The sequence below is a fragment of the Heptranchias perlo genome, chromosome 1 (genome assembly GCF_035084215.1).
Source record: "Heptranchias perlo isolate sHepPer1 chromosome 1, sHepPer1.hap1, whole genome shotgun sequence".
NCBI classification, from domain to species: Eukaryota; Metazoa; Chordata; class Chondrichthyes; order Hexanchiformes; family Hexanchidae; genus Heptranchias; species Heptranchias perlo.
In genome coordinates, this window is record NC_090325.1 from 21,789,722 (window position 1) to 21,933,900 (window position 144,179).

General features: G+C 45.7%; 1 protein-coding gene across 2 annotated transcripts; it reads right to left on the reverse strand.

Annotated features, from left to right (window-relative positions):
- Positions 1-21,971: 21,971 nt before the first annotated feature.
- LOC137320377 (leucine zipper putative tumor suppressor 3-like) lies at positions 21,972-83,348 on the reverse strand. 2 transcript variants are annotated; one of them, XM_067982088.1, is made up of 4 exons: positions 83,262-83,348; positions 50,687-51,175; positions 34,928-35,761; positions 21,972-31,664 (listed from the first exon to the last, which is right to left on the reverse strand). In XM_067982088.1, the coding sequence occupies exons 2-4, from the start codon at positions 51,134-51,136 to the stop codon at positions 30,957-30,959; spliced, it is 1,992 nt and encodes a 663-aa protein (XP_067838189.1). In that variant the 5' UTR covers positions 51,137-51,175; positions 83,262-83,348; the 3' UTR covers positions 21,972-30,956. The 2 variants fall into 2 exon arrangements, with proteins under 2 accessions (XP_067838189.1, XP_067838181.1); XM_067982080.1 differs by lacking the exon at positions 83,262-83,348 and adding an exon at positions 70,870-71,031.
- Positions 83,349-144,179: the final 60,831 nt, after the last annotated feature.

Here is a 144,179-nt window from a genome sequence, read left to right on the forward strand (position 1 = left end):
ACGGTACAGGAGGCCATTCAAGTGGGAGGAGCGAAAAGGAATGTGGTAGTGTTAGGGGATAGTATAGTCAGGGGGATAGATACTGTTCTCTGCAGCTGTGACTGGGAGTCCCGAAGGCTGTATTGCCTGCCCAGTGCCAGGGTTAAGGACATCTCCTCGTTGCTGGAGAAGAATTTGGAGGAGAAGGGGGAGAACCCAGTTGTCTTGGTCCACGTGGGAACCAACGACATAGGCAGAACTAGGAATGAGGTTCTGCTGAGGGAGTTTGAGACACTCTGGTCCAAATTAAAAAGTAGAACCTCAAAGGTAATAATCTCTGGATTGCTACCTCAGCCACTCGCAGATTGGCATAGGGACAAACAGATTAGATGGTTAAATGCGTTGCTGAAAGAGTGGTGTGGGAAGCAGCGTCTTCAATTCATGGGGCACTGGCACCAGTACTGGGGAAAGAGGGAGCTGTTCCATTGGGACGGGCTCCACTTAAACCAGGCTGGGACCAATGTCCTGGTGAATCGAATAACTAGGGCGGTAGATAGGGCTTTAAATTAATTAAAGGGGGTGGAGGGTTCAGGTAAGGGTAAATTTATAAGTTTAAAGAGAAAAGTCAAGGCTGTAGAGCAGAGTAGCAATTTGGGTGAAAACAAGCAGAGTGTGTCAGGAAGGGACAGAGAGTTTAACAAAGATAATAGGGCATTAGTGACTAAGGTCACATCAGGGAAAATCAGGGTTTGATCTAGTAGCTATTACTGAGACATGGTTGCAGGGTGACCAAGGTTGGGAACTAAATATTCCAGGGTACTTGACTTTTAGAAAAGATAGGCAAAATAGGAAAGGGGGGGGGGTGAGGAGTAGCCCCGATAATAAAGGATAAGATAAAGGCAGTAGTGAGAAAGGATCTTAGTTCAGAAAATCAGGATATAGAATCAGTATGGGTGGAGCTAAGAAATAACAAGGGGCAGAAAACACTGGTGGGAGTAGTTATAGCATTGGAAATTAGAGGAGTATGTAACAAGGGTAATGCAATAATCATGGGGGACTTTAATCTTCATACAGACTGAGCAAACCAAATTGGCAAAAGTAGTTTGGAGGACGAGTTCATGGAATGCATTTGAGACAGTTTTCTAGAATAATTTGTTGAGGAATCAACTAGGGAACAGGCTATTTTAGATCCTGTGTAATGAGACAGGGTTAATTAATAATTTTATAGTTAAGGATCCTTTGGGGCAGAGTGATCATAATATGATGGAATTTCATATTGAGTTTGAGAGTGATGTAGTTAAGTCCGAAACTAGGGTCTTAAATTTAAACAAAGCCAATTATGTAGGTATGAGGGGCGAGTTGGCTAAGGTAGATTGGGAAATTAGATTAAAAGATATGACGGTAGATAAACAATGATGAACATTTAAAGAAATAATTCATAATTGTCAACAAATATACATTCCCTTGAGGAATAAAACTCCATGGGAAAAGTGATTTGGCTATGGCTAACTAGAGAAGTTAAGGATAGTATTAGATTAAGAGGCTTACAATGTTGCCAAAAAGAGTAATAAGCCTGAGGATTGGGAGGGTTTTAGAAATCAGCAAAGGGTGACCAAAAAATTGATAAAGACAGAGAAAATTGAATATGAAAGTAAACTAGCAAGAAAGATATAAACAGATTGTAAGAACTTCTACAAGTATATAAAAAGGAAGAGATTAGCGAAAGTAAATGTGGGTCCCTTAGAAGCTGAGACAGGAGAAATTATAATGGGGAATAAGGAAATGGCAGAGATGTTAAACAAATATTTCGTATCTGTCTTCACGGTAAAAGAGACAAAAAAATTTCAGAAATAGTGGGGAACCAAGGGACTAATGAGAGTGAGGAAATTGAAATAATTAAGATTAGTAGAGAAAACACACTGGAGAAATTAATGGGACTAAAAGCTGACAAATCCTCTGGACCTGATGGCCTACATCCTAGGGTTCTAAAAGAAGTGGCTGCAGAGATAGTGGATGCATTGGTTTTGAATTCCCTAGATTCCAGAATGGTCCTACTGGATTGGAAGATAGCAAACGTAACCCTGCTATTCAAGAAAGGAGGGAGAGTGAAAACAGGGAACTACAGGCCAGTTAGCCTGACATCAGTAGTAGGGAAAATGCTGGAATCTATTATTAAGGATGTAGTAACAGGGCGCTTAGAAAATCATAATATAATTAGGCAGAGTCAACACAGTTTTATGAAAGGGAAATCGTGTTTGACAAATCATGTTGGGAATCAAGGGATCTGGGGATAGGGCCGGAAAGTGGATTTGAGGTAGAAGATCGGCCATGATCTTATTGAATGGTGGAGCAGGCGTGAGCGGCCGTATGGCCTACTCCTGCTCCTATTTCTTATGTTCTTAACCAGGGACAGCGGAAGAATTCCCTAACTGCTTTCAAATGGAGAATGGAAAGGAGTCCTGGCAAATAATATACACTGAAAACATTAACCCGTTTTTTACTCTTTTCAGAGTTGGACAGATATTTTCACTTGTGGAGGAGTCCAAAACTTGGGGCCATAAATATTAATAGTCACTAATAGGTCCAATGAAGAATTCAGGAGAAACGTCTTTACTCAGAGTGGTTAGAATGTGGAATGTGGAGCAGCTGTGTAGAATAGCATAGATGCATTTAAGGGTAAGCTGGATATGTACACGAGGGAGAAAGGAATTAAAGGTTATACTGATAGGGTTAGATGAAGTAGGGTGGGAGGAGGCTCGTGTGGAGCATAAACTTTGGCATAGATCAGTTGGGCCGAGTGGCCTGTTTCTGTGCTGTAAGTTCTGTGTAATTTTCTGCTTTTAATTCAGATTTCCAGCATTTGCATTTTTTGCCCTACAGATGTGAGAGGTAACTTTGTAATGTTTGTGGATTGTTTTTTTTTGTAGTTGCAACGTACAACTATCAATCGCTGAGAGCAAATATTTGCCTTCAGTGGATAACGCTAGAAATACACACTGAAATATGTATAAGCTATGGGAATCTGAGCGCTTGGTGTAGTGTGCACATGTTTGACATAGACCCGGGGAGACAGCTGTAGAGACTGTCTGGCACTGCAGCAATCTGACTTTACTGTCTCTAGCACATAAGGCATGAGCCTGTGAAATCGGCCAAGTTCACTTAAGGGACGAGTTGATCTAATCCTGCTGAAATCATGTGCATTGAGGTCAGGATTTACTTCTCTATTGCAATACGTTATTAATTCTCTTCCTTCTCCATACTCCAAGGTGTCAGCCTTGGCTCAGCGATAGCACTCCAGAGTCTTGGACACATAATGTAGGCTGACACTCCAGTGCAGTATTGAGGGAACGGTGCACAGTCGGAAGTGCCATCTTTCGGATGAACTGTTAAAGTGAAGCCCTGTCAGCCCCTTTCAGGTGGACGTAAAAGATCCCCTGGCACTATTTCAAAGAAGACTAGGTGAGTTCTCCCCGGTATCTCTCAACCAATATCACTAAAAAACAGATTATCTGGTTATTATGTCATTGCTGTTTGTGGGACCTTGCTCTGCACATTGGCTGCCACGTTTCCCTCATTACAACAGTGATTACACTTCAAAAGTACTTTATTGGTTGTGAAGTGCTTTGGGATGTCCTGAGGTCATCATTTATGGGTATGGTAGTATAGTGGTTATGTTACTGGACTACTAACCAGAGGCCTGGACTAATAATCCGGACACATGAGTTTAAATCCTGCCACAGTAGCTGCGGAATGACCCTAACCTTAACTGGACCAGTCATATCAACACTGTGCCAACAAGAATAGGACAGCAGCTGGGTACTATGTGATAAGTGGCTCACCTCCTGACCCCTCAAAGTCTGTCAACCATCTACCAAGACTCGAGTCAGGAGTGTGATGGAATACTCATCAATCGCCAGAATGGTTGCAGCCATAATAACACTCAAGAAGCTCGACACTATCCCATACAAAGCAATTTGCTTGATCACCATCCTTGACACTGAACTCAATATCTACTCCCTCTATCACTGGTGCACTGTGGCTGCAATATCTACGGGATGCACTGCAGGAACTCAGCGAAGTTATTTCCTTCCCTTGCGAACTGTACTACCAAGAAAGATAAGAACTGTAATGTCATGGGAACACCATCATCTCCAATTTCACTTCCAAATCAAATATCATCCTGACTTGGACATATATATATACACCACTATTTCTTCATCGTCACTGGGTCAAACTTCTGGAATTCTTTGCTGAACACTATTATGGGAATAGCACTAGCACTGCAATGGTTCAAGGAACAGGCCCACCACTACCTTCTCTGGGCAACTAGGGATTAATGAAGACTTCCCAGCATCTAAGGTAAAAGTACTCAATTGGAGGAGGGCCAATTTCAGTGGGATGAGAGCAAATCTGGCCCGGGTAAATTGGAATCAAAGATTGGCAAAACCGTAATTGAACAGTGGGCGGCCTATAAAGAGGAGATGGCTCAGGTACAGTCTAGGTACATTCCCATGAAGGAGAAAGGCAGGGCAACTAAAACCAGAGCTCCCTAGATGACAAATGAGATAGAAAGTAAGATGAAGTGGAAAAAGGGGCATAGGGAGTCAAAGGATATGGGGAAAGGGCGGGAAAGTGGAGTTGAGGTAAAAATCAGATCAGCCATGACCTCATTAAATGGCGGAGCAGGCTCGAGGGGCCGAATGGCCTACTCCTGCCCCTATCTCTTATGGTCTTATAGTATGACAGGTGTCAGGTTGATAACACAAGTGAGAAACAGGCAGAATATAGAAAGTTCATAGGGGAAGTGAAAAAGGAAAGAAGAGGGGCAAAGAGAGAGTATGAGAATAGACTGGCAGCCAACATAAAAGGAATCCAAAAGTCTTCAAAAACAAACATGTAAAGAGTAAATGGGTAGTAAGAGGAGGGGTGGGGCCGATTAGGGACCATAAAGGAGATCCACTCATGGAGGCAGAGGGCATAGCCGAGATACTAAATGAGTACTTTGCATCTGTCTTTACCAAGGATGAAAATGCTGCCATAGTCTCAGTAAAGGAAGATATAGTTGAGATACTGGATAGGCTAAAAATTGTTAAAGAAGAGGTACTAGAAAGGCTAGCTGTACTTAAAGTAGATAAATCACCCGGTCTGGATGGGATGCATCCCAGGTTGCTGAGGGAAGTAACGGTAGAAATTGTCACGGTACTTTCCATAATCTTCCAATCATCCTTAGATACGGGGGTGGTGCCAGAGGACTGGAGAATAGCAAATGTTACACCCTTGTTCAAAAGAGGGTGTAAGGATAAACCCAGCAACTATAGGCCAGTCAGTTTCACCTCAGTGGTGGGGAAACTTTTAGAAACGATAATCCGGGACAGAATTAACGGTCACTTGGACGAGTGTGGATTGATTAGGGAAGGTCAGCACGGATTTGTTAGAGGCAAATCGTGTATAACTAACCTGATAGAGGTTTTTGATGAGGTAACAGAGAGAGTAGGTGAGGGCAATGCAGTTGATGTGGTGCATATGGACTTTCAAAAAACGTTTGATAAAGTGCTGCATGGTAAACTTGTCATCAAGATTGCAGACCGTGGAATAAAGGGGGCAGTAGCAACATGGATAGAGAATTGGCTAAGTGACAGGAAACAGAGAGCGGTGGTGAACGATTGTTTTTCGGAGTGGTGGGAGGTGCACAGTGGTGTTCCCCAGGGGTCAGTGCTGGGACTACTGCTTTTCTTGATATATATTAATGACTTAGACTTGGGCGGACAGGGCACAGTTTCAAAATTTGCAGATGACACAAAACTTGGAAGGGTAGTAAACAGTGAGTAGGATAGTGATAGACTTCAAAAGGATATAGACAGGCTGGTGACATGGGCGGACACGTGGCAGATGAAATTTAACGCTGAAAAATGCGAGGTGATGCATTTCGGTAGGAAAAATAAAAGGCAATATAAACTAGAGGGCACAATTCTAAAAGGAGTAAAGGAACAGAGAGACCGAGGGGTATGTGTACACAAATCTTTGAAGGTGGCAGGGCAGGTTCAGAAAGAGGTTAAAAAAGCATACAGGATCCTGGGCTTTATAAATAGAGGCATAGAGTACAAAAGTAAGGAAGTCATGATGAACCATTACAAAACATTGGTTCGGCCACAACTGGAGTATTGTGTCCAGTTCTGGGCACCGCACTTTAGGAAAGATGTGAAGGCCTTTGGGAGGGTGCAGGAGAGATTTACTAGAATGATTCCAGGGATGAGGGACTTTAGTTACGTGGATAGACTGGAGAAGCTGGGGTTTTTCTCCTTGGAACAGAGAAGGTTGTGAGGAGAATTGATAGAGGTATTCAAAATCATGAAGAGTCTGGACAGAGTAAATAGAGAGAAACTGTTCCCATTGGCGGAAGGGTCAAGAACCAGACGGCATAGGTTTAAGGTGATTGGCAAAAGAAGCAAAGGTGACATGAGGAAAAGCTTTTTTACACAGCGAGTGGTTAGGATCTGGAATGCACTGCCCGAGGGGGTGGTGGAGGCAGATTCAATCATGGCCTCCAAAAGGGAACTGGATTATTACTTGAAAGGAAAATATCTTCAGGGCTACGGAGATAGGGCGGGGGAGTGGGACTAGCTGGATTGCTCTTGCATAGAGCTGGCGCGGACTTGATGGGCCGAATGTCCTCCTTCCGTGCTGTAAACTTTCTATGATTCTATTTTTTTTATTCCTTCATGGGATGTGGGCGTCGCTGGCGAGGCTGGCATTTATTGCCCATTCCTAATTGCCCTTGAGAAGGTGGTGGTGAGCCGCCTTCTTGAACCGCTGCAGTCCGTGTGGTGAAGGTTCTCCCACAGTGCTGTTAGGAAGGAAGTTCCAGGATTTTGACCCAGCGACGATGAAGGAACGGCGATATATTTCCAAGTCAGGATGGTGTGTGACTTGGAGGGGAACGTGCAGGTGGTGTTGTTCCCATGTATCTGCTGCTCTTGTCCTTCTAGGTGGTAGAGGTTGCGGGTTTGGGAGGTGCTGTAGAAGAAGCCTTGGCGAGTTGCTGCAGTGCATCCTGTGGATGGTACACACTGCAGCCACTGTGCGCCGGAAGTGAAGGGAGTGAATGTTTAGGGTGGTGGATGGGATGCCAATCAAGCGGGCTGCTTTGTCCTGGATGATGTCGAGCTTCTTGTGTGTTGTTGGAGCTGCACTGATCCAGGCAAGTGGAGAGTATTCCATCACACTCTTGACTTGTGCCTTGTGGATGTTGGAAAGGCTTTGGGGAGTCAGGAGGTGAGTCACACGCCGCAGAATACCCAGCCTCTGGCCTGCTCTTGTAGCCACAGTATTTATATGGCTGGTCCAGTTATGTTTCTGGTCAATGGTGACCCCCAGGATGTTGATGGTGGGGGATTCGGTGATGGTAATGCCATTGAATGTCAAGGGGAGGTGGTTAGACTCTCTCTTGTTGGAGATGGTCATTGCCTGGCACTTTTCTGGTGCGCATGTTACTTGCCACTTATGAGCCCAAGCCTGGATGTTGTCCAGGTCTTGCTGCATGCGGGCTCGGACTGCTTTCTTATCTGAGGGGTTGCGAATGGAACTGAACACTGTGCAATCATCAGCGAACATCCCCATTTCTGACCTTATGATGGAGGGAAGGTCATTGATGAAGCAGCTGAAGATGGTTGGGCCTAGGACACTGCCCTAAGGAACTCCTGCAGCAATGTCCTGGGGCTGAGATGATTGGCCACCAACAACCACTACCATCTTCCTTTGTACTAGGTATGACTCCAACCACTGGAGACTTTTCCCCCGGATTCCCATTGACTTTAATTTTACGAGGGCTCCTTGGTGACACTCAGTCAAATGCTGCCTTGAAGTCAAGGGCAGTCACTCTCACCTCACCTCTGAGCAGTTATTGGTGAGTAAGTGCCGCTTGATAGCACTGTCGACGACACCTTCCATCACTTTGCTGATGATTGAGAGTAGACTGACGGGGCGGTAATTGGCCGGATTGGATTTGTCCTGCTTTTTGTGGACAGGACATACCTGGGCAATTTTCCACATTGTCGGGTAGATGCCAGTGTTGTAGCTGTACTGGAACAGCTTGGCTAGAGGCGCAGCTAGTTCTGGAGCACAAGTCTTCAGCACTACAGCCGGGACGTTGTCGGGGTCCATAGCCTTTGCTGCATCCAGTGCACTCAGCCGTTTCTTGATATCATGTGGAGTGAATCGAATTGGCTGAAGACTGGCTTCTGTGATGGTGGGGATATCGGGAGGAGGCTGAGATGGATTATCCACTCGGCACTTCTGGCTGAAGATGGTTGCAAACGCTTCAGCCTTGTTTGTTGCACTCACGAGCTGGACTCCGCCATCATTGAGGATGGGGATCTTTACAGAGCCTCCTCCTCCCGTTAGTTGTTTAATTGTCCACCACCATTCACGACTGGATGTGGCAGGACTGCAGATCTTTGATCTGATCCGCTGGTTGTGGAATCGCTTAGCTCTGTCTATAGCATGTTGCTTCCGCTGTTTAGCATGCATGTAGTCCTGAGTTGTAGCTTCACCAGGTTGGCACCTCATTTTTAGGAACGCCTGGTGCTGCTCCTGGCATGCTCTTCTGCACTCCTCATTGAACCAGGGTTGATTCCCTGGCTTGTTGGTAATGGTAGAGTGTGGAATATGCCGGGCCATGAGGTTGCAGATTGTGCTGGAATACAATTCTGCTGCTGCTGATGGCCCACAGCGCCTCATGGATGCCCAGTTTTGAGCTGCTAGATCTGTTCTGAATCTATCCCATTTAGCACGGTGGTAGTGACACACAACATGTTGGATGGTGTCCTCAGTGCGAAGACGGGACTTCATCTCCACAAGGACTGTGCGGTGGTCACTCCTACCAATACTGTCATGGACAGATGCATCTGCGACAGGTAGATTGGTGAGGACGAGGTCAAGTAAGTTTTTTCCTCGTGTTGGTTCGCTCACCACCTGCCGCAGGCCCAGTCTGGCAGCTATGTCCTTCAGGACTCGGCCAGCTCGATCAGTAGTGGTGCTACCGAGCCATTCTTGGTGATGGACATTGAAGTCCCCCACCCAGAGTACATTCTGTGCCCTTGCTACCCTCAGTGCTTCCTCCAAGTGGTGTTCAACATGGAGGAGGACTGATTCATCAGCTGAGGGAGGGCGGTTGGTGGTAATCAGCAGGAGGTTTCCTTGCCCATGTTTGACCTGATGCCATGAGATTTCATGGGGTCCAGAGTCAATGTTGAGGACTCCCAGGGCCACTCCCTCCTGACTGTATATCACTGTACCGCCACCTCTGGTGGGTCTGTCCTGCTGGTGGGACAGGACACACCCAGCGATGGTGATGGAAGAGTCTGGGACATTGGCTGAAAGGTATGATTCTGTGAGTCTGGCTATGTCAGGCTGTTGCTTGACTAGTCTGTGGGACAGCTCTCCCAATTTTGGCACAAGTCCCCAGATGTCAGTGAGGTGGACTTTGCAGGGTCGACTGGGCTTGGTTTGCCTTAGTCATGTCCGGTGCCTAGTGGTCTGATGCCGGGTGGTCCGTCTGGTTTTATTCTTATTGTGACCTTTTTTAGCGAGATTTTACAACTGAGTGGCTTGCTAGGCCATTTCAGAGGGCAATTAAGAATCAACCACAATTAAGAATCAACCACAATATCACCCATATTGTGAGAATAAATAATGTTCAGGGATGGTGTGGGGAGAACCGTGGGGGTTGTAACACCACACAGAACGGGAACAATGCACCATACACAGCCCAGGCAGGCAGGAAAGTGGAGTTGAGGTCGAAGATCAGCCATGATCTTACTGGATGGCGAAGCAGGCTCGAGGGGCCGTTTAGCTTACTCCTGCTCCAATTTCTTTTGTTCTTATGTTTACACAGCCCACCACACAGAGCATATCTCATACAACTCAAACAGTGTACCATGAACAGCGCACCACACAAACACCAAACAGTACACCATACACACAATCTAAACAGTGCACCAGACATCCAACCCAAACGATGTACCACATGCAATCCAAATAGCCCACCACACTCACCTCAAACACCCCAAACCGCCCACCACACACACCTCAAACACCCCAAACCGCCCACCACAAACACCTCAAACACCCCAAACCGCCCACCACACTCACCTCAAACACCCCAAACCGCCCACCACAAACACCTCAAACACCCCAAACCACCCACCACACTCACCTCAAACACCCCAAACCGCCCACCACACACACCTCAAACACCCCAAACACCCCACCACACTCACCTCAAACACCCCAAACCGCCCACCACACACACCTCAAACACCCCAAACACCCCACCACACACACCTCAAACACCCCAAACCGCCCACCACACTCACCTCAAACACCCCAAACCGCCCACCACACACACCTCAAACACCCCAAACCGCCCACCACAAACACCTCAAACACCCCAAACCGCCCACCACACTCACCTCAAACACCCCAAACCACCCACCACACACACCTCAAACACCCCAAACCACCCACCACACACACCTCAAACACCCCAAACACCCACCACACTCACCTCAAACACCCCAAACCACCCACCACACTCACCTCAAACACCCCAAACCGCCCACCACACTCACCTCAAACACCCCAAACTGCCCACCACACTCACCTCAAACACCTCAAACAGCCCACCACACACACCTCAAACACCCCAAACAGCCCACCACAAACACCCCAAACCGCCCACCTCAAACACCCCAAACCACCCACCACACTCACCTCAAACACCCCAAACCACCCACCACACACACCTGAAACACCCCAAACCACCCACCACAAACACCCCAAACCGCCCACCTCAAACACCCCAAACCACCCACCACACTCACCTCAAACACCCCAAACCACCCACCACACTCACCTCAAACACCCCAAACCGCCCACCACAAACACCCCAAACCACCCACCACACACACCTCAAACACCCCAAACCGCCCACCACACACACCACAAACACCCCAAACCGCCCACCACACTCACCTCAAACACCCCAAACCGCCCACCACACACACCTCAAACACCCCAAACCACCCACCATACACACCTCAAACACCCCAAACACCCCACCACACACACCTCAAACACCCCAAACCGCCCACCACACTCACCTCAAACACCCCAAACCGCCCACCACACTCACCTCAAACACCCCAAACCGCCCACCACACTCACCTCAAACACCCCAAACCACCCACCACACACACCTCAAACACCCCAAACCACCCACCACACACACCTCAAACACCCCAAACCACCCACCACACACACCTCAAACACCCCAAACCGCCCACCACACACACCACAAACACCCCAAACCGCCCACCACACACGCCACAAACACCCCAAACCGCCCACCACACTCACCTCAAACACCCCAAACCACCCACCACACTCACCTCAAACACCCCAAACCGCCCACCACACACACCACAAACACCCCAAACCACCCACCACACACACCACAAACACCCCAAACCGCCCACCACACACACCACAAACACCCCAAACCACCCACCACACACACCACAAACACCACAAACCACCCACCACACTCACCTCAAACACCCCAAACCACCCACCACACACACCTCAAACACCCCAAACCACCCACCACACTCACCTCAAACACCCCAAACCACCCACCACACACACCTCAAACACCCCAAACCACCCACCACACTCACCTCAAACACCCCAAACCACCCACCACACTCACCTCAAACACCCCAAACCACCCACCACACACACCACAAACACCCCAAACCACCCACCACACTCACCTCAAACACCCCAAACCACCCACCACACACACCTCAAACACCCCAAACCACCCACCACACACACCTCAAACACCCCAAACCACCCACCACACTCACCTCAAACACCCCAAACCACCCACCACACACACCTCAAACACCCCAAACCACCCACCATACACACCTCAAACACCCCAAACCACCCACCACACACACCTCAAACACCCCAAACCACCCACCACACACACCTCAAACACCCCAAACCGCCCACCACACACACCTCAAACACCCCAAACCACCCACCACACACACCTCAAACACCCCAAACCACCCACCACACACACCTCAAACACCCCAAACAGCCCACCACACACACCTCAAACACCCCAAACCACCCACCACACACACCTCAAACACCCCAAACCGCCCACCACACACACCTCAAACACCCCAAACCACCCACCACACACACCTCAAACACCCCAAACCACCCACCACACTCACCTCAAACACCCCAAACAGCCCACCACACACACCTCAAACACCCCAAACCGCCCACCACACACACCTCAAACACCCCAAACCACCCACCACACACACCTCAAACACCCCAAACCACCCACCACACTCACCTCAAACACCCCAAACCACCCACCACACTCACCTCAAACACCCCAAACCACCCACCACACTCACCTCAAACACCCCAAACAGCCCACCACACACACCTCAAACACCCCAAACCACCCACCACACTCACCTCAAACACCCCAAACAGCCCACCACACACACCTCAAACACCCCAAACCACCCACCACACACACCTCAAACACCCCAAACCACCCACCACACACACCTCAAACACCCCAAACCGCCCACCACACTCACCTCAAACACCCCAAACCACCCACCACACTCACCTCAAACACCCCAAACCACCCACCACACACACCTCAAACACCCCAAACAGCCCACCACACTCACCTCAAACACCCCAAACAGCCCACCACACACACCTCAAGCACCCCAAACAGCCCACCACACACACCACAAACACCCCAAACCACCCACCACACTCACCTCAAACACCCCAAACAGCCCACCACACACACCTCAAACACCCCAAACCACCCACCACACACACCTCAAACACCCCAAACCACCCACCACACACACCTCAAACACCCCAAACCGCCCACCACACACACCTCAAACACCCCAAACACCCACCACACTCACCTCAAACACCCCAAACTGCCCACCACACTCACCTCAAACACCCCAAACCACCCACCACACTCACCTCAAACACCCCAAACCGCCCACCACACTCACCTCAAACACCCCAAACTGCCCACCACACTCACCTCAAACACCTCAAACAGCCCACCACACACACCTCAAACACCCCAAACAGCCCACCACAAACACCCCAAACCGCCCACCTCAAACACCCCAAACCACCCACCACACTCACCTCAAACACCCCAAACCACCCACCACACACACCTGAAACACCCCAAACCACCCACCACAAACACCCCAAACCGCCCACCTCAAACACCCCAAACCACCCACCACACTCACCTCAAACACCCCAAACCACCCACCACACTCACCTCAAACACCCCAAACCGCCCACCACAAACACCCCAAACCACCCACCACACACACCTCAAACACCCCAAACCGCCCACCACACACACCACAAACACCCCAAACCGCCCACCACACTCACCTCAAACACCCCAAACCGCCCACCACACACACCTCAAACACCCCAAACCACCCACCATACACACCTCAAACACCCCAAACACCCCACCACACACACCTCAAACACCCCAAACCGCCCACCACACTCACCTCAAACACCCCAAACCGCCCACCACACTCACCTCAAACACCCCAAACCGCCCACCACACTCACCTCAAACACCCCAAACCACCCACCACACACACCTCAAACACCCCAAACCACCCACCACACACACCTCAAACACCCCAAACCACCCACCACACACACCTCAAACACCCCAAACCGCCCACCACACACACCACAAACACCCCAAACCGCCCACCACACACGCCACAAACACCCCAAACCGCCCACCACACTCACCTCAAACACCCCAAACCACCCACCACACTCACCTCAAACACCCCAAACCGCCCACCACACACACCACAAACACCCCAAACCACCCACCACACACACCACAAACACCCCAAACCGCCCACCACACACACCACAAACACCCCAAACCACCCACCACACACACCACAAACACCACAAACCACCCACCACACTCACCTCAAACACCCCAAACCACCCACCACACACACCTCAAACACCCCAAACCACCCACCACACTCACCTCAAACACCCCAAACCACCCACCACACACACCTCAAACACCCCAAACCACCCACCACACTCACCTCAAACACCCCAAACCACCCACCACACTCACCTCAAACACCCCAAACCACCCACCACACACACCACAAACACCCCAAACCACCCACCACACTCACCTCAAACACCCCAAACCACCCACCACACACACCTCAAACACCCCAAACCACCCACCACACACACCTCAAACACCCCAAACCACCCACCACACTCACCTCAAACACCCCAAACCACCCACCACACACACCTCAAACACCCCAAACCACCCACCATACACACCTCAAACACCCCAAACCACCCACCACACACACCTCAAACACCCCAAACCACCCACCACACACACCTCAAACACCCCAAACCGCCCACCACACACACCTCAAACACCCCAAACCACCCACCACACACACCTCAAACACCCCAAACCACCCACCACACACACCTCAAACACCCCAAACAGCCCACCACACACACCTCAAACACCCCAAACCACCCACCACACACACCTCAAACACCCCAAACCGCCCACCACACACACCTCAAACACCCCAAACCACCCACCACACACACCTCAAACACCCCAAACCACCCACCACACTCACCTCAAACACCCCAAACAGCCCACCACACACACCTCAAACACCCCAAACAGCCCACCACACACACCTCAAACACCCCAAACCGCCCACCACACACACCTCAAACACCCCAAACCACCCACCACACACACCTCAAACACCCCAAACCACCCACCACACTCACCTCAAACACCCCAAACCACCCACCACACTCACCTCAAACACCCCAAACCACCCACCACACTCACCTCAAACACCCCAAACAGCCCACCACACACACCTCAAACACCCCAAACCACCCACCACACTCACCTCAAACACCCCAAACAGCCCACCACACACACCTCAAACACCCCAAACCACCCACCACACACACCTCAAACACCCCAAACCACCCACCACACACACCTCAAACACCCCAAACCGCCCACCACACTCACCTCAAACACCCCAAACCACCCACCACACACACCTCAAACACCCCAAACAGCCCACCACACACACCTCAAGCACCCCAAACAGCCCACCACACACACCACAAACACCCCAAACCACCCACCACACTCACCTCAAACACCCCAAACAGCCCACCACACACACCTCAAACACCCCAAACAGCCCACCACACACACCTCAAACACCCCAAACCACCCACCACACTCACCTCAAACACCCCAAACCACCCACCACACTCACCTCAAACACCCCAAACTGCCCACCACACACACCTCAAACACCCCAAACCACCCACCACACACACCTCAAACACCCCAAACCACCCACCACACTCACCTCAAACACCCCAAACAGCCCACCACACACACCTCAAACACCCCAAACCACCCACCACACACACCTCAAACACCCCAAACCACCCACCACACACACCTCAAACACCCCAAACAGCCCACCACACACACCTCAAACACCCCAAACCACCCACCACACTCACCTCAAACACCCCAAACAGCCCACCACACACACCTCAAACACCCCAAACCACCCACCACACACACCTCAAACACCCCAAACCACCCACCACACTCACCTCAAACACCCCAAACTGCCCACCACACACACCTCAAACACCCCAAACCGCCCACCACACTCACCTCAAACACCCCAAACCACCCACCACACTCACCTCAAACACCCCAAACTGCCCACCACACACACCTCAAACACCCCAAACCGCCCACCACACTCACCTCAAACACCCCAAACCGCCCACCACACTCACCTCAAACACCCCAAACCACCCACCACACACACCTCAAACACCCCAAACAGCCCACCACACACACCTCAAACCCCCCAAACCACCCACCACACACACCTCAAACACCCCAAACCGCCCACCACACACACCTCAAACACCCCAAACCACCCACCACACTCACCTCAAACACCCCAAACAGCCCACCACACACACCTCAAACACCCCAAACCACCCACCACACACACCTCAAACACCCCAAACCACCCACCACACTCACCTCAAACACCCCAAACAGCCCACCACACACACCTCAAACACCCCAAACCACCCACCACACACACCTCAAACACCCCAAACCACCCACCACACACACCTCAAACACCCCAAACCACCCACCACACTCACCTCAAACACCCCAAACCACCCACCACACTCACCTCAAACATCCCAAACCACCCACCACACACACCTCAAACACCCCAAACTGCCCACCACACACACCTCAAACACCCCAAACCACCCACCACACTCACCTCAAACACCCCAAACAGCCCACCACACACACCTCAAACACCCCAAACCACCCACCACACACACCTCAAACACCCCAAACCACCCACCACACTCACCTCAAACACCCCAAACAGCCCACCACACACACCTCAAACACCCCAAACCACCCACCACACACACCTCAAACACCCCAAACCACCCACCACACACACCTCAAACACCCCAAACCACCCACCACACTCACCTCAAACACCCCAAACCACCCACCACACTCACCTCAAACACCCCAAACCACCCACCACACTCACCTCAAACACCCCAAACCACCCACCACACACACCTCAAACACCCCAAACACCCACCACACTCACCTCAAACACCCCAAACACCCACCACACACACCTCAAACACCCCAAACAGCCCACCACACACACCTCAAACACCCCAAACCACCCACCACACTCACCTCAAACACCCCAAACCACCCACCACACTCACCTCAAACACCCCAAACCACCCACCACACTCACCTCAAACACCCCAAACCACCCACCACACTCACCTCAAACACCCCAAACCACCCACCACACTCACCTCAAACACCCCAAACCACCCACCACACTCACCTCAAACACCCCAAACCACCCACCACACTTACCTCAAACACCCCAAACCACCCACCACACTTACCTCAAACACCCCAAACAGCCCACCACGCACACCTCAAACACCCCAAACCACCCACCACACTCACCTCAAACACCCCAAACCACCCACCACACTCACCTCAAACACCCCAAACCACCCACCACACTCACCTCAAACACCCCAAACCACCCACCACACACACCTCAAACACCCCAAACCACCCACCACACTCACCTCAAACACCCCAAACACCCACCACGCACACCTCAAACACCCCAAACCACCCACCACACACACCTCAAACACCCCAAACCACCCACCACACACACCTCAAACACCCCAAACCACCCACCACACACACCTCAAACACCCCAAACCACCCACCACACACACCTCAAACACCCCAAACCACCCACCACACACACCTCAAACACCCCAAACCACCCACCACACACACCTCAAACACCCCAAACCACCCACCACACTTACCTCAAACACCCCAAACCACCCACCACACTCACCTCAAACACCCCAAACCGCCCACCACACTCACCTCAAACACCCCAAACACCCACCACACACACCTCAAACACCCCAAACCACCCACCACACACACCTCAAACACCCCAAACAGCCCACCACACACAACTCAAACACCCCAAACAGCCCACCACACTCACCTCAAACACCCCAAACACCCACCACACACACCCCAAACACCCCAAACCGCCCACCACACTCACCTCAAACACCCCAAACCACCCACCACACACACCTCAAACACCCCAAACCACCCACCACACACACCTCAAACACCCCAAACCACCCACCACACTCACCTCAAACACCCCAAACCACCCACCACACACACCTCAAACACCCCAAACCACCCACCACACTTACCTCAAACACCCCAAACCACCCACCACACTCACCTCAAACACCCCAAACACCCACCACACACACCTCAAACACCCCAAACACCCACCACACTCACCTCAAACACCCCAAACACCCACCACACACACCTCAAACACCCCAAACCACCCACCACACACACCTCAAACACCCCAAACCACCCACCACACACATCTCAAACACCCCAAACCACCCACCACACTCACCTCAAACACCCCAAACACCCCACCACACACACCTCAAACACCCCAAACCACCCACCACACACACCTCAAACACCCCAAACCACCCACCACACACATCTCAAACACCCCAAACCACCCACCACACTCACCTCAAACACCCCAAACACCCCACCACACACACCTCAAACACCCCAAACCACCCACCACACTCACCTCAAACACCCCAAACAGCCCACCACACACACCTCAAACACCCCAAACAGCCCACCACACTCACCTCAAACACCCCAAACCACCCACCACACTCACCTCAAACACCCCAAACACCCACCACACTCACCTCAAACACCCCAAACCACCCACCACACTCACCTCAAACACCCCAAACACCCACCACACTCACCTCAAACACCCCAGACCACCCACCACACTCACCTCAAACACCCCAAACCACCCACCACACACATCTCAAACACCCCAAACCACCCACCACACTCACCTCAAACACCCACCACACTCACCTCAAACACCCCAAACACCCCACCACACACACCTCAAACACCCCAAACACCCCACCACACACACCTCAAACACCCCAAACCGCCCACCACACACACCTCAAACACCCCAAACCGCCCACCACACTCACCTCAAACACCCCAAACACCCACCACACACACCTCAAACACCCCAAACACCCCACCACACACACCTCAAACACCCCAAACCGCCCACCACACACACCTCAAACACCCCAAACCGCCCACCACACTCACCTCAAACACCCCAAACACCCACCACACACACCTCAAACACCCCAAACCACCCACCACACTCACCTCAAACACCCCAAACCACCCCACCACACACACCTCAAACACCCCAAACCGCCCACCACACTCACCTCAAACACCCCAAACCACCCACCACACTCACCTCAAACACCCCAAACCACCCACCACACTCACCTCAAACACCCCAAACCACCCACCACACACACCTCAAACACCCCAAACCACCCACCACACTCACCTCAAACACCCCAAACAGCCCACCACACTCACCTCAAACACCCCAAACCACCCACCACACACACCTCAAACACCCCAAACCACCCACCACACACACCTCAAACACCCCAAACCACCCACCACACACACCTCAAGCACCCCAAACCACCCACCACACACACCTCAAACACCCCAAACCACCCACCACACACACCTCAAACACCCCAAACAGCCCACCACACACACCTCAAGCACCCCAAACCACCCACCACACACACCTCAAACACCCCAAACAGCCCACCACACACACCTCAAACACCCCAAACCACCCACCACACACACCTCAAACACCCCAAACTGCCCACCACACACACCTTAAACACCCCAAACCACCCACCACACACACCTCAAGCACCCCAAACTGCCCACCACACTCACCTCAAACACCCCAAACTGCCCACCACACACACCTCAAGCACCCCAAACTGCCCACCACACTCACCTCAAACACCCCAAACTGCCCACCACACTCACCTCAAACACCCCAAACTGCCCACCACACTCACCTCAAACACCTCAAACCACCCACCACACTCACCTCAAACACCCCAAACAGCCCACCACACACACCTCAAACAGTTTGGCCTCGATGAAGTGAGAAAACCCGATCCCATTTGATCTGTTGCCATGCTGCCTTGCTGTCTCCTTTCCTAATCTAACTATCACTGTTTGAAACTGAAATGCTCGATGGTAATTTCTTTTATTCCAGAAATTCAGAGCTTTCTCCAACGTTTTGCTATTAACCTTTGTGATCCTGGCTCTTTTCTCCTCGTAATATGCATTCCTTCACCAATTAATGAGATGACCTGATTGTTAAGAATCACCAGTTGAAATAGTTTAGCCTTGGAATAATCAAATTTTAATTAAATCAAACCTACCCCATAATGATAGCAAAACGCGATTCAAGTGTTCTAAATCTGATTTTATTTTCCTCACACTCTTATTTGATGATCTTGACCAAATGCTTCCAACTTGGGTTTACCCAGATCCCTACACATTTTTTTTAGATAACCTTCCAAGTAAAAGGATCGCTCCCCACGTGCCTTTCACGTGCATTATCTTTTGGCAGGCATGTTTTCTAATTCTGACCAATTCACTACACAGTATCCAAACAGCCCACTACACCATAGACGTAGATAAATTCCTTGATAATCCCCAGTACCACATGGATTCCTTATTCTACTGCTTAACTTCAAATAGTGTTCTGCATTCACCATTTCTCTGCCACTTACTATCTTGTATACCTCCGGGGTTCCCTTTCATATCGAGTATGATTCTCTTTTGCTTCTTTGATCTCCAATTCAGATCCACAAATAAGTGGGAAGCGTCAGGAGCCATCAAAGTGAACAGATCAAACTCATCATTTAGATACAAGAAAAGAAAGGGGAATAGATCAGAAGCATGCAGAGAAAACCCCGTTGGAAATTTACCTCTGATGTAAATACCCAGGGTGAAAGATGAGCCTTCATTCTCCCTGTTTTTCAAAGCTGGTACTTTGCCAGCATCTTCTGTTTAAAACCAGACCTGCAGCTTTTCTATCTCTAACATTTTCTTGCTTTTTCCTTCGGCTTCCCATTGCCTCAGTGATTCACATGTCCTTCATTTCTTTAATTTCTCAAACGTTTCTGTCCATTTCTTGACTGAGATGATCTGTTACGTTACCCAACAGCCATCCACTGACACTTCACTCTGTGTGTTTGTGGTTTTCTGGTTCTATTGATATTCTTATTCATCTCTTATTTTTGAGTTCTGAGGAGCTTGAAACAATGGCAGTCTGTTCTCTCCACAAATGCTGACTGACCTGCTGCATGTTTCCAGTTTTATTTTTGTTTGTGGAAGACGGGTGCTGTATTTTCAAATGATATGAAAACACAAGTCTATAAATGACGTTAGCAGGTGAACATTTAACACATTCATATGATGTTCCTCTGACTGCTATTTTAATGTCGGAGGTAGTCTGTTCATTTTTAAATCAATTTAACACTTCTGGAAAACTAGTGGGCTGAGGAATGTCATAGAAGAACACCAAGTATTTGGCCGCTAATATCGCTAGTCGTAATTTTTAGCCTATTATTTACCGGAATCTATCGTATAAGAACATAAGAAATAGGAGCAGGAGTAGGCCACACGGCCCCGCGAGCCTGCTCCATCATTCAACCAGATCACGGCTGATATTCGACCTCAACTCCACTTTCCCGCCCGATCCCCATATCCCTTGATTTCCCTAGAGTCCAAAAATCTATCTATCTCAGCCTTGAATATACTCAACGACTGAGCATCCACAGCCCTCTGGGGTAGAGAATGCCAAAGATTCACAACCCTCTGATTGAAGAAATTTCTCCTCATCTCAGCCTTAAATGGCCGACCCCTTATCCTGAGTCTATGACCCCTAGTTCTAGACTCTCCAGCCAGGGGAAACAACGTCTCAGCCTCTACCCTATCAAGCCCCCACAGAATCTTGTATGTTTCAATGAGATCACCTCTCATTCTTCTAAACTCCAGAGAGTATAGGCCCATTCTACTAAATCTCTCCTCATAGGACAACCCTCTCATCCCAGGAATCAATCAATCGTGTTCCACTTTTAAACCAAGCCAATTGTCTTTTAAACAAAAAATGACTCATAAAGACATTGAGAAGAACTGTAATGTGATCACGTTTATTTTCTTAAAATTTAATTCATGAACAGTATACAAGAGTATTTTATGATACAAAAGAAACAAACTTTAATTTAATATATAATATAGATAAATCGATGTTCAGAAATTAAAACGTAATTGTTTCTTAAATGTGACCCCTGGACACATACTCACAAAAGGCATGTCAAGCTGGTGTACCACTACGAAAAATTCAGGAGGAATTTTTGTAACTTTTTATGTGCTTTTTATTAAAACATTTTGTTCTCCCATTTTTTGCAACTCGATGGCATGTAACCCCTTCCGGACGGGAGGGCAAGAGCCAGTGACTTTGCAACAACTGCCAGTGAATATCTGCTCCACCAATAGCTCGTGAGAGCTGTGGGTTAACCAGTGGGAGGCCAGCACTGTGCGTGTTTTTTCCTCCACCCTCTCAAATGGAGCACCTCGCAAACATTGTGGTGCTTCACCTAGTAGATCAGCTGAGTGAGAAGTGACGAAAACTCACCCGGCTATGGAACTTGAGCTCACAATCTTCTGGTACAGATTTAAAAGCTTCAGCATGTGTGCTATCAGTGGAACATCGACCATGTCCATTATTGCTAAGGATAATTTATGTAATTCATTCATTTTTTCCCTTCCCCATCCAAGGCCTCTCCCTGCTCCAAAAATAAATGACTTTGGCCTTGCTCACAGCCCTTTGTCAATACTAGGAGGTGCACCAGAGTTGCTCAGGGTGACTCTCCTTAAGCTTTCCCAATTTTTAATGAAGGTGTTCAAAATTATGAGGGATTTTGATGGAGTAAACCGGGAGAAACTGTTTCCAATGGCAGGAGGGTCGGTAACCAGAGGACACAGAGTTAAGGTAATTAGCAAAAGAACCAGAGGGGAGATGAGAAGAATGCTTTTGTAAGCCATGAGTTGTTACGATCTGGAATGCACTGCCTGAAAAGGTGATGGAAGTAGATTCAATAGTAACTTTCAAAAGGGAATTGAATAAATACTTGAAGGGAAAAAAAAATTGCAGGGCTATGGGGAAAGACCAGGGGAGCGGGAGCAATTGGATAGCTCTTTCAAAGAGCCAGCACAGGCACAAGGGGCCAAATGGCCTCCTTTGCTGTACGATTCTATGATCTCCAATATGACAGCCAATATCTCTTATCACATGGAGCATTTGAGGGGACAAACCTGCGGATTGTAACTGCAACCCGTTGTGCTGCCACATGCCTGTAAATCCACACCGTAGCTTTTTAACCAGATACACCAACATCATGTTCCAAATATCTCTCCTGAGTTTTAATGTACACATAAGTTTGTAACTAAATATGGTGGGAGAATTCAGAAGCTAACCAGTGACATGTTTTGTAACCATTCCCGACGAACAAGTTTATTTCTATTTTTGCTGCATCTGATCTTGACTTGATCACCTAAATGTCATTATTCACTGGAAGAATGTTGACTGAAAAGTGCTTCATCAGCTTCCTGATGGGAATTTTTTTTTCACTATACATCACAGCTCATTGATCCTCATGCAGCTCCTTCTAAGTACAGACATCTAAAAAATACAGTAGTCAATTCTGGACAAACGGTGACAATCACAGAGCAACATTATGAGATCTACATTGAGGATTTACTGTAAAAGTAGACATTGCCTGCCATTCGAAAAGTGATTTTATCGTGTGCCATTATTTGTTTATTGCTTTGTTTCTAAGACTATCCTGGCTGTGGTGTACAGGTGATCATTACAAACGTTCTCCCCTCTGCGATGGCATACTCTAAGCCAGTACTGGCACTGCCATGGGCCGTGGTGGCACTCAGTGCAAACTCAAAACGTGTTTTTGAGGCAGCCTTGAGGGAGGTGGGTCTTATGGTTCATGGGCATTAGTAATCTTGCAAGTTATACTGGCATCGATTTTCATCCGAAACCTCTTTGCGTCAACGCAAAGGTGGCAGCATAGCCACACCGATATATAACCAAATCTCAGTCAAAGCCGAGTGTTCTCGAGTATACAGGCGAGATCGCAATGTGGCACTCTGGGTTCTTAATTGTTGAAATGAATGCAGCAGAGGCATCAATGGGAAAAACAGGCTGTGAGAGCTCTTTCTGTATTTAACTTTTTGTAAAATACAGCTAAATAAACTTTGGTATAAACTAAAGTGCTAAAGATAATTCAACATTTTATATATATAGAGAGCACCAAGAGCAAACCAGAAATAAGTTTGCTACAGCACAGACATTCCATTTTTTCCTTTTGAGTAACTTATCAAAGGATCAATGATCAATATGTTTTAGGAAATAAAATACTGCAGATATGTACAGGCATTTGCAGGATTTAGGAATCAATAATTTTCAAACATTATGCTAGCTTTAATTGTTCTGAAATGAATTATCAGCTAACTACCTGCAAAGTTGTCCCTAAGTAAACAAGGACCAGTGAACTATCTACACCCACCCCCCACCATGCCCATTAAATCAACATCAAACATTCTCCACAGACCCTGGACCAAAATTCTTGAGAGTTTCTTACTCGTACAAAATTTCCACAAGATATTTTACAGTATCAGTGCTGGGAGTGAGTCATAGTAAAAGTATAAAACTATGTTAATTCTCTCCCCTCCCCTCCAAATTGGGTTGCCTTATGTCTTTCCTTCCCCAGAGAAGGTACTTGAGATGTTTTACATTAAATGTGGTTTTATCATTTCTTAGTTTCTTTGAACAGTTTGACAAGGTTCACCAATAAATTGAGGACATACAGTGGAGTCGAGACTCAACACGGGTGGTGCATCATTCCCATTCACTAACATATTAAATGCCTTGCTGCAGGTATAGTCCTATCCCAGCACAACATTAATCAGCAATAACAGCTGCACAGTTCTTAAGATTGAACTGTGTCGTAGCTCCCAATTGTTATGAAAGGTCTAACTTGCAGATGCTTGAAATTTTCATTCAGATACTTGACCTAAATCCTTGTACAGCTGCACAGTCCCACATTTGTTTTTTTTAAATCACATATTAAGGTCAATAGGACTCATTTGAATAATCTACTCCAGCTAAATTCTCTACCAATTTTATTTTTGAGGTCTCAAAATAGAAAGTGGGTTGAGTTTAATTTAAAGCAATTGCATTTTATTTCAGCACTGCCGACACTCTGTCCTGTCAATCATTACATAAACCTTGACTTGCAAGCAGTTAAAGAACCGCCATTCATTTAAAGCTGCAGCTGCTCCTCATAATCTCTTCTCTCCCCTTCTCCAACCTCCTTCCCTGCCCCCCCCACCCCACCATTAGTATAGAGATCGGTTATATGTAGAGTTGGGTTCTGAAGAGACGAAGACAGAAGCACACCTTTTCCTGTTGTTGCAATAGCTTATTCCTTAAGTTGTTAACATGTGTACATCAGATATGAGTTTACCAAATGACTAGCTCTCTCTGATGGACATATATCCTAACTATTATTGCCGTAATATTGACCAATATTACATCCTTTCTTTCCTTCAAAAGATCAAAGATGACCAAATTGAACTGACCAGTGGTGACTTGTATAGAATTTGGTAGGTGCAAATTGATTATATATTAATCTCTGAAAAAAACAGTATGCTCCCTGTTCTATATGTTGAGAGATGTTTGCAGCTGATATTGATGCCAATACAATGGGTGGGGCAGAGTCCATGATAGTGCGGATTGCACATAATCTGTGGGATGAGCAGCCTTAATGAGCCAGATGGACATTTCTCATTTCTAATGTTACTGTTAATCGATTGTGAATTAATGAATTCTACACCAGCCATCTAATTTCCTGAGCAGAAGTTCTGTATAGATACTCCGTGATTTCCTAGGACGATCAAAAGAAATTCCTTATCTACCCATTCCACATCTCCACTATTCAACGGTTGCCAATTGCCCCAGAGAACTCACACCCCAGGCTCAACAGTTCCAGGGCCATGTCTCGCAGAGTATTTGATTATCCCTGTCTATACGTAGTCCTATAATCTCCAATCCCTTTCCAAAAAAATAAATATTTATCCTTTTGAAGGAATGAATTGACCTTTCGCTTATGGATTCTCGCATTATTGCCAGGATCACGAATGTCACTCAAAGTGAAATAATACAAACCAGCTCTTATTGATAGTTCCCTGAAGTGCAGATCAATATGTATTGAACAGATAGCACCAGGGCTGAATTCTTTTTTTCCCACTGGCAGCTTGTATTACTGCTGCCTATATAGGGAAATAAATTAACTTACTCTGTAACTGTACAGACTCTACATTTTCATAAAGCCTGTAGGCCCTAAATTCCAATTGGGCCCTGGGTGGAAAGGCAGCAAATCAATCACAAGTGAGTTGGAAAATGGGGTGGATCCTGGTTCCATTGGTATTCCAGCTTGTTTTTACAGCTGAGCCATTTTTTTGGTGGGGGGCAGCAGGGAGGATGGGTGAATCTTCTGCCCGTTTCCCCTATGTCAAGTGTGCATGTCTGCGTAAACTCTTTAAAGGCCTCAGCAGAAAGCTGAGCCCCAGGAAAGCCCCTAGAAGTCTTGTAGCCAAAGGTAATCAATCCTAGGGGGGATCGATTACTTTAAGCGGAATCCCCTGTAGCTCCATGGCGAGCTGAAGAAAAGAAATATTAGCTCTTTGTTGGGCTCCTCTCAGCGTTCCTTTCCACCACTGGAGTGACATGGCACTGCTCCGAATCTGCCGAGGGTGGATTGGGATGGGCACTGACAATACACTCATACAAGCATGAGCCACCCACCCTGAGCATGCAAGTTACCCCATCCCTGCAAGCTGGGACAGATTCTGGGGCTCCCGACTTTTGGACTTAAGAGTCTGATCTGCTGGTAGAGAGGCCCATTTAGAATTTTGGGCTCAGTATCTCTCCCCTGACCTGTGGGTGTGGGAACAAATAGGAAAATTGCATTTTAAAAAGTCACACTGTATTTGATATAATGCAAAAACTGCCACGGCTTTCAATCCACCACCTGTGCAGCAGAGCCTTCGTAACCATTCCTGATGCTATAGCACTACCCTTAATAGCATCTTTTCCCGATGTTTTGGTAGAAGATTTAGGCAAAAAAAAGGACAATTGGGATGTCGTGCATGTTCAAATTCATTTCCAGTCACACATATGCAAATTGTACTTCACTGCTTGTAAATTCAATGCGTTCTCAATTGAACTTTGATGACCTTATATTCTGAAAGTTAAGGATCTCTCGTCACTCTGGTGATACATTAAATCAACAATTAAACAGTGCTATGAGAAAGATGTGCAGCAAATGAGAAATTGCATTGTCTAGTTGTACAGAAAATCTTTAGAAATTGCGTAACCTTAGAATGGATAATGTCTACCTTTACACACATCACAGGTGCACATATTTACATAGAACTATACACGCTCTACCCAATATTTACCAATGAACAAATTAATGGATAATAATTCCTCTTTCAAGTGGATAGTACAACAGGTAACAGTGGATTACCAGTAATTCTGTGAAGGCTGATACAGTGGCACACAGTTTCCAAATTACATGGACTATTACATGAATAACTAAAAGTTACTCTTTTTTTTCTCGTTGGTGCAGTAATATTGATCAGGATGTGAATTATTGAACTGCAATTCTTTTTTTCCCTGTTATTCCCCCCCATCTACCTCTTTAAAGATATGGGGATTTTGCTTAATCTTGCAAACTATAGTCAATTCTCCTTTTTCTCCGTGGATTCCTGAGGGGGGCAAGGGGGAGAAATTAGACAAAACTGCCAAGGCAACCAGGTTTTGAGCTCTACTTGATTGCAAAAGGCCTGCATTGGGTTCCCAGACTCTAAAATGGTGCTGCAAAGTGGTGTGAGCTACTGAAAGGACATCATCGCCTGCTTAAGTGTTTGAGGCACAGTTTACATTCCTTTCCTGCTCAGCAAATGATCAGATATGCCATTATCAAATGTCAAATTTTGTTTGATAACACTCCTGTGAGACGCTTTGGGATATTTTACTATGTTAAAGGCGCTATATAAACGCAAGTTGTTGTTGTTATCTCTATACTTCGCTTGAGTGCTTTTATTTCTGATGCAATATAAAGATATAGCAAGAATAAAGACAAATATGTATATATATATATTTGTATTTGTACATACAGAAAACAAAATTTAATAGGATATATGCAAAGGACAGGGAATAGGACTAAGTGAATAATCCTTTCTGAATGGCCCCTTTTGGACTGTATGATTCTATGTGAATTTTTAAGGTATTAAAAAAAGGTTGGGCTCATTTCCTTTGGAAAGAGATTTTGAGGTGACCTTTCAAGATTACAAAAGAGATTGACAAAGTTGATCCAGGCAAATTATTCACTATGGTGAAGGGTTCAAATATCAGGGACAGAAGTTAGAAGTAAGAAAGGATGTCAGGGAGTTTTATTTTTCACCTAAAGTGTAGTAGGCTTGTGGAATAAGTCACCACGGAAGGACATGGAAGTGGACATTAATTGTAAAAGGGTTCGAGAGGCAATTAGATGTGTTTCTGGAAAGGAAAAGGATGGAGGAATTTACTGGGAAGGTAGGTAGGTAGGTAGGGTTATTCTATCAAAAAGGGACAGTGCTTTTGATTCTATGTGAATTTTTAAGTGATAGCCTTGATTTAAACTCGGGGTACAAGAGTGACATGAGGGGGAGGAGGGGGCAGGGTGGGTGTCAAGCTTGTTTGGCAGCGCCCGCGTAAGGCCTGAGCTATTTTAACCCCTGGGCCTCATTTCTATGTTTGAAGTGAGGCTCCTGCCTGGGCCGGGGTAGGAAGGTCTGGAGGTAATTATGGATGGGGGATAGAGGGGGTAGTGGTGGAGGGGGGCAGGGGGTGCGGGTGAAGCCTGACACAAGAGAGGCTCAAGGTTTCCACTTCTGAGTTCTGCTCCTCCTGGCCCACGAGAAAACCATTAAAAATTACCGAAAACTGGACCTCTTCTGGCCTGGATTGTGTATTGCAGACAGCTCTTTCTGACGGCTCTCTGACACTCAGCGAGAGTCACGCGACTGCACTTTAAAGTTGCATATGAGTCCTATTTGCATTATAGGACCCCCACGTTTGCATATTGATGAGGCCCTCACTCACCTGTGGTGAGCGCCTCACACATCCCCTGCCCCGAAACTCGGGAGTGAAATTGGCGGCGGTCGGGAGTACGGCCTGAACGGGGAGGAAAGTACTCGGCCCCAATTTTAAACCCCGTTCTTAGAATCATAGAAATTTACGGCACAGAAGGAGGCCATTCAGCCCATCATGTCTATGCCGGAAATAATCAGCATAACACCGCACGGGAAATAATCATTGTTGGGCGGTAGGCTAAAATCAGGGCTGATGGCTTTTTAATCTATGTCTAAAACATCTTACAAATATAACCAGTGTTTCACAGGAAAAATACAGAAGAAGAACTGCATAGTATACAGGAAACTGACTGATTATGGCCTTGGAGATTGTCAATTCACAATAGAATGGTTTCAGCCATAATACACTGCAGTGTGGTGCTTGTAACTGAAAATGCCGGAATTTGTGTTGTCATTCTCAGTGAATTGTATCAGTTAAGAATTATTCAACTTAGGTTATTCATCTATTGACATATAAAAAATACTTGGCAGTGTTGCTTTTATTATTGAGAGAGAGAGGGGGATACTGATGGATATATCATTTCTTTGCAGCACTATGATCTGTATTTGGTCGCATGGGGTTATGTGATTCCACTGTGGCATCCTCACAGAAACGGATGGTTGGAACAGGTAGTTCATGCACTTGTACACTGCAGTGATAAATGGGACCATTTACACAGAATGTGCTAGGGATGGAAGATTTCTCTCACCACTAGCTTGTCCCTTCATTTCCCTGTTTGCAGATTCTTACTGCACAACGGCACAGGCTGGATGCCTTGCTAATGGAACGTAGGAAGTCGGCCATTCGGCCCCTTGAGCCTGTTCCGTCATTCAATTAGATCATAACCGGTCTGTAGCTTAACTCTGTTTATCCGCCTTGGTTCCATATCCCTTAATATTTTTGCCTAACAAAAATAATGGGGGGATGGGGGGGTACAGAATTCAAAAATGAAGAAACGTAAAATGAGATTATGCTGAAGTAGGACACTTCATGATATAACAGGATCAGAAGCCTGCTAGGGATGGCTCTGGGCTACGAGTCGTTGGAATAGGTGAATGAAATCCTTTATAAAAACAGAAAATGCTGGAAATACTCAGCAAGTCTGGCAGCATCTGTGGAAAGAGAAATAAAGTTAACGTTTCAGGTTGATGACTTTTTGTCAGAACTGGAAGAAGTTATGGATTAACAGTTTTTTAGGCAAGTTCAGAGCCAGGGAAAAGTTGCGGGGGGGGGGGGCGGGGGGGGGGGTGAAGAACGAAACGGAAGCTCTGTGATAGGGTGGAGGGCGAATGGATGATGATGCTGCCTGACCTGCTGAGTGTTTTCCAGCATTTTCTGTTTATATTTCCGATTTTCAGCATCCCGCAGAATTTTGCTTTTGTTTTACTGAAATCCGTTGTTGGCGTCCTAAAGCTCGGGGACACGAGAGCAGTACTGCAATGTGTCAGAGTGCCAGGCATGGAGTGAGACTGGGAGTACTTGCACATGCACCGGCATCAAAGCAATATTGGCGCAAACCGGGAACCCAGGTCACCTGACCCCTCGCTGTCCCCAGACAGTAAGAAATGTTGGAAGAACAACAGAAACAGGGAAGGAAATGCAATATTACCTTAATAGGGAGAGGGGGGGGGGGGGTTTCGTCCTCGCCCAGTTTAAAAAAAAAATTAGGGGGCCAAAAATTGTTGCATTCAAACATATTTGAAAATTTGGCCATAGTGGACATAGTACTAAATCAAAAAGTAAAATCAATCCACACAAGGTGACATGCCAACAGTTGAATTTTACAGATAAATAGGTTTAGGCAAATCATGTAAATGGACCCACTTAGACGTCAATGTAAAGCATCACAGTCATTTGCACAGATTATATTTCCGTGGATTCTATCCGTTCGAGCCGGGATGGCGTCCATTGCTTGATTTCGTCAGCTGTGGGGGAATTGACCTTTGGGCTTATCTCGCCAAGTTTGCTTTCTAGTGCTTGGTTCTTCTGGTACATTTCCACATAGTTCAATTGCAGCTGCTTCTGATACTTGATGACTTTGTCCTTCTCGTCCTGCCACGTCTGCCTCTCCTCCTCGAAGTGGGACACCTGCTGCTCGTGCTGCTGCCGCTCGAGCCTCAGCTCCCCCTGTAGCCGCTCGATCTGCTTCTTCAGGGCCTTCACGGCGTCCTCGTTCTGCCGCTGCATTTTCGCTTCGTCGCTCTCGCAGGCCAGTTCGTCCCTCGTTTCCTCCGGCAGTTCCCCACTGCACCGGTTCTGGCGGCCCACGTTGGCCAGAGCCTGCTTTAATCCTGAAATCTCCACTTCGTTCTGGCCTAGTTTTTCTCTCAAGAGCTGAGCCTCGCTGGCTTTCCTCTGCAGCTCGTTCTCGCACACCTCAAGCTCGATGCCCTTGGCATTGAAGGAGTCCTTCAGAGTGAGGACTTGTTCCTCCTTGGCTCGCAGCACTGCTGTTGCCTCCTTTAGCTGTGTCCTTAAAGCCACCATCTCGTTCAGTTTCTGAGCCACGTCGGCTTGCGAGTCCTTCATCTGCTGCTTCATTAAGGAGATCTCTCCGGCCTTCTGACATACCTGAGACAAATATAGAGAGCGTGTGAAAAGTGGTCCAGCAACGCCTTGATTTTAAAATTTTCATCCTCGTGTTCAAATCCCTCCATGGCCTCGCCCGTCCCTATCTCTGTAACCTCCTCCAGCCCTACAACCCTCTGAGATCTCTACATTTCTCCAGCTCTGGCCTCTTGTGCATCTCCGATTTTCAATGCTCCACCATTGGTGGCTGTGCCTTCAGCTGCCTAGACCCTAAGCTCTGGAATTCCCTCCCTAAATCTCTGCGTGTCTCTCTCCTCCTTTAAGATGCTCCTTAAAACCTACCTCTTTGTCCAAGCTTTTGGTCATCTGTCCTACTATCTCCTTATGTGGCTTGGTGTCAAATTTTGTCCGATTTACTCTTCTGTGAACCGCCTTGGGACGTTTTACTACCTTAAAGGTGCTATATAAATGCAAGTTACTTTTGATTTGTGATCCAAAACAGGCCACTTCACTAAAAGAATCCATGGGTTGAAATCTGAAATGTAATCAACAGCACTTACTAATAATTGACTCCACCGTATCTTTAAAGGGGCAATGTCTTCATAAGAACACTTTGGCAATTGCTTTTTAAGTTGGTGGAGGAAGACAAACCAGAAGGGACATGAGTCATTTTGTTACAATCACAAAGGCTTTGATAATGGAAATCACTATATCTCTGAAGATGTGTTTACAAATAAAGTGTCCCTTTAACTCCTAAGGTTACGTGTCTCGATAGTGTTTATAGTGAATGCCACCTTACCCAAATTCTCTCTAATGACAGAAGGGAGTAACTGTTTCTTACTCCTGTGGAGTCAGGAGGAGCAGGAGTAAGAAACATTTTACTTAGCTTTTCGTCGGCGTACTCCGCCCAGCTTGTGCAGAATTTGGCAGCGGGGTCAGATGCAGGATTGGGCGGCGGGGTCAGACACTAAGCCCCCAATTAGCATATTCAAGGGGGCACACATTGACACACGGAAGTCGCCGGCTTTCCCAGTTGGCAGCTGGCGCACTTCTGGGGACAAGGGGAAGGGGCGTGGGAGACCGCCGCCTAAAATTCATCGCTGAGCACTCATTTCACGCTAAGAAATCGGGCTCGAGGCTGGCCAATTTCTCCCCCATGTTTCTACATAGTGGGATGGGTGAGGAACGGGTCAGGGAAGCTGTATGTGATAAATGAGATGTTTCACTCACATTGTTCCCACAGACCAAGCACAGTGCTCAAAATCAGGCCCGACGAGTCTTGTGGTGTGAGAGCTCATCCAAACATCAGATGGTAGGTGAAAGCGCTAATGAACTGGCGTATGCCAGTCCTAAAGTCTAGTTCTGTGCTTCCCTCTGTTTAAAGTTTAAGTATTTATTTTCATTCTGCTCTTTCATTTGGGCTTTTTGAATTTGCTTTTCAACCCAAAAGCCTTCACCAAGAATTAATGGACTGCTGACCAGGCCACTGCGCTATTAGATTTTCCTCACTGTGGATTAATATAAGAAAACATTACAGGGATAGAATCATAAAATGATACAGCACAGAAGGAGGCTATTTGGCCTGTGCCGGCTCTTTGGAAGAGCTATCCAATTAGTCCTACTCGCCTGCTTTTTCCCCATAGCCCTGCAATTTCTTTCCCTTCAAGTATTTATCCAATTCCATTTTGAAAGTTATTATTGAATCTGTTTCCACCACCCTTTCAGGCAGTGCATTCCAGACCATAACAACTCACATAAAAAAAATTCTCCTCATCTCCCCTCTTGTTCTTTTGCCAATTACCTTAAATCTGTGTTCTCTGGTTACCAACCCTTCTGCTATTGGAAACAGTTTCTCTTTATTTACTCTGTCAAAACCGTTCATGATTTTGAACACCTCTATCATATCTCCCCTTAACCTTCTCTGCTCTAAGGAGCTTCTCCAGTCTCCACATAACTGAAGTCCCTCATCCCTGGTATCATTCTAATAAATCAATTCTGCACACTCTCTAATGCCTTGACATCCTTCCTAAAGTGTGGTGCCCAGAATTGAACACAATACTCCAGCTGGGGCCTAACCAGTGATTTACAAAGATAACTTCCTTCCTTTGTACTCTATGCCTCTGCTTATAAAGCAAAGAATCCCATATACTTTTTTAACAGCCTTCTCAACTTGTCCTGCCACCGTCAAAGATTTCTGTACATACAGCCCCAAGTCTCTCTGTTCCTGCACCCCCTTTAAAATTATACCATTTAGTTTATATTGCCTCTCCTCATTCTTCCTACCAAAATTCATCACTTTACACCTCTGTGCTAAATTGCATCTGCCATGTGTCTGCCCATTTCACCTGGTCTGTCTATGTCCTCCTGAAGTCTGTTACTATCCTCCCCACTGTTTACTACATTTCCGAGTTTCATGTCATCTGCAAATTAGACCCTGTATACCCAAGTCCAGGTCATCAATATATATCAAAAAGAGTAGTGGTCCTAATACTGACCCCTGGGGAACACCACTGTATACTTCCCTCCAGTCTGAAAAACAACCATTCACCACTACTCTCTGCTTTCTGTCCCTTAGCCAATTTTGTATCCACGCTGCCATTGTCCCTTTAATCCCGTGGGCTTTAATTTTGCTAACAAGCCTATTTTGTGGTATTTTATGGATATAACAGAATAATATTTAAAAGGAAATACTGAGTGTTGAGCTATAACTCAAATTCACCAGAATGACACCGCGGCTTAGAGGGTTTAATTATGAGAACAGGTTGCATAAATTTCACTGATATTCCCGTGAGAAGATTGAGGAATGATCTGATTGAATTCGCTATTCTAACTTATATTTCCTGGTTCAGGCTCTGTGTTGCTCATTAACGATTCTTCAATCTGATTGGTTAAGAAGACACACACTTGCTTGCCCTGTTCTACACAGGTCCTAGATGCCCTGTAGAGGGCACTGCACCATTTGGAGCTCCCGTTGACCGTAACTTGCCCTGCAAAACCCCATAGACTATCTATGGGCAAGTGCAAGTCTAACGAACGCCTGCTGCCGTTCGTCCGCTGCTCACAGCAAAATCCGGCTGGTAAGAGATGGGTCTGTGTAGTGGTTCCATATGCGATGCATTCTCAGTCACTACTGGGTATCAGGAGGAATCAGTGAGTGGAGCAGTTGCAGAGACCCAGTAGAAGAGCACTTGCCTGCTCTTTCAGCCAGGGAATGGTTCCCAGTGAGGGCAACCTTCAGAGTGGGTGAAAATAAAATGGGAAATCATGAGAAACATTATGTGACTTCAATGACAACGGTCCCTTACCTCCCATTTGGTCTCTTCAAGTCTGGGCAGAAGCTCGAACTGCTCTTTTTTAAAAGTCATACATTTTTTCTCCAGTTCTTCTCTCTGTTGCAGAAGCTGCCCAATATCCTCCTGCAGTTTCTTCTTCTCTTGTTGGAGCTTGAAGATCTGAAGCTGTAATGCCTGCTGGGCTCTCTGTGCCTTCTTGGACACCTGCTGCAGCTTGTTTGCATAATTCTGTTTCAGGTCCTCCATCTCCCGCTCCCATATCTTCTGCTTCTCCTCAAAGACTTGCACTATTGCTGCTTCACTCTTGTCGAGGCTTCTTCTCATTTGGATAACCTCCTGTTCCTTCTCCCATAACCTGTCTTCAAGGTCCTGAATGATATCATCGTTAGATGGCGAGTGATATGTTAGTGTTTCGTGCATATGATTGAGTTTGTTGAAAGAGGCCACGCTTTTACTGGAAGACCGTCCACTGTCGGAGGTAGATATTCCATTGTATCCCAGCATTCCCCTCTCCGCGTATGATGTTCCGATACGATTGATGTGGCTTGTAGAAGCACTCATTGGCCCAATGTGCTGGCTGGAGCCCGTTCCATATGTAGGAAGGCTGGTTAGTGAGTTGCGGCCAGAATCGGACATACCTCCACTGTGGTTTATAGTCCTACTGTGGCCTGCCTTGTCCAATCCAACTCTCCCACCTGAAGGGCTGTTGCTACTGGTATGAGCGTTAAGGCTTTTCCTACTGTCCGTAATCCCATTGCTTTGCGGCGGGCAGAGATTCTGCATGGAGTGATAGTTTTTGGGAACAACTGGCTTGAAAGCCGAGGGCCTAATCAATGACTCGCTGTTCTATAGAGGAAGAATAGACACATCATTACTTTTCGTCATTAACAACTGATTGAGCCAGTTCATCTTGAGCACATCGTGGTCCTACACCCCTGACATTTAGTTTGTATTTACACTATAGTGCCAATTTTAGAAATTGCATTGCTGGTGTCTAGCCTCAACCACCTTGCCATAATGGCAAACTTAACTCTAACGGGAGAAAATCATGGCCCAGGCTCCTCTGCAATACTACAATGCAATCCATACAAGTCTAGCATCAGCATTCAAGTCTTCCCTTCGCACCAATGCTAAACTCTTGTAGTAGATATGCGGAATTAGGGTCTGACCCGACTCTGAAGTGAAGTGGAGTGAGACTCCAGTTGGCTCGGTGTCAGATTGGACCCTATCTGCATTCAGGTTGAATTTACACTGTAACTGTACCCAGAGCTTACAAGGAAAATGCTCCCACTTTCCAACGTGCATTCAAATAATGAATGTAACATTATTTAGGAACAGGAAAGGGCTATTAGGCCAAACATGCCAACTCACCAGTCTAGCAAAAAGCTGATCATCAGCTTCAAAAAGCTACCAGCTCAAAACAGCCCTGAATATAGGCCTCATGAGACGTGATGGGAAGGGGGTTAGACTGAAAGTGTAGTGGGAGACAGAATTCTCATAACTTAAGCTGTAAGTATGCCCTTATGACTTCAGTCGTTTTTAATCACACTGCACAAAGCGTAGCTTGCAGCCGTATGATTTAGAAATGACCAAATTGTGATGTGAGTGCTGAAGGCATGAGATTTATTTTCTAGCCGGGAGAATGGAGACTTCCCTTCCCCTCCCACTGTAAATGTAGAACTTTTGACTCCTGATTTGATGCGTTTATGGGCAGCTTGGAGCCTATTGTAATTATGAGTGTAAATCTTGGTGTTATTTTTTTTAAAATTAAATAAAACTCAACACCACTCCATCCCCACTCCCCATTTTCTTGCTGAACCACAGCAATTCCACAAGTGCACTGACAGGAATGCTGAAATAAAGCTAGTTAATGCATTCACACCAGAGAATGCTCCTTGTTTCAAAAAAAAAGCTGCAACTTGCCTCAAAGAAAATAAACCTTCACATAAAACAACACAGGCATGCCTCGGAAAGTTCATTTGAGGAGAATGAAAATCTTTTAAAAGCTGCATTTTAGCAGGTTATTTGTTATATATAACATCTTTGGGGACAAACATTTTAAACACGCGCACCGGGAATTTCCTCGGGTGTGTTCCTGGGGCTTCCGCCAATCTTCCACCGAAGTTACAGCGAACAGGGCAATTCCCGGATATAAACACCGTTTTAACCGTGACTCAGCGAAACCAGCGGCTCTATCGACATTTTGTGCCTCAGGTTTGTGTGCAATGAACGATGGGGGAATGTCCAGCCAGTCCCACCCTCCAAGCGTCCTGGTTCTGGCAGCCTGCAGTCCCAACTCTCCGGCTGATCTGATATGTTCTGACTGGTTCTAATTCCACCTTCCAAATGATCTGACTAGTTAATACTCCAATCCCAGTGAGAAAAAAAAGCTGATTTTGCTTGTGAAACATAGACGAGCTGACACATGGATTGAAACATCGACAGTTAGCTTAAAAAGTTGACAGTTGGCATGTATGAGCCAGTACCCTATCCATCAATCTCAGCTTCCTACTGACTGGTTTCTCCACATCTTCTCAAGGCATGCCCCTCAATCCCCCTTCCCTCTCCATAGGGCTATCTAATTGCCTCTTAAACCCATTTGTACTGTTGATTGCAGTGGCTTTCTCTGGTAACATTGCAGAAAATTGACATTGGGGCCTTGATTTTCCAGATGGGTATGAGCCCGACTATAAGTGGGACTGAGTGCGATTCATGCCGGTCCAACATGCAGAGCACTGACCACACCATAAGTTCTGGTGCCAGTCTCATGCCTCCGCTCCAGGTGTACAAATCACCTCTGATTCGAAGCTCACCTATTGAGGGTGGGGAATAGGGTGCAGCTGCCGGATTTAAAGGCCTGCAGCAGTTTGAGGGGGCAAGCGTTATTACTTGACGATCGACGGCACAGCAGCATCTGAGAAAATATGCCCAGAGGGAGTGCAGGGAGGCCTGAGAATGGACAGGTTTTCCGACGGGGCCATAAAAGTCCTGCTCGCTGTTGAAGTTGGGCAAAGGAAGGGCCATCTTCGTCACGGACAAACACAGGTAGCCAAGGGAGAGCTACCTGGGGGAATGAGAGCAGACTGCCACATCCATCACTGCCAACTCCACGCACGTGACAATAGTGCAGGAAAAGTTGAATGATCTTTCCAGATCAGGCAAGTTAAGGGAAACCACTCAGGCCTTCCATTAGTGTATTTGTACCAAACATGTCTGCCACTCCTCAGATTCTCTTAAAGTACTTTAAGTCCATACCATGAATCCTTGAAGAGATTTACTAGAATGATACCAGGGCTGAGGGACTTCTGTTATAGAATCATAGAATCATAGGAGCAAGAGTAGGCCATTCGGCCCTTCGGGCCTGCTCCGCCATTCAAAATGATCATGGCTGATCGTCTAACTCAGTACCCCGTTCCCGCTCTCTCCTCACATCCCTTGATCCCTGGAGAGACTAGAGAAACTGGGACTGTTCTCCTTAGAACAGAGAAGGCTAAGGGGAGATTTAATAGAGGTGTTCAAATTATGGAGGGTTTTGCTAAGAGTAAATAAGGAGACACTGTTTCCTCTGGCAGGAGAGTCAGTAACCAGAGGACAAAGATTTAAGATAATTGGCAAATGAACAAGAGGGGAGGTGAGGAGAAATCTTTTTATGTAGCGAGTTGTTATGATCTGGAATACACTGCCTGAAAGGGTGGTGAAAGTAGATTCAATAGTAATGTTCAAAAGGCAATTGGATAAATACTTGAAAAGGAAACATTTGCAGAACTATGGGGAAAGAGCAGAGGAGTGGGACTAATTGGATAGCTCTTTCAAAGAGCTGACACAGGCACGATGGGCTGAATGGCCTCATACGAACATACGAGTTAAGAGCAGGAGTAGGCCATTTGGCCCCTCGAGCCTGCTCTGCCACTTGATAAGATCATGGCTGATCTGATTGTGACCTCAGCCCTACTTTCCTGTCTACCTACGATAACCTTTGACTCCCTTGTTAATCAGGAATCTATCTAACTCAGCCTTAAAAATATTCAATGACCCTGCCTCCACCATTCTCTGGGGAAGGGAGTTCCACTGACTCACAACCCTCTGAGACAAAGAATTTCTCCTCCGTCTTAAATGGGAGACCCATTATTTTTAAACTGTGGCCCCTAGTTCCAGTCTCTCCCACAAGGAGAAACATCCTCTCAGCATCTACACCTTCAAGTCCCCTCAGAATCTTATATGTTTCAATAAGATCACCTCTCATTCTTCTAAACTCTAATGTATACAGGCCCAACTTGTCCAACCTTTCCCCATAGATAACCCCCACATCCCACTCCTTCTGAGCTGTATGATTCTATGTGCTCTTTACATCAACTGGATAAGTTTTTTAAAAAATTCGTTCATGGGATGTGGGCGTCGCTGGTGAGGCCAGCATTTATTGCCCATCCCTAATACTTGAACGGAAAAAATTTGCAGGGCTACGGGGATAGGGCGGGGGAGCGGGACTAACTGGATTGCTCTTGCATAGAGCTGGCATGAACTCGATGGACCAAATGGCCTCCTTCCTTCCTGTAACCTTTGTATGATCCTATGACATCAAGCTTTCACCTGGAACTGTTCCTTTACTCACATCCTCAACATTCATTCAGTGCACAAAGAAGCCTACCATGCAATAAAGCTGCCTGTTGCGTGCACTAACCATCACACCTGTTATTGTCTGCATGCTGACAGTTGGGTATTATGGTTTAACGTCCCATTTGAAAGACGACACCTCCGACAATGCAGCACTCCTCAGTAATGCACTGAAGAGTCAGCCTAGTTTTAGTGCTCAAGTCTCTGGAGTGGGGCTTGAACCCACAACCTTGTGACTCAGAAAGCAAGAGCACTACCACTGAGTCAAGGCTGACATCAAGACAGCATTGTAGTCTGTCTTCTTCTTACTCTAGATATGTGCGAGGAAAAAGAGCCAGTAAGAAATGTAAAAGCTACTGTTTGCCAAGCTCCTGTTGTCAGGGACAGATGTACCAATGCACATCAGATGTGACCCTTGGGATCCCTGTCCCCTCCTATAGCTGCTTAAGCACTGAGTGATTAATATCCTACATCAGCAGCAACAGCTTCAGCTAAACTTAGTACAACATCTCCCAGGAGAGGGGGCTGCTTCCATCTATTTGATATTTGACATCTGATGAAAAAAAAAGGTTCATGAATATCAAATTTATACTGTTCGAGTAGGGGTTTCTTGCTTTGCATGAAACCACACAGAGATTTAATGTGGCGCGATTGTGGAATTATCATCTCAATTTGAATTTCAGTCAGCTCAGGTTTAGTTCATGGATATTTAAAACATTCAAACTTTGAATCAGAATTGAGCAATTCAAGTATTTTATGAAGAGATTATAATGGAATGTGTTACAGAAGTCCCGAATCTAACGATTCACCCTTTGTGTACCAACATTTTCTGTGCTGTTTAACTCCCCATTCCAATTAAGTTCTGCCCATTTTAAATTTATCGTTCACCCAACCCCCCTTTCCTCTTTTTGTTTCTGTGCATCATGTAACAGAGCAAGCAGGTGACCCTTTTCTAGGTCTCTGCCCTGGCAGTTCTTCAATTGGCCACGGGGAGGTGCACTTGAGCAGTCCAGTTTGGGTCAATCTAACAAATTTCCCACCCTCTGGGCTTGACTAGCCTGGTTCCACTCAGTGCCCCTTTATGGTCGTAATGGCACATAGGGAAATCACAGGTGTAGCCATATGCCATGGTGATAGCCGTGGCTCAGTGGGTAGCACTCTTGCCTCTGAGTCAGCAGGTTGTGGGTTCAAGTCCTACTCCAGAGATTTGTAGCACAAAATCCAGGCTGATACTCCAGTGCAGTACTGAGGGAGTGTTGCAGTGTGGTCTTTTGGGTGAGACATTAAACCGAGGCCCCATCTTCCCTCTCAGGTGGATGTAAAAGATGCCATAGTGCTATTTTGAAGAAAAGCAGGGCAGTTCTCCCCAATGTCCTGGTCAATATTTATCCCTCAACTAACATCATTAAAACAGATGATCTGGTCATTATCACACTGCTGTTTGTGGGAACTTGCTATGTGTTTTCCAGTTGGCTGCCACGTTTCCTACATTACAACAGTCACCACACTTCACACGGACTTAATTGGCTGTAAAGCGCTTTGGGACGTTCTGAGGTTATGAAAGGCACTATATAAATGCAAGTCTTTCTTTTATGCCATCCAACTCATTGACATGGGGTTTTGGAATGCCAGTATCCTGCAAAACCCTGCTGGGCAGATTGCATTTAAAAGCTCTGTTGATGGAATTTCCCTCCCCTCTCCCACCTGCACCACTGGAACAGCAATGAGGGGACACACCTGCAACAAATAATTAAAGTTGGAAGTCTTTAATCTGAACATCACTTGTCCAAACTAACTAGTTAACTAGACTGGCACTCAATTAATTAATTATGCTATATATTGGTTTGTGGTGAATTAATTTCACTTAACACAACACATACCTGGAAATCATTCAATGATCTGAACAGGATTGCTTCAGGCAAACAGCGACAGACTCTTGTTATCAAAGCTCTTGGATTCGCTTCTGAATTTATCAGCTCTGCGATTGTTCCCTTCGCACCGTAGGCAGCTTTCCGAGCTGGCAGATCACCAGAGACACGGGGGGTAATTTAAACCTAACTCGCCGGGCGGGAAACCCAAGGGATCAGGTAGAACACTGGTTTTACACCCAGCCCAGTATTACTCTCCGTTGACTTCAACAGAGAGTAAATCAGGCAGGGTGTAAAATCAGCATTGCACCCAATCTCCTCAGTTTCCCGGTGGGCGGGTTTGGTTGAAATTGCCCCCACAGACTCTGCTTTACTCACCTATTCCCTCTCTCCTGTCACTAGTTCACCCTCTAACCCAACAAATTTTCCCTGACTTGATAGAGCAAAAAAAAATGAATTTAAGAAATATTTTGAAGCAACTGCCCTCGTGCGCTAGCAACAGGGGATTGTGTGTGCATCATGGATTGCCAAATATTTCAACCAATTTTCCCAGTTGCAGAAGACTCCACCTACAGATGAGTTTACTATCTATACAGGAGAGAGCGGGAGGATGCTTGACAGTCATGCTTTTATTTACCGCCTCTGCTTTCAGTTTTAAGGCTATTTCTATTGATGGTGGCACCGAGGTTCTATTGGAACTCCAGTGCGTGCCAGTGTTGTGTGGAATCCACGATATGGTTTCCGGGGAGTCGGAAGCATTGTCAACACCATGTTTACCGTAGAAACAAGCCTCTAGTTCCAGCAGTTGTGTCAGTAGCTGATTCAGACTGTAAATCAATCTCCAAACAATGAACCTGTGGCTGATTTGCATTTAGTCACATGGTCAGCAATTAATAACTGCATTCAAACTATTCCATAGATGCTGTTAAACCTGTCAGACAAGAGATTTTTCAAGCCCTGCATTCCATACATGACACGGGTTGCATAATTTCCTTGTCTGACAATAAAACAGGTAAATTATTAGAGCTCTTTGTGTAGCTATTGGGAGGAGCTTGTTGAATGTCCTCATGGTGAAACTAGGCTAAATGTATTATTCATTATCACTCCCACTAGTGTGACAATAGCTAGAACATTGTAGTGATGCATGGCTGAGTTCCCGATACGAGGTCCTGGTGGGTAAGGCTTCGTGACAGGAACAGTAAAGATGAACAGTTACCTCGCTGTCTCCATTACTAAGCTGTGATCAGTCAATCCACAGGGTTCTGCTGACGCTTCAAATTCTACTTCATTCACATCCCATTAGACTATTAATTTAAGAACATACAAAAGCAAAGAACGAGAAAGGGCGTTCAGTCCATTAAAACCCTTTCCCTCCACAGACCGTGTGCAATTTGTCCTACCAAGGGAAAGTCTGTTCTATGCAACAGCCTGTGCATGAAAGCAGCAATGGTGCATAGTGCTGGCAAATTCAGGAGGGAACTGGACAAATACTGGGCAGGAAAAATGGAATGTAAAACAGTCTGCATTATAAGAGATTGAGTAGTGTGCAGTACTTTTCAAATTTTGGGACTGACCAAATGGCCTGCTGTGGCCTCTTCCGATGGTGTACCATGTTCCTATGCAATGAGGAAAAGCCATTTAACCCATCAACTTCATCCTTTCACAGATCATGCACAATCTATCCTATCCTACATAGAAACATAGAAAATAGGAGCAGGAGTAGGCCATTCGGCCCTTCGGGCCTGCTCCGCCATTCAAAATCAGCATGGCTGATCGTCTAACTCAGTACCCTGTTCCCGCTTTTTCCCCATATCCCTTGATCCCTCTAGCATTAAGAAATATATCTATTTCCTTCTTGAATACATCTAATGATTGGCCTCCACTGCCTTCTGTGATGCCCCCTCTCCTGGGCTCACCCAATCCACTTAATTTCCCAAGAGAAAGTTCTTCATAAATAGTAAAACTCCATAATAATCACCCATCTTCACATCTCTGCTATTCAACCTTGGCTGGCTACGCTTCAAAGACAGCACCAGTCTCTCACCCCAGTAACACAGGAGGGAGCCACTGGGGGTGAAATTCGTCCTGGGAGGTAACGCAAAATGGGCAATAGCAAATCGGCCACCTGTTTCACACTCCGCTCAATTTTCATTTCCATTGACTTTGAAAAGAAAATCGGGCGGCATGTAAAACGGGCGACGTGTAAAATGGGCTGCGTGTAAAACGGGCTGCGTGTAAAACGGGCGACGTGTAAAATCGGGCGGTGTGTATAACGGGCGGTATGTAAAATGGGCGACATGTAAAATGGGCGACATGTAAAATGGGCGGCATGTAAAATTGGGCGGTGTGTATAACGGGCTGCGTGTAAAATTGGGCAGTGTGTATAACGGGCTGCGTGTAAAATTGGGCGGTGTGTATAACGGGCGGTGTGTAAAATTGGGCGGTGTGTATAATAGGCTGCGTGTATAACGGGCTGTGTGTAAAATTGGGCGGTGTGTATAACGGGCTGCGTGTAAAATTGGGCAGTGTGTATAACGGGCTGCGTGTAAAATTGGGCGGTGTGTATAACGGGCGGTGTGTAAAATTGGGCGGTGTGTATAATAGGCTGCGTGTATAACGGGCTGTGTGTAAAATTGGGCGGTGTGTATAACGGGCGGTGTGTAAAATTGGGCGGTGTGTAAAACGGGCTGCGTGTAAAATTGGGCGGTGTGTAAAACGGGCTGCGTGTAAAATTGGGCGGTGTGTAAAACGGGCTACGTGTAAAATTGGGCGGTGTGTAAAATTGGGCGGTGTGTATAGCAGGCTGCGTGTAAAATTGGGCGGCATGTAAAACGGGCTGCGTGTAAAATTGGGCGGTGTGTAAAATGGGCTGCGTGTAAAACGGGCTGTCGATATCGCCCATTTTACATTACCTCCCAATTTCAATTTCAGTTATGAAACATATATTTTTTCCACGATCAGTACTGCAAAAAATGTATTTTGGCATGCTGCAGTTTTTAGAACGTGAAAGCTAAATTTCCATATCTCATCTTTTAAAAAAGGCAACATTAATCATAGATTGCCTCATAAATTTAAGAATTATGTCATTACTATTTCACGCCCATTGTGTCCTGTGGAATGTTTGATTGTCTCAGACTGCACTTATCCCTATACCTTGCACACAGATATTCAACTCACAGTCCAAGTTTAATCATTTAATGAATGTAATCAACAGCATCAAATGCAATTTGCTGGGGCTCTGTTTTCATATCTCCAAACTCTAAGGTGGGGGTGGGGGGGAGGAAGTTTCTTCTAATTCAGATCAGCATTTGGATGCACTGCAATGTAAATGCAAAGGAAGGTGGGGGTGTTCCAGACTAGTGGACAGGTAACCATGTCTCATGGTGTCATTTTATTCAAATCATTGGGCATCGCTGAATGAATGTTCAATTTGCTTTGGGTGTAACTGCCAAAATACCATGAGGGGTCTAACATGGCACAGCACTGATAAGGCTCCCCGCCACCAGGTGCAAACGGTAAGGAGAAGACTATTTCAAAGGAAAGTGATAAAGGATTTGGACAGCTGAAACATCAAAGCCATTACCATACTCTGTGAACTATTCTGCATTTAGCGCTCTAAGTTATGAACAGAGACTCATTTTCATAACACAAAAAAAGATTAAGGGAGATGATAATCCAGGTTTTTAAAATTCCAAGAATGAATAGCACAGTTCCAACTATGGGCAGACATCTAGAGAATATGACATGGGCAAAACAAATACTAGCATTAAGCAGGACTTCAGATGAGTACCACTCCCTCCTACTGATCTGTGAATATAAGCAACAGACTCCCAAATGGTACAGTTAGTATCGTGTTGATGAATGGATTTTAAAGAAGGATCTGGATGGATATTTAGTTAGTTTGGGGTGAGGGATATATGGGCAGACAACAAGTGATCAAACACTGGTGACACCCAAGCTGACGGGGCCATGAAAATATCTTGCCAAGGAAGGCAGCTGAGCTAGAATGTAAGATTAGATAGGATTCTATACATTTGAATGTTCATTGGCCTACATTGGCTCCTGGTCCCCAAACACCTCAATTTTAAAATTCTCATTCTCATGTTCAAATCCCTCCATGGCCTCGCCCCTCCCTATCTCTGTAACCTCCTCCAGCCCTACAACCCTCCAAGAACTTTGTGATCCTCCAATTCTGACCTCTTGCACGTCCCCGACTTCCTTCGCCCCACCATTGGCGGCTGTGCCTTCGGCTATCTTGGCCCTAAACTCTGATATTCCCTCCCTAAACCTCTCAACCTCTCCACCTCTTTCTCCTCCATTAAAACAATCCTTAAAATCTACCTCTTTGTTCAAGTTTTTGGTCACCTGTCCGAATGTCTCCTCCTTTGGCTCGATGTCAATTTTTGTCTGATTAAACTCTTGTGAAGCACTTTGGGACATTTTACTACATTAAAGGTGCTATATAAATGCAAGTTGTTGTGATTGATATAGCCATGTTCCAGCATCTAATTAAAGCTGGCACGTAGCACTCAGGCATGAATCAAATACACCGGCACCTGATTCTATGCCAGCTCCAAGAAAGGGTGAATTATGGATTCAGGTACATCCCTCACTTGGTGCAATAGTTAAGATTCCATTACGAGTCGAATGATTACTTAGGGATGTTCACTGCTTCCTATTATTTTCCCTCTTTGCTCTCTTTTCTTCCATCTGTATGTCAATGTGGGGACTAATAACATGAAAATACACTTACTTAAGCTTTGCACACATGTACCATTCTGTAAATGGAAGATAAATTAGTAGGTAAATATATGACTTCAAGCAATTGTGCAGTATCCTAGTAACAGTATCCCGGGTCTTCTAACAAGCACAAGGAGCAGCCTTGCGCCCGTGTAGGATTCGAATTGTAAACTCCCATTCTGCAGGAGGACACATCCGTTACCGGGCATACTACACCTTGGTGGCTTCCTTCCAATGAGGTGTTGGGAGCTTCCTTTATGGACCTCTGATGGAACCACTAACCTTGCTGAGAACTAGGCTCCTAAATCAGGAAGGTGACTTTTTTTCCCATCACAGTATGGTGAGTTGTCCAACAATGTCCAGTAATCTGCTCAAAAGAAATGGAATTGCCCCTGCTGTGGACAGATGTCAACTGTAAAATCGCCTCATTAACTTCGTCCTGACTGAGAGTTCATGCACCAGATATTCCAGATTAATTGGAGCTCAAAATTATCCCCATCACTCAGAAATGACCCAGCTCTCTCTGATTGATCATTTTAAGCCCACAGACCAAAAAGGTATTGTTTTTTTTAACCCATATTTCAGCAACAACCTACACTCTGAACATCTTAAAGCACAGCAGAGTATTTTGATTGATTGCAGGATGGATAACTCATTCCTGTTCCCCACTGTTCAAATCTGAATCAGGCCTGTGGTTGCTCTATCGAAACGGACAGGTTTATCGGCCTAATGGCCTCTGCCTGTTCCTAAAATTTTCTTTGTTTTTTTTTATTCGTTCATGGGATGTGGGCGTTGCTGGCAAGGCCAGCATTTATTCCCTAATTGCCCTTGAGAAGGTGGTGGTGAGCCGCCTTCTTGAACCACAGCAGTCCGTGTGGTGAAGGTTCTCCCACAGTGCTGTTAGGTAGGGAATTCCAGGATTTTGAACCAGCGATGATGAAGGAACGGCGATATATTTCCAAGTCGGGATGGTGTGTGTGACTTGGAGGGGAACATGCAGGTGGTGGTGTTCCCATGTGCCTGCTGCCCTTGTCCTTCTAGGTGGTAGAGGTCGCGGGTTTGGGAGGTGCTGTCGAAGAAGCCTTGGCGAGTTGCTGCAGTGCATCCTGTGGATGGTACACACTGCAGCCACTATGTGCCGGTGGTGGAGGGAATGATAGTTTATGGTGGTGGATGGGGTGCCAATCAAGCGGGCTGCTTTGTCCTGGATGGTGTCGAGCTTCTTGTGTGTTGTTGGAGCTGCACTCATCCAAGCAAGTGGAGAGTATTTCATCACACTCCTGACTTGTGCCTTGTAGATGGTGGACAGGCTTTGGGGAGTCAGGAGGTGAGTCACTCGCTGCAGAATACCCAGCCTCTGACCTGCTCTTGTAGCCACAGTATTTATGAGGCTGGTCCAGTTAAGTTTCTGGTCAATGGTGACCCCCAGGATGTTGATGGTGGGGGATTTGGTAATGCTAATGCCATTGAATGTCAAGGGGAGGTGGTTAGACTCTCTCTTGTTGGAGATGGTCATTGCCTGGCACTTGTCCGGCGCGAATGTTACTTGCCACTTATCAGTCCAAGCCTGGATGTTGTCCAGGTCTTGCTGCATGCGGGCACGGACTGCTTCATTATCTGAGGGGTTGCGAATGGAACTGAACACTGTGCAATCATCAGTGAACGTCCCCATTTCTGACCTTATGATGGAGAGAAGGTCATCGATGAAGCAGCTGAAGATGGTTGGGCCTAGGACACTGCCCTGAGGAACTCCTGCAGCAATGTCCTGGGACTGAGATGATTGGCCTCCAACAAGCACTACCATCTTCCTTTTTGCTAGGAATGACTCCAGCCACTGGAGAGTTTTCCCCCTGATTCCCATTGACTTCAATTTTACTAGGGCTCCTTGGTACCACACTCGGCCAAATGCTGCCTTGATGTCAAGGGCGGTTACTCTCACCTCACCTCTGGAATTCAGCTCTTTTGTCCATGTTTGGACCAAGGCTGTAATGAGGTCTGGAGCCGAGAGGTCCTGGCAGAACCCAACCTGAGCATCGGTGAGTAAGTGCCGCTTGATAGCACTGTCGACGATACCTTCCATCACTTTGCTGACGATTGAGAGTAGACTGATGGGGCGGTAATTGGCCGGATTGGATTTGTCCTGCTTTTTGTGGACAGGACATACCTGGGCAATTTTCTACACTGTCTGGTAGATGTCAGTGTTGTAGCTGTACTGGAACAGCTTGGCTAGAGGCGCGGCTAGTTCTGGAGCACAAGTCTTCAGCACTACAGCCAGGATGTTGCTGGGGCCCATAGCCTTTGCTGTATCCAGTGCACTCAGCCGTTTCTTGATATCACGTGGAGTGAATCGAATTGGCTGAAGACTGGCTCCTGTGATGGTGGAGATATTGGTAGGAGGCCAAGATGGATCATCTACTCGGCATTTCTGGCTGAAGATGGTTGCAAACGCTTCAGCCTTGTCTTCTGCACTCACGTGCTGGACTCTGCCGTCATTGAGGATGGGGGTGTTTACAGAGTCTTCTCCTCCCATTAGTTGTTTAACTGTCCACCACCATTCAAGACTGGATGTGGCAGAGCTTTGATCTGATCCGTTGGTTGTGGACTTGCTTAGCTCTGTCTATAGTATGTTGCTTCTACTGTTTAGCATGCATGTAGTCCTGTGTTGTAGCTTCACCAGGTTGGCACCTCATTTTTAGGTATGCCTGGTGCTGCTCCTGGCATGCTCTTCTACACTCCTCGTTAAACCATGATTGATCCCCTGGCTAGTTGGTAATGGTAGAGTGAGGAATATACTGGGCCATGAGGTTACAGATTGTGCTGGAATACAAATCTGCTGCTGATGATGACCCACAGCGCCTCATGGATGCCCAGTTTTGAGCTGCTAGATCTGTTCTGAATCTATCCCATTTAGCACGGTGGTAGTGCCACACAACACGTTGGATGGTGTCCTCAGTGCGAAGACGGGACTTCGCCTTCACGAAGACTGTGCGGTGGTCACTCCTACCAATACCTTCATGGATAGATGCATCTGCAACAGGTCGTTTGGTGAGGATGAGGTCAAATAGGTTTTTCCCTCGTGATGGTTCACTCACCACCTGCCGCAGGCCCAGTCTGGCAGCTATGTCCTTCAGGACTCGGCCAGCTCAGTCAGTCGTGGTGCTACCGAGCCACTCTTGGTGATGGACATTGAAGTCCCCCACCCAGAGTACATTCTGTGCCCTTGCTACCATCAGTGCTTCCACCAAGTGGTGCTCAACATGGAGGAGGACATGGATGCACAATATGTATTGGTGGCTGCTATTGACAGTAAAATGGAGCCAAATCTGAATAAAGCCTCTATATAAGAAATGGCTCATGTTATAGAACTAAAAGATATTAGATAGTGATTTCAAAGTTGTGGTTTTACCGTTCAAGGTCTGGTTCTAACCTGTTCATGCTTTGCTTTCACCTGAAGCTCACACCCATTACTGTCTCTATAAAATGCATGAGGACCAATTTTCCTGCAAACTATCAGGTGGGGAGTAGCTGGCAATCAAGCAGCTCTTGTCACATTTCTACTTTCAAATGCTGCATCATAAAATCAGCAATAATCTTTCACTTCTGTCACAAGGTGCTATTCACATTCATTCCACTGGTCAATTGCCATTAGCTAAGATACCTATCTCCATAATGGCCCCTCCCTATCTCTGTAACCTCCTCCAGCCCTACAATCCTCCAAGGTCTCTGCGCTCCTCCAACTCTGGCCTCTTGTGCTTTCCCGATTTCTTTCGCCCCACCATTGGCGGTCGTGCATACAGCTGTCTAGGCCCCAAGCTCTGGAATTCCCTCCCTCTCCGCCTCTCTCTCCTCCTTTGAGAAGCTCCTTAAAACCTACCTCTTTGACCAAGCTTTTGATCATCTGTCCTAATATCTCCTTATGCGGCTCGGTGTCAAATTTTGTTTGATAACGCTCCCGTGAAGTGCCTTCGGACGTTTTACTACCTTAAAGACGCCACATAAATTCAAGTTGTTTTTGCTGTACGGTAATGTAATGATTATGGTACTAGACCGGAAACCCAGAAATTGTGAGTATTGAATCCCACCGTGGCAAGTTGTGAAATGGAATTCAATAAATCTGGTAATTAAAGGCCCAAAGCAGAAAAATGATCATGAAAGCTGACAGATTGTTGTGAAAAGCCATCTGGTTCACTATTGTCCTTCAGATGCAGTCTGACCTAGACGCAACTCCAGTCTCACACTATGTGGCCTAGGAAGTCATTCAGTTGTTAGTTGGGCAATAATTACAGGGTTGCCCACACTAAGAACAAATAATAATTAAATAAAAAGGAATTTTTAGTAGCTGCAAGGAAAATATCAGGACTCAGACCTTGCACTCACCCCATTCCTGTTTTGGGCTTGGAAAATATGTTAACCATAGAATTCCTTGACTGGATCAATGGCTTCTAATTCATTTTGGGGGTATCTATTCCAATAGACTATTGCATCTTTTTTCTGAGTTGCTATGTTACACCGTTTTCCTTCGTGCTAATAGGTGCTCACCCTGCATTATTACCTGTTCCAGTTTGCCAGATACAGGCAGTATCTTCGGGGGGTTGCTTGGCTCTCTGTACTGTGGAGGCATGTTCCTCTCATTATTGTTTGTTATGTCCGTTTTAGTTCTGTCTCCCTTGCGACGGTCTCCGTTAATGTATAAAGAATTAGACATTTTCTCAGGCTTGAAACATTTCTCCTCAGTCGAGAAGCGTTTCGAGAATTCCCGGGAAGTGTACCCGTTCCTCTGCCCGTCGTGCTGCCGACCGCTGTTCTGGGCGTGACCCGTTCTGTTGTTGCCGTTCACGCTCTTCATCGCGAACTCCTGTTCGTTGGCGACGCCGCTGCCAACACTCCCCATAGTGCCCTGGGAGTAGCCAGGCTCAACGGATCTGGGAGTGAACGCAGGGTAGGTCTCACAGCCGTGGTAACTGGGCTCACTGGTTGCCGAAAGCATTTGAAGTTTTGCCATGTTGACTCAGGAACAATGGAGCAACATCAGTCAGTGGCACTGAAAGGTAAAGAGAAACGGGTGAGTGGCCACTGATACAAAAGCAGTAGATAATTTAACAATCTTAAAGGCCCTTCCCCGGTAAAACAGCAGAGCAGTGAGTTACTAACAAAGGATGGAATATAGTCAGCACAGACCTGGGATCGAAACTGGGTGCTTCCCGGTCTGCATGGCTGTCACTCACAGGATAAAACCACCAGGGGTACCTTACAAATCCACATTTTAAAACAGATGGGCAAGGAGGAGAAAGAGAGAGAGACAGAGAGAGAGATATATATACACGGTGATGTACACTTTCACTCCAGATATCCAAGAACTGATGTGTTTTCATTAAATAGGATTATAAATCATCATTTATTACTCACATATCTTCTCCACCAGAGGAGATCTGTCACCTTAGTTCTAGCTTTAGCGAGGATGCTGAGGTTTTGGAAATGGATGGGACTATCTATTTACTGTGCCCCTCCTCCCCCCTCCCCCACTATTTAATTTTAATCCCATGGTTCACATTGCGACACTCCACAGTGAACACACCGCACTGGCAGTAACCTTCTCTCTTATCGCTCTCAAGAGTTCCAATTTATTACAATTCTGCTGTCATACGATGAAATATTAGTCATAAAACTGATTTAATGAAGGTCTGGGGTAATGATCCTGCCAAAAAAAATTAAATAAATAATGGCCAAATATACCCCGCGCTGGAAGAACTGGTATAGGATTAAAATAGAACAAAGCATATTCTCCAGCCTCAGACATGGTCGGATATAAACACACCAGTCAAAGTGTTACATGTGTCGCTGACAGCTTTGCAGTGGCCCTGCCAACAATGCTCAGCAATCAACTGTCTTTGCGTACTTGAGCCCATCACGTCCCCTTCGTACTTCAGGAGCGAAATTAGGAAGCGATTTTTCACACAGAGGGTGGTAGAAACTTAGAACCCTCTTCCTCCAAAAGGCTGTGGATGTTGGGTCAATGGAACTTTCAAGACGGAGGCCGATAGATTTTTGTTGGGTGAGGGGATACGGAGCAAAGGTGGGAAAATGGAGTTGAGGTGCAGATCAGCCGTGACCCTCCGAGAGCTCCAATTCTAGCTTCTGGTGTATCCCCCACTTCTTTTGCGCCGCCATTGGCAGCCATGCCTTCAGCGGTCCAGATCCTGAGCTCTGGACTTCCTTCCCTAAACCTCTCCGCCTCTCCACCTCTCTCTCCTGCTTTAAGACGCTCCATAAAATCTACCTTTTTGGCCATGCTTTTGGTCACCTGTCCTAACGTCGCCTTCCTTGGCTCAGTGTCAATTTTTGTCTGATTGCGCTCCTGTGAAGTTTTACTACATTAAAGGTTGATGGTACTCAAAGTAGAAAAGTCACCTGGTCCAGGTGGGATGTACCGTAGGTTACTGAAGGAAGTAAGGGTGAAAATTGCAGAGGGTCTGGCCACAATCTTCCAATCCTCCTTAGATACGGGGGTGGTGTCAGGACTGGAGAATTGCAAATGTTACACCTCTGTTCAAAAAAGGGGAGAGGGATAAACCCAACCACAGCTGGAGTATGGTGTTCAATTCTGGACACCACACTTTAGGAAGGATGTCAACGCCTTAGAGAGGGTGCAGAGAAGATTTACTGGAGTGAAACCAGGGATGAGGGACTTCAGTTATGTGGAGAGACTGGAGAAACTGGGGTCGTTCTCCTCAGAGCAGAGAAGGTTAAGAGGAGATTTGATAGAAGTGTTCAAAATCATGAAGGGTTTTGATAGAGTAAATAAGGAGAAACTGTTTCCAGTGGCGGAAGGGTCAGTAAACAGAGGACACAGATTTAAGGTGATTGGCAAAAGAACCAGAGGCAACATGAGGGAAAAAAAAATTTACGCAGTGAGTTGTTATGATCTGGAATGCACAGCCTGAAAGGGTGGTGGAAGCAGATTCAATAATAACTTTCAAAAGGGAATTGGATAAATACTTGAAGGGAAAAAAAATTGCAGGGCTATGGGGAAAGAGCAGGAGAATGACCATTGTTTTCCACGATCTTTGATAGTGTTCCCTTACCCCTCTTTCCCCGAAGGTGGCAACTAATGGTAGAGTACAGTTGTATGAATGGTACTGGTCCACGGCACTCTGCTTAAGTGATCTTTTTTCACATGAGAACTGGCCAATCAATGTCACTAATGTCTGTAAGCCATTACAGGCAGGGATACACGCACGCACATGCATGCAATGTCCACCAAGAGTCATTGGATCTAAACCTGGAGCTGGAACTCTGGCTAAACTTTCCCTTTCCGAGCCCAGAGGGGCCAAGACCAATTGTAACCCCCTCGCCACCAAGCTGCTGAGATCATTTAACTTAGCACAGACTAGAGGCTGAACCTGGGATTTTACTGGTTTGTAGAGCTCAGTATCTAACCACACTGTGGATTTACCCATTGAGTGACTGGGAGAATTCACCAAGTCACACACTATCCTGATTTGGACATACATCACTGTCCCTTCATCGTTGCTGGGTCAAAATTCAGGAATTCTCTACTTAACAGCACTGCAGGTGCACCATGACCACAAAGACTGCAGCAGTTCAAGGAGAAGGCCCAACCACCACCACCTTCTCAGGGCAACTAGTCAGGGCCTTGCCAGTATTGCTGACATCATGAATCCATGAACAATTATAAAAAATATATACTTTGATCACAAAATTCATTGGTGAGTTGCTCGAGACTGACAAACCAGTAGCGACAAAGCACCCTCTGCTGCCATGTACTCTAACTTGTTCAAATAAACATGACAATCAAAAGACTCATCAACAAACTTGTTGACACTAACTAAGCAAGCTGATTCTCAACAGATTGTGGAAACAGTTCCACTGTGTGTGCATGTGTAATGTTTCTATTTATAATAAAACATCAAGGGATTTTTTCTTAAATTTCCTCCGGGAATTCAAAGCATCTGTTTTAAGAGCAGTTACGTCACTCAACAGTCATATTTTCCCCTCTCGCACTAGTCTCCCCACTGGATTCGTTCTCTGCATGCAAACAACAGGTGCTCTTTCCACCTTCCTCAACTTGACATTGTTATGTTTGATTTTAAACAAATCAGTTCACGAGTCGCACCCCACCCCTTGTATGTATCACATCACGTGTAATGGAGCTCCCAGCACAGCTCCTGAAACACAAAGCAGTGAACTTGCTGTTTAAACTTCAGTCCCACTTCTTGAACTGACATTACCTCAATCTCTATTTATCACCTCTTTAATTTGGATTATAAGCACAGAGTCATAGAACCATAGCGATTATAACACAGAAGGAAGCTGTCCGGCCCATTACGTCGGCGCTAATGTTAACTCTTCTAAACCTATTCTTCCCGCTCTTCCTCCATATACTTTATCTTTAAAAAATAAATTTCCAATTCCATCTTAAAAGACGCAACAGTCTCTGCCTCAATGGTGTCTTGTGGTGAGGCATTCCATGTTATACACAGGAGTTACAACACGGAAACAGGCCGTTCAGTATAAACCAGTCCATGTCGATGTTTACCCTCCATGTAAGCAAACTGGCCTAATCAAGTTTACTCACTCTGCTCCCGTATCCCTTCACCCCTTTTTGTTCATCCGCTTATCCAATCTAATCTTGAATTATGACATAGTTTCTGCCTCAACCATTGACCCTGGAATACAATTGCACAGCCTCACGACTCTCTGTGTGAAGAAGTTTCCTTTGCTCTTTGTTCTAAATCGCGCACATTTAATCTTGTATCTATGGCCCTCATTGTAAACCTCTCAACTAGTGGAAAGTTTGCTTATATCTACCCTGCCCCATCCTCTTTTGCCCCGTAATTTGCATTCAATCAAAAAAGGACCCAATTTTTCAAAGTTTTACTTCATATTTTTATTTCCTCATAACAGACAACATCCTAAAGAAGCTGCATTGTACCATCACAGCCTCTAAATCCTTCCTATGGTTGGAGTCCAATACTGCACTTAGCACTCTAACTGAGGTCTTATTATTAAGGTTTTTTATAGGCTTATTGTTACCTCTTAGCTTTTATATTCGTAATCTCCTCTGATAAAACCTAAAATTCCATTAGCTCTTTTTTCACAGTCTTATCGACCTGAGGTGCTGCCTTTAATGTCCTGTGAACCTGTACCGCCACATTGCTCTGCTCTTCCACAGCACTGAACCTACTTGCATTCAGTATAATTACTATTTTTTCCTCCAAAATGTATCATCTCACACTTACTGACATTGAATTCCATCTGCCACTTTTTAGTCAAATGCTCCATCTTATCAATATCCCTTTGCAGCTTCTAAGTAATGAACTATACCTCCTATTTTAGTATCAGCTGCAAATTTCGACACCACTCCCTCTAGCCCTATATCCAAATCATTGCTATATTCAATGAACAGAACAGAACAGAACCTTGTGGGACACCACTGCCCACTTCCAACCACTCTGAAAAACTGCCCTTAACTCCTGCTCTCTGCTTTCTCCCTTTTGACCAACCTTAAGTCCAGTTTGCTATCCTCCCCCTAATTCCATACCTTCTTAATCTTCTCCAGTAAAGAATTCTATGATGTTTGTCAAGCACGATCGTCCATTTCGAAATCTGTGTTGGCTTTTTCCGACTATCTTGATACTTATCTTGATACATGCTAATTTTATGCTTAATTAAAGACAGTGGCCTAGAAACTAGTTGGCATCACGCCCATTTTGCGAGCGCAAAACGGGCACCATAGCATCTGATGTGGTGGCCGGCATGCGCGTGCACATTCTGCACCTGAAGTGTGCTGCCCATCATAACAGTATAGGCAGAAAAAGAGGCGTTCAGGGCCTGCAACTGAAACAGGCATTAGGCCTTTGCATATGCAAATAAGGGACCCTACACCTGTTTCAGGCACCCTTTGCAAAACTGGTCAGTCCTGAACGCAGCTGGTGGCTTAAAGGCACCACTGGAGGCCTCCTGAATACTGACCTGAATTTGGAGCCGAGAGGAGCAGGAGTGCCGTAAGACCATTGCCAGCTTCCGCTCGGCCCCCTGCTGATCGCCTTCTCCTTCCCGATCACCACCCTCCATCCAGATCACCATCCTCCCTCCTGATCGCCTCTGCCCTCCTGTTGCTCCCCCCCGCCCCCCCCACCACCGATTGCTTTCCCTTTCTCTCGATCACTCCACTCCCTCAGGATGGGCTGCCTGATCGCCATCACTCCTGATCGCCTCCTCCTGCTCCTGATCGCCTCCTGCCTCACAAGGGGGCCTACCTGAGGGCCGCTGCTGGCGTCGCAGTGGCCTGAAATCCAAAGTCAATTCACCAGCGAGCTTTTTTTTTATTCGTTCACGGGATGTGGGCGTCGCTGGCAAGGCCGGCATTTATTGCCCATCCCTAATTGCCCTCGAGAAGGTGGTGGTGAGCAGCCTTCTTGAACCGCTGCAGTCCGTGTGGTGACGGTTCTCCCACAGTGCTGTTAGGAAGGGAGTTCCAGGATTTTGGCCCAGCGACAATGAAGGAACGGCGATATATTTCCAAGTTGGGACGGTGTGAGACTTGGAGGGGAACGTGCAGGTGGTGCTGTTCCCATGCGCCTGCTGCCCTTGTCCTTCTAGGTGGTAGAGGTCGCGGGTTTGGGAGGTGCTGTCGAAGAAGCCTTGGCGAGTTGCTGCAGTGCATCCTGTGGATGGTGCACACTGCAGCCACAGTGCGCCGGTGGTGAAGAGAGTGAATGTTTAGGGTGGTGGATGGGGTGCCAATCAAGCGGGCTGCTTTATCTTGGATGGTGTCGAGCTTCTTGAGTGTTGTTGGAGCTGCACTCATCCAGGCAAGTGGAGAGTATTCCATCACACTCCTGACTTGTGCCTTGTAGATGGTGGAAAGGCTTTGGGGAGTCATGAGGTGAGTCACTCGCCGCAGAATACCCAGCCTCTGACCTGCTCTCGTAGCCACGGTATTTATATGGCTGGTCCAGTTAAGTTTCTGGTCAATGGTGACCCCCAGGTTGTTGATAGTGGGGGATTCGGCGATGGTAATGCCGTTGAATGTCAAGGGGAGGTGGTTAGACTCTCTCTTGTTGGAGATGGTCATTGCCTGGCACTTATCTGGCGCGAATGTTACTTGCCACTTATGAGCCCAAGCCTGGATGTTGTCCAGGTCTTGCTGCATGCAGGCTCGGACTGCTTCATTATCTGAGGGGTTGCGAATGGAACTGAACACTGTGCAGTCATCAGCGAACATCCCCATTTCTGCCTGGGGAAGCCCAACATGCATCTTCAGCTTGCCAGGCTCATTTAAATGAGGCTGAGGCCCAATATCAGGTGTGCCTCAGGCCTACCTGCCCAGGCGCGGGAATATTTCCCTGCACCCAGTTCCAATCTCTAGGCATCTACCTTTTTCTCCACCACAGATGTTAAGCTAACTGGTCTACAATTAGCCGGAATAGCTGTTTCCCTTTTTAAAAATGGATATACATTAGCCACTCTCCTGTCCTCTGGCACACATCCATGCTCAATAGAGCCCTGAAATATAATTACTACGGCCTCTGCAATTTCTTTCCTCATTTCCCTCAGGAACCTAGGATATATCCTCTCAGAACCTGATACTTTGACTTCCTTCAGTCTAACTAACTTATCTAAAATGTTCCTTTTATCCAGCATTATATTGCTCATCTTGCTCTCAACCACCTAAGGATGCACCTCCTCTCTAATATCCTTCTCTTTTGTTAAGACCAGTGTGAAGTATTTATTAAATACTTCCGCCATTTTCTGATCATCATCTGCAAATTGATGATCCTCTCCTCTCAGGGATCCCTTTTCAGTTTTAACAATTCTTTTTATCTGATATGTTACTATTCCTTTTGATGTTTTGTGAGTTTTCTTCTTCGTTTGCCTCTTAGCTGTCCTTATCCTGCTCTTAATTTTTCTTATTTTCTCATGTTCTCCTTTAGCTTTTTCATTATTATTACTCTTTCAAACCTCATATGCCCTCTTCTTCAATTCTAGTTGGATCTAAATCTTATCATATTGTGGTCACTTCTCCCAATGCCAAATAACCCGCTGTGTGAAAAAAAATCTTGTAACTTCTCCATCATTCCTCTAGTGACAATGCTGACTCTAAAACCTCTTGTTAAACAGTGAAAACAAATATCCAGTTTATCCTCTCTGGACCATTCATCATTTTGAAAATCTTTATTAGATTTCTCATTAACTATAATCTGCTCCAGTGCAAAAGCCCACTTTTTCAGGCCTTTTTTGACATAATTACTGAATTATATGGTGTAAGGATAGAATCATAGATTCCATGATAAAATTAACAAACTCCAGGCAAGACACGAGATTTGAAGAAATGCTTTTTCCTCTGCAGAGCAATGAGTATGTGAAATGGACTCCCGACTAAAGCAGTTAATGCTGGGCTGATTAACACCTTTAAAAAAAGAGCTGGGTGACCATATGGTTAGAGAATGGGCCAATGGGTTACAAGGATAAGGGATAGAGATGACTGAATGCTGTGTGAAACATGATTCCTGAGCTGCTGGATTCAATGTCATGCCAAGAAAAGCAACTAGTCAAGGATGATTAAGGTGGAACTAGATATAATTGGGGCAGGGAGAGACTTTGCAGAGTCTTTCCTCAAGAGATAAAATAAATAGGGTTGAAGTCCCATGACAGGTTGGATTGTAGAGGTCTATGGGAGGAATGGACCCCGATGGATCAAATGGCTTATTCTCATTCCATGCTTTCTTATGTTATCTAATACCTCCTGCTATTTAAAGCACCAACCCACCAGTGAGATGAAGCTCCAATGTCCTATTGAACATCTATTCATGCCTGCGATTCTCTGTGCAGGCACGGTCGTGATTTTGGCCGTACCTTTGGGAAAGACCAGAAAGGCCAGGCACTTTCTCGCCGGTGATGGAAATCACACTGAGGGAGAGGGAAGGGGGTTCTCTCACATCGTCTAGTGGCTAGTTACACAGTTGTCTGTCTTCTTTCTCAAACTAGTGAATGGGAATGCCAGGTTGAGGGCCTAGAGGGGTCTAAGGAGCCAATAGCCTCCCTGTGCCAACCATTTGATTTTCACAATTTCAGCTGACACACTGTGATGGTGAAGGAAACTATCATTGCACTGATAACCAGAGGCTGTGTAGGCTTGTGGGAGGGGGTGCGGGGAAATAGGAATCTATGAAAAGATGGGCTTAAATGGTCTTGAAATTATGCTACACAAATATTAGTGTGTGAACACTTAATGAGTATGTATGAATATCCTTTGTCTACTATTTTAACAAAGACAGTAATAATTTTAACATAAACAGATTAATGCCCTTGTTAAAACAACAGACAGAGAAACTCCATACTAATGGACAAATATTCATAGATACCAGGGATGAGAGACTTCTATTATGAGGAGATATTAAAGAAACTGGGGTTTCTTCATCAGTAAAAAGGCTAGGAGGAAAGCCGGTAGAGGCATTCAATATTATAGGAAGTTTCATAAAGTAAATTGAGAAAATCCATTTCCACTGGTTGGTGAGACAGTAACTGGAGGGCATAAATTTAAGATTATCACAAAAATAGGGAAGGAGAGATTAGGAGAAATTCCTTTACGCAGAGGGCTGTTAGGGTATATAGTACCCCTGTCAGAAACAGTGGTGGAAGCAAAATCCATAAACATTTTTAAAAAGGAAGTATATAAATATGTGAAAAAGAAAAAAAAAGTGAAAGGGTAATGAGAGTAAGTGGATATCTCTTTCAGAGAGCCAGCACAGAATTGATGGGCTGAATAGCCGCCTTCCGTGCTGTAGAATTCTATAACTCTAATATCTCACAATGTCATTTCAAGGTCAAAGTGCGAATATAATCCTAAAAAGCAGGACTTGTACATCGACCTTCCAGTATCCTCCGCACAACGGAAGCGGAAGTATTTTTGTAGCCTTGGATTTGGGAATGTCTCATTCCGCACGGCACACAAATCAAAGGCCGTACTTTGACAGTGGTGAGTTATCTACTTGCTGCGATAAGGCAACTGTACAACACAAGTACTGGGAAAGGAAAGAGCAGGCAGCAGTGGTAAGAGTGTATGGTGCATGTAAACAGAACAGCATCTCCACTGGGAGAACGCCAGTGAAAATGAAAACCGTGGATGCTGCATACAGATCACTGTGGCCATTGCTGCCCAGTTATTGCTGAGCAGAAAGTGGCATTTTGACAGCAAGATAACTATCTCATGCTGCAGATCCTGATGGGTTTAAAATGATAAAAGGGATTCGATAGGGTACATACAGAGAAACTATTTCCTTTGCTGGGGGAATCCAAAACAAGGGGGTAAAATCTTAAAATTAGAGCTAGAAGTTATAGGAATGAAACCAGGAACTATTTTTTCCACACAAAGGGTAGTGGAAATCTGGAATTCTCTCCTCCAAAAGGCTGTGGATGCTGGGATATTTGAAATTTTCAAGATAGATGTCGATAGATTTTTGTTTGGAAAGGGTATCAAGGGATATGGATCAAAGGCGGGTAAATGGAGTTGAGATACAGATCAGCCATGATCTAATTGAATGGTGGAGCAGGCTTGAGGGGCTGAATGGCCTCGTCCTGTTCCTATGTTTCTATGCTCCTATAATGCAGCTCCTAAAAGCACCAATTTAGTCAACCAGTAGAGCTCTCATTAACTCCAATCAATCTGATATATTCTGACATTGTGAAACTCAGACACCACCTGTGCAACAAATCGCATTTGAATCGTGCTTTACTACTAATGACAGATCTAACCCTCAGGATGACAGCAGGCCCAGAGAAATTACGCTCCCCGTGGGTCTGCCATTTAATAAAACTATTCGCATGTTTAAAAACTGCTTAGACATTGGAAGAAAATGAACTCCTTGCCACTGAAGGATGATGCAGATAGACTCAATGGGGTCAAGTTTCCTGTGGTCCCTGTCTGCCAATGCAAGTGTGGCATAGTGGGATTTCCAGACACTTGTCGTTGTGCTTTGCTAAGAAAGTTTGCAGGGTCATGGAAACGACAATAAAACATTTTATAAAGTCTTACTTCCTAACCCTGCCAGTTTCAGTAATGTAATAAAAAAGAAAAAAGAATTGCATTTATATAGCGACTTTCACGACCTCAGGACGTCCCAAAGTGCTTTACAGCCAATGAAATACTTTTGAAGTGTGGTCACTGTTATAACGTAGAAAATACGGCAGCCAATTTGCACACAGCAAGGTCCCACAAGCAGCAATGTGATAATGACCAGAGAATCTGTTTATTTAAGTGATAGATTGCTCTACGATTGAGAGCAAAGCTGAAATTGGCCTTTTAAATTAGTGGATGGGTGTATTATACGCCTGTCCCTCTCTCCACCCCACCCCCTCCACCCTTCACCCCCAAACCAAAGAAGGTTTGACAGGAAGAAAAGAGTTGGAGACTCGGGGGTTGAAACACATCATGGGCAGTAGTGCCAAACTGTCGATGATGAATCGGCAGCCCGTTTTACACTCCGCCCTATTCTCTTTTCCACTGACTGCTGTTCATCTGTAATATCTTCCAGTTCTGACATACGGTTTGTGCACTCGAAATGGTAAATTGTTTGTTTCTCTCTCTCCCGATACTGCCTGACCCGCTGAGTGTTTCCAGCATTTTCTGTTTTTGTTAATGAGACTGTGCTGCACTATGACAAAAGAGCTTTCAATACTGTTCTGACTTTATAGAAAAGGGTTCATTGTGTCATCATTTAAATATACACCATCTCATTTACATCCAAGTCACAGCACAGCTAATGGCTCAGAAACAGGTTGAACTGGTCACCATAAATCAAAATAAAGACATTGTTCCTTTTCTTAACCTGCATCCAACCAATCAAATTCAAATTTCCACAAAAGATTGGGTGAGACGCCTTCCTTTGTGTGTCTGTGGTGTGACTAGTCTGACGGACTAGGAACAAATTGGCTTTGTTTAACTTGGAATTTGGTGCATTCACAGACAGTAAGAGAGTCTCTCGCCAGGCTGGTTTTGTTATATTTTTGGAGCAAGTAACAGCAGAAATATCATGGGTAGCTCCCGTTAATGTGAATGGGACTGGCAGTAAGTGCAATCCAATTGTTACTTATCAAGGAAAGCTTGTTAAGGGGAAGGAATGCTGAATCCAATTCCATTAAGAATTGGGCTGAAACAGAGCTCCTGTTAATGATCTTAATAACCAGCTGAGATGGGGAGGGCTTCTTCTGACCAATTCTACTAACTGGTAAAGAAAAAATTCCACTAACTAGTAAAGAAAAAAACAGAGTGCCCTTTGACACCACTGTGTCAGCCAATGAGTCGGAGGCAGGGCAGGACTTATGGCAGAACTGACAGCAAACAGTCTATTTAGTCATCAAACACAGTCTATTTAAACAAGTGTATTACAGCAAACAGTCTGCAGAGTCTATTTAAAAAGGGTCTCTATGAACTACAGCAAACAGAACTCATGACTGAAACTACAGCAACGTCTCCCAATAAAAGCAGGGTTATTTCTCCAGCAAAATGCAATGAGTGGAGGACAGCTACATACAAATTCTGAGCGTAAAATCAAAACCAGTCACTTACAGCAGTGCAGCCTCCAGGTGGGTTTGACAGAGGAATTACCCAATCATTTCCATTCTGGCCAGGAATAGTGGTGTCACTATATGCAGCCAAGAAGTACACTTTATATAGTGCCTTTCATGACCTCAGGTCGTCCCAAAGCACTTTACAACCTAATGAAGTATTTTTGAAGTGTAGTTACTGTTGTAATGTAGGAAATGCAGCTGCCAATTTGCGCTCAGCAAGCTCCCATGCACAGCAATGAAATAAATGACCAGATCATCTGTTTTAGGTGTTGGCTAAGGGGTATATGTTGGCCAGGATACCGGAGAGTACGCCCCTGCTTTTCTTTGAAATAGTGGCCGTGGGATCTTTTACATCTACCTGAGAGGGCAGCCTCGGTTTAACGTCTCATCTGAAAGACGGCGCCTCAGACAGTGCATTGCTCCCTCCATATCTAGTGGAGACATGGAGGGGAGGGAGAGTCTGTCAGCAATCTTATTAACCAGCCAAGATAAGGAGGGACTTATGCTGGCCAAGCCTTGTAAACAGTGGTGTGAAGGGGAAAGGATGAATCTCAGCATCAGCAGCAGCAATTTCCACTTGTAGCACCTTTAACATAGAAAAATGTCCAAAGGCGCTTCACGAAGGTGTAATCAGAAATAAAATCTTACTATGCATCAATGAGAAGGAGAAGTTACTTGTATCATATAATCATCCCACAGTACACACCAACTGTCCCTTAAAATAAATAAATAGGCTCCAAACGCACAGGCTAGGAATGAGTTTGACTGTTATATTACAACATACGCAGTGAGATGAACATTAAAGGCCCAATTTTAGCTCCCTCGCCTTTCGGATGAGACGTTGAACTGACGTTAATTCTGCCATGTTACAAGGACGTAAAAGATCCCACAATACTATTTTGCAGAAGAGCAAGGGAGTTCTCACTGGTCTCCTGGCCAATATTTATCTCTCAACTTCACTAAAAAAAACAGATTATCTGGTCACTGTCACATTGCTGTTTGTGGGACCTTGTGTGCGCAAATTGGCTGCCGCATTTCCAACATTACAACAGTGACCTCACTTCAAAAGTACTTCATTGGCCATAAAGCGCTTTGGGATGTCCTAAGGTCGTAAAAGGCGTTATATATAAGCAAGTCTTTCTTACCCTGCATCCGACAAGAATGGGGCATGCGGGGGGTTAAAATTGGAGCATCATGGTGCTCACCTTGTTCATGCCGCACTTGTGCTGTGAGCCATTTTGACAGGTACATTTTGGGTAGCATTAAAGGCCCCGAAAAGTTGGAGTCCAATGACGTCCAACTAATTATTGGGAAGACCAAAGCTATTGTCTTCAATCCCTGCCACAAACTCCATTCCCTAGCCACCGACTCCATCCCTCTCCTTGGCCAATGTCTGAGGCTGAGCCAGACTGTTCACAACCTTGGCGTCCCTGAGACTTGCTTCCAACCATATATCTGCTCCTTTGCTAAGATCGCTTCTCTCCTCCTCCGTAACATCTCCCGCCTCTGCCCCTGCCTCAGCTCATCTATTGCTGAAACCCTCATCCATGCCTTTGTTACTTCTAGACTTGATTATTTCTATGCTCTCCTGGCTGGCTTCCCATCATTCACCCTCCATAAATTTTAGCTGATCCAATACTCTGCTGCAGGTATCCTAACTTGTACCAAGTCCCATTCACCCATCACCCCTGTGCTTGCTGACCTACATTGTCTGGGAACGCCTCGATTTTAAAATTCTCATCCTTAATTCCAAATCCCTCCATGGTCTCGTCCCCTCCCTTTCTCTATAACCTCCTCCAGCTCTACCACTCGCCGAGATGTTTGCGCTCCTCCAATTCTTGCTTCTTGCATATCCCTGTTTTTAATCACTCCACCATTGGCGGCCGTGCCTTCAGCTGCCTGGGCCCTAAGCTCTGGATTTCCCTCCCTAAACCTCTCTGCCTCTTTACTTCTCTCTCCTCCTTTAAGACGCTCCTTAAAACCTATCTCTTTGATCAAGCTTGTCCTAATTTGGCTTGAAAATCACTTCTGTGAAGCGCCTTGGGACGCTTTACTACGTTAAAGGCGCTGTATAAATGCAAGTTGTTGTTGTTGTTGTCATTTGGACCCTGGCGCAAATTTAACCTGGGATCGCGTGAGTCTACCACAGTGCCGACTGTGCCCGGGATATTTATTTTTATTGGTTTCCTCATTGGCCAGGAGGAGAGGGAATGGTCCTCCGGGCCCCACAAGGAAACTTTGGGTCTCTCAAAGATCCCACAAATAGCAACGTGATAATGATCAGATAATCTGTTTTTTTAAGTAATGGTGGTTGAGGGATAAATATTGGCCAGGATACTGGGGTGGAGGGGCTCTTAGAATGAGACAAGGGAAAAACCCGGGACTTCCGTCTGTGTGACCGTGAGCTCGCATCACTCACCACTCACCGTGCACCAATCACCACGCACTGTTCACCACTCACCTTGCACCACTCACTGTGAACCACGAACCACTCACCATTCACCATGCACTGTTCACCACTCACCACACACTGTTCCCCACTCACCGCGCACCACTCACCGCACACCATGCGCCGCGCACCACTCACCGCACACCATGCACCACTCACTGTTCCCCACTCACCGCGCACCACTCACCGCACACCATGCGCCGCGCACCACTCACCGCACACCATGCACCACTCACTGTTCCCCACTCACCGCACACCACTCACCACACACTGTTCCCCACTCACCGTGCATCACTCACCACGCACCGTGCACCACTCACCACACACCGCTCACCGCTCACCACGCACCGTGCACCACTCACCACGCACCGTGCACCACTCACCACGCATTGTTCACCACTCACCGGGCACCACATACCACGTACTACTCACCATGCACCACTCACTGTGCACCGCTCACTCCTCACCACACACCGCACACCACTCACCGCTCACCGCTCACCGCGCACCACTCACCACTCACCACTCACCACTCACCACACGCCACTCACCGCGCACCGCTCACCACTCACCACACGCCACTCACCGCTCACCGCTCACCGCGCACCACTCACCACTCACCACTCGCCACACGCCACTCACCGCTCACCACTCACCACACGCCACTCACCGCTCACCGCGCACCGCTCACCACTCACCACACGCCACTCACCGCTCACCGCGCACCGCTCACCACTCACCACACGCCACTCACCGCTCACCGCGCACCGCTCACCACACACCACTCACCACTCACCACTCACCACACGCCACTCACCGCGCACCGCTCACCACTCACCACACGCCACTCACCGCTCACCGCGCACCGCTCACCACTCACCACACGCCACTCACCGCTCACCGCGCACCGCTCACCACTCACCACACACCACTCACCGCTCACCGCGCACCGCTCACCACTCACCACACACCGCTCACCGCTCACCGCTCACCACACACCGCTCACCACTCACCACACACCACTCACCGCTCACCACACACCGCTCACCACTCACCACACACCGCTCACCGCTCACCACACACCGCTCACCACTCACCACACACTGCTCACCGCTCACCACACACCGCTCACCACTCACCACACACTGCTCACCGCTCACCACACACCGCTCACCGCTTACCACACACCACTCGCCACACGCCACTCGCCACTCACCACTCACCACTCACCACACACCGCTCACCACACACCGCTCACCACACACCACTCACCACACACCGCGCACCGCTCACCACACGCCACTCACCGCTCGCCGCTCACCGCGCACCGCTCACCGTACACACTCACCAGGCTCCACGTCCCACTCGAGTTCAAATCAAGGTTTAAAGGTATCTGAAATATGCAGAATGTAAAACTTTCAATGTGTTAGTGCCAAGAGAAACTTTCAGTATGTTAGTGCCAAAGCTGACATCAGAGACCGGGCAATAGCCTGAGGGCCGTGACTCAGCACCTAATGTCTAGAAACTCGTATTGTCAATGAACTCATACTGAAACCATACTTTCATCACAAAAGGAAATGTCTTTTTCCTATTTAGAATTGCATATTCTTCTTCAATTCATGTCTTCTGATATTAAAGTTTTTCTCTTGCCCCTCTCTAATAGTTCCCCCCACCCCCCAACCCCCATCCCAGTTAATTTGAGCTTGTTTGAATCAGCAATAATCACTGAAATAATTTCAGGAATCATCCTGATGTCTTTAGGCCCTAAGCTCTGGAATTCCCTCCCTAAACCTCTCCACCTCTCTATCCTCCTTTAAACCATCCTTAAAACCTACCTCTTTGAACAAGCATTTGGTCACCTGTCCTAATAGCTCCTTCCCTGGCTCGGTGTCAATTTTTCTCTGATTGCACTCCTATGAAGTGCCTTGGGACATTTTACTACATTAAAGACGCTTTATAAATGCAAGTTGTTGTTGTAATGTCTCTTACTCTAACTCATTCCATCCCAAGGACTCTAAAATTGTAACTTTCTGACCTTCTATAAGCTACAGACTCCTAACCCCAATCTTGGCATCACCTCAGCATCATATATTGATTTTCCTGCTCATCATTCCTACCCTTTTCAACCATCCATACGGAGGGGGGATTGGGGGTGATTTTTTTCTGTGAGCTGGGTGTAGCAAAATCATAAACGTCTTTATGATTCTACTACACTTAGTGCATAGAGGAAATCGCCCCCCGCGTTTTCGTGCACAGTGGGCTTTGGCCCTTCACCCAGGTTAAAAAGAAGTACCTCCAGCGATCATGGCAATTAGAATCCATTTTGAGTTTTGTAGCTCTCCAGCAAATTGGAACTGGAGTCAAGTGGTCACTTTTACATCGTCTTGCAGCCGATACTCCAGCTCACCGGTTGCTGATCTTATCACCCAGCGCACCGGAGGATCGGAAACCAATATCTACCCATTTTATACACGCAGAGTACAGGTCAGTTGTATTAGCTTCCATGAGCTTTGTGGACGCAATGTTATGCAAGGCAAACTGCACCTTCAGGGAAAACAAATTGCTAATACAAGCAGTCTTCAAAAGAAAAGGTTCTCCAGCTGCTTTTTACTCAATATTAAAGGTTACATTCTGCAAGGCCGGGAGTGCAGTGCCACAAAATTTACCCTTAAGAGTACACAAGAACAGTCACTGCAGTTCACAGTTATTCATCGCATGTGAGGTGCTTGTTGACGTTTCTGCGTGATGTGATAAGATTCTATATAAAGGCAGTCATTAGGCACTTCTGTAGTTTGGGTCATGGGAGAACAATGTCCACATGCCAATTTAAACTACGAGGCTCCCTTTATCCCAACAGCATCGGAGGTCCAACAAACGTGATTTGCCGATTTTGGTGCCAGGATAACAGAAATGGTTATCGCAGTGTAAAAAGAAAGAAGAAAAAGACTTGCATTTATGTTTCACAACCTCATGATGCCCCAATGTTCGTTAAAGCCAAAAAAGTACTTTTGAAGTGTAGTCACTATTGTAATGCAAAAAACAGGCAGCCAATTTGCGAGCAACAAGGTCCCATAAACAGCAATGTGATAATTACCAGATAATCTGTTTTTAGTGATGTTGGTTGAGGGATAAATATTGGCCAGGATTCCGGGGAGAACTCCCCTGCTCTTCTTCGAAATAGTGCCATGGGATCTTTTACGTCCACCTGAGAGGGCAGAAGGGGCCTCGGTTTAACGTCTGCTGTCCCTCGGCGACATCATCCGAAAACATATTGTCACATTCCACATGTACGCTGACGACTCCCAACTTTACCTCACTACCACCTCTCTTGACTCCTCCACTGTCTCTGATTTGTCACATTTGTCCGACATCAAGTACTGGATGAGCAGAAATTTCCCCCAACTAAATATTGGGAAGACCGAAGCCATTGTCTTTTGCCCCTGCCACAAGCTCCGTTCGCTAGCCACCGACTCCATCCCTCCCGTTGGCTAGTCTGAGGTTGAACCAGACCTTTCGCAACCTTAGAGTCCTATTTGACCCCGAGATGAGTTTCTGATCACATATCCACTCCATCACCAAGACCGCCTACTTCCACCTCCATAACATCTCCCATCTCTGCCCCTGCCTCAGCTCATCTGCTGCTGAAATCCTCATCCATGCCTTTGTTACTCTAGACTTGACTATTCCAATGCTCTCCGGCTAGCCTCCCATCTTCCACCTTCCATAAACTTTAGCTCATCCAAAACTCTGCTGCCCGTATCCTAACTTGCACCAAGTCCTGGTCACCCTTCACCCCTGTGCTCGCTGACCTACACTGGCGCCCGGTCTGGGAACGTCTTGATTTTAAAATTCTCATCCTTGTTTTCAAATTCCTCCATGGCCTCATCCCTCCCTATCTATGTAAGCTCCTCCAGCCCTACAACCGTCCGAGATCTTTGTGCTCCTACAATTCTTGCCTCCAAGCATCCCCGATTTTAATCGCTCCACCATTGGTGGTCATGCCTTCAGCTGCCTAGACCCTAAGCTCTGGAATTCCCTCCCTAAATCTCTCTACTTCTCTCTCCTCCATTAAGACACTCATTAAAACCTTTGACCAAGCTTTTGGTCACCTGTCCTAATATCTCTTTATGTGGCTCAGTGTCAAATTTTGTTTGATAATTGCTCCTGTGAAGCACCTTGGGACATTTTACTACATTAAAGGCACTATATAAATTCAAGTTGTTGCTGTCGCATTTGAAAGATGGCACCTCAGACAGTGCAGCAATCCCTCAGTACTGCACAGGAGTATCAGCCTAGATTTTGTACTCAAGTCTCTGGAGTAGAACTTGAACCCACAACTTTCTGACTCAGAGGCGAGGGTGCTACCACTAAGCCATGGCTGACACAGTGTAAATGCATGCGACTTATTTCTCTGGTTTGTTGCCTATATGATTGCGGGGTGGGGGGGGGGGGGGGGGGGAGGAATGGGTTAGATGGTGGACAGGGCTCGATGGAGACCCCCTGGTCTTTTCCATACGTTTGTTAACGCACGTCGATATCATTCTCCCACGATCTGAACTGTGGGAACACCGGGTATGTAAAGTATCTCTCCTTTCTCCTATCCACTTATAAGGGTTGATTCCACAATCCGGTGCTCCTAGCGAGGACTGGAGGTCACAGCAACTGCAGCTTGGGGAAATGATGGGGCCAGAGTCTGTGATTTTTACTTCCATTCACTTTCCACGGACCCCACTCCTCATTGGGAGCAACCAATCACGGAACAAGCCCCTGTAGGCCCTAAGCTTAAGAATTCCCTCCCTAAACCTCTTTACCTTTCTCCTCCTCCTTTAAGACGCCCCTTAAAACCTACCTCTTTGACCAAGCTTTTGGCCAGCTGTCCTAATATCTGCTTACGTGAGTCGGTTCACATTTTTGTTTGATGATCACTCCTGTGAAGCGCCTAGTGATGTTTTTGCTACATTAAAGGCGCTATATAAATGCAAGTTGTTATTGTTGTAAGTAGTGAACTCAGCCCGATAAAGTTTTTTCTTGAATACTTAATAGAACCAAATCATAAGCGGGGAATCATGTGGCTTCAAATCTGTCAAACCTGAGAACGTTCAGTCACTTACTGCATGCCCCTTTAAGCAATGTGCTAGCATTGCTGCATTGAAATAATAATTAAAAGTAATTCCCATCCTTACGGCAATGGGTCCCGGACACAAGTAAAGCTGCCCGAGACATTTCTTAAATTCGGCTTCATCCTGGAAATCTCAAACTCTCTCCCCCAAAAAGCTATAGAGGCTCGGGCTCAATTGAAAATTTCAAAACTGAGATCGATAGATTTTTGTTAGGCAAGTGTATAAAGGGTTACGGAACCAAGGCGGGTAGATGGAATTAAGATACAGATCAGCCATGATCTCATAGAAAGGTGGAACAGGCTCGAGGGGCTGAATGGCCTACTCCTGTTCCTAATGCTCCTAACAGAAGTTAGGCAGCTGAAAAGCGTACAAGCCACAGAATAAATGCAACGTTGTAGGATTACTTCACACAAAAGAGCTCGACAAGTCAGTGAACAGAGTCATTAATTCTCTCGGGTCCAGATAATGAAAATAAGCCCCTTTTTTAGTTATCAACTGTCAATTGCACTTCCAGCTCTTGGGCAACAGAATCCGTTTAATAAATAAACCACAGAAGAAAGAAATAAGTCGTACCTTAGGTCTCCCTTTTTCACATTTAGGTTTTGACTGTAAAATAAAAGTCATGAGAAGCCACAAAAAGCCTTGGAATTCATCCCTTGTTGTGAAGTATAATGAGCTTGGAGAGTTTTATATGGGAGTGTCTCCTCACAACCTCCTGCTGCTGCTGCTTGCTGCTGCTGCTGCTAACCTTGTCACTGTACGAGCGGCAAACTGCAATGCAGGAAGATATATGAACACACTCACACACACCCAGGAGCTGGGAGGGGTCAAAGGATATTTTGCAGCACACATGTCAAAACTGTCAGCGCGGTTTCTGCTCGACTAGCTATTTGCACTGGCACTAGTGTTCTTCTACCAACTATGTAAACAGGCTCAATAGGGGAGCCCGCACTCCCATCTACATTCAGCTGGATTAGACCCAGTTCTCTAACAGACCTTTATGTATAATGTGGAGAGAAAAAAAAAACACTCCCGAGTTTGCATTTCTCTTAAAGGGAGACTGTCTTCTAATTGTTGGTGCTCGGAGAGGGAGAATTGTTTGCTATTTCTGTTTGATCGAAACATGTTCTCCGAATATCCCAAAGTGCTTCACATTCAATGAAATATTTGTGAAGCATAGTCATTGTTATTTGAGTAAATGCAACAGCCAATTTGCACACAGCAAGATCCCCATTGGCAGCAAATGAAATGACTGTGTATTTCCAGCATTTGCTGGTTTTATTTCAGATTTCCAGTAACTGCAGCTTTTTTTTAAGATGGCTGATCAGTCAGTTTGCGTTTGGTGATGTTGATTGAGGGAGGAATGTTGGCCAAGGCACTGGGGTTACTCTGTGGCCTCTTCAAATAGATGCTGGATCCTGGATCGCTGGATCCTTTACATCCACCCGAGCATGCAGAAGAGGCTTCAGCTCAACGTCTCATTCGAAAGACAGAGGCCGTGATGACATTGTGCACCAATGACGCACTGCGGTGCTTCAATGCAATTTATGTAATTGTGCCGTAAGTTTGCAAACTGAAAAAGATTTGACAAAATATTTTGTCATGAAAAGAAATGCCTTTTCAAATCACAAGCTCTCTTGTCCACCTCAAGTTCTCCTTCTGACGCTGTGTAAGTACCATCACTGATGAGTTATTTTTGTCAGTCACAAGCAAAGGTTAAGGAAGTTGGGCTTGTTTTCCTGTGGGAAAGAGGAAACTTTGAGGAGGACTAGTTGAAGTTTTCAAGATTATAAAGGGAGCAGCCAAAATTGATCCAGATAACTTGTTAATTGTGATAAAGGGTTCAAATAGCAGGGGATACAGGCTAATAATTAGGAAGTTAGGAGTAAGAAGGTAAGGCAGATGAACGCTTTCACTTAAAGGGTCATAGATTTTTGAAAAAGCTACCAGAGAAGCCAATGACGCTGACAGTATAAATCAGTTCAAAAGACAAATAGACATGTTTCTGAAGAGAGAGGAGATTGAGAGATACCTTGAAAAGTCAGCTAAATGGTGATAAGATCCATTAGAGGGATGGGCCCTGTTAAACCTAATGGCCTTTTCCTCTTCCTAAAGGTTCGTACATTTCTCGAATTTCTCAAATGGTAAAAGAATATTATGAAGGGAGTTGGTTTGCAGGATTGTTCCCTTGAATCCTTCATCTTAGGGTAGCAATCTGGCATAGGAAACCTCATGTAGACTGATTCTGGAGAGGATTTTGGAGGCACTCCAAGGGGTTGATCTCTCAGGGTTCTACCTACCTGAAAGTAGCCATGATGTGGAGATGCCGGTGATGGACTGGGGTTGACAATTGTAAACAATTTTACAACACCAAGTTATAGTCCAACGATTTTATTTGAAATTTACAAGCTTTCGGAGGCTTCCTCCTTCCTCAGGTAAATGTCAGGAGCTCCTTGAAGCCTACACATTTATAAATCACAGAACAATACATGGTGATTACAGACAGTCTTTGCAACTGCCCGTTGCCAAGGCAATCACCATGTTCAGACAGAGAGGTGTTACCTACAGAACCCCCGAATATGCATTCAACAAAAAAAACAAACAAACAGGAAAAAAAAAGAGAGAGAGGCAGAAACATCCAGAAGGCAGAGAAAGCCAGCAAATGACCCGTCATATTAAAAACAGATGGCTTTTGTTCACTGGTGGGCTTACGTGTAGCGTGACATGAACCCAAGATCCCGGTTGAGGCCATCCTCATGGGTGCGGAACGTGGCTATCAATTTCTGCTCGACGATTTTACGTTGTCATGTGTCTCGAAGGCCGCCTTGGAGTACGCTGACCCGAAGGTCGGTGGCTGAATGTCACTGACTGCTGAAGTGTTCCCCGACTGGGAGGGAACCCTCCTGTCTGGCGATTGTTGCACGGTGTCCGTTCATCCGTTGTCGCAGTGTCTGCATGGTCTCGCCAATGTACCATGCTCTGGGGCATCCTTTCCTGCAACGTATGAGGTAGACAACGTTGGCCGAGTCACAGGAGTATGAACCATGTACCTGGTGGGTGGTGTCCTCTCGTGTGATGGTGGTATCTGTGTCGATGATCTGGCATGTCTTGCAGAGGTTACCGTGGCAGAGTTGTGTGGTGTCGTGGACGCTGTTCTCCTGAAAGCTGGGTAATTTGCTGCGAACGATAGTATGTTTGAGGTCGGGTGGCTGTTTAAAGGCGAGTAGTGGAGGTGTGGGGATGGCCATAGCGAGGTGTTCGTCGTCATTGATGACATGTTGAAGGCTGCGGAGAACATGGCGTAGTTTCTCCGCTCCGGGGAAGTACTGGACGACGAAGGGTACTCTGTTGGTTGCGTCCCGTGTTAGTCTTCTGAGGAGGTCTATGCGATTTTTCGCTGTGGCCCGTCGGAACTGTCGATCGATGAGTCGAGCGTCATATCCCGTTCTCACAGTGAAAAATCGCATAGACCTCCTCAGAAGACTAACACGGGACGCAACCAACAGAGTACCCTTCGTCGTCCAGTACTTCCCCGGAGTGGAGAATCTACGCCATGTTCTCCGCATCCTTCAACATGTCATCGATGACGACGAACACCTCGCTATGGCCATCCCCACACCTCCACTACTCGCCTTCAAACAGCCACCCAACCTCAAACAGACCATCGTTCGCAGCAAATTACCTAGCTTTCAAGAGAACAGCGTCCACGACACCACACAACCCTGCCACGGTAACCTCTGCAAGACATGCCAGATCATCGACACAGATACCACACCATCACACGAGAGGACACCACCCACCAGGTGCATGGTTCATACTCCTGTGACTCGGCCAACGTTGTCTACCTCATACGTTGCAGGAAAGGATGCCCCAGAGCATGGTACATTGGCGAGACCATGCAGACACTGCGACAACGGATGAACGGACACCGCGCAACAATCGCCAGACAGGAGGGTTCCCTCCCAGTCGGGGAACACTTCAGCAGTCTGGGACATTCATCCACCGACCTTCGGGTAAGCATACTCCAAGGCGGCCTTCGAGACACAGGACAACGCAAAATCGTCGAGCAGAAATTGATAGCCAAGTTCCGCACCCATGAGGATGGCCTCAACCGGGATCTTGGGTTCATGTCACGCTACACGTAAGCCCACCAGCGAACAAAAGCTATCTGTTTTTAATATAACGGGTCATTTGCTGGCTTTCTCTGCCTTCCGGATGTTTCTGCCTCTCTCTCTCTCTGTTTTTTTTTCCTGTTTGTTTGTTTTTTTTTGTTGAATGTATATTCGGGGGTTCTGTAGGTAACACCTCTCTGTCTGAACACGGTGATTGCCTTGGCAACGGGCAGTTGCAAAGACTGTCTATAATCACCATGTATTGTTCTGTGATTTATAAATGCGTAGGCTTCGAGGAATTCCTGACATTTACCTGAGGAAGGAGGAAGCCTCCGAAAGCTTGTAAATTTCAAATAAAATCGTTGGACTATAACTTGGTGTTGTAAAATTGTTTACAATTACCTGAAAGTAGCCAGAGCAACTTTACCAATAGCTTCTCTTCCCCCCCACCCCCCACCCCACTCCGTCCCCGTCAACTGTCACCTCTGGATTTTCCCAGGGTTCTGTCATTGGTCCCCTCCTCTTCCTCATTTACATGCTGCCCCTTGGTGACATTATCTCCAGATACGGGGTCAGCACCCACATGTACTCCAATGATATCCAGCTCTACTTCTTCACTACTTTTCTCAACCCATCCACTTCCTCTGCTTGTCCAACATCCCAAGTCTTGGATGAATCTTAATTTCCACATCTCAATGTTGAGCAGACCAAAGCCATGGGCTTCGACCCCCACTACATATTCTACTTCTTTTTCACTGATTCCATTCCCTTCCCCAGCCACTGTCCCAGGCTGAAGCAGTTCAATCCTGAGCTGAGCTTCAGACCCAATATCCTCTCCATCACAAAGGTCGCATACCTCCACCTCTGCAAAATTACTCACCTCTGCCCCAACTCAGCTGCTTTGACATGAAACCCTTATTCAGGTCTTTGTCACCTCCAGACTCAACTACTACAATTCTCTCCTTGCTGACCTCCCATCCTTCACCCTCCATAAACTCCAGTTTGAACAAAACTCTGCCGCAAGTATCTTGGTCACCCATCACTCTATCCTCGCCAACTACCTCCTTTCCTCCAACAAGTCAAATTTAAACTCCTCATGCTCATTCTTAAATCCCTCCATGACCTCATTCGGCCTATCTCTATAATGTAATCCTTTTTTAAAATTCATTCTCAGGATATAGTGTCACTGGCAATGGCGGCATTTATTACCCATCCCTAGTTGCTCTTGAGCAGGTTGTGATGGTCCCTCTTATTGAACGGCTGCGGTCCGTGTGGTGAAGGTTCTCCCACAGTGCTGTTAGGTAGAGAGTTCCAGGATTTTGACCCAGCGACGATGAAGGAACGGCGATATATGCTCAAGTCGTGGCAAATCCTGCCCTATATTTTCTCCTGTTCCTCTGTCTCTGGCCTCTCCTGCATCACCCATCCATTCGGCCCACCATTGGCGGCAGAGTTTTCAGCCACTTGTGTCTTACTCTCTTGAATTCCCTCCCTAAATACCTTTGCCTCTACCTCTCTCTCCTTCTTTCAAAATCTCTTCAAAAGCTATCGCTTTGACCAAGCGTTCGGTCACCTTTCCTAATCTCTCCCTCCCTGGCTTAGTGTCTTGTTTTCCACGCACCCATCTATGAAAGCACTTTGGGCCGTTTTTTTTAGCTTAAAAGCGCTATATAAATGCAAGGTGTTTTCTGGTTGAGATGTTGTGTTTGATCCACGGGCGGAGTGATGAGGGAGGGGAGGAGGAGTTGGGAATAGTCTCCTTGAAATTGACAAAGGGAGATCACTGTTCTGTGGATTGGACTGCTTCACACGGGCGGCCTGAGATGGAAGATTGATTGCACAGCCCTGTAAATGAGAGCTCTTAAAAAAAGGTCTCTCCTTTTACAACATTTTACTGTTTTGGGGCAACTTTATGGTGGAGTATCTCCTTGTGTCAACAGTTAAACATTCAGTTAACATCTAGGCTGTCCAATCATGCATTCGGTATAAGTACCACAGTAACCTTCGTGTATATAAAACACCTGATTTATGAAGTTGCTACGAAGGTGGATTTTACTGCGGAAAAATACTATGGGTGAGCATTCCAGCGATACCTCGATAGCTAAAATAAGCCTTAGTTAGGCTAAAATTTAGACACACAACTTTTTTAAGTAAAGGATTCAAAATGATTTATATGAGGGCGCAGAGATGAAGCTGAATCATCCTCCCATAAGCAGCACTGTATATCATCAGAGCCTTGAAATTGCGTTAAACAATAAGAGAGAATTTTTCCGCAGTTTACTTACTGGCTGTAATAGGCCTCCCCAGGTACAGCACTCTGCATCACAAGCCCAAAGTAATAGGTACAACACCAGGGGGAGGAGATGAGGAGGATGTCTCCACCCACGCTCCAAGTCCCAGAATTGTCCCTGTTAATGTCTAGCCCCTATCCCACCAAATCCCCCCCACCCCCACCTCGCCGGCCAACTCTTTATGGTTTACTGCTTTTGTGGGCAGTGGGTTGGCAGTAATTGCCACTCACTACCATGTGTGAGCCTAGACATTGAGTGCCTGCAGGCAGGGGAACCCAATCCTTTCCTCAGCTGAACTCCACAAATGCCGACCCGTCTCCAAAAGTCAGGGCATTGTGATCATTGCGCTGAAATTAATTGTAGCTCACTGCTCACCACTCTGGCTGAGATCAGCGAACTCAGCACAAAGCCGAGATTCAGACTAGGACCAGTCTCATCTAAATGGCTCAGTATAACAGTGGGAAGAGCATTATTCCCGGAAAATGAGTAACTCTGAACATCGGGATACTGTCGGTGAGGTCAGGACAAGGATGATAAAACCGGAATTGCATTGGAAAAATGGTAATAGGTGGGATGTATGTATAATAAAACCTTTCCTTTAATAGTCCGAGAGACGTTGTTTACATTATGAACAAGGAACATCAATGTCCTGTATATATTACAAGATTCCAGCTCTTGTCATTATCCAGAATGATGAGGGGTTACTACGAAAGAAGGAATGGAGATCTCCCAGACAGCGTTATGTTGATCTTTACATTATCTCATGTGTTACTTTTTATCCTTTTTGCCGCACCTTAATGCAGGATTCTCAAACTCAACCTAAAGTTGTCACTAGCACTTCAGTAAAAGTGTAATGGCAAGTGTGTGAAATGTTTACACTACGTCCACATGAAATGTGGCAAATCGTTCCTTCATCGTCGCTGGGTCAAAATCCTAGAACTCCTAACTCAAAACTCTGCTCCTATGTTATGGTGCAGACTGCAAGAGAATGGGGCGGGTGACATACCCGCCTGGATCCTGCAGTCTTCGGTTTTGACCTGCTCTTCTGAGCAGGCAGCCTGTAGCTGGCGGAGTCCTTCTTTAAATATGCAGACCATGGTCTGATCGCATCATTGGGCCCCTGATCTGCAATTTTAACTCTGGCCTGAGCGGGAAAGCTGTCGCCAACTGAATACAGTGGGGAAAGAGTCCGTGTCTAAATGAGGCCATTCAGCTCCTGCAACCCCGTTGCCCGAGCTTGCTGATCCCTGCAGCTAACCCTGCTGAGTGCTGTGTCCCTACTCCACGAGCAGCCCAAACTCCTGGGACTGCCGTGACCTGTGAGCCTTTGCTCCACCTTTCCGACAACTCTCACAGCCTTCTTCTCCCTGCCTGATAACTGCTGAAACCCCACTCCCAGCCCACTGACTCCTGCAGCCTCGCCACCCCAGGTCCTGCGCGTTACTATGGGCTTCGCCATGGCAACTGCATAGAACCAAATGTATCACTTCCAAGTGGGAGTTAATGCAAAGCTCAATGGGCAGCGGCAAAGGAACACGACGAGGATGGATTCTAACCATTTATTTTACAATGCCATGGGCCGCTGGTTCAAAATGTCTACCGGGTTGAATTCAGACCTGGGTAGGGTTGCCAACCCTCCAGGACAGCCCTGGAGTCTCCAGGGAGGGGCAGGACTGGCAGCTCAATGTTCCAGGGTACAGATGCTATAGGAAAGATAGAGCAGGAGGTAAGAGAGGAGGGGGAGTTGCGTTCTTGATTAGGGAGAACATCACGGCAGTAGTGAGAGGGGATATATCCGAGGGTTCGCCCACTGAGTCCATATGGGTAGAACTGAAAAATAAGAAGGGAGAGATCACTTTGATAGGATTGTACTACAGACCCCCAAATAGTCAACGGGAAATTGAGGAGCAAATATGTAAGGAGATTACAGACAGCTGCAAGAAAAATAGGGTGGTAATAGTAGGGGACTTTAACTTTCCCAACATTGACTGGGACAGCCATAGCATTAGGGGCTTGGATGGAGAGAAATTTGTTGAGTGTATTCAGGAGGAATTTCTCATTCAGTATGTGGATGGCCCGACTAGAGAGGGGGCAAAACTTGACCTCCTCTTGGGAAATAAGGAAGGGCAGGTGACAGAAGTGTTAGTGAGGGATCACTTTGGGACCAGTGATCATAATTCCATTAGTTTTAAGATAGCTATGGAGAAGGATAGGTCTGGCCCAAAAGTTAAAATTCTAAATTGGGGAAAGGCCAATTTTGATGGTATTAGACAGGAACTTTCAGAAGTTGATTGGGAGAGTCTGTTGGCAGGCAAAGGGACGTCTGGTAAGTGGGAGGCTTTCAAAAGTGTGTTAACCAGGGTTCAGTGTAAGCACATTCCTTATAAAGTGAAGGGCAAGGCTGGTAGAAGTAGGGAACCTTGGATGACTCGGGAGATTGAGGCACGAGTCAAAAATAAGAAGGAGGCATATGACATGCATAGGCAGCTGGGATCAAGTGGATCCCTTGAAGAGTATAGAGATTGCCGGAGTAGAGTTAAGAGAGAAATCAGGAGGGCAAAAAGGGGATATGAGATTGCTTTGGCAGATCAGGCAAAGGTGAATCCAAAGAGCTTCTACAAATACATAAAGGGCAAAAGGGTAACTAGGGAGAGAGTAGGGCCTCTTAAGGATCAACAAGGTCATCTATGTGCGGAACCACAAGAGATGGGTGAGATCCTGAATGACTATTTCACATCGGTATTTACGGTTGAGAAAGGCATGGATGTTAGGGAACTTGGGGAAATAAATAGTGATGTCTTGAGGAGTGTACATATTACAGAGAGGGAGGTGCTGGAAGTCTTAACGCGCATCAAGGTAGATAAATCTCCGGGACCTGATGAAATGTATCCCAGGACGTTATGGGAGGTTAGGGAGGAAATTGCGGGTCCCCTAGCAGAGATATTTGAATCATCCACCGCTACAGGTGAGGTGCCTGAAGATTGGAGGGTAGCAAATGTTGTGCCTTTGTTTAAGAAGGGCGGCAGGGAAAAGCCTGGGAACTACAGACCAGTGAGCCTGACATCTGTAGTGGGTAAGTTGTTAGAGGGTATTCTGAGGGACAGAATCTACAGGCATTTGGAGAGGCAGGGACTAATTAGGAACAGTCAGCATGGTTTTGTGAGAGGAAAATCATGTCTCACGAATTTGATTGAGTTTTTTGAAGGGGTAACCAAGAAGATAGATGAGGGCTGTGCAGTAGACGTGGTCTACATGGACTTCAGCAAAGCATTTGACAAGGTACCGCATGGTAGGTTGTTACATAAGGTTAAATCTCATGGGATCCAAGGTGAGGTAGCCAATTGGATACAAAATTGGCTTGACGACAGAAGACAGAGGGTGGTTGTCGAGGGTTGTTTTTCAAACTGGATGCCTGTGTCCAGCGGTGTGCCTCAGGGATCGGTGCTGGGTCCGCTGTTATTTGTTATTTATATTAATGATTTGGATGAGAATTTAGGAGGCATGGTTAGTAAGTTTGCAGATGACACCAAGATTGGTGGCATTGTGGACAGTGAAGAAGGTTATCTAGGATTGCAACGGGATCTTGATAAATTGGGCCAGTGGGCCGATGAATGGCAGATGGAGTTTAATTTAGATAAATGTGAGGTGATGCATTTTGGTAGATCGAATCGGGCCAGGACCTACTCCGTTAATGGTAGGGCGTTGGGGAGAGTTATAGAACAAAGAGATCTAGGAGTACAGATTCATAGCTCCTTGAAAGTGGAGTCACAGGTGGATAGGGTGGTGAAGAAGGCATTCAGCATGCTTGGTTTCATTGGTCAGAACATTGAATGCAGGAGTTGGGATGTCTTGTTGAAGTTGTACAGGGCATTGGTGAGGCCACACTTGGAGTACTGTGTACAATTCTGGTCACCCTATTATAGAAAGGATATTATTAAACTAGAAAGAGTGCAGAAAAGATTTACTAGGATGCTACCGGGACTTGATGGTTTGACTTACAGGGAGAGGTTAGACAGACTGGGACTTTATTCCCTGGAGAGTAGGAGGTTAAGGGGTGATCTTATAGAAGTCTATAAAATAATGAGGGGCATAGATAAGGTCGATAGTCAAAATCTTTTCCCAAAGGTAGGGGAGTCTATAACGAGGGGGCATAGATTTAAGGTGAGAGGGGAGAGATACAAAAGGATCCAGAGGGGCAATTTTTTCACTCAAAGGGTGGTGAGTGTCTGGAACGAGCTGCCAGAGGCAGTAGTAGAGGCGGGTACAATTTTGTCTTTTAAAAAGCATTTGGACAGTTACATGGGGAAGATGGGTATCGAGGGATATGGGCCAAGTGCAGGCAATTGGGACTAGCTTAGTGGTATAAACTGGGCGACATGGACATGTTGGGCCGAAGGGCCTGTTTCCATGTTGTAACTTCTATGATTCTATGATTCTATAATTCAAAATTAATCTCTTAAGACACCGTTGCAAACAACCTGGAAGAAACATCAGAAGGGCATTAAAAAAAAAGTTTTTTTATATTTTCTTTGAACATTTTTCTTTATTAGTTATAAAAATATTGGAGATCGGAGAAACAAGAGCTGTTGGACTGTGCGGGGTGGTTGGAGGTGGGAGGGCAGGTGGTGAAACCTCCAGGAATACATCCAACCAGAGTTGGCAACCCTAGTCCTGGACCCCTTGTGGTACACCTCTGGTGAGGACGATAAATGGGAGTGGTTTAGTGACAGGCATTGAGCGACAGTATGAACAATAAGCAGGTGTAAGCAAGACTGTTTGGTTTTCAACCCTCTTATCCCTATCTGTAGAATTTGCTTTTCTGAAGCGCTATTTAGCTGAGACACATTAGACGTCTCCATCGATCAGAGCCAAACAAAAAGACGTAACTTGCTAGGTCCTAAGTCATTGTCAAAACAGCATTGTTCTTAGCCACAATGCTAGTGAGTTGACAGATGTACCAATGCAACACAGGCCTCATGCTATAAGGAAATCATTTCAGGCACCAGGAGAATAGGAAAATGCTTTCAAAAATCAGCTTTCTGCTATTTTGTTCCACAGTCCATTACCACCATTATATAGAATTACATCGAGTCTACAGCACAAAAACAGGTCATCCGGCCCAACTGGTCTATGCCGGTGTTTATGCTCCACACGAGCCTCCTCCCACCCCCTTCATCTAATCCTATCAGCATTTCCTTCTATTCCTTTCTTCCTCGTGTGCCTATCTCCCTTAAATGCATCAGATTGTATCTGGCCATCTCTGAAGAGCTGTGACATCTAGCAATCAAAGGAAGACATTCCAAGCTCTGAAGATCTAACTTTTAACCAATGGAGATGCAGTTCCACACTACAATCTGCCTGTCGTGCTGACTTTCAGAGTACAGTTAAGTCCTTCACCACTAGCAAACAGCGGACAACCTCCTGAAAGTCAAACTAACCCAGGATCGAAGACAAACTAGTTCAGCTGTGGCTCAGTTGTGGCCAGCATTCTCACCTCTGAACCTCTGAGTCAGAGCCTCAGAGTTCAAGCCCCACTCCAGAGACTGGAGTGCATAACCTAGGCTGACACTCCAGTGCAGTACTGAGGGAGTGCTGCACTGTCGGAGGTGCCGTCTTTCAAATCAGATGTTAAAGCAAGGCCTCGTCTGCTCTCTCTGATGGATGTAACTATTTTGAAGAAGAGCAGTGGAGTTCTCCCCGTGACAAGGCCAATATTTATCCCTCACCCAACATCACTAAAAAAAATCAGATTATCTGGTCATTTATCTCATTGCTGTTTGTGGGACCTTGCTGTGCGCAGATTGGCTGCCGCGTTTCCTACATTACAGCAGTGACTGCACTTCAGAAGTACTCCATTGGCTGTAAAGCGCATTGGGATGTCCTGAGGTCATGAATGGTGCTATGTAAATACAAGTTTTCTTTTTTAAAAACTGTGGCGACATTGCAAATATGAAAACCACAGCCATTCAAATGTTAATTTAAATGCAAATTTTACTGGTGGGTTATGGGTTCATTTTCTGCTTGTGTGGTTGGTTCATCCTTATCTGCAACTGATTAATAAAAAAATAAGACTTTAAACTGTTCAAATTCTAATTTTCTCCACCCCTCCCCTCCGACCCATCACAATTAATCTGTTCCCATTCATTTCCAATTTCAGGTTTTGGTATGCTGGTTGTCCTCACTCTGAAGGGTAACAGAGTCACACTGCCCCTGGGCCAGGTTGCCCGTTCCTCACCAGCAGCTCTCCTTTATTTATGCCACATTGGCAATGGTCCCAGGGGTGCTGTATATCTCCCCTGAGCCGTTGCTGAAATGACTTACACAATCAATTTTTAAAAAGAATGGAACGGTTATTAACGTGATAAATGAATTATGAGCAAAGCTCCCGGGACCACCGCAAATGTTAAAAAATACATATTAATTTCACTGAATGTGACGCCCATAGATTCCAAGTATTAGTAACACAGCTTTAAGATTCACACTGGCAGCAAGCTGCTCTAAACAATGGCTCAGATCTGAAAGCAAATTTACAAACGGCGATACCTGCACACACACCCATTACCTGCAGCACCTTCACACAGCCTGAGCGATGGTACAATGCACCTCACTACAGGGGGCACATTCAGCCCTCACACTTTATCTGGCTCCCCCACAGCAGATGCCGGCTTTCAACGAAACAGCTCCTACACTGAGACTGGCAGCTTTCCGACTGAGAATAGTAGCTCACCTGTGCACTGACAACCGATATCCTCAGTCCCTCCTTCACCGCCCCATTGGCTGTGTCTATATATCTATGTGCTCACTTTCGGCTATTGGTTTTCATTGCTCATTTGCATCTTCCAGCCTTGTTTACAGGTCTCAGGGTATTTACTTGTGGGATCGCTACTGAAGTTATGAAAAACAGCTCTAACCAAACAAAGCTGTGTTCCAAAAAGGCTGAGTTCCCGTCATTGTTCCTGTGCAGTCAGAATCACGAAAGCCAACAGGCAATCATCCTTATTTAACCACTTCACTGCTGAAGTCACTTCTGCCCATTAGATTTATTTTTTGCCCCCTGTTTTCCATGGAGTACCAGCAATGACCCAATGAAATGCCCAAGTGGTTATACTTCCTGTATGAGCTGGGCAGTGAGTGTAGACATTCACCGATTACCGTCCAGCCTGATTCTGAGTGTAGACATTCACCGATTACCGTCCAGCCTGATTCTGAGTGTAGACATTCACCGATTACCGTCCAGCCTGATTCTGAGTGTAGACATTCACCGATTACCGTCCAGCCTGATTCTGAGTGTAGACATTCACCGATTACCATCCAGCCTGATTCTGAGCTTAGACATTCACCGATTACCGTCCGGCCTGATTCTGAGTGTAGACATTCACCGATTACCGTCCAGCCTGATTCTGAGTGTAGACATTCACCGATTACCGTCCGGCCTGATTCTGAGTGTAGACATTCACCGATTACCGTCCAGCCTGATTTTAAGCGTAGACATTCACCGATTACCGTCCAGCCTGATTCTGAGTGTAGACATTCACCGATTACCGTCCGGCCTGATTCTGAGTGTAGACATTCACCGATTACCGTCCGGCCTGATTCTAAGCGTAGATATTCACCGATTACCGTCCAGCCTGATTCTGAGTGTAGACATTCACCGATTACCGTCCAGCCTGATTCTGAGTGTAGACATTCACCGATTACCGTCCGGCCTGATTCTAAGCGTAGACATTCACCGATTACCGTCCGGCCTGATTCTGAGCGTAGACAAACACCGATTACCGTCCGGCCTGATTCTGTCTTCACCTTACATCCACACACACACACACACACACACACACATTTTCCTTCAGGGGCGGCACCAGAGAGCTAATTATTCCACTCAGCTCCAGAGTTTCGGCACCAATTCTAATGCTCCTATTACTGCCCCAGCCGACAGACCAGGGATTAATCCTGAGACTTTCCTAGTTCACAATGGTTAGCACCATACCACATGACGTGCTGAATCACAGAGCCGTTCAGAGCATACTCACTGAATCATAGAATTGTACAGCATAGAAGGAGGCCATTCGGCCCATTGTGCCTCTTTGAAAGAGCTATCCAATTAGTTCCACTTCCCTGCTCTTTCCCCATAGGCCTGCATATTTTTCCTTTTCAATTATTTATACAATTCTCTTTTGAAAGTTATGATCTGGAATACACTGCCATAACAACTCAATTAGTTTCTTTTAAAGAAAATAGTCACCCACTAGAACATGAGACTGCCTTCCACTACACCAGGAACTAGACAGTTTTTGAGGACATTTGCTTTCCAGATGACGGAGAGAGATCCTTTTCATAAGTTGAGAAACGGAAAGATAAAAGGATTGTAGTTTCTGTTTGAGTAAAAGAAGAATGCTTTTTTTCCCCTTTAATACAAAAGCAAAATACTGCAGATGCCGGAAATCTGAAATAAAAACAGAAAATGCTGGAAAACACTCAGCATCTGTGAAGAGAGAGAAACAGAGTTAACGTTTTACGTCGATGATGAAAGGTCGTCGACCTGAAACTTTGGCCTTGATTTTTTAGCGGGGGTGGGAAGGGAGAGGGGGAGCCCGATTGCGGGCGACAAACCAGGCAAGGTCGGGCACACGGAGGCCCTGCTGATCTTAACGGCAGGCCCTCATTTAAATAAATCACGGCAGAATCCCGCCCGACACCTACCAGATTTACAGCCTGGCCAACTGGAGGGAGTACTGTGAGCAGTTCTGGGCACCGCACCTTTGGAAGGACATACTGGCCTTGGAGGGAGTGCAGCGTAGGTTTACTAGAATGATACCCGGACTTCAAGGGTTAAGTTACGAGGAGAGATTGGGGTTGTATTCTCTCGAGTTTCGAAGGTTAAGGGGTGATCTGATCGAAGTTTATAAGATATTAAGGGGAACAGATAGGATGGATAGAGAGAAACTATTTCCGCTGGTTGGGGATTCTAGGAGTAGGGGGCACAGTCTAAAAATTAGAGCCAGACCTTTCAGGAGTGAGATTAGAAAATATTTCTACACACAAAGAGTTGTAGAAGATTGGAAATCTCTTCCACAAACGGCAATTGATACTAGCTCAATTGCTAAATTTAAATGTGAGATAGATAGCTTTTTGGCAACCAAAGGTATTAAGGGATATGGGCCAAAGGCAGGTATATGGAGTTAGATCACAGATCAGCCATGATCTTATCAAATGGCGGAGCAGGCACGAGGGGCTGAATGGCCTACTCCTGTTCCTATGTTCCTATGAGTGCAAATTTGTTGATGGGGAATCCCCAAAGATTGGGAAAGGGCCAGTGCTGGAGATTCCCTGAAGATTGTTAGTGGGGTGGGGGGGGAGGGAGCCCCAAGAACTCCTTCAAGGGTCCTGGAGGGAGCACTCCTGCTCCTCCTGGCCCACAAAGAGCTCATAAAACAGTCCTAAAACTTACCTGGGCATCCCCTACCCACTCGGCTCCTCCTGTCGTGTTGCTGCTGTCGGGGATCAGACAGCGCGGAACTCCCCCTTGCGCCGACATTAAATTGATATTGCGGCATCGATGACATCATCGGGCTGCGACTTTTGAATCTTAAGTAGATCTCCGCCTGCATTTAGCAGGAGCCTCGTCCAGGGTCTGAATCGCAGCCGTTAATAATATTGCAATGGCCGTGAACGCAGCAAGTTGGAGGCGGGATCTTAATTTTTAGAATTTTAACCCGATGCACGGTCCTTTCTTGCCCGTCGGGTGGTGGGTTTAAAATCAAGGTCATTAATTCTGTTTCTCTCTCCACAGATGCTGCCTGACCCGCTGAGTGTTTTCCAGCATTTTTCTGCTATTTTTTCCTCTTCAGGGTACAATCCTCTCTTTATCCAAGTCATTTCCCCCATCCCCCCTGTTCACTGGTGTCACGGCATCATCCCAGGGATTGTTGCCAATGCTCCTTTGCTCTGGCAGGGACTTGAGCAATGACATCGCAGATATGGATTTCCCCTCTTTTGGTGCCTCCCCCATAGTAACAAACGCAAGTGAAACTCAACATCATGTGGGTGGTTTGATGAAAGGTATTGCACACTGTAATCAGGCTTCTGACCCTCTTAAAAGCATTTTTATTTTGGGATAAAGAGAGAAAGATTTGCCGTTTCCTTTCAGAACATTTGCACGGGTAATAACATATCTCCAGGTTCGCATTTTTAAGTGAATGGGCTGTTTGCTCCACTATAAATCACAGCTGTGTTTATAGGCCATGATTGCTTCCACAGTGACAATGCCAGCAAATAGTTTACAAGGAAAAGAATAGGTAAGGGTATCGAGGGATAAGGAGCAAAGGCGGGTGAATAGAATTGAGGTACAGATTAGCCATGATCTAATTGAATGGCAGAACAGGCTCGAGGGGTGGAATGGCCTATTCCTGTTATTATATTCCTATCTTCCCATGATAGGGCAGAGTCATACAGATCTCCCCCCCAATCACACTACAAAGGAGAACAAGGTAACTACAAATGTCAGTTTAGTTTCACCACCCGTGCCTAGTATGGGAGTCCTGGGAGACCTTTCTTTTTCAAATCATTAGTTTTGCCCCTTAAAACACAAAAAGCTCAAGTGTTTATTTCTAGCGTCAGGATTGTGTTTGCATTGATGTTCCACTGGGGAAATAGTAAGCCTAACACGGTGGATAATTCCACAATGACCCCTCCCCTGCAGTATCACAGCGATGCGGTAAGTTTGTCACAAGATCGTTATGGAGCAGCACCACAAGCGTCTTTATCATTTAAAGGGGACAGCCACTTGTGTGTATGTGGGAAGGGGTAGAAGTATATAGAACGTAGAGCACAGAAACAGGCCATTCGGCCCAACTGGTCCATGGCGGTGTTTATGCTTCACATGAGTCTCCTCCCACCCCTCTTCATCTAAGCCTATCAGGATACCCTTCTATTCCTTTCTCCCTCGTGTTCTTATCTAGCTTCCCCTTCAATGCATCTACGTAGTCACGATTCTAACCACTCTCTGGATAAAGAAGTATCCCTTGAATTCCCTATTGGATTTATTAGTGACGCTCTTATATTTATGGCCCCCAGTTCTGGTCTCCCCCACAAATTCAATGTCTCCCCACAATGGGTTGCTATAAAAAAAGGCCTTTTTAGTAGCTCCCCGATAGATTCAGAGGTTCCCGTATTCCGGGGTCCTTCCTCTGCTGCTGGAGGTGTGGCACCATGAGACTCCCAGCTACCCACAGCCATCAGTGTAGACACTATCATAAATAATGGTGTCATGTCCATTGCTGGGGCAGCTGATCTGCAATTATACAAACACATCAGAGGCAGCCAACCCTTCGTGCCCACGGAAAATCATAGCGGCAGACTGCTCCCTACGAGACAGTATACCAGCATGCTTTCAAAAGATAACCAGTCCCTTCTGGGAACAATGACCTTGCTCTCAGGCATTCTTGGGCCTTTACAGGGTTGCTTTTCACAACTCACTCCAAGTCAAGTGAAATGGGTGGAATTCCCCCCCCCACACACACACACTTCCAAAGCAGTGCAAGGAAGTGGGGGGAGGGCTTGTGGAAGACTTGCCCCCTCTCCTGACTGGAATTCGGGCTGCTTTCTAAATGGGGCAGAAACCCGACAGATCGAGGTTCTACTCCCCCCCTCCCAGTGACCTGCCCACCGTGGGCGATCCATCTGCTTTACACTTTCCCCGGTCCCGAAATTTAGAGCCCAGAGAGTTTATCCAATGACCCATACAGACTAGGAAGGTTCCAGATTAGGTCCTCTTCTGTGTTAGGTTAGTTGATTTTAACAGGGTCATAATTGCGGTGCTACTCTTGGACTCAGGGTCTGTGGGTTAGGGAGGGGTGAAAACATTCATCAGGTTTCCTGCTCCTGGTTGCTATCCAGCCACTCCTGCTGGAAGTGTGCATGTGTGTGCGGAAGTTGGTGAGGGTATTATCCAGATAAACTAGAATATCTGGCCAGGCATGTCATCACTTACTGTCAGGGCTCATATACGAATAATGGGCACTTGGTCAATGAGTCAACGCCTTCAGGAAAGGAGGAAAGGGGACAGAATTGATGAGAGAAAGAAAAAGGTAGGACTGCTTCTTCTCTGGAACTCTGTCATGTTGGGTCTCGAGGTTTGTGAAGTCCTGTTCAGATGATGCGTCTGATAATCAACGATTAGCCAGTTTCCAATGAGGTGCGCAGGGACCAGCATCATTTCCAGTGCTCGATGCCCCTCCAAATGCACATGCACAAGCCAAGGACTCAGTGCCACCTCTCAGTTTAGTTGGACAGTATCTCTCAGGGGATTACTTTAGCTTAAAAGTACTCCCTTTCTCCCCTCCAACTGTGACAATTCCCTTTAACCAGCTTTCCATTTTTATTCCCAGAACATATGGGTTGCAGTCAGTGCCCCTCAATCTTCTATCTCAATCCATTAAAGAGCTGCAAGCATCTTCAGGCAGCTTTTCTTCCAATACACTGTGCTCTATGGGTCAGGGGCTGGTGTACTTCCAATACACTGTGCTCTATGGGTCAGGGGCTGGTGTACTTCCAATACATCGTGCTCTATGGGTCAGGGGCTGGTGTACTTCCAATACACTGTGCTCTATGGGTCAGGGGCTGGTGTACTTCCAATACATCGTGCTCTATGGGTCAGAGGCTGGTGTACTTCCAATACACTGTGCTCCATGGGTCAGGGGCTGGTGTACTTCCAATACACTGTGCTCTCTGGGTCAGGGGCTGGTGTACTTCCAATACATCGTGCTCTATGGGTCAGGGGCTGGTGTACTTCCAATACACTGTGCTCTATGGGTCAGGGGCTGGTGTACTTCCAATACATCGTGCTCTATGGGTCAGGGGCTGGTGTACTTCCAATACACTGTGCTCTATGGGTCAGGGGCTGGTGTACTTCCAATACATTGTGCTCTATGGGTCAGGGGCTGGTGTACTTCCAATACACTGTGCTCTATGGGTCAGGGGCTGGTGTACTTCCAATACATTGTGCTCTATGGGTCAGGGGCTGGTGTACTTCCAATACACTGTGCTCTATGGGTCAGGGGCTGGTGTACTTCCAATACATCGTGCTCTATGGGTCAGGGACTGGTGTACTTCCAATACATTGTGCTCTATGGGTCAGGGGCTGGTGTACTTCCAATACATCGTGCTCTATGGGTCAGGGGCTGGTGTACTTCCAATACATCGTGCTCTATGGGTCAGGGGCTGGTGTACTTCCAATACATCGTGCTCTATGGGTCAGGGGCTGGTGTACTTCCAATACACTGTGCTCTATGGGTCAGGGGCTGGTGTACTTCCAATACATCGTGCTCGATGGGTCAGGAGCTGGTGTCCTTCCAATACACTGTGCTCTATGGGTCAGGGGCTGGTGTACTTCCAATACACTGTGCTCTATGGGTCAGGGGCTGGTGTACTTCCAATACACCATGCTCTATGGGTCAGGGGCTGGTATACTTCCAATATATCGTGCTCTATGGGTCAGGGGCTGGTGTACTTCCAATGCACTGTGCTCTATGGGTCAGGGGCTGGTGTACTTCCAATACACTGTGCTCTATGGGTCAGGGGCTGGTGGACTTCCAATACACTGTGCTCTATGGGTCAGGGGCTGGTGTACTTCCAATACATCGTGCTCTATGGGTCAGGGGCTGGTGTACTTCCAATACACTGTGCTCTATGGGTCAGGGGCTGGTGCACTTCCAATATATCGTGCTCTATGGGTCAGGGGCTGGTGTACTTCCAATACACTGTGCTCTATGGGTCAGGGGCTGGTGGACTTCCAATACACTGTGCTCTATGGGTCAGGGGCTGGTGTACTTCCAATACACTGTGCTCTATGGGTCAGGGGCTGGTGCACTTCCAATACATCGCGCTCTATGGGTCAGGGGCTGGTGTACTTCCAATACACTGTGCTATATGGGTCAGGGGCTGGTGTACTTCCAATACATCGTGCTCCATGGGTCAGGGGCTGGTGTACTTCCAATACATTGTCCTCTATGGGTCAGGGGCTGGTGTACTTCCAATACACCATGCTCAATGGGTCAGGGGCTGGTGTACTTCCAATACATCGTGCTCTATGGGTCAGGGGCTGGTGTACTTCCAATACATTGTGCTCTATGGGTCAGGGGCTGGTGTACTTCCAATACATCGTGCTCTATGGGTCAGGGGCTGGTGTACTTCCAATACACTGTGCTCTATGGGTCAGGGGCTGGTGTACTTCCAATACACTGTGCTATATGGGTCAGGGGCTGGTGTACTTCCAATACATCGTGCTCCATGGGTCAGGGGCTGGTGTACTTCCAATACATTGTCCTCTATGGGTCAGGGGCTGGTGTACTTCCAATACACCATGCTCAATGGGTCAGGGGCTGGTGTACTTCCAATACATCGTGCTCTATGGGTCAGGGGCTGGTGTACTTCCAATACATCGTGCTCTATGGGTCAGGGGCTGGTGTACTTCCAATACACTGTGCTCTATGGGTCAGGGGCTGGTGTACTTCCAATACATCGTGCTCTATGGGTCAGGGGCTGGTGTACTTCCAATACATCGTGCTCTATGGGTCAGCGGCTGGTGTACTTCCAATACACTGTGCTCTATGGGTCAGGGGCTGGTGTACTTCCAATACATCGTGCTCTATGGGTCAGGGGCTGGTGTACTTCCAATACATCGTGCTCTATGGGTCAGCGGCTGGTGTACTTCCAATACACTGTGCTCTATGGGTCAGGGGCTGGTGTACTTCCAATACATCGTGCTCTATGGGTCAGGGGCTGGTGTACTTCCAATACATCGTGCTCTATGGGTCAGGGGCTGGTGTACTTCCAATTCACTGTGCTTTATGGGTCAGGGGCTGGTGTACTTCCAATACATTGTGCTCTATGGGTCAGGGGCTGGTGTACTTCCAATACACTGTGCTCTATGGGTCAGGGGCTGGTGTACTTCCAATACATCGTGCTCGATGGGTCAGGGGCTGGTGTACTTCCAATACATCGTGCTCCATGGGTCAGGGGCTGGTGTACTTCCAATACACTGTGCTCTATGGGTCAGGGGCTGGTGTACTTCCAATACATCGTGCTCTATGGGTCAGGGGCTGGTGTACTTCCAATACACTGTGCTCTATGGGTCAGGGGCTGGTGTACTTCCAATACATCGTGCTCCATGGGTCAGGGGCTGGTGTACTTCCAATACACTGTGCTCTATGGGTCAGGGGCTGGTGTACTTCCAATACATCGTGCTCTGTGGGTCAGGGGCTGGTGTACTTCCAATACATCGTGCTCTATGGGTCAGGGGCTGGTGTACTTCCAATTCACTGTGCTTTATGGGTCAGGGGCTGGTGTACTTCCAATACATTGTGCTCTATGGGTCAGGGGCTGGTGTACTTCCAATACACTGTGCTCTATGGGTCAGGGGCTGGTGTACTTCCAATACATCGTGCTCGATGGGTCAGGGGCTGGTGTACTTCCAATACATCGTGCTCCATGGGTCAGGGGCTGGTGTACTTCCAATACACTGTGCTCTATGGGTCAGGGGCTGGTGTACTTCCAATACATCGTGCTCTATGGGTCAGGGGCTGGTGTACTTCCAATACACTGTGCTCTATGGGTCAGGGGCTGGTGTACTTCCAATACATCGTGCTCCATGGGTCAGGGGCTGGTGTACTTCCAATACACTGTGCTCTATGGGTCAGGGGCTGGTGTACTTCCAATACATCGTGCTCTGTGGGTCAGGGGCTGGTGTACTTCCAATACATCGTGCTCTATGGGTCAGGGGCTGGTGTACTTCCAATGCACTGTGCTCTATGGGTCAGGGGCTGGTGTACTTCCAATACATCGTGCTCTATGGGTCAGGGACTGGTGTACTTCCAATACATCGTGCTCGATGGGTCAGGGGCTGGTGTACTTCCAATACATCGTGCTCCATGGGTCAGGGGCTGGTGTACTTCCAATACACTGTGCTCTATGGGTCAGGGGCTGGTGTACTTCCAATACATCGTGTTCTATGGGTCAGGGGCTGGTGTACTTCCAATACACTGTGCTCTATGGGTCAGGGGCTGGTGTACTTCCAATACATCGTGCTCCATGGGTCAGGGGCTGGTGTACTTCCAATACACTGTGCTCTATGGGTCAGGGGCTGGTGTACTTCCAATACATCGTGCTCTGTGGGTCAGGGGCTGGTGTACTTCCAATACACTGTGCTCTATGGGTCAGGGGCTGGTGTAATTCCAATACATTGTGCTCTATGGGTCAGGGGCTGGTGTACTTCCAATGCACTGTGCTCTATGGGTCATGGGCTGGTGTACTTCCAATACATCGTGCTCTATGGGTCAGGGACTGGTGTACTTCCAATACACTGTGCTCTATGGGTCAGGGGCTGGTGTACTTCCAATACATCGTGCTCTATGGGTCAGGGGCTGGTGTACTTCCAATACACTGTGCTCTATGGGTCAGGGGCTGGTGTACTTCCAATACATCGTGCTCCATGGGTCAGGGGCTGGTGTACTTCCAATACACTGTGCTCTATGGGTCAGGGGCTGGTGTACTTCCAATACATCGTGCTCTGTGGGTCAGGGGCTGGTGTACTTCCAATACATCGTGCTCTATGGGTCAGGGGCTGGTGTACTTCCAATTCACTGTGCTTTATGGGTCAGGGGCTGGTGTACTTCCAATACATTGTGCTCTATGGGTCAGGGGCTGGTGTACTTCCAATACACTGTGCTCTATGGGTCAGGGGCTGGTGTACTTCCAATACATCGTGCTCGATGGGTCAGGGGCTGGTGTACTTCCAATACATCGTGCTCCATGGGTCAGGGGCTGGTGTACTTCCAATACACTGTGCTCTATGGGTCAGGGGCTGGTGTACTTCCAATACATCGTGCTCTATGGGTCAGGGGCTGGTGTACTTCCAATACACTGTGCTCTATGGGTCAGGGGCTGGTGTACTTCCAATACATCGTGCTCCATGGGTCAGGGGCTGGTGTACTTCCAATACACTGTGCTCTATGGGTCAGGGGCTGGTGTACTTCCAATACATCGTGCTCTGTGGGTCAGGGGCTGGTGTACTTCCAATACATCGTGCTCTATGGGTCAGGGGCTGGTGTACTTCCAATGCACTGTGCTCTATGGGTCAGGGGCTGGTGTACTTCCAATACATCGTGCTCTATGGGTCAGGGACTGGTGTACTTCCAATACATCGTGCTCGATGGGTCAGGGGCTGGTGTACTTCCAATACATCGTGCTCCATGGGTCAGGGGCTGGTGTACTTCCAATACACTGTGCTCTATGGGTCAGGGGCTGGTGTACTTCCAATACATCGTGTTCTATGGGTCAGGGGCTGGTGTACTTCCAATACACTGTGCTCTATGGGTCAGGGGCTGGTGTACTTCCAATACATCGTGCTCCATGGGTCAGGGGCTGGTGTACTTCCAATACACTGTGCTCTATGGGTCAGGGGCTGGTGTACTTCCAATACATCGTGCTCTGTGGGTCAGGGGCTGGTGTACTTCCAATACACTGTGCTCTATGGGTCAGGGGCTGGTGTACTTCCAATACATTGTGCTCTATGGGTCAGGGGCTGGTGTACTTCCAATGCACTGTGCTCTATGGGTCATGGGCTGGTGTACTTCCAATACATCGTGCTCTATGGGTCAGGGACTGGTGTACTTCCAATACATCGTGCTCGATGGGTCAGGGGCTGGTGTACTTCCAATACATCGTGCTCCATGGGTCAGGGGCTGGTGTACTTCCAATACACTGTGCTCTATGGGTCAGGGGCTGGTGTACTTCCAATACATCATGCTCTATGGGTCAGGGGCTGGTGTACTTCCAATACATCGTGCTCTATGGGTCAGGGGCTGGTGTACTTCCAATACACTGTGCTCTATGGGTCAGGGGCTGGTGTACTTCCAATACACTGTGCTCTATGGGTCAGGGGCTGGTGTACTTCCAATACATCGTGCTCTATGGGTCAGGGGCAGGTGTTCATCCAATACACTGTGCTCTATGGGTCAGGGGCTGGTGTACTTCCAATACATCGTGCTCGATGGGTCAGGGGCTGGTGTACTTCCAATCCATCGTGCTCGATGGGTCAGGGGCTGGTGTACTTCCAATCCATCGTGCTCTGTGCGTCAGGGGCTGGTGTACTTCCAATACACTGTGCTCTATGGGTCAGGGGCTGGTGTACTTCCAATACATCGTGCTCTATGGGTCAGGGGCTGGTGTACTTCCAATACATTGTGCTCTATGGGTCAGGGGCTGGTGTACTTCCAATACATCGTGCTCTATGGGTCAGGGGCTGGTGTACTTCCAATACACTGTGCTCTATGGGTCAGGGGCTGGTGTACTTCCAATACACTGTGCTATATGGGTCAGGGGCTGGTGTACTTCCAATACATCGTGCTCCATGGGTCAGGGGCTGGTGTACTTCCAATACATTGTCCTCTATGGGTCAGGGGCTGGTGTACTTCCAATACACCATGCTCAATGGGTCAGGGGCTGGTGTACTTCCAATACATCGTGCTCTATGGGTCAGGGGCTGGTGTACTTCCAATACATCGTGCTCTATGGGTCAGGGGCTGGTGTACTTCCAATACACTGTGCTCTATGGGTCAGGGGCTGGTGTACTTCCAATACATCGTGCTCTATGGGTCAGGGGCTGGTGTACTTCCAATACATCGTGCTCTATGGGTCAGCGGCTGGTGTACTTCCAATACACTGTGCTCTATGGGTCAGGGGCTGGTGTACTTCCAATACATCGTGCTCTATGGGTCAGGGGCTGGTGTACTTCCAATACATCGTGCTCTATGGGTCAGGGGCTGGTGTACTTCCAATTCACTGTGCTTTATGGGTCAGGGGCTGGTGTACTTCCAATACATTGTGCTCTATGGGTCAGGGGCTGGTGTACTTCCAATACACTGTGCTCTATGGGTCAGGGGCTGGTGTACTTCCAATACATCGTGCTCGATGGGTCAGGGGCTGGTGTACTTCCAATACATCGTGCTCCATGGGTCAGGGGCTGGTGTACTTCCAATACACTGTGCTCTATGGGTCAGGGGCTGGTGTACTTCCAATACATCGTGCTCTATGGGTCAGGGGCTGGTGTACTTCCAATACACTGTGCTCTATGGGTCAGGGGCTGGTGTACTTCCAATACATCGTGCTCCATGGGTCAGGGGCTGGTGTACTTCCAATACACTGTGCTCTATGGGTCAGGGGCTGGTGTACTTCCAATACATCGTGCTCTGTGGGTCAGGGGCTGGTGTACTTCCAATACATCGTGCTCTATGGGTCAGGGGCTGGTGTACTTCCAATGCACTGTGCTCTATGGGTCAGGGGCTGGTGTACTTCCAATACATCGTGCTCTATGGGTCAGGGACTGGTGTACTTCCAATACATCGTGCTCGATGGGTCAGGGGCTGGTGTACTTCCAATACATCGTGCTCCATGGGTCAGGGGCTGGTGTACTTCCAATACACTGTGCTCTATGGGTCAGGGGCTGGTGTACTTCCAATACATCGTGCTCTATGGGTCAGGGGCTGGTGTACTTCCAATACACTGTGCTCTATGGGTCAGGGGCTGGTGTACTTCCAATACATCGTGCTCCATGGGTCAGGGGCTGGTGTACTTCCAATACACTGTGCTCTATGGGTCAGGGGCTGGTGTACTTCCAATACATCGTGCTCTGTGGGTCAGGGGCTGGTGTACTTCCAATACACTGTGCTCTATGGGTCAGGGGCTGGTGTACTTCCAATACATTGTGCTCTATGGGTCAGGGGCTGGTGTACTTCCAATGCACTGTGCTCTATGGGTCATGGGCTGGTGTACTTCCAATACATCGTGCTCTATGGGTCAGGGACTGGTGTACTTCCAATACATCGTGCTCGATGGGTCAGGGGCTGGTGTACTTCCAATACATCGTGCTCCATGGGTCAGGGGCTGGTGTACTTCCAATACACTGTGCTCTATGGGTCAGGGGCTGGTGTACTTCCAATACATCGTGCTCTATGGGTCAGGGGCTGGTGTACTTCCAATACATCGTGCTCTATGGGTCAGGGGCTGGTGTACTTCCAATACACTGTGCTCTATGGGTCAGGGGCTGGTGTACTTCCAATACACTGTGCTCTATGGGTCAGGGGCTGGTGTACTTCCAATACATCGTGCTCTATGGGTCAGGGACTGGTGTACTTCCAATACATCGTGCTCTATGGGTCAGGGGCTGGTGTACTTCCAATACACCATGCTCTATGGGTGAGGGGCTGGTGTACTTCCAATACATCGTGCTCCATGGGTCAGGGGCTGGTGTACTTCCAATACACTGTGCTCTATGGGTCAGGGGCTGGTGTCCTTCCAATACATCGTGCTCTATGGGTCAGGGGCAGGTGTTCATCCAATACACTGTGCTCTATGGGTCAGGGGCTGGTGTACTTCCAATACATCGTGCTCGATGGGTCAGGGGCTGGTGTACTTCCAATCCATCGTGCTCGATGGGTCAGGGTCTGGTGTACTTCCAATACACTGTGCTCTATGGGTCAGGGGCTGGTGTACTTCCAATACATCGTGCTCTATGGGTCAGGGGCTGGTGTACTTCCAATACACCATGCTCTATGGGTGAGGGGCTGGTGTACTTCCAATACATCGTGCTCTATGGGTCAGGGGCAGGTGTTCATCCAATACACTGTGATCTATGGGTCAGGGGCTGGTGTACTTCCAATACATCGTGCTCTATGGGTCAGGGGCAGGTGTTCATCCAATACACTGTGATCTATGGGTCAGGGGCTGGTGTACTTCCAATACATCGTGCTCTATGGGTCAGGGGCTGGTGTACTTCCAATACACTGTGCTCTATGGGTCAGGGGCTGATGTACTTCCAATACATCGTGCTCTATGGGTCAGGGGCTGGTGTACTTCCAATACACCATGCTCTATGGGTGAGGGGCTGGTGTACTTCCAATACATCGTGCTCTATGGGTCAGGGGCAGGTGTTCATCCAATACACTGTGATCTATGGGTCAGGGGCTGGTGTACTTCCAATACATCGTGCTCTATGGGTCAGGGGCTGGTGTACTTCCAATACATCGTGCTCTATGGGTCAGGGGCTGGTGTACTTCCAATACATCGTGCTCTATGGGTCAGGGGCTGGTGTACTTCCAATACATCGTGCTCTATGGGTCAGGGGCTGGTGTACTTCCAATACATCGTGCTCTATGGGTCAGGGGCTGGTGTACTTCCAATACACTGTGCTCTATGGGTCAGGGGCTGGTGTACTTCCAATACACTGTGCTCTATGGGTCAGGGGCTGGTGTACTTCCAATACATCGTGCTCTATGGGTCAGGGGCTGGTGTACTTCCAATACACTGTGCTCTATGGGTCAGGGGCTGGTGTACTTCCAATACACTGTGCTCTATGGGTGAGGGGCTGGTGTACTTCCAATACATCGTGCTCTATGGGTCAGGGGCTGGTGTACTTCCAAATCACTGTGCTTTATGGGTCAGGGGCTGGTGTACTTCCAATACATTGTGCTCTATGGGTCAGGGGCTGGTGTACTTCCAATACATCGTGCTCCATGGGTCAGGGGCTGGTGTACTTCCATTACACTGTGCTCTATGGGTCAGAGACTGGTGTCCTTCCAATACATCGTGCTCTATGGGTCAGGGGCTGGTGTACTTCCAATACACTGTGCTCTATGGGTCAGGGGCTGGTGTACTTCCAATACACTGTGCTCTATGGGTGAGGGGCTGGTGTACTTCCAATACATCGTGCTCTATGGGTCAGGGGCTGGTATACTTCCAATACACTGTGCTCTATGGGTCAGGGGCTGGTGTACTTCCAATACATCGTGCTCTATGGGTCAGGGGCTGGTATACTTCCAATACACTGTGCTCTATGGGTCAGGGGCTGGTGTACTTCCAATACACTGTGCTCTCTGGGTCAGGGACTGATGTACTTCCAATACATCGTGCTCTATGGGTCAGGGGCTGGTGTACTTCCAATACATCGTGCTCTATGGGTCAGGGGCTGGTGTACTTCCAATACATCGTGCTCCATGGGTCAGGGACGGGTGTACTTACAATACATCGTGCTCTATGGGTCAGGGGCTGGTGTACTTCCAATACATCGTGCTCTATGGGTCAGGGGCTGGTGTACTTCCAATACACTGTGCTCTATGGGTCAGGGGCTGGTGTACTTCCAATACACCATGCTCTATGGGTCAGGGGCTGGTGTACTTCCAATACATCGTGCTCCATGGGTCAGGGGCTGGTGTACTTCCAATACACCATGCTCTATGGGTCAGGGGCTGGTGTACTTCCAATACACTATGCTCCATGGGTCAGGGGCAGGTGTTCATCCAATGCACTGTGCTCTCTGGGTCAGGGGCTGGTGTACTTCCAATACACTGTGCTCTATGGATGAGGGGCTGGTGTACTCCAATACATCGTGCTCTGTGGGTCAGAGGCTGGTGTACTTCCAATACACTGTGCTCTATGGGTGAGGGGCTGGTGTACTTCCAATACATCGTGCTCTATGGGTCAGGGGCTGGTGTACTTCCAATACACCATGCTCAATGGGTCAGGGGCTGGTGTACTTCCAATACACTGTGCTCTGTGGGTCAGAGGCTGGTGTACTTCCAATACACTGTGCTCTCTGGGTCAGGGGCTGGTGTACTTCCAATACACTGTGCTCTATGGGTCAGGGGCTGGTGCACTTCCAATACATCGTGCTCTATGGGTCGGGGCTGGTGGACTTCCAATGCATCGTGCTCTTTGGGTCAGGGGCTGGTGTACTTCCAATACACTATGCTCTCTGGGTCAGGGGCTGGTGCACTTCCAATACATCGTGCTCTGTGGGTCGGGGCTGGTGAACTTCCAATACACTGTGCTCTATGGGTCAGGGGCTGGTGTCCTTCCAATACACTGTGCTCTGTGGGTCAGGGGCTGATGTTCTTCCAATACATCGTGCTCTATGTGTCGGGGACTGGTGTACTTCCAATACACTATGCTCTATGGGTCAGGGGCTGGTGTACTTCCAATACATCGTGCTCTATGGGTCAGGGGCTGGTGTACTTCCAATACATCGTGCTCTATGGGTCAGGGGCTGGTGTCCTTCCAATACACTGTGCTCTGTGGGTCAGGGGCTGATGTTCTTCCAATACATCATGCTCTATGTGTCGGGGACTGGTGTACTTCCAATACACTATGCTCTATGGGTCAGGGGCTGGTGTACTTCCAATACATCGTGCTCTATGGGTCAGGGGCTGGTGTACTTCCAATACACCATGCTCTGTGGGTCAGGGACTGGTGTACATCTAATACACTGAACTACAGAACGCCCAGTTGCAGGTTTCCTATGGCAATTTCTTACGTGGTGGGGTATTTTGTCACCTTCGACAGCGGTGGAAAATGAGTGGTTACAAGTTCATAGTATCATGGTGTGGTACAGCACAGAAGGAGGCCATTTGGCTCATCGTGCCTGTGCTGGCTGTTTGAAAGAGCTATCCAAACATTCCCACTCCCCTGCTCTTTCCCCATAGCCCTGTAAATTTTTCCCTTCAATCATTTATCCAATTCCATTTTGAAAGTTACAATTGAATCTGCTTCCACCACCGGCTGCATTCACACAGTGCATCCCAGATCATTACAACACACCGCATAAAAAACTGTTTCCTCATGTTGCCTCTGGCTCTTTTGCCGATCACCTTAAATCTGTATCCTCTGGTTACTGACCCTTCTGTCACTGGAAACAGTTTCTCCTTATTGACTCTATCAAAACCATCAATGATTTTGAACACCTCCATCACTGCTCCTCTTAACCTTCTCTGTTCTGAGGAGAACAACCCCAGCTTCTCCAATCTCTCCACATAACTGAAGTCCCTCATCCCTGGTACCATTCTAGTAAATCTCTTCTGCAACCTCTCTACGACCTTGACATTCTTCCTGAAGTGTGGTGTCCAGAATTGAACACAATACTCCAGCTGAGGATAACCAGTGTTTTATAAAGGTTTAGCATAGCTTCCTTGCTTTTGGACTCTATTCCTCTATTAATAAAGCTCAGAATCCCTTATGCTTTTTTAACAGTCTTCTCAACTTGTCCTGCCACCTTCAAAAATTTGTGTACATGTACCCCCAGTTCTCTCTGTTCCTGCACTCCTTTTAAAATTGTACCATTTAGTTTATATTGCCTCTCCTCATTCTTCCGACCAAAATGTATCACTTCACACTTCTCTGCGTTAAATTTCATCTGCCATATGTCTATCCATTTCACCAGTCTGTCTATGTCCTCCTGAAGTCTGTTACTATCCTGCACATTATTTACTACATTTCTGAGTTTTGTGTCATTTGCAAACTTAGAAATTATACCCTCTATACCTGAGTCCAGGTCATTAATATATATCAAAAAGACCAGTGGTCCTCATATCCCTGGGGAACAACACTCTATACTTCCCTCCAGTCTGAAAAGCAACCTTTCACCACTACTCTCTGCTTTCTGTCCCTTAGCCAATTTCGTACCCACGCTGCCGCTGTCCCTTTAATCCCATGGGCTTTAATTTTGCTAACAAGTCTATTTTGTTGTACGTTATCAAATTCCTTTTCAAAGTTCATATACACATCAACCGCATTGCCCTCATCAACCTTCTCTGTTACTTCATCAAAGAACTCAATCAAGCTAGTCAAACCAATTTTTCTTTAACAAATCCATGCTGACTTCTATTTATTAGTCCATACTTTTCCAAGTGACAATTAATTTTGTTCCAGATTATTGTCTCTAAAAGTTTCCTCACCACTGACGTTATGCTGACTGGCCTGTAAATGCCAGGTTTATCCCTCTCCCCTTTTTTGAACAGGGATGTAACATTTGCAATCCTCCAGTCCTCCGGCACCGCCCCCATATCTAAGGAGGATTGAAAGATTGTGGCCAGAGTCTCCACAATTTCCACCCTTACTTCCCTAGGATACATCCCATCTGAACTGCGTGACCTTTCTACTTTGAATACTGCCAGTCTTTTAAGTACCTCCTCTTTATCTCTTTTTATCCTATCCAATATCACTACTATCTCCTCTTTTGCTGCCACAGTGGCAGCATCCTCTTCTCTACTTAAGACAGATGCAAAGTATTCATTTAGTGCCTCAGACATGCCCTCTGCCTCCACAAGATCTTTTTTGTTCGTAATTGGCCCCACCCTTCCTTTGACTACCCTTTTACTATTTATATATTTATAAAAGGCTTTTGGATTCCCTTTTATGTTAGCCGTAATCTATTCTCATACTCTCTCTTTGCCCCTCTTATTTCCTTTTTTAGATCTCCTCTGTACTTTCTGTATTCAGCCTGGCTCTCTACTGTATTATGCACCTTACATTTGTCATAAGCTTCCTTTTCCTGTTTCATTTTAATCTCTACATCTTTAGTCATCCAGGGAGCTCTAGTTTTGGATAACCTTCCTTTCCCCCTCATGGGAATGTGCCTACTCTGTACCCAAACCAACTCCCCCTCGAAGGCCTCCCATTGTTCAATTACTGTTTTTCCTACCAATTCCTGATTCCAATCCACCAGGGCAAGATCCCTTTTTAACTCATTGAAATTAGCTCTCTTCCATTTAAGTATTTTTATGCTTGATTGCTCCTTGTCTTTTTCCATAACTATTCTAAACTTGATGATATTATGATCACTGTCCCCAAATGCTCCCCCACTGAAACATGCTCCATTGCATTCCCAGAACTAGATCCAGCATTGCTTCCTTCCTCATTGGGCTGGAAACACACTGATCAAAGTTACATAATTTTCCTTTGCATTTTTTTAATATAAAACTGAGGTGAAGTGCCACAGCCCATGGTACAGGATACCAAGATTCAAAAAATAGTAGAGAGAGAAAATGAGATAAATCATGAAGTACATTACTCTTAAATTAAATTACACCTAGAAAGCCTTTAATTGTTAGCGGAATTATTATTAGACATCAGTGGTATTGTCACAGGAACTGTCTGCCTTACATATTTTAATTAATTTTTTAATGCAGTTTCACATATTTCCATTCTAGGAACACTGGAACAAGAATAACCCCTGAAGCCTGTTCTGCCATTCAATTAGATTGTGGCTGATCTGTATCTTAACTGTATCTAGCCGACTTGGTTCCGTAATGCCTCAATACTGGAGGGAAACATTGCTTATAAGTAATTTAAAATATATTTGTTGGTGATAGAAAATACAATATTACTGAGAATGCCAAGTTAAGCAATATCTGGAACATTCTGTAACCAAAAGAAATGACTAACTATTTTTTACTGGAGCAGGATTAATATTGCTGCCAACTGCAGCCAAGAGCACCCCATAATAAACAGCTCACTATAGCACACATCATTACTGTTTTCCATTGCAGAAAAAAAATGGGAATTAGAACTGAGTAGGTCATGCAAATCTAATATTTCAGCTGTTTACTGGGCACTTGGTGCAGCTGTAACCCTTTAACAGCTACTTGCATTTCTCATTGTGAATAGGTTTCCACTCCAGCTACATCAGTAAATACTGTAACAGGACACGCACGGCAACAAACAGCAGCAACAACAACAACTTGCATTTATACAGCGCCTTTAACATAGTAAAACTTCCCAAGGCGCTTCACAGGAGCCTTATCAGACAAAATTCGACACCGAACCACATATAAAGAGAAATTAGGACAGGTAACCAAAAGCTTGGTCAAAGAGGTAGGTCCTAAGGAGCGTCTTAAAGAAGAGAGGGGTAGAGAGGCGGAGAGGTTTAGGGAGGGAATCCCAGAGCTTAGGGCCCAGATAGTTGAAGGCACGGCCGCCAATGGTGGGGCGAAGGGAATCAGGGATGCACGAGAAACGCAGAGATCTCGAAGGGATGTAGGGCTGGAGGAGGTTACAGAGATAGGGAGGGGCGAGGCCATGGAGGGATTTGAAAACAAGGATGAAAATTTTAAAATTGAGGCGTTGCTGGACCGGGAGCCAATGTAGGTCAGTGAACATAGGGGTGATGGGAGGACGGGACTTGGTGCGAGATAGGATACGGGCAGCAGAGTTTTGGATGAGCTCAAGTTTACGGAAGGTGAAGATGGGAGACACAGTCACTCAATGTAAATGCAAGGAGAAAGGAAACCGTAATGGCAGATCTCTAGTCTGTTTCTTTTCCATTTAACACTGACAGCCAGTGACTGGTATATTTAAGAACCTCCAATCCGACTGACGAAACCTCACATTCATACTCGACACAGCACCTTTGCTAAATGAACTGCGAAGCTCATTTTCATTAGTGGAGAAAGATATCCCTCACAGAGACATTGGAAATGCACCTCCAACTTAACAAATGAGTGCCCTTGAAAATAACCGAAGAAGCAAACAAAAATAATACTCATTGGTACAAATGTGATTGGGCTTGTGTGTACACACCGATGAAGCCTCATGCCTTCCCCCTCTCTGCTGTAGAGCTGGGCTGCATCTGAGTAGCCTGACCTAGAACTGTCAAACCTCGCCCAGTGGGGCAGCTGAGTTCAATGCCAGTCGAGGCTGGAATTAAAACTCATGATCCTGGGAGTCTGATACTTCTGCGCCTTACGCTATTAACTCCAGCTTAGCTGCTCCAGGAGAACGGCGCAAGCAGCTAATCCAGAAAAAGGATCAGTCTTCAGTCTGAACGGCCTCATTTTTCTAAATTATATACCAGTGAAGAATGTTCTAACTTCAAATCCTCTCCAATGAAATATTGACTGCAATGTAGAACAGATTCATTCTGTCCAAAAGCATGATTCCCACCTCTCTGTGGATCACCTCGTTAACTCTTCTTAACACTCCCAAGGAACGGTATCTCATCTTTCTCTTGGCACACTGCAATCCTCTGGTCTCAACATTGACTTTAATTACTTCAGAGCATAGTTATGTCCCATTTTCCCAATCCCCTATTTTCCTGCCAGTTTCTCATATCAAATTTCTATTTTATTCTCTTCCATTTAGGAATTGTATTTAAACCCCTCTTGTTTTTCTAATGTCATTTTGTTGTCTTATTAAAATTAACTTTGCACATCATCTGGCAGTCCTTCATTCCTTTCCAGATTTTTGAGAAACGAGTGCAAGAGGTTATTAAACCCATTAACTCTTTCTTTATTGTGCTCTCCACGGTTGAATGGTATGCTGACACTCTCTGAGCTCACACGTTAGGAATAATCATTTTGACAAACATTCTCAACTAGTCATTCCTGACCAGGTTTAGTGCCGTCAGAAATCAAAGGGGGATGAAATTCAACGTCGGTGTGGACGCAAAATGGGCGGAAAGGAAAATCATACGGGTCGTATAATGGGCGACTGATCCATTTCCGCCTGTTCTAAGAACATAAGGACATGAGAAATAGAAGCAGGAGTAGGCCATCCGACCCCTCGAGCCTGCTCCGTCATTCAACAAGATCATGGCTGATCTTCTACCTCAACGCCATTTTCCTGCACCATTCCCATATCCCTTGATGCCTTTTAATACCTAGAAATGTATCGATCTCTGTTTTGAATGTACTCAATGACTGAACCTCCACAGCCCTCTGGGGTAGAGAATTCCAAAGATTCACCACCTTCTGAGTGAAGAAATTTCTCCTCATCTCAGTCATAAATGGCCTACCCCTTATTCTGAGACTATGGCCCTGGTTCTAGACTCCACAGCCAGGGGAAACATCCTCCCTGCATTTACTCTGTCGAGCCCTGTAAGAATTTTGTATGTTTCAATGAGATCACCTCTCATTCCTCTAAACTCCAGAGAATACAGGCCTAGTCTACTCAATCTCTTCTCATACGACAATCCCGCCATCCCAGGAATCAGTCTGGTGAACCTTCATTGCACTCCCTCTATGGCAAGTATATTTTTTCTTAGGTAAGGAGACCAAAATTGTACACAATACTCCAGGTGCGGTCTCACCAAGGCTCTATATAATTGTAGTAAGACATCTTTACTCCTGTATTCAAATCCTCTTGTAATAAAGGTCAACATACCATTTGCCTTCCTAATTGCTTGCTGCACCTATCGATCTCAGTCTTGAATATACTCAATGACTGAGCATCCACAGCCTTCTCACTGTTTTGCGCCCCTCACCCCAAACATTCTTCAATTCCATGGTACTATTCAAAGAAGAGCAACGGTGTTCTCCCCGGTGTTCTGGCCAATATTTATCCCTTAACCAACATCATTAAAAAACAAATTATCTGGTCATTATCACATTGCTGTTTGTGGGACTTTGCTGTCTGCAAATTGGCTGCCAAGTTTCCTACATTACAACAGTGACTGCACTTCAAAAGTACCTAATTGGTGGTAAAGCGCTTTGGGATGTCCTGAAGTCACGAAAGGTGTTATGTAAATGCAAGTCTTGCTTTCTTTAAGAGAGTATCTTTGAAACATTGAATTTACTTTCAAACATACTTTGCAGTTTTACAATACTAATGGATCAGAGGACATTCTGTTTTTCAGGAGCTTTGTACTAAAAATCTAGTGCCTGGGACCTTTCTCTGCATTATAAGTGCTATCTGTTGTTGTTAAAGCAATAAATGCTCCCACCACTGCAATATTTAGAGCATTTTGTGTCAGATTTCCAGCACTGGCCATTTGTTGCTTTGTATCAGTCGGCCTGATTTTCACACTGCCCCATTTCAGCGGGTGAGTAACCCTGCGGCCCTGATATTTATGGGGAAGGTGCAGGGGAGGCTGAAAACGGCTGAAGAGCCCGGCAAAGCCGGGGATGCAGAAGTCTTGCCGAACTTGATGGCAGGAACTCATTATCATTTTTTGGATCCATTTCCTGCCCGGCAGCCTGACAAACTAACAGCCTACCCGACAGTCCGGGAGGGAAAACCAGCGACGAGGCTGCAGCTGGGGACACTTGGGGATGGTCTCCGGCAATGGGGAGGAGGGGAGGTCGGCTGTTGTGGTTGGGGGGAGGATGGGGGGGAAGAGAGAACATCGCGGCAGGAGGGGGAAGCGAGGACATCGTGGCGATTGGGAGAGGGGAGAGAGAGGCTGCGATTGGCAGAATGCAGGCCGAAGCTTCCTTGTGGGGCTAGGGCTACGGGGGGAGCATTCCTGCTCCTGGCCCACAAGGACTGCTGGAAAAGGCACTTACCTTGTGGAGCCAGTGGCTCCCTCCTCCTGCACACTAGCAGTTAATTTTAAATCGGGCTCCCAATTGCACTGTGGCAGCCTGATTTCAATATGTTAATGAAGTTGCTCCACGCCTCGAAACCCACCGCCATGAAAATGGTAACGGGGCGCGTGTGCGGTGGGATAGGGTCGCATTTCGCATATTTGATTATTTAACCTCCCTCCCAAACCCTCTCCCGCCCTTCATGGTGGGGTTAATATCGAGGCCTGTTAGAAACTCACCCATTGTTCCAGGAATGTGGTCTGGGCTATTTTAATTCCGGGGCTTCAATGAAATCTCGCTGGGCAGGAAATCGCAAGGACCGCAGGCCGCCTGACCGGGTAAGCGACGGGATCGTCCGCAAGGGCTGTCCTGTGGGGGTGTCACAATTCGGAAGGGGGTTGAGTCTGTGGCGGGGAGGCCGAAGCTTTCCTTGTCTCAGAACTATCAGAATGGATGGTCAGCAAGCAAGTGAGTGCCCTTGCTGTAAAACCAAAAGGCTGTCTTGTAATCCTGTAGACAGAGATAGAGACAGAGGCACAGACAGAGGCACAGACAGAGACAGAGGCAGAGACAGAGACAAAGATAGAGACAGAGGCAGACACAGAGGCAGACAGAAACAGAGACAGAGATAGAGACAGAGGCACAGACAGAGACAGAGATAGAGCCAGAGGCAGAGGCAGAGACAAAGATAGAGACAGAGGCAGAGATGGAGACAGAGGCACAGACAGAGACAGAAACAGAGGCAGAGGCAGAGACAAAGATAGAGACAGAGGCAGAGACGGAGACAGAGGCACAGACAGAGACAGAGACAGACAGAGACAGAGACAGAGGCAGAGGCAGCGACGGAGGCACAGACAGAGGCAGAGGCAGAGGCAGAGACAGAGATGGAGGCACAGACAGAGGCAGAGACAGAGGCAGAGATAGAAGCACAGACAGAGACAGAGGCAGAGATAGAAGCACAGACAGAGACAGAGGCAGAGACAGAGACAGAGACAGAGACAGAGGCAGAGATAGAAGCACAGACAGAGACAGAGACAGAGACAGAGGCAGACAGAAACAGAGTCAGAGACAGAGGCATACAACGGGAAAGTGTGTAATGCACTTTCAGAATTTATTGCTGACAATCGCATTATACATCACGAGCATTAATAAAATAAATTTGCTGTGTGTGTTCTATTCATACCTGGAATGTGCAAAGAAAGTAAGAAACACCTGGATGACTCAGTGGACAAATGCACCACTTATTCTGGTGCTAACTAGAAAGTTGACCTTTTGGAGGCACTGAAAGTGCCCTCTGCATCCCTGGGTTAAGGAGGAAGGAAAAACCAGCAAGGATTGCCTTTCATGTTTGCTGTCCAGAGCCCTTGCTGGACAATGTGTGTGTATATGTAATGTCTGTATATAGGTGTGGATGCATATATAGTGTGTGTATATAGTATATGTATGCATATACAGTGAGTGTATATACCGTGTATGCAAACATAGTATTTATATAATGCACTTACATAGAATGTGCATATATAGTATGTGTATATAGGGGGTGTATATAATGTGTATATGCATATATAGTGTGCATATATAGTGCACGTGTATATAGTGTGTGTATCTAGTGTGTATATAGTGCATGTAGTATGTATATGCATATATATTGCTTTCATAGTGTGTGTGTGCACATATAGTGTGTATATAGTGTGTATACAGTGCATGCATGCATATATAGTGTGTATATAGTGTGTGTATAGTGTGTATATAATGCATGCATGTATGTATAATGCATGTATATAGTGTGTGTATATAGTGTGTCTATACTGTGCCTGGTATATATAGTGTGAACAGAGACTGGGGGCAGGAGATTGGGACTCGGTGCAATGGGAAAGGGTGAACGGGGACTAGAGGTTGGGCGGATTGGGCGACGGGGAAGAGAGGAATGTGGAATGGGGTAGCTGTGGGGCCCTGCATTTCCTGCAGAGCCGGGACCAGCAGCAGCAGCAACACGGTGAGTGGGAGCGGAGCCAAGAGAGGAGCAGCCAGTAAAGGGATGAGTGAAACCTGGGGACCTTACTGTAGGTAAACAGTGAAAGATTGTTTCCACTGGTGAGCGACTGGGGAACAAGGGGACGGAGACCGAGGATTCTCACTGTGCGTGACGAATCGCTCACCCCTGATTTTACATCACGAGTTCTAAACGCCGCCATTCAGGCTGGACTGGGAGAGGGGAGCAGCGCGGGGCACAGCCCAACTCCATCGGCAACAAACTCCACAAACAACCTTCAAGAGTTAAGTTACGAGGAGAGATTACACAAACTGGGGTTGTATTCTCTAGAGTTTCGAAGGTTAAGGGGTGATCTGATCGAAGTTTATAAGATATTAAGGGGAACAGATAGGGTGGATAGAGAGAAACTATTTCCGCTGGTTGGGGATTCTAGGAGTAGGGGGAACAGTCTAAAAATTAGAGCCAGACCTTTCAGGAGCGAGATTAGAAAACATTTCTACACACAAAGGGTTGTAGAAGTTTGGAACTCTCTTCCGCAAACGGCAATTGATACTAGCTCAATTGCTAAATTTAAATCTGAGATAGATAGCTTTTTGGCAACTAAAGGCATTAAGGGATATGGGCCAAAGGCAGCTATATGGAGTTAGATCACAGATCAGCCATGATCTTATCAAATGGCGGAGCAGGCACGAGGGGCTGAATGGCCTACTCCTGTTCCTATGTTCCTAACCCCGAGACTGATGCTCCCAATCTTGCTTGTCGGCTCCTCGCTCGGGATCTCACAGAGTTTGTAGCCGGAGCCCAAGTCCAAGCTTCAATCAGCAACAAGGGGAACAGCTGAACGATGGGAGTTGAGGGGGGAGACCAGCTGTCCTGGCAGCGGAGAATGTCTTTCTAAATTATTTTTGAGTAACACATTTTTTGAAGAGCAACTCACTCCTCCAGGTATCCTTATTGATTTTAAATGTTTGGAATGCTAGTGAGATGGATTGAATACCTTTTTCAAAAATGTACTGTGGTGAACGGATTTTTTTTTCTTGTGTACGTCAAGCCTGCTTAGGAAGTCAAATTAGCCTGGGTTGTGGGTTGCTGTCTTGTTAGTCCCAGGTGTAAATTGTTTTTCGAGTAGGTGATAAAAATCTGGATCCTACAGTACAGGATGTAGCAAGGAATTGTACAGTATGTCGGAGTAATGGCATGCTGCACTCCCCCTTTTATTGATTTGAAAGAGATAGAGAAGGAAAAGGTGAGTTTGTAAAGTAAGACTATCCAGAACAGGCTGAGCTAAAGCAACTTGGGCCTAGTAGCCCAATAAGGCCAAACAGAACTCAGAGAGAGACAGGGTGACCAACCCTCCCGGATTGCCCTGGAGTCTCCAGGAATTAAAGATTAATCTCCTAAAAAAAATCATGGGGCATTAAAAAAAGTGTGTGTTTTTCATTTTTGTTTATTAGTTATAAAAATACTGGAGCAGGATAAAAAAAAATGTTTAATGGGGGTGGGGGGGGGGGGGAAGGTCATGTGAAGAAATCTCCAGAAATACTTCCAACCAGACTTAGCAACCCTAGAGACAGAAATGGAAGCAGAAACCTCAACAAATAATTAATATATAGAATTCTGGAGTTGAACTCTGTGGTTTGAAAGAAAAACGCTGATTTATCGGTGATTTTGTTACAACTATACAATCATTATGACTTCCTGATTGTGTGTAGAATCTGACAGAGGGGAACAGCTGGAAGATGAGATGGAGGAGGGGTGGGTGGAGATGGTCCCGGTGGCTGGGATTTTAATGATGCAAATCCATAAATCTTGAAGAGGCAGATGTGTTCGTGCATAAATCCATTGATGTGCTTTTACTAATCATGATGATAGATCCAACAATTCAATGATTTAGTTTAAAAATAAAAGTTATTTTGCCTCAGCCACCAATTCACTTGAGAAAAACGATTGTTACCAGCTTCATTGCCTTTGTTATAAAAGAAAATTTAGATGTTTTCAAAAACACAATTATTGTTCTTTAAGTCTTCGCTATAACTTTTGTACTCCCCCTCTTAAACTGTGCCGCTCGTAGCCCAGAACGTGTGCGGCGCACAATTAGATAATTCACCAGGACAATCACGGGAATCATGAAATTAATTTTGTATTTCTTTGTGGATATGAATGGAAAGCCCACATGTTTGATTTGTGAGCAATAGGCAGCACTGGCGAAAGAATGCAATGTTCGAAAAACACTTGAACTTGAACTCCAACTCCTCCAAAACTCTGCTGCCCGTATCCTAACTCGCACCAAGTCCCCTTCTCCCATCATCCCTGTGCTCGCTGACCTACATTGGCTCCCGGTGTGGGGACGCCTTTATTTTAAAATTCTCATCCTTGTTTTCAAATCCCTCCATGGCCTCGCCCCTCTCTATCTCCAGAACCTCCTCCAGCCCTACAACCCTCCGCTATCTCTGCACTCCTCCAATTCTGGCCTCTTGCGTATCCCCGATTTTAAATGTTCCACCATTGGCGGCCGTGCTTTCAGCTACCTAGGCCCTAAGCTCTGGAATTCCCTCCCTAAACCTCTCCGCTTCTCTACCTCTCTCTCATCCTTTAAGACCCTCCTTAATACCTATCTCTTTGACCAAGCTTTAATATCTCCTTATGTGGCTCAGTGTCAAAGTTTGTTTGATAACCTGTGAAGTGCCTTGGGACGTTTCTATTATGTTAAAAATGCTATATAAATGCAAGTTGTTGTTGTTATGAAGCACACCATGGCGAGAAATATGATAAGCGCACAGGAAAGTTACTGGAGGATAAATTTTCTGAATTAGCATTATCAATAAGAAAGCACCAACCAATGTTTAATAATGTTTGCCATGTAAGTACATTCTATATAATCTATGTAAGTGATGCTGCTGCTGTTAAAACGCGCTATATGATGGCCTATGAGATAGCTATGTCATCAAAATAATTTTCTGAGGAGGAATTTTTGGAGAACTGCATGCGGAACCCTGCAGAAATAGTGGGGTGGAAATTCAAGTCTGCGCCAGAAGCCAGGGCCCAAGGATGATCCGAAATTGGGCCTCAGGCTTCATTTTGATAATGCAGTTGTGCAGCCGGCACCTGTCGCGCCTCCAGAGGCAGCTTGCCCGACGTTTGGGATCAAATTTGGGCCTGCTGCGTCACCAGTAAGTCATAGTATCATAGTAGGTACAGCGCAGGAGGAGGCCATTCGGCCCATTGTGCCTGTGCCGGCTCTTTGAAAGAGCTATCCAATTAGTCCCATTCCCCTGCTCTTTCCCCACAGCCCTGTAAATTTTTTCCCTTCAAATATTTATCTAATTCCCTTTTGAAAGTTACCATTGAATCTGCTTCCACCACCCTTTCAGGCAGTGCATTCCAGATCATTACAACTCGCTGCATAAAAAAATGTTTCCTCATGTCACCTCTGGCTCTTTTGCTGATCACCTTAAAACCGTGTCCTCTGGTTACTGACCATTCTGCCACTGGAAACAGTTTCTCCTTATTTACTCTGTCAAAACTGTTCATAATTGTGAACACCTCTATCAAATCTCCCCTTAACCTCTCTGCTTCAAGGAGAACAATCCCAGCTTGTCCATTCTCTCTATATTACTGAAGTCCCTCATTCCTGATATCATTCTAGTAAATCTTTTCTGCCCCCTCTTTAAGGCCTTGACATCCCTCCTAAAGTTTGGTGCTCAGAATTGAATGCAATACTCCAGCTGAGGCCTAACCAGTTTTTTATAAAGGTTTGCATTAACCTCCTTGCTTTTGTATTCTATGCCTCTATTTTAAAGCCCAGGATCCCATATGCTTTTTTAACAGGCTTCTCAACTTGTCCTGCCACCTTCAAAGATTTGTGCATGTGCACCCCCAGGTCTCTCTGTTCTTGCACCCCCTTTAAAATTGTACCATTTAATTTATATTGCATCTCCTCATTCTTCCTACCAAAAGTCCTGTGAGGTGGAGTGGAGGAAAATGCAGGGGGACAGAGTACAGACCGGCAGTGGTCCACTGTGGCGCTTCAGCTCCTCATAGCTCCAAGGAAGGGAAGTTTAAAAAAAACCTTTTCCTATCATTTCTTCAGCGGCCTCCAGCGCCGTTGCTTAGGCCCCTGTAGAATTGGGAAAAACTAGTCGGAGCTAGCACGCCATTTTGCAGAAGGGTCCTGAAACACGTGCATATTTAAACTGATGCTACGCTGGTTTCAGGCAGCCGCCATCGACGCTGGAAAACAGTGGGGGACCAGTATAGTGGTGGCTATGTGCTGGCGCAGATTTGGTGCAGGACCTCAGCCCAGAAATTGGCATTCATTGCGCCCGTTTTATGCCCAAACAATGGGCGAAACGCATACCAATTTCTACCTCAGTGTGTCCAAATAATTTGTTGCCACATGTGGTCCACACCAAGTGCCAGGATGTCAGATCAGTCCCTCCATGGAAATTGAGATTGACACCTCTGATACATAATGTGCATTTATATAGTGTTATTGTGTGTGTGTGTGGTGTGTGCGTGTCTGTCTATCTATCCTATGTGTGGACACGATTAGGCTGTGAATATCCTGCCAACACATCTTGTCTAGACTTATTGTGTAGAAGAGTGCTCACTTGGGTGCAGTAACAATGGACCCACAAGTGCTTATGGAGTGGAAGCGAGAGAAATACTCTTCTCGTCCCAAAAGCTAATGATGATTTTGTTTTTAAGAGCCACTTTCACCCTAGCCCTTGTTTACCTGAACTGTCATGATGTGGAGATGCCGGTGATGGACTGGGGTTGACAATTGTAAACAATTTTACAACACCAAGTTATAGTCCAGCAACTTTATTTTAAATTCACAAGCTTTTGGAGGCTTCCTCCTTCGTCAGGTGAACGATGTGAAAATGAAAACCTCGAAATGAAATCGCATTTATAATTCACAGAACAATGCTTGGTGAGTACAGACAGTTAGGGTGGTTAGCTTCCACCCTAACCACGTCAAAGAGGCCATCCCCTATGGACAGGCCCTGCGAATACACAGGGTCTGCTCAGACGAGGAGGAACGCGATGGACACCTACAGACGCTGAAAGACGCCCTAGTAAGAACGGGATATGACGCTCGACTCATCGATCGACAGTTCCGACGGGCCACAGCAAAAATTGCATAGACCTCCTCAGGAGACTAACACGGGACGCAACCAACAGAGTACCCTTTGTCGTCCAGTACTTCCCCGGAGCGGAGAAACTACGCCATGTTCTCCGCAGCCTTCAACATGTCATCAATGAGGACAAACACCTCGCTATGGCCATCCCCACACCTCCACTACTCGCCTTTAAACAGCCACCCAACCTCAAACAGACCATCGTTCGCAGCAAATTACCTAGATTTCAAGAGAACAGCGTCCACGACACCACACAACCCTGCCACGGTAACCTCTGCAAGACATGCCAGATCATCGACACAGATACCACCATCACACGAGAGGACACCACCCACCAGGTGCATGGTTCATACTCCTGTGACTCGGCCAACGTTGTCTACCTCATACGTTGCAGGAAAGGATGCCCCAGAGCATGGTACATTGGCGAGACCATGCAGACGCTGCGACAACGGATGAACGGACACCGCGCAACAATCGCCAAACAGGAGGGTTCCCTCCCAGTCGGGGAACACTTCAGCAGTCATGGACATTCATCCACCGACCTTCGGGTAAGCGTACTCCAAGGCGGCCTTCGAGACACACGACAACGCAAAATCGTCGAGCAGAAATTGATAGCCAAGTTCCGCACCCATGAGGACGGCCTCAACCGGGATCTTGGGTTCATGTCACGCTACACGTTACCCCACCAGCGAACAAATGTTATCTGTTTTTAATATAACGGGTCAGTTGCTGTCTTTTCTATGTTTCTACCTCTCTATCTCTGTTTTTTTTGTTTGTTGTTTTTTTTTGGTGATTTGTATATTCTATGAGACCTGGCAGGTAACACCTGTCTGTCTGCACACTGATTGCCTTGGCAACGGGCAGTTGAAAAAACTCTGTACTCACCAAGCATTGTTCTGTGAATTATAAATGCGATTTCATTTCGAGGTTTTCATTTTCACATCGTTCACCTGACGAAGGAGGAAGCCTCCGAAAGCTTGTGAATTTAAAATAAAATTGCTGGACTATAACTTGGTGCTGTAAAATTGTTTACAATAACCTGAACTGTGGGAGAGAAGTTTCTGAACACCAGCTCCCTGTATTTACATTACTAAAATCAGCTTCATTATCCCAGTGGCAGAATCATTGACCCACAAAATGGTGCTTCGAACTAACAAACGCTAATGTAAAAATACTTCAAGAAAAGTGTTGTTTTCTTTTATTTCAAAGACTGAAGGCACTTAACATGCTTTATGTGGTCATAAGGGAGCAATGTGGGCACTGAAAGTCTAAATTTTACTTAAGAAACATCCTCCCTCATGGTATCATCATTAGGTTTAATTGAAGATCAAAGGGGAAACCACCATCTAAGTGCTGATTAAATCCCACCTCCTCTATCTTCTCTTTGACTCTCCCTCCAGACACTTACCTGCAAACTAGAGAAACCTCAATTTCAACAAAAAAGCAGTTCAGCTCCTCAGCATGACTCTGGAACCTCCCTGTGTGTCATTCCGATGATGTCTGATGCCTCTATTTGACACAGACTATAATCGATCAGAGACTTTAACAGTGCAACAAACACAAGCCTGTACCAACACACAGATGAAATGCATGTTCTGTTTCAAAACCCATGGGCTATAAGGTCATTGCATTACTAAGAGCTGTAATGATTTATTAAAGGACATCATCATGTAAAATGTCTTGTGAGACACATCACTGGGTCTGTAAGTAGAGATATGAGAATGGGATTGGTGCTACAATTTTCTTTTAAAAATTCTTCTTCCTTTTCTCCCCTCCTTTCCTGGTAGTGGATGGTTGAGAGTTGAGCGAGACTGGATTATGTTATACCGAGAGCAATTTCAAGGCCATCCGGTATTTTTGAATAAGCTGTAATTTTGTGGATTAATCTCATTCTGCTTTAACTGCTTATATGCAGGGAACAGCTCTATGAATCAGAGTGCACTGTTGCTGTATAATATTTACATTGCAGGGTCAATTATGTTGTTTATCAAGGAACAATTTGTAGTTCATTCGCATGAACTTCTGTGGTGGTATTTGATATAATAAAGCACATTTTAAGGAACAGCTTTTGATCACTAACTGATACAGTAACTAAATCAAAAGAAATATAAAAGGCAGCTGCTGAGAATAGATAAGACAAGGTTCATGTTGTGTCTTATCAGCGCACAGGTGTGACATTATATTGGTCAAACCAGAACAAACAGATAGCAACACAAACACTAATCAAAGTTATTACTGCCTGAAATATAGTTTGCTCAAACTTGAATCTATCTTTGTATCAGTGAATGAATTAACAATGGTATGTGTCTTCTTTGTATGTATAGAGTAGGACAGATTGGGGTCTAGGTGATATAGTGAGTTACAACCTTATACTTTCAAATCTGCTGCAACCTGTGTTGCAATTCAGTTCAGACTAGTGGGATGGAAGTCTCCTCTCTGTGATGGCTATAAGGGTCTTAAGCAATATAAGTTTGAGCAGTCCGAATTCAGTTCATAATGGGCACCACACAAAACTGCCTGCAAATCAGCAATCTCACTCACAGAGGGTTGGGTGGCGTGAGAATTGGCAATGTCACACTGGTGCTGTGGTAGTGAGAGAGGACTTCTAAGGTTTGACAAGCATATTGCTAGGCAGTGAAAAGAAAGGAATGTTATGTAAACATCACCTCAAGCCAAGAATAAGGTAATTGTAAACAATTTTACAACACCAAGTTATAGTCCAACAATTTTATTTGAAAATCACAAGCTTTCGGAGGCTTCCTCCTTCCTCAGGTGAATGTCAAGAAAATTGCATTTGTATAGCACCATTAACCTAGTGAAATGTCCCAAGGTGCTTCACAAAAGGGCAAGGTCAAACAGACACACAGATAGCTGAAGGCATGTCTAAGAGAAAGGTTTTGGTAAGGCTTCTGAAGAAGTCCCCTGCCTCCCAGAACCACGATAGGGTCGTCCTTGTCCTCACCTTCCACCCCACCAGCCTCCACATTCAACATATCATCCTCCGCCATTTCCACCACCTCCAGCGCGAACCCACCACCAAACAAATCTTCCCCTCCCCTCCACTTTTAGCATTCCGAAGGGACCATTCCCTCCGCGACACCCTAGGCCACTCTTCCATCACCCCCAACATGTTCTCCTTCCCACGGCACCTTCCCGTACAAACGCAGGAGATGCGACACCTGTCCCTTCACCTCCTCCCTTCCCACCATCCAGGGCCCCAAACACTCCTTCCAGGTGAAACAGTGACTTACTTGTACTTCTTTCAATATATCTGCTGCACACAATGCGGTCTCCCCAATGTAGAGGAGACTGAACGAAGACTGGGTGATCGCTTTGCTGAACACCTCCGCTCAGTCCGCAAATGTGACCTTGACCTGCCGGTCACTTGCCATTTTAATTCTCCATCCCACTCCCACTCTGACCTCTCTGTCCTCGGCCTCTTACACTGTTCCAATGAAGCTCAACGGAAGCTCGAGGAACAGCATCTCATCTTTTATTTAGGCACTTTGCAACCTTCTGGGCTCAACACTGATTTCAATAACTTCAGATTGGAACCACTGCTCCCATTTTTTCAGACAGCAGCTGCTGGTAATGGTTCTGATGTTGCCATTTACAGCTCCTCTAGACCCATCTTTTGTTTCTTTGCTTCTCCCATTACCATCCTCCTTGCCTTGCACCATCATCCCTTTTGCCATTTAATCACTCGGGCCCTCCACCCTATCAGAAACCTTCCCTTTTGTTCTTTCCTCCTCTCCCCTCCCCCCCCCCCACTTTCCCTGGCTCTGTACTTGCTTAAAAACTGTTCAATCTTCAACTTCTTCCAGTTCTGACGAAAGGTCATCGACTTGAAACATTAACTCTGTTTCTTTCTCCACAGATGCTGCCTGACTTGCTGAGTATTTCCAGCATTTTCTGTTTTTATTTTCACAACATGATTATGTGATTTGCATCGCTAAAATTCCTTGCACCATTTGCGCATGACATCACTGTGACAGCGATGATGCTCACCTCTTCTTCTGTGCTGTGTGATTTTATGAAAACAGTGAGATGGCTTTTCCATAATGCATGAAGAATGCTATAACAGACAGAGTCTAGGCTATACAATATAATGCTGCACTGCAAGCTTCAGGTTACATTTGGTAAGGCCATTGCGACAGACCCAGAATTATGCTTCCAAACAGATGGAGGATCTGGACTGAAAAGTAAAAAATGATTAATACAGCTATTTTGAGAAAAGAGCTTTCAGATTTGAATGCTTCAGTGAGAAACAGATGTTTAATACAGCATGCCAGAGGGGGAAATAACTGATAATCAAGGCCAGTTTTTTGAGGGAAGTTTAATTCATCAAATAACAGGTCTCTATGTCCTCCCATTCTGAAACTTTCATTGTGACTTCTGGCTCACAGTCATTTAACACTGCGACACATCGAGTTTCGCTAACTTGTACTGTAGCATGCATGGCTCAGTAAGTACAGACTCCATCACTTCAAGTTCTTAGGAATGTGGGTTAACATGCGACAGAATGTCATAGCAGCTCAGATCATGAAAATTTTAGCGGCATGTCAAAAATGTCAAGGTATCATTTGTGCATCACATCACCACGATGCAAGAGTGATCCTGAACAGTGGATGTTCCCTTGTTTATCACAATGGGACCCAGACTATGATGTGGCCATGGAGTTCAAATCATTTGAGTGAAACATCTAGCTACTGACAAGCTAATAGTTTCTCTTTATATGACAGTAATCTGTGTAGTTTTGTACCTTTAAATGTAAATATGTTAGAAACAGTTTACTCCTCAGATCAGATCTGGGATCAATAACAGTGGAAGGTGAATTCCAGACATGAACACCTTTCTCTTTGTCAATTCCTGATTAAAATAGAATGCTACTGTAATATAATGTTTTTACATAGAATGTTACTGTAATAATGTTACTGCAATATAGTGTTACTGTAATAGAATGTTACCGAGGTGAAATGTTACTGCAATAGAATGTTACTATAAAAATGTTACTGCAATAAAATGTTATTGCATGGAATGTTACTGCAATGGAATGTTACTGTAGTAGAATATCAATGTAATAGAGTATTACTGCAATAGAATGTTACTGCAATAGAATGTTACTGAAATAGAATGTTACCGCACTAGAATGTTACCGCACTAGAATGTTACCGCACTAGAATTACCTCGTTATAATGTTACCGCAATAGAATGTTACTGTAATGGAATGCTACTGAACTAGAATTTCACTGCAATACAATGTTACTGAACCAGAATGTTACCATTATAGAATGTTACTGCAATAGAACGTTTTTGTATAGAATGCTTTTGTAATATGTCACTGCAATAGACTGTTACTGCAATAGACTGTTACTGCAATAGACTGTTACTGCAATAGACTGTTACTGCAATGGAATGTTACTGAAATGGAATTTCACTGCAATAGAATGTAACAGTACTAGAATGTCACTGCAATACAATGTTAATGTAATAGAATGTCACCGTTATAGAATGTTACTGTAATATAATGTTATTGCATAGAATGTTGCTGAGCTAGAATGTTACGGAAATAGAATGTTACGGAAATAGAATGTTACCGCAATATAATGTTATTGCAATGGAATGTTACTAGAATTTCACTGCAATAGAATGTTACTGCAGTAGAATATTACTGAACCAGAATGTTACCGTTATAGAATGTTACCGCATTAGAATGTTACCGCAATAGGATGTTACTGTAATAGAAGGTTACTGTAATAGAATGTTATTGCATAGAATGTCACTCCACTTTGCTACATCTCCCCCACCTTCATAAGCCTTTTCAGAACTTTCCCCATCCAACCGTCACCTCCTGTAATGTTCCTTCTCCTACTACTGAAATCTGAAATTACGGACATCTGATTAGCACTCAGGACTGAGATGGATGCCAGGCCCTGCTAGAATGGTGAAAACTGTACACTGATGTCAGATGAACAGCATTCCCCTCCAAGTCAGGGACACCGTAGGACATGTCACCTGAAGCTATGGGTGGGGACATTTAACTTGAGACTGTCTCCTAACAGGTGGGATAGATTTTTCAAGGTAAGCACTAATGTTAAAAGTTCTGTCTACTTTCACAGTAATGTCCTCCTTTAAGAACGTGGATAAACTCAAAGCTCTTTTGTATTTAAAGCAGAAACCAGCCACTCTAACAATCTTGAACAATTTATCAGCTCATGCCCGATTGGTGTGCGTGTTTACGATGCGGCTAAATTTGTCATGGCACCTGCCTGAAATGATCATAGGCCTCATTTCAATATTGAAATGAGGTTTCTGCCCCCATTTCAGGTCCCATTTATTAATTCCAATGAGGCCTGAGGACGAAATTAGGACAGTCCTTGAACCCCTCTCTTCTGGCGCTTCAGACCATTTTGCCCCTGTTATCAGGCACAATCAAATTTAGACCCCATTGACTGTCCTGTCCAGAGCTGGAATCAATGTTTGTGAATCACTCACCGCTTGGCGACTGAGACTGTTTTCAAACCTGTTTAAATTAATTTTCCTTCGGGTGAACACTCAGTAGTGGAAATGAGGGGATAAATAATTTGTCTGAGCTCATGGTTAAACCCAATTAAACCTGATAATTACTCACTGAAAGATGAATTCCAAAATTAGGGTTAAGCCCAATAAATCCCAGAAATGTTAATGTTGATATATTGCAGTTCTGGTGTGACGTGCGTGGCTCTGATGTGATACGTGTAGTTTTGGCATGACACGTGCAGTTCTTGCATGAAGCATGTGATTATTATGTAACTCGCATAGTTCTGGTGTGACACATGCAGTTCTTGTGTTAAGCATATAGTTCTCATGTATCATAGAAACATAGAAAATAGGAGCAGGAGTAGCCTGCTCCACCATTCAATATGATCATGACGGATCCTCTCTCTCCCCATACCCCTTGATGCCTTTTGTGTCTAGAAATCTATCAGGCTCCTTCTTAAATATAAGTAAGAACATACGAAATAGGAGCAGGAGTAGGCCAATCGGCCCCTCGAGCCTGCTCCGCCATTCAATAAGATCATGGCTGATCTGATCCTAACCTCAAATCTAAAGAACACAAGAAGTAGGAGCAGGAGTAGGCCACTCAGCCCCTGGGCCCGCTCCGCCACCCACAGGGCCTTGACCGATCCGAACTCAGCTTCATGTCCAATTTCCTGCCCGCTCCCTGTAACCCCTATTTCCCTTTACTTCTAGGAAACTGTCTATTTCTGTTTTAAATTTATTTTATGTTGTAGCTTCCACAGCTTCCTGGGGCAGCAAATTCCACAGACCTACTACCCTCTGAGTGAAGAAGTTTCTCCTCATCTCAGTTTTGAAAGAGCAGCCCCTTATTCTAAGATTATGCCCCTTAGTTCTAGTTTCAACCATCCTTGGAAACATCCTTACCGCATCCACCCGATCAAGCCCCTTCACAATCTTATATGTTTCAATAAGATCGCCTCTCATTCTTCTGAACTCGAATGAGTAGAGTCCCAATCTACTCAACCTCTCCTCATATGTCCACCCCCTCATCCCCGGGATTAGCCAAGTGAACCTTCTTTGTACTGCCTCGAGAGCAAGTATGTCTTTTCTTAAGTATGGAGACCAAAACTGTATGCAGTATTCCAGGTGCGGTCTCACCAATACCTTATATAACTGCAGCAATACCTCCCTGTTTTTATATTCTATCCCCCCAGCAATAAAAGCCAACATTCCGTTGGCCTTCTTGATCACCTGCTGCACCTGCATACTAACTTTTTGATTTTCTTGCACTAGGACTCCCAGATCCCTTTGTACTGCAGTACTTTCCACAACCTTCTGTGGTAGAGAATTCCACAGGTTCACCACCCTCTGAGTGAAGAAATTTCTCCTCATCTCAGTCCTAAATGTCCTACCCCGTATCCTGAGACTGTGACACCTTGTTCTGGACCCCCCAGCCAGGGGAAACATCCTCCTTGCATCCAGTCTGTCTAGCCCTGTCAGAATTTTATATGTTTCAATGAGATCCCCTCTCATTCTTCTAAACTCGAGTGAATACAGGCCGAGTCGACCCAATCTCTCCTCATACGACAGTCCTGCCATCCCAGGAATCATCTGGTGAACCTTCGCTGCACTCCCTCTATGGCAAGTATATCCTTTCCTGGGTAAGGAGACCAAAACTGCACACAATACTCCAGGTGTGGTCTCCCCAAGGCCCTGTATAACTGCAATAAGACATCCTTCCTCCTGTACTCAAATCCTCTTGCAATGAAAGCCAACAAACCATTTGCCTTTCTAACTGCTTGCTGCACCTGCATGTTAGCTTTCAGTGACTGGTGTACAAGGACACCCAGGTCCCTTTGTACATCAACACTTCCCAATCTATCACCATTTAAATAATACTCTGCCATTCTGTTTCTCCTTCCGAAGTGAATAACTTGACATTTATCCACATTATACTGCATCTGTCATGTATTTGCCCACTCACTCAACTTGTCTAAATCGCCTTGAAGCCTCTTTGCATCCTCCTCACAACTCACGATCCCACCTAGTTTTGTGTCATCAGCAAACTTGGAAATATTACATTTGGTTCCCTCATCCAAATCATTGATAGATATTGTGAATAGCTGGGGCCCAAGCACTGATCCCTGCGGTACCCCACGAGTCACTGCCTGCCACCCTGAAAAAGACCCATTTATTCCTACTCTGTTTCCTGTCTGTTAACCAATTCTCAATCCATGCCAGTATATTACCACCAATCCCATGTGCTTTAATTTTGCACATTAACCTCTTTGGTGGGACTTTATCAAAGGCCTTCAGAAAATCCACATCCATTGGTTCTCCCTTATCTATTCTACCAGTTACATCCTCAAAAAATTCCAGTAAGTTTGTCTGGTATGATTTCCCTTTCATAAATCCATGTTGACTTTGTCTAATCCCGTTGATATTTTCTAAGTGTCCTGTTATCACATCCTTTATAATAGACTCTAGCATTTTCCTTACTACTGATGTTAGGCTAACCGGTCTGTAGTTCCCTGTTTTCTCTCTCCCTCCTTTTGTAAATAGTGGGGTTACATTTGCCACCCTCCAATCTGTAGGAACTGTTGCATAATTATAGAATTTTGGAAGATGACAACTAATGCATCCACTATTTCCATGGCCACCTCTTTTAGTACTATGGGATGCAGATTATCAGGCCCTGGGGATTTATCGGCTTTCAGTCCCATTAATTTCTCCAGCACTGTTTTTTTCACTAATACTAATTTCCTTTAATTCCTCCTTCTCACTAGTCCCTTGGTTCCCTAGCATTTCTGGGAAGTTATTTGTGTCCTCTTCCGTGAACACAGAACCAAAGTATTTGTTTAATTGCTCTGCCATTTCCCTGTACCCCATTATAAATTCTCCTGTTTCTGACTGTAAGGGACCTACATTTGTCTTCACTAATCTTTTTCTTTTTACATACTTGTAGAAGCTTTTACAGTCCACTTTTATGTTCCTTGCAAGTTTACTCTCATACTCTATTTTTCCCCTCTTAATCATAGGACCATAAGAGATAGGAGCAGGAATAGGCCATTTGGCCCCTCAAGCCTGCTCCGCCATTCAATGAGATCATGGCTGATCTGATTTTTACCTCAACTCCACTTTGCCACCCTTTCCCCATATCTTTTGACTCCCTTGCTGATCAAAAATTTGTCTAACTCAGCCTTGAATGTATTCAATTACTCAGCCTCCACAGCATTTTCGGGTAAAGAATTCCAAAAATTCACGACCGTCTGGGGAGAAGAAATTCCTCCTTAAACGGGCAACCCCTTATTCTGAGACTATGCCCCCTAGTTTTAGATTCCCCCATGAGGGGTAACATCCTCTCAGTATCTACCCTATCGAGTCCCCTCAGAATCTTGTATGTTTCAATAAGATCTCCTCTCATTCTTCTAAACTCCAACGAGTATAGACCCAACCTGTTCAATCTTTCCTTATAAGACAACCCTTCCATACCCAGAATCAACTTAGTGAACCTTCTCTGAACTGCCTCCAATGCAAGTATGTCCTTCCTTAAATAAGGGCACCAGAACTGTATGCAGTACTCCAGGTGTGGTCTCACCAGCACCCTGTACAGTTGTAGCATGACTTCCCTGCTTTTATACTCCATCCCCATAGAAACAAAGGCCAATATTCCGTTTGCCTTCCAGATTACCTGCTGCACCTGTATGTTGACTTTTTGTGTTTCATGTACAAGGACACCCAGATCCCTCTGTACCGCAGCATTTTGTAGTATTTCTCCATTCAAATAATATTTTGCTTTTTTATTTTTCCTTCCAAAGTGGATGACTTCACATTTTCCCACATTATAATCCATCTGCCAGATTTTTGCCCATTCGCTTAACCTGTCAATATCCCTTTGCAGACACTTTGTATCCTCCTCGCAACTTGCTTTTCCACCTATCTTTATATCATCAGCAAATTTGGCTACAAGACACTCTGTTCTTTCATCCAAGTCATTGATATATATTGTAAATAGTTGAGGCCCCAGCACTGATCCCTGCGGCACCCCACTAGTTACAGATTGCCATTTTGAAAATGACCCTTTTATGCCGACTCTTTGTTTTCTATTAGTTAGCCAATCCTCTATCCATGCAAGTATATTACCCCCAACACCATGAGCTCTTATCTTGTGCAGTAATCTTTTGGCAACCAAAGGTATTAAGGGATATGGGCCAAAGGCGGGTATATGGAGTTAGATCACAGATCAGCCATGATCTTATCAAATGGCGGAGCAGGCACGGGAGGCTGAATGGCCTACTCCTGTTCCTGTGTTCCTATCTTATTGAATGCCTTTTGGAAATCCAAATATACTGCATCCATTGGTTCCCCTTTATCCACCCTGCCTGTTACCTCCTCAAAGAACGCCAATAAATTTGTCAGACATGATTTCCCCTTCATAAAACCATGTTGACTCTCCTTGATTGTATTATGAGTCTCCAAATGTCCTGCTACTACTTCCTTAATAATGGATTCTAGCATTTTCCCAATGACAGATGTTAGGCTAACTGGTCTATAGTTTCCTGCTTTCTGTCTCACTCCCTTCTTGAATAGCGATTCTTGAATCAATTTCTTGGTCCTTTTTTGCTGAATTCTAAACTGCTCCCAATGCTCAATCTTGCTACTTTTTCTGGCTACTTCATATGACTCCACTTTGGATCTAATACTATCCTTAATTTCTTTTGTTAGTCATGATTGGGCCGCTTTTTCTTTTATGTTTTTGCGCCAGAAAGGAATGTATAATTGTTGCAATTCATGCATTAGTTTCTTAAATGTTAGCCATTGCCTATCCACCGTCATATTTTTTAATGAAGCTTCCCAATCTATCATAGCCAACTCACTCCTCATAGCTTCGTAGTTTCCTTTGTTTAGATTTAGGACCCAAGTTTCGGATTGGACTACTTCACTTTCCATATTAATGAAGAATTCTGTCATGTTATTGTCACTCTTCCCTAAAGGACCCCACACAACAAGATTATTAATTAACCCCTTCTCATTGCACAATATCCAATTTAGGATAGCCTGTTCCCTGGTTGGCTCCTCAATGTACTAGTCTAAAACACCATCTTTTACACAAGCCAGGAATTCATCCTCTACAGTATTATTGCTAATTTGGTTTGGCCAGTCTATATGCAGATTAAAGTCACCCATGATTACTGTAGTACCCTTGTTACATGCATCTCTAATTTCCTGTTTGATGCCGTCCCCTACCTTACCACTGCTGTTTGGAGGCCTATACTCAACTCCCACCAGTGTTTTCTGCCCCTTGGTGCTTCTTAACTCCACATGCATAGTTCTGGTGTGACACATGTTATCCTGGTGTGACATGTTTCTGTTTTACTCTACCTGGCCTCCAAATATTCTATCCTATACATTCTTCCTCCTCAATGAATCCTCATTTTTTAGTAATCAAGATTCACCGACTATCTCCTACTCTCTACTCATTCTTTTCCAGGACCGTAAAACTGTGAAACTCCTTACTTCCCTCAGTCTTCCCTTCCTTCTACAATCTGCAGGCATTTAAAACCCAATCACCAGTTCCAAATCTTCTTTCCTACTTTTTTTTAACCTTGGTAGTGTCTTCTGCTATGGCCATTGCCCATTGACCTACCTTTCTCAATTAAAAATAAGAGGTTGCTTTGCTTCTCTGCTATTTAAACTGGACGATAACCTAGCCCTGAAGAGTTATTGAGTGAAATTTCCCAGCACTGGCTCCACAATTACTGCAAATTTTCAGGTCTTACACCACCTACCTGTTGGAGGATCTGAAAGACAAGTCAAGGCAGTGTGCAAAAGAAAGAACTTGCATTCATACACTGCACTTTAATTGTACATTTTTGCAATGAGTCAGTTTTGACCTATGTGAATTATTACAGCCACGCTGATGGTATTTGATTTTTCTTACCTTAGGTGGAATATATCTTTCCTTAGCGGACAACTGCCAAAAATCACCTGACAAAGGTAAATGGAAGTGCGAGATAGGCAGCCTCAAACCTGCAACATTTAGCCAGACATCAGTACAGTAAACTGTTTAACACTGCACAGAAAGTACTGTTCCCTTGCTTTGTCCACGGTGGGTATGAATCTGCTTATGAGGGAGGGGGGGGGTGCTGCCTACCAGTAGCATTCCATCTGCTTCTCAGATTTACTGTTGGTGAAGCCTAAATTATCAGAAGATTATGTAAATCAAGATGTCACAAATTGTCGCTCTGTTGTCATCTTTGATTAGTGCTTTAGCTGCCTCTGATTAGCATATGTGTCAGCCTTGGCTCAGTGGTAGTTATAGACTCTATTCCCCCTAATTATTGAATCCCCCATAACTACAACCTTTCTATTCTGCTCCTCTTCCCCCTTGGACTGCCTCCTGCTCCACGGTGCCTTGGTTAGTATTCTGGCCGTCCTCCCTGCAACTTTTTTCCTTATCCCCACAAGTGGCAAGTAGATAGTACCTGATGAACAGGAGCAGTTTCTGGAGTTCCTCAGTCCCTGGCTGCACTAGATTTTCCCTACCCTGCTGACTGTCAGTCACACACTCCTCTTCCTGTATCTATGTGGCATGACTGTACTCCGCAGTAAACTATCCAGATATTTCTCCCCCTCCCTTATGTGTTGGAGTATCTCTTACTCGCCCTCCAGCTCAATGACTCTTAGCCGGAGTGACTCAAGATGTAGAGGTCCTGGCATTTACATTGAATTTCAGAGAAAGCTGGTTTAACATTTCAGGTGGAACCCTTCATTTGAACTGGTGGGCACCTAAGTTTCTCTTTCTGATACTGACTAACCTCTGTTCAATCGATTCAGACTTTGAAAGTTGTAGAGTCCAAAATCCGGACCACAAATAATAAAAAGCCAAATATAAAATTGTTGATTTTTAATCTGTTGGCTAAAAAAGATTCATGGTGGCGAACTCTCTGTGAAGATGGAAAACAAAATTCACAGGTAAAGGTCAAATGAAAAGCACAAATCAAACCTGAAGAAAAAGATTCCTTCAAAATAAGAGGAACATGTAGATAGAATAATGGTGGCCATCTTTATCCTACAAGATTAATGAATGCATAGGCGGAATGACTGAAGTCAACCTTAAACTGATCCATCAATCCTGTACTCCAGGGTACATTACCTGTCGTTATCATTTAAGTGACATAATTAACTGCAGGACATTTTTTAAAAGGACTGATTTTCTTTCACTGAGAAAGCCGAGGTGAAGGACAGCGACAAGGTTGAAAAGAGGACGAGTAAAGACAAGGCGGATGGTATGGGCTGATAGTCGTTTCCTTTTAAAACTCTTTGACTAAGAGTTAAGAAAGGTTGTGCTTGACAGCTGAAGGTTTGCCAGTTATCGTTCAGAGTTCTGGCACGAAAGCCTGAGATATTGTAAAAACAAGCTCAGCTCAATAAAAGGTTAGAATTATAAACAATGATTTTTCAACTTACGCACATGGCCAACCGAGAGGAACCTTGAAGAAAAGATACCCCTGAGACAGAGCTGAAGGATAACAGCATCTGGGGCACTGCTTGCACACCTCACTGAATCAAACAGCAGAGTATCGGAAGCAAGCAGAAATGTGAGGGGGAAAGGGTAGATTCTCATTACGTTGCACTGCACTGCTGGTGAACTGGAGATCTTTAAGAAAATGTAAATGTATTCCAGTTTGCTCCTGGCACCTTCTAATTTGCAGATTCTGATTACAGACTGACGACTACAAGTTTGCCAAATGTTCAGGAGGGATTCACCGATAAACAATTAATGACTCTAGTACTTTTCTATAAATAACGATTGTTTAACAAATAAGGTCCAACAAGGTCAGGTATACAGCCAGTCCAGTTGGATCTGGCCTACGATCCCAGAAATTCGGGTAGGCCATTTTTGGGCACATGCAGGATGCATTCCCTTCGCCTGTACGGTGAGACCCGAGGCTCCCCAGATATTGAGCCTCGGACCTCATTATAATGAAGCCCATGAGGCGCATCAGCCTGCTGGCAAAGAGTAGTGAAAAATTAGGCCGCAGGGAACACCAACCTTGGAGGGGACCTCAAAGAGGCGTTAGGCCCCTTATTTGCATATGCAAAGAGTCTAACGCCCAATTCAGGCATGGGTACAGGACCGAATATTTTTTGTCCTTGCCCAATATGGCAGTTGGCGCACTTCTGGACATAATTGTGCGCATGCTTCCTTCCTGCCATATTGGGGCCTTAGTAATCCAAGTAGTGTCCACCAATTACTAGGCCACTTTTTCTACCAGGTGTGCCATCTTTCACCTGGCTTAACAAAAAGAGCATCTTAAAAAACAATTTTTAAGGCAAATAATTTCAACTGTTCTGTGGCTTTGACACTGATCTGATCTAAGGTGTTATACCAGTGCTGGTGGCTCTGAGCTTCATGTTCAGGTTCCTGGTGGTTTTTGCAGCAGCAGGAACAGCTCAAATCAGCCCAGCATTGATATTTTAGTTAAGCCTGCAATGGGGGATGAAATTAATTCAATTGAAAGTGGTCCAAAAACAGGAAAAGACAAAGGGAAGTTGCACCTTTGCTATCCAATTTACCTTAAAAATAGAAATAAGAAATGCACAGCCTGCTCCAACACAGATGTCTAACAAAACAACAGATGGGTGACAGCCCTAGTTTCTACAGTGGGATTGTGTTATGCTCTGTGGCCAGGTTTACAGGTCACCGATTGGGTTAGCACTATCAGGACCGAACTTCATCTCCCGGCACTGTTTGAGAGCAATTAGCGTGGAGCACACTGGAAATGCGTTTCACTGGGACCCAGAGCTCAGCGTTTGAACTTGCTCTTAGGCCCAATTAAGATTGAGGAGTTGCTTTGAGGCTGCAATATTGGCTGCAGCCATGAAGAGAAGAGGAAGTCTAGTTGCTTCCCAAGCATTGAAGGAGGGAAGGGAGGGAGAGAGGGAAGGGAAAAAAAGGGGGGAGGGAGGGAAGGGAGGACTTGCATTTATATAGCGCCTTTCACAACCCTAGAGGCAAGAATGCTACCACTGAGCCAGGGCTGAATCTTAAGAGTTAAAGCCTCAATGGGAAAGCCAGAAGGATTTTATTTTCTGCAGGTAATCGGGTGGGATTTTGATCTGGACATCTTCTAATGAAGAATGCTATGTTCTTAAATTGGCGTATGTGTGGCAGAAGCTGTGGATTGCAAATTGCTGGTCTTCACGTTAATTTAAAGGTTCCACACTCCGTGAATAGTTTGTACTGCCGTGCCAAGGCTGGGATAGACTGTGAAGCTTCTCTTTTTATTGCATGTGGCATGGAGCAGGTGTATGGTTATGGAGAAAGGTATTCCTACTCTATGGTAGGGGTGTTTGTGGCTCAGGTAAGGCCAGCTCAGTCAGGTGCAGATACCAGAAAAGCCATGGGGGAAAGAGCACGTGCAGTGTTATTCAGAAGCAAAAGATGAGCAAAAGTTAGCGATCCATTTCCCTCTGCACTGCACCATTTTTTGGGGCACTATATGGGAGCAGGGCAGAGGGAAATTGGCCCCACCGTTATATTGTATTATGAGGACAGGTTTACAGAGTGACTGTTGAGTTAGCTTTGCAGTTTCTATGGGATGATTGTGATGTCTAACAGATTCAGATTTACAGGTAAGATTGTGTTACAGTTCCTTCAGTAAAGTTTGGCTCACGGGTTTGTCCTTAGAAACAGGTACAGATGCTCCTGTAGAGTCAGGTTTACAGCTTGATGCATAGGGATAGTTATACAATTTCTCTTGTCAAGTCAAGTTGTCCTGTAGAGTTGGATTTACAGATTGAACTTTAGGATTAATCACCACAAGGATGGGGTGATTAGCATAGATGCATTTAAGGGTAAGCTAGATAAATACATAAGGAGAAAGGAATAGAAGGGTACACTGTTAGGGTTAGATGAAGAGGGGTGGGAGGAGGCTCGTGTGAAGCATAAACACCAGCATAGGCCAGTTGGGCCAAATGGCCTGTTCCTGTGCTGTACATTCTATGTAATTGAGTGCACCATTTGCCCCATAGGCCAGGTTTGCAGGTTGACCTAAATGGGTTGAACAGTTTCTCCCATGGGCTCTAACTTACAGGATGGCATTTGTGTAGTTTCTCCTGTAGGGTTGAGCTTACAGGGTTGATGTGAAGGGTCAGATGTATAGTTTGTGCCGCAGGGGTCAAGTGTACAGCCTGTAGGGTCTGAATGGGCAAAGTCTAAATAAGGATTCATAGAATCGTACAGCACAGAAGGAGGCCATTCGGCCCATTGTGCCTGTACCAGCTCTTTGAAAGAGCTATCCAATTAGTCTCACTTCCCTGTTCTTTCCCCGTAGCCCTGAAAATTTTTCCTTTTCAGTATTTATCTGAATCCCTTTTGAAAGTTACTATTGAATCTGCTTCCACTACCCTTTCCGGCAGTGCATTCCAGATCATAACAATTTGCTGTGTAAAAAAAATTCTTCTCATGTCCCCTCTGGTTCTTTTGCTGATTACATTAAATCTGTTTCCTCTGGTTACTGACCCTCATGCCAGTGGAAACAGTTTCTCCCTATTTACTCTATCAACAACCCTCAGAGCCTCTATTTTGCAGAAATGTGTGCCCATGTTTAGATTCAGATTCTTTAATGGTGCCATTGGTTTTACAGGCAGCTTCAAGTATTGTCTGAACAGTTCACTGCACTGATGTTGAAAGTACAGAATGCCATCTGGACTCTGGAATATTTGGATAAATTCAGACCGATGGAGTTAGTCCAATTCAGTGAGCGAAACCTATTTATGCATTTTGTTTTGTGCCATTTGCATTACATTGAGATTTCTTTAAAGAAAATGATAGCATAATCATTCTCTGTGAGATTCTCTGAAATGATAAAAATATTTAAATATCTAATCTAAACATAGTGATAATATTATGAACTAAATTATCAGGTTAATCTTATTTGTCAGAATAGAGAAAATACTAAACAGTGACACAGTATTTCAAACACAGAAAATATAACTAATGTTCAGTCTCTTCCACTTATATTACAAATTACAGGCTGAGAAGGTCTAATTACATTTCACAAGCTCTGCCTTAATAGACCTTTAATTAAATCTGCACAACCTATGATTTGGTTCCGCAAGGAAAAAATGGTATTTTGTTCTGCTGTGAAATAGGAGAAATTGTCTCAGATGAGATTTGGTGATGGCGTTGGACCATTGCCCGAATTTAAAGTAATCTCTCAAGTGTTTTGTAAAATGGCTTCTTTTAAGTAGTTTGGCCACATTATAACAAATAGCTAATAGGTTAGCTAATGTTAAAGGATGAAGATCTGTATTCTCAACTATTTGATGATACGTTTATATGCAAATACCTCAATGGGGGCTTTAATTACTTCTGTATAGCAAGCAGTGCATTGACTTCTGATGTATATAATTCTTTCCCTTCTACTGGGCTGGGCTGAAAAGGTATGAAAGCGCAATAAAGTTTCATCAACCGCCCGTTTGTTTTATAGCTTTACTCGAGCACTATGCAAGTCAAACATGGACACAAACACCCACTTTGTTCTCTTTATCCTTTGCTTCCTTACTTGTAAGCAGCTCTGTTAATGATTGCACAAAGTACAATTTAGCTCTGTTCTCATGTCCCCTCAGTCATAATGTGAAGAAATATTGCCATGCTTTCTCTCTGTGTATTTCTAAATACACCTAATCATCTTGGTGAATGCACAGTCTGTCTTTCATTCCAACCTTTAGCTTTTGATGCCTAGGAATTCAATAGCAACAAAGTACTAATCAAGAGGAGGGGGGAAAGCTCTTCTTTGTGGTCTTTAGCATTCAACGGTGATTGATTTTGCCTGAAGGTGAAACAAATTGCTGGGTCTGATTCTGGTAGACTGAGATCTCCAGAACCTGTGCAGATCTTCCAACGGTAGTGGTCTTTCAGGTGCTCCATGGGATTACCGACATGAAACACTGTGACCTCTCCACTCGTTCCAAAACGAGAGTTGGGGACTTAGCCTTAAGGTACCTTCTTTTGGACTTTGTAAAGTTACATAGAATTACATAGAATGTACAGCACAGAAACAAGCCATTTGGCCCAACTGGTCTATGCTCCACACGAGCCTCCTCCCTTCCTACTTCATCTAACCTTATCAGCATATCCTTCTATTCCTTTCTTCCTCATGTGCTTATCTAGCTTCCCCTTAAATGCATCTATGCTAGTCGCCTTAACTACTCCCTGTGGTAGCGAGTTCTGCATTCTAACCACTCTCTGGGTAAAGAAGTTTCTCCTGAATTCCCTATTGGATTTATTAGCGACTATCTTATATTAATGGCCCCTAGTTCTGATCTCTCCTGCAAGTGGAAACATCATCTCTACGTCTACCCTATCAAACCCTTTCATAATCTTAAGGACCTCGATCAGGTCACCCCTCAGTCTTCTCTTTTCTGGAGAAAAGAGCCCCCAGCCTGCTCAATCTTTCCTGATAGGTATAACCTCTCAGTTTTGGTATCATCCTGGTAAATCTTTTTTGCACCTTCTCCAATGGATCTATATCCTTTTTATAATAAACATAAACATAGACATAGAAAATAGGAGCAAGAGTAGGCCATTCGGCCCTTTGGGCCTGCTCCTCCATTCAAAATGATCATGGCTGATCGTCTAACTCAGTACCCTGTTCCCGCTTTTTCCCCATATCCCTTGATCCCTTTAGCATTAAGAAATATATCTTATCTCCTTCTTGAAAACATCTAATGACTTGGCCTCCACTGCCTTCTGTGTTGGAGAATTCCACAGGTTCACCACCCTCTGACTGAAGAAATTTTTCCTCATCTCGGTTCTAAATGGCATACCCCATATCCTGAGACTGTGACCCCTGGTTCTGGACTCCCCAGCCATCGGGAACATCCTCCCTGCATCTAGTCTGTCCAGTCCTGTTAGAATTTTATATGTTTCGATGAGATCACCTCTCATTCTTCTAAACACTAGTGAATATAGGCCTAGTCGACCCAATCTCTCCTCATACGTCAGTCCTGCCATCCCAGGAATCAGTCTGGTAAACCTTCGTTGCACTCCCTCCATGACAAGGACATCCTTCCTCAGATAAGGAGACCAAAACTGCACACAATACTCCAGATGTGGTCTCACCAAGGCCCTGTACAACTGCAGTAAGACATCCCTATTCCTGTACTCAAAATAATATGGAGACCAGAACTGTTCACTGTACTCCAAGTGTGGTCTAACCAAGGTTCTATACAAGTTTAGCATAACTTCTCTGCTTTTCAATTCTGTCCCTTTTGAAATGAATTCCACTGCTTGATTTGCTTTATTTATGGCCTTATTAACCTGCATCACTACTTTTAGTCATTTGTGTATCTGTACCCCCAGATCCCTCTGCTTCTCTATGCCGTTTAGACTCTTATTATCCAAGCAGTATGTGGCCCCCATATTCTTCCTACCAAAATGTAATACCTCACACTTATCTATATTGAAATTGAAAGTTTTGTTATTTCCCAGAATGAGGCTGGGTTCTTTTTAATGTCACTTTTTAGTCTCTGAGAACAATGGATCCAAAACTGCATCAAACTGACAAATGTTAATGGCACTCTACAGCCCTCTGATCAGACTTTAGTAACTTCAGACCCTACCTATCACATTTACCTGCCTGTTTGTCCTCTGCACTTCATTCAATTCTATTTTGGAGCTCTTTTTACTGTGTTCTTTTGTCTTTCTGATGCATTTTCACTGCCTGACTGAGAAAAACTTTGAATATTTTCCAGTACTTCTTTGCCTCTTTCCAGTTTTTTTTTAAAAAGAGAATTTTGAAACCCATTAACCATTTCCTTGAGATAGTTATTAGCATATTGAACTTTGAACTTTCACCTGTTTTTCTCCTTTTTATTTTATTCAATTCTATCAAGGAACATGCTTGTCTCACAGTTTCTAGTTCTGAACCATTCATTTTCTCTTTTCATTTGCTCAGAGACTTGTGCATTTTTTAGCATTTTCTATTTTTATTTCAAACACTTTAAATTATTTCTCCGCTAATAGAAATAAAGAACTTGCAATTATGTAACGCCTTTCAAGACCTCAGGATGGCCCTCGGCATTTTACACCGAAATAAGTACATTTGAAGTGTAGTCACTGTTGTAATGTGGGAAACGCGGCAGTCAATTTGCGCACAGAAAGGTCCCACAAACAGCAATTAAATAAATGACCATATCATCTGTTTCAGTGATGTTGGTTGAGGGATAAATGTTGGTGAGGACACCAGGGAGATCTTCCTGCTCTTTGTCAAAATATTGCCATGGGATCTTTTATGTCTGCCTGAGATGTGGCCTCAGTTTAATATTTCTCCGTAAGACAGCACCTCTGACACTGCAGCGCTCCTTCAGTACTGCACTCGAATAGGACTGTGAACCCTCAACCCTCTGACTCAGAGGTGTGAGTGCTACCACTGAGCCACAGCTAATCACAGTTGTAACATTTTCCAGGCAGTGATATAAAGTGTTGTACGCTGCACCTGACTGTCCTACATGAAATCCTCAGATGGCAGGATGCAAACAATGCTCGTCTGCTCTTCTGATTGGTATGCTTGCTGCACAGCACACCCTGGGGTGAGAGGAGAGGGAGAGGTGTTTATGACAGGGGGATAAAATCCATTGGCATTTGGGCCAGTGGCGTAAGGTGCTAGATTTAGCCTACATGTATTATAGATAATATCCTGGGGAGGGAAGAATGCGATGGGCACAACAGGTTAAATCACTGTCTTTTCCCCTCAGACCTGGTGTTCAGCTCTAATACAGAGTAATGAGTGAAATTATCTACTCTCTGTTCAGAGTTTTCTTTGAAGAGTTTGCAGGCTCAACACAATTCCTTGTGGGCTCAAAATTGCTCAGAGTTTTATATAAATTGGCAACCCAAAAGGTTAGAATGAGTGTGAATGCAAAATTCACACTGATGTAATTTGAAATACTGTTCTGGGATTAATTCAGATTGACGGGGTAGAGTGGAAGGGGGCTTATGCATACATAAGCTGAGAGTGTGCGATGCTAACATTAGATGTGAAAGGTGAAACAATATTTCATTCCTCAACACTTATAGCTGTTTGATATAAAATTCACAAAATAGAAAGAAAATTACAGTTCCAAAGAGGCTACTCCCTCCCCCCTGCTTTAGTAGAATGCGCAATACGTGCTGGGACCAAACTGCAGCCTTCCAGCTTCATCGTCCCAGTCAGTCCCATGTAAAATCACCTTCAAACCAAGGGATATATTTAACTTTAGACGGCATCTGCCGAGATCAACAACTACTTGTATTTACCTAGCACTTCCAATGCTCTCCTGGCCGACCTCCATCAACTTAAGCTCAACCAAAACTCTGCTTCCTGTATCCTAATATACACCAAGTAGTCCCATTCACCAATCACCCCTGGCTCCTGGTCCGGCAATGCCCCGATTTTAAAATTCTCATCCTCGTGTTCAAATCTCTCCATGGTCTCTCTGTAATCTCCTTCAGCCCTACAACCCTTCGAGAACCCTGCGTTCCTCCAACTTTGGCCTCTTGTGCATCCCCCACTTCCTTCGTCCCGCCATTGGTGGCCGTGCCTTTAGCCGTCTGGGCCCTAAACTCTGGAATTCTCTCCCCAAACCTTAACACCTCTCTCTCCTCCTTTCAGACTCTCCTTAAAACCTACCTTTTGGTCACCTGACCTAAAGTCTCCTTCTTTAGCTTGGTGTCATGCTTTGTCTGATTTATGCTCCTGTGAAGCACCTTGGGACATTTTACTATGTTAGAGGCACTATATAACAGCAGATTGTTGCTGTAAAGAAATGTTTCAAGGCACTTCACAAATAGGTGCAAGAAAACAGATGCTGAGCAAAGAAGGGAGAGATTAAGAGAATGATGCTTGGTTGAAGAGATGGGTTTTGAGAAGGTTAAAAGGTGGAGAGAAACGTGGAGTGGTTTATGGAAAGAGTTCCAGAGGGCAGGACTGAGTTGGTTGAAAGCTCTACCACCAATGGTAGGGCAAAGGGAGGAGAAGATGCACAGAAGGCCAGAGGCAGATGAATGGAGTATTTAGGGTGGTGGGTAATAGAGGGCTGGGGGGAACTGCAGTGATAGATTTTTAGACAAGGATTTTAAATTTAATGCTTTTTAGGAGACAGCACGAGGAGCATGTATTTCTATGAGGTGGAACTTTACTACCATTTATAATACTTACCACTCCTCAAGTTATCTGATTGTATAATCCATTTTGCTTTACATTCCTTCCTACCATGTTCCTTTGATATCTCAGACTAACTGCACAGACACACCTGTAGTTCATCCATCTGTGCAGATCTCAAGAACTGGGTCATTTGTTGGCTGCATCAGAACAATGCAAATCAAAACAATATTATGTTGCAATTATGAATCCGTTTAAACTAATGAGTTAGTGATTTGAGATCTCGAGAAGAGGCCAATTCTGACAGGGTGAATCATGAGAACAAAAAACATGTTAGGAACAGGAAAGCGGCCAAATGTCTGCCCCTTTTTAAACTGATCCCAACTCCCTTTCATGCCTTCCCACCAACCCCCATATCTTTCTCCATATCTAGCCTTAGCCAAAGCTTTCACTAAGCACTGATAACCATGCAGTTCATGCTCATTGTGTTTATACATCTGTTATGGTTTTATGATATGATTTCAAGAATCAGGAATTTAAGTTGAGGAAAGGTTAAGGAAGTTGATTTTGTTTTCCTTGCAGAATATGAGACTTAAAGATGATCTAACTGAAATTTCCAAGATTATGAAGGAGATTGATGGTCACAATGGTGAAGGATTCAAATATCAGGGGACACAAGTTAAAAAAGTAGAAATTTAGAATTAAGAGAGGCGAGTAAGTGGATTTTTTTTAATATGCCATGGATGATAGACTTAAGTTATAAGGGAAAGTCATGCAAGTGAACAGTGCAAATAGGTTCAAGAGAATTAAAGGGATCCAGATAGCTGGGTTTGGTCTCTATTAAGAACGGATGGATCTGTTGGAACTTATGGCCTTTTCCTGTTCCTAAAAGTTCTTATGTTTTTGTAATAAAGCAAGTTAAATGAGTTATCCAGATGATCATATATATGTAGGTACAGTTATGTCCATGGCAGCTTCCTTACTCTTTTATGAGGGTATTTGAAGGCTTTATGGTATAAAATGGCCTTAAAATCCATAAAGAATTGCTCCTGACAAAACTTCACCAGATGATTCCAACATGGCAATTCCAATAACAAAGTCAACAGTGGCCAGACTCCGATGGCTGCAATTTTATAATAAATGGTTTATGAAACACCATCAACAGGCAGAATTAATATACAATTAACCTGACAGTCCCATTATTGAAACAGTTCCAAATACAATTTTTCATTCTGAAGATTGGGTTGCGTTCATTCACTGATAAATGTGCTCTGGAATCAGCAGCAATGGTTTATTTTAAGAAGCTCACTCGACTCTTTGTGCAATCTTTGGGGTGGGAGTGAAAGAAGCATTAGTACAAAAATAGTGCTTAGAAGACAGGTCTGACTGGGGACCGCTGTGACCTTCAATACAATATAAATAACTCTGAAAGAACAAGTGACCAGACCTTGAATCATGAGACTGTTGCTTCATTGCGTTCCAGCTCCTGAACGCTAGTATAATGGGATTAAATAACAATTGCGCTGTACACCGTATCTGTTAAAGTAAATACGAAACCCAAGGTACTGATTTGAACCATGGCAGGCAATGGTTCACTTATTAAAAGTATGTTTCACAAAGTTTTAAAGGGGTGTTGTCTTAAAAGAAAAAATGTTTGGCAAAAAGTTATGCTGCTTGGAGACGGAGGACAGCCACCTATCGACTTCCTCTGCTGATCTCACACAATGAGGGGTTTTAATGCAATTTAAGTTGTTAAAGTGTTGCTAAAAAAAAAGATTTTCAAATGCTTTTTAGAAAAGACAGTGTCCCTTTAAAGTGCGAAAGCATTCAATGTTATCAAATTAGTTTCACTTCCTGCTCATGGAGAGGGCAAGCTAAAAATAAAAAAGACCATAAAGGTTAATAAATTTAAAAAAACACAAATTACTTGTGGGAATCTAAACTTGCAGATAGTAATTTTCTTTGAAAGTGGTTTCAAATGGTTTCTTGCATTGATAAGTACTGCCTTGCCCAGTAATACGGGGCTGTTTACCAGCTTTTTGTGTCAAAGTCTCCTAACCACTGTGTATACACACACACACACACAACATATTAAACAAACAAATGAAGGACCTCGTTGCTGTTTAGGGTCGCCAACCCTCCACGATTTGTTCTGGAGTCTCCAGGAATTAAAGGTCAATCTCCAGGACATTGCTGCTAGCAACCCAGGAGAAAAATCATAGGGACATTAAAAAATATATGTTTTTTCATTTTCTTTGAACAGTTTTGTTTATCAGTTTTAAAAATCTTAGTGATGGGGGGAAAAAGGCTCTTCGACCAACAGTCAAGAATCATCCAATCAGGTAACAAAGAGTTTGTTCACTTTCCAATTGGCCATGGAAAGGCGGGGCCTCATGAGGATGGACGTGTCGGGCAACCAATGGCGTGAGTGTAGGGGCAGAATATCATGTGATGAAACCTTCTGGAATACCTCCAATCAGAGGCAACCCTATTAATGGGACTAAAAGCTGACAAATCCCCTGGATCCAATGGCCTACAGCATAGGGTTCTAAAAGGTGGCTGCAGAGATAGTGAATGAATTGGTTGAGATCTTCCAAAATATCCTAGATTCTAGAACGGTCCCAGTAGATTGGAAGGTAGCAAATGTAATAAAAAAACTTTGTTTTTTTAGCAACACTTTAAAAACTTAAATTGCATTAAAACCCCTCATTGTGTGAGATCAGCAGAGGAAGTCGATAGGTGACTGTCCTCCGTCTCCAAGCAGCATAACTTTTTGCCAAACATTTTTTCTTTTAAGACAACACCCCTTTAAAACTTTTAAAAACATACTTTTAATTATGCAAGAAAGGAGGGAGAGAGAAAACAGAGACCTACAGGCCAGTTAGCCTGACATTAATCGTCGGGAAAATGATGGAATCCATTATTAAGGAAGTGGTAACAGGGCACTTGGAAAATCATAACATGATTAGGCAGAGTCAATATGGTTTTATGAAAGGAAAATCGTGTTTGACAAATTTATTAGAGTTTTTCGAGGATGTAACTAGCAGGGCAGATATAAAGGGGAGCCAGTGGATGTAGTATATTTGGTTTTTCAAAAGGCATTCAATAAGGTGCCACATAAAAGGTTGTTACGCAAGATAAGGGCTCATGGGGTTGGGGGTAATATATTAGAATGGGTGGAGGATTGGTTAACGGACAGAAAACAGAGATAAACGGGTCATTTTCAAGTTGGCAGGCTGTTGCTAATGGGCTGCCGCAAGGATCAGTGCTGGGCCTCAGCCATTTACAATCTATATTAATGACTTAGATGAAGGGACTAAGTGCAATGTATCCAGGTTTGCTGATGATACAAAACTAGCTGTGAGGAGGACACAAAGAGTCTGCAAAGGAATATAGACAGGTTAAGTGAATGGGCAAGAAAGTGGCAGATAGAGTATAATGTGGGGAAATGTGAGGTTATTCACTTTGGTAGGAAGAATAGAAAAACAGAATATTTTTTAAATGGTGAGAAACTATTAAATGTTGGTGTCCAGAGGAATTTGGGTGTCCTCGTACAAGAAACACAGAAAGTTAACACGCAGGTACAGCAAGCAATTAGGAAGGCAAATGTACGCTGGCCTTTATTGCAAAGGGGTTGGAGTACAAGAATAAGGAAGTCTTGCTGTAATTATACAGGGCTTTGGTGTGACCACACCTGGAATACTGAGTACAGTTTTGGTCACCTTACCTAAGGAAGGATATACTGGCCTTAGAGGTGGTGCATCGAAGGTTCACTAGATTGATTCCTGGGATGAGAGAGTTGTCCTCTGAGGAGATATTGAGTAGAATGGACATTTACTCTCTGAAGTTTAGAAGAATGAGAGGTGATCTCATTGAAACATATAAGATTCTGAGAGGGCTTGACAGGGTAGATGCTGAGGGTTGTTTCCCCTGGTTGGAGAGTCTAGAACTAGGGGACATAATCTCAGGATAAGAGGTTGGCCATTTAGAACTGAGATGAGGAGAAATTTCTTCACTCAGAGGGTTGTGAATCTTTGGAATTCTCTACCCAGAGGGCTGTGGATGCTCAGTTGTTGAGTATATTTAAGGCTGAGATCGCTAGATTTTTGGACTCTAAGAGAATCAAGGGATATGAGGATCGGACGGGAAAGTGGAGTTGAGGTCGAAGATCAGTCATGATTGTATTGAATGGCGGAGCAGGATCGAGGGGCCATATGGCCAACTCCTGCTCCTATTTCTCATGTTCTTATTGCTGTTCTATGTCATTTTTTCTCCCAATGTTAATACTAAGCAGGGCTGGTAAAGCACAGCCAGGCGCAGTGTAAAGTTTCCTTTCTGGTTGTGTTGCTTTGCCATGTCCCCCTTTGCCATTGACAGAACACACTTGGAGATCCTGTCAATATGGAGGCGGAACCTGCCTTTCCAACAGCATCTAGGACCCGGGTCATTGTAGATTGAATACACGGCTGTTGAAGACAACGCAACTTGTTGGCTGTCAAAACTGTTGCACCTCAAATGGGCCCAATACGACTGACGACACACTGTAAAAGGAAAAACAGAAAATGCTGGAAAATACTCAGCAGGTCAGGCAGTATCATAGGATCAAACAACACAGAAAGAGGCCATTTGGGCCATCATGCCTGTGCCGGCTCCTTGAATGAGCTGTCCAATTAGTCCCATACCTCTGCTCTTTCCCCGTAGCCTTGCAATTTTTTTCCCCCTTCAAGTATTAATCCAATTCCCTTTTGAAATTTATTATTGAATCTGCTTCCACCACCCTTTCAGGCAGTGCATTCCAGATCATAATAACTCGCTGCATTAAAAAAAATTCTCCTCATCTCCCTTCTGGTTCTTTTGCCAATTATCTTAAATTTGTGCCACCTGGTTACCGATCCTCTTGGCAGTGGAAACATTACCTGAAACGTTAACCCTATTTCTCACTCCACAAATGCTGCCTGACCTGCTGAGTGTTTTTATTTCAGATTTCCAGCATCCACAGTATTCTGCTTTTGTGTCACTATAAAAGGAAGATGGGGCAGCAGCCCACTTCAGTGCCATTTCCCTAATCCACAACAACAAAAAAAAACAGCTTTACTCTGCTCGAGCAACATCCCTCCAGCTCACAAAACTACTCCCGTCTGCATACCCGGTTGGACTTGTTTTCACTTCCTCTCTGAGCGAGATTGGCATTTTTGGATGGTCCTCTCTGCGTTTTGGGACGATTCCCCTGAAAATCTAGGCCGTGGCAGTTCAAATGCCGGCATGAACAATGGCAACTGAGGCAAAGTACCAGAAAGCCTCTGTCACCCATACACAGGGTTGTCAACTCTGGTTAAACATATTCCTGGAGGGTTCATCACAAAAGTGCCTGCCTCCAACCGCCCCACCCCCACACTCCGGCCATTGGTCGCCTGACACGTCTACCCTCGCGGCGCTCAAACATGGCAGCCAATTTGAAAATAACAAGGTCCAACAAACAGCAACAACATAAATGATCAGTTAATTAGTTTTGGTGCCCCTCTTCAAATAGTGCCATCGGATCTTCTACCCCCACCCTAGCATAGAGAGGGGGCCTTGATATAACATCTCATCTGAAAGAAGGCACCTTCAACAATGCTGCACTCCCTCTCTACTACACTGAAGTGTGTCAGCATAGGCCAGGTCTAGGGTTGGGGGCTCTTAGCAGTACCTGTGACATTCCTTTGAGTGTGGTTCCCTAATAAAATGTCAGCTGTGCGTTTGTGAACTTATCTGGCTACGCCACGAATAATAAGTAGCATGTTGTTAAATTTACTGCCCCTCCTCAGATACCCATTCACGCACCAGGTCTGGGGGTGGGTGGGGGGGGGGAGGAAGTGTAATTGCACTCCAGGTCTCTGCCAACATTATTCTTTTACCTGCCAACAGGAGGCGTGCAGGAGCTGATGGGGTTTACCGACCTGATGATTTTCTATTTCTCCCAACTGTTGGGCAGCCAACCCTCCAGGGGTACGGTAGCATAGTGTTTATGTTACTGGGCTAGTAATCCAGAGGCCTGGACTAAAATCCAGAGTCATGAGTTCAAATCCCGCCACGGCAGCTGGCGAATTTAAATTCAATTAATTAATTAAATTCAATTAATTAAATAAAAAAATCTGGAATTAAAATACTAGTATCAGCAATGATGGCCATGAAACTACCGGATTGTCGTAAAAACCCATCTGGTTCACTAATGTCCTTTAGGGAAGGAAGCCTGCCGTCCTTACCCGGTCTGGCCTATATGTGACTCCAGACCCACAGCAATGTGGTTGATTCTTAATTGCCCTCTGAAATGGCCCAGCAAGCCACTCAGTTGTAAAATCTCGCTACCAAAAGTCATAATAACTCCCTTCCTAACAGCATTGTGGGAAAACCGTCACCACACGGACTGCAGAGGTTCAAGAAGGCGGCTCACCACCACCTTCTCGAGGGCAATTAGGGATGGGCAATAAATGCCGGCCTTGCCAGCGACGCCCACATCCCGTGAACGAATAAAAAAATAAAAAAAATTGTCCTGGAGTCTCCAGGGAATCGGGCCAGGACCTACTCCGTTAATGGTAGGGCGTTGGAGAGTTATAGAACAAAGAGATCTAGGAGTACAGGTTCATAACTCCTTGAAAGTGGAGTCACAGGTGGATAGGGTGGTGAAGAAGGCATTCAGCATGCTTCGTTTCATTGGTCAGAACATTGAATACAGGAGTTGAGATGTCTTGTTGAAGTTGTACAAGACATTAGTAAGGCCACACTTGGAATACTGTGTACAGTTCTGGTCACCCTATTATAGAAAGGATATTATTAAACTAGAAAGAGTGCAGAAAAGATTTTCTAGGATGCTACCGGGACTTGATGGTTTGACTTATAGGGAGAGGTTGGATAGACTGAGACTTTTTTCCCTGGAGAGTAGGAGGTTTAGGGGTGATCTTATAGAAGTCTATAAAATAATGAGGGGCATAGATAAGGTAGATAGTCAAAATCTTTTCCCAAAGGTAGGGGAGTCTATATCGAGGGGGCATAGATTTAAGGTGAGAGGGGAGAGATACAAAAGGGTCCAGAGGGGCAATTTTTTCACTCAAAGGGTGGTGAGTGTCTGGAACGAGCTGCCAGAGGCAGTAGTAGAGGCGGGTACAATTTTGTCTTTTAAAAAGCATTTGGACAGTTACATGGGTAAGATGGGTATAGAGGGATATGGGCCAAGTGCAGGCAATTGGGACTAGCTTAGTGGTATAAACTGGGCAACATGGACATGTTGGGTCGAAGGGCCTGTTTCCATGTTGTAAACTTCTATGATTCTATGATTCTCCAGGGATTGAAGATTCATCTCCTGGACACTGTTGTGAGCAACTCAGGAGAAAAATCATAGGGGCACTGAAAAAAGTGATTTTTTTCCCCCCTTTTGTTTAATACTTTTGTTTATTAGTTATTAAAATATTGGAGATGGGAAAAGACTGGGTCGGGCAGTTGGAGGTGGGAGGTCATGTGATGAAACCTCCAGGAATATGTCCAGCCGGAGTTGGCAACCCTACCCTACTGGGACATGCCTGGGCCCTGTTTTGT

Coding starts and splice junctions, on each gene's coding strand:
- LOC137320377 (XM_067982088.1), bottom strand. CDS start 51,136: ATGGCAAAACTTCAAATGCTTTCGGCAACCAGTGAGCCCAGTTACCAC. Junction 35,762..50,686: donor TATCTGGCAAACTGGAACAG/GTAATAATGCAG, acceptor CTTCCTCTATAG/AACAGCGAGTCATTGATTAG. Junction 31,665..34,927: donor TTGAAGAGACCAAATGGGAG/GTAAGGGACCGT, acceptor TATTTGTCTCAG/GTATGTCAGAAGGCCGGAGA.